Source organism: Pelophylax lessonae, assembly GCF_965119305.1.
Source record: "Pelophylax lessonae genome assembly, chromosome: 2".
Classification (NCBI taxonomy): Eukaryota; Metazoa; Chordata; class Amphibia; order Anura; family Ranidae; genus Pelophylax; species Pelophylax lessonae.
Window position 1 is genome coordinate 730258254 of NC_138769.1, and position 144179 is coordinate 730402432.

The 144179-nt window shown below is 46.8% G+C and overlaps 2 protein-coding genes across 2 annotated transcripts in view; one reads left to right on the forward strand and one right to left on the reverse strand.

The window, feature by feature from the left end:
* The first annotated feature begins 5226 nt into the window (after window positions 1-5226).
* RNF121 (ring finger protein 121) lies at window positions 5227-70092 on the forward strand. Its single transcript, XM_082247087.1, has 9 exons — window positions 5227-5340; window positions 18207-18244; window positions 23580-23721; window positions 34509-34663; window positions 45419-45526; window positions 48014-48134; window positions 50963-51096; window positions 57025-57126; window positions 69308-70092. The coding sequence occupies exons 1-9, from the start codon at window positions 5284-5286 to the stop codon at window positions 69426-69428; spliced, it is 978 nt and encodes a 325-aa protein (XP_082103213.1). The 5' UTR covers window positions 5227-5283; the 3' UTR covers window positions 69429-70092.
* Window positions 70093-134240: 64148 nt separating this feature from the next.
* APBB1 (amyloid beta precursor protein binding family B member 1) overlaps window positions 134241-144179 on the reverse strand; it is a 69565-nt gene continuing 59626 nt past the window's right edge. The window contains exons 11-13 of the mRNA XM_082245931.1: window positions 143259-143371; window positions 142640-142816; window positions 134241-135017 (exon numbers count right to left, since the gene is read on the reverse strand). Of these exons, the coding sequence (XP_082102057.1) occupies window positions 134853-135017; window positions 142640-142816; window positions 143259-143371 (455 nt within the window). The 3' untranslated portion in view covers window positions 134241-134852. The remainder of the gene's footprint in view (window positions 135018-142639; window positions 142817-143258; window positions 143372-144179) is intronic.

Consider the following 144179-nt stretch of genomic DNA (forward strand, 5'->3'; position numbering starts at 1 on the left):
TTTTTGCTTGGTAACGGCTCAGCCATCCCTTACTAGGTGCAGTAGTAGTATGGGATGGGAGCCGCTACTTCCTGTATAGTTCCGGCTCACAGGTGGAGTGATATCAGATGCACTCCGCCTGTGAATGGAGGAGCCGTACACATGAAGCAGCGGCTTTGCTCTGTACTGCAGCCGCATGCTTTGTGTGTAGTTCTGGATCGGTTCCGGTATCGGCGATTTCACAACGCCAGATATTGGTATCGGGTCCAAAAAAGTGGGATCGGTGCATCCCTAGTATTTATAATGTTTTTTATATCTATACACAAATGTTTTGCCTTTAATTTCTGTTTTAACCACTTTACCACCGGAGGATTTTGCTGTCTTACGTCCAGGCCACTTTTTGCGATTCGGCACTGTGCGACTTTAACTGACAATTGCGCGGTCCTGTGACGCCGTACCCAAACTAAATTTACGTCCTTTTTTTTCCCACAAACAGAGCTTTCTTTTGATGGTATTTGATCACCTGTGCGATTTTCATTTTTTGCGATATTAATTAAAAAATGCGAAAATTTTGAAAAAATAACAATATTTTTCTACTTTGACAGTTAAAAAATATCCAATATATTCAATTTTTGTCATATATTTAGGCCAAAATGTATTTAGCTACATGTCTTTCACAAAAAAAAAATTCAATGAGCGTATTTTTAACCGCTTTAAGACCGGAAGGTTTTACCTCATTCCTGACCAGGCCATATTTTGCGATTCGGCACTGCGTTATTTTAACTGACAATTGCGCGGTCGTGCGACGCCGTACCCAAACAAAATTCACGTCTTTTTTTTCCCCACAAACAGAGCTTTCTTTTGGTGGTATTTGAACACCTGTGCGATTTTTACTTTTTGCTCTATAAACAAAAAAATAGCGACGATTTTGAAAAAATAGCAATATTTTTCACATTTTTTAATATGAAATTCCCCCCAAAAAAATGTAAAAATCTAAATTTTTTTATCATTTTTGGCCAATTTGTTTTCTGCTACCTATGTTTGGTAAAAAAAAAAAATCACAATAAGCGTATTTTGATTGGTTTGCGCAAAAGTTATTGCGTTTACTAAGGGAAAGATTTTTGTCATTTTTGGTGTTTTTTTTTTTTTTAACGAGTAATGGCGGCGATCTGCGATTTTTTTTGCGGGACTGCGACATTGCGGCGGACAGATCGGACCCCTGACTGACATTTTTGACACTTTTGGGGGTACCAGTGACATTACTACAGTAATCAGTGCTATACATATGCACTGTTACTGTAAAAATGACACTGGCAGGGAAGGGGTTAATTTTATTGGAGAGGGAGGGGTTAATGTATGCCTGGTGCTTACTAATGTGTGTGGGGGGAGGTGACTGAGTGACACAGGGACAGATCGCAGGTTCAGCTATGCAATCTGTCACTGTCTGTCACTTAGGAGATCCGCCCGCTTTGTTTACACAAGCAGTCGGATCTCCAAACTCGATTCCCGATGATCGGGGAAGAGCGGCGGTGATCACCGCTGCTCCTCCCCTGGCCCGACTCCCGCTGTGACTGAATACAGCGGGAGCGAGCCTCCGGCGGCACGTGTGTGCCGCCCACAAGGGGAGGAGTCCAGCGACGTAGGTCTACGTTGCTGGACAATAACGAACCACTTTGCCGCAGTAGAGCTCTAGTGAGCGGTCGGCAAGTGGTTAAAATGAATGAGTTGTTTTACAAGGTGATCATTTACAATCACTTTATTGCATTCCCTGCATTAGGGTAAAAAACCGGCCCACTACCCCTTCTACCCAAACCCTCCCCCTTAAATACTTAGCTGTCCTGTCTCATCTGCATCACCACTCCCTTCACTTCCTGGTCTCAAATAAGGCATTGAGAGTAGAAGGAGCCACAGGCCCCAGCTGCTGCCAGCCAAAGAGAAGAAAGGAGGGCGTGGCTTCCCAGCGCTGTGCGTGTGTATGGATGCTCACAGCCCGTCTCGGGCGCGTGCATGCAAAGATGCCCTCATAGCACACGGCTTGCTAAGGACACACCAGGAGAAAGGAGCAGCTAACAGTGCCAGGTCTCTGTGATCATTTCACAAGCCACGCCCCCCTCCCCAAAGTTAGAATCACTCCCCTAGGCTCATATTTAACCCATTGATCACCCACAGCGTTAACCCCTTCCCTGCCAGTGTCATTATTATTGCATATTTATAGCACTGATTACTGTAGTAATGTCACTGGTACCCCCAAAAGTGTCAAAAATGTCAGTCAAGGGTCCGATCTGTCCGCCGCAATGTCGCAGTCCCGCAAAAAAAAAAAAAAAAATCACAGATCGCCGCCATTACTAGTAAAAAAAAAAAAAAAACAATAAAAATGACAGAAATTTCCCTGTGATAACTTTTGCGCAAACCAATCAAAATACGCTTATTGTGATTTTTTTTTTTTACCAAAAATATGTAGCAGAAAACAAATTGGCCTAAATTGTTAAAAAATTTAGATTTTTTTTTTTTGGGGGGGGGGGGGGGGGTGGGAATTTTAGGCTACATTCACACCTGAGCGTAGCGTTTTCGTGCGTTTTTTACCACAATTTTACTGCGATTTTACCGCGATTTTACCACGATTTTACCGCGATTTTTACCACGATTTTACCGCGATTTTTACCACGATTTTACCGTGATTTTTACCACAATTTTACTGTGATTTTTACCACGATTTTACCACAATTTTACCGTGATTTTTACCGCGATTTTACCGTGATTTTTACCGCGATTTTACCACGATTTTACCGTGATTTTTACAGCGATTTTACCGTGATTTTTACCACAATTTTACCGTGATTTTTACCACGATTTTACCACGATTTTACCGCGATTTTACCACGATTTTTACCGCGATTTATACCACAATTTTACCGTGATTTTTACCACAATTTTACCGTGATTTTTACCACGATTTTACCGCGATTTTACCACGATTTTACCGTGATTTTATCGCGATTTTTACCACAATTTTACCGTGATTTTTACCACGATTTTTACCGCGATTTTTAACCACAATTTTACCGTGATTTTACCGCGATTTTTACCACAATTTTACCACGATTTTACCGTGATTTTTTACCACGATTTTACCGCGATTTTTACCGCGATTTTTACCACAATTTTACCGTGATTTTTACCACGATTTTACCGCGATTTTTACCACAATTTTACCGTGATTTTTACCACGATTTTACCGCGATTTTACCGTGATTTTTACCGCGATTTTACCGCGATTTTTACCACAATTTTACCGTGATTTTTACCACGATTTTACCACGATTTTACCGTGATTTTTACCACGATTTTACCACGATTTTACCGCGATTTTACCGTGATTTTTACCACGATTTTTACCACAATTTTACCGTGATTTTTACCACGATTTTACCGCGATTTTAACCACGATTTTACCACGATTTTACCGCGATTTTTACCGCGATTTTACCGCGATTTTTACCGCGATTTTTATCCGGAATTTTTGTGCAGGCGTTTTTAGATTGAATAGAGACCAATGGAAAACGCCTGTAATCGGCCCAAAAAGAAGCTCTTGTACTTCTTTGGAGCGTATTGCGTCCCGCGATTTTGTTTGCGCGATGTTGCCGCGATTCGGCGGGCGTAAATCGCGGCAACATCGCTCGGCGTTTGGGGGGCTATTGCAAATCAACGGGCAACGCTAGGCGTCCCGCGATTTGCAATAAATCTCCGGATCGCGGGCGGAACCGCGGCGGTTCTGCCCGCGATCCATACGCTGACATGTGAATGCAGCCTAATATAGCAGAAAGTCCAAAATATTGTTTTTTTTTTTCAGAATTGTCGCTCTTTTTTTATTTATAGCACAAAAAAAATGAAAATCGCACAGGTGATCAAATACCACCAAAGAAAGCTCTGTTTGTGGGAAAAAAAGGACGTAAATTTCGTTTGGGTACGGTGTCGCACGACCGCGCAATTGTCAGTTAAAGTCGCACAGCGCCGAATCGCAAAAAGTGGCCCAGACGTAAAGCAGGAAAATCCTCCGGTGGTAAATTGGTTAATGAGTATAAGTTGTATAGCTGCAATCACCTCCATAATGGGAATGGAATAGGGAATGGGTGAATAGGGAATGGGTGAATAGGGAATGGGTGAATAGGGAATGGGTGAATAGGGAATCGATGAATAGGGAATCGGTGAATAGGGGATCGGTGAATAGGGGATCGGTGAATAGGGAATCGGTGAATAGGGAATCGATGAATAGGGGATCGATGAATAGGGGATCGATGAATAGGGGATCGGTGAATAGGGGATCGGTGAATAGGGGATCGGTGAATAGGGAATCGGTGAATAGGGAATCGGTGAATAGGGGATTGGTGAATAGGGGATCGGTGAATAGGGGATCGGTGAATAGGGGATCGGTGAATAGGGGATCGGTGAATAGGGGATCGGTGAATAGGGGATCGGTGAATAGGGAATCGGTGAATAGGGAATCGGTGAATAGGGGATCGGTGAATAGGGGATCGGTGAATAGGGGATCGGTGAATAGGGGATTGGTGAATAGGGAATCGGTGAATAGGGAATCGATGAATAGGGGATTGGTGAATAGGGGATCGGTGAATAGGGGATCGGTGAATAGGGAATCGGTGAATAGGGAATCGATGTAGAGGTGCCCTGTGTATATCTGGCTCTGATTCCAGGCACCCCCCTGGTCAGAGGGAAGGTCTATCTATGTGTGCGCCCATGTCCGCTCCTCCTTAGGGCGGCAGTATAACCCGAAGGGTAAAGTCTTCCTCTGCCCCCCAGTTACCCCCTTAATAATAAGCCGCACAATCCGTACCTGAACTTCCCGCGCTCCTCCCGGCCCCGCCCCCTGACGTCACCACACATCATCCTCCACTACTGGACGCTAGAGGCCGAGCCGTCCCCTCAGTCAGTGTACAGAGTGGCCGCCATCTTCTCGTAGTCCTGGCTGGTGGGAATTTTCACGAGGTAGGGTTTTTTTAACGTTACACCGGACACCGGGAGACGTTCTGTGCTGTCCGTGTCCTATAGAGACATGAGCAGTCTGAGGGGTGACTGGGAGCAATATGGGGGTATGTGGACACACGGGTATGGGAGGCCTCCTACTGTAGACCACAACCAACATGGCCGCCTCAGATTCAGAGGAGCCTTTCCTTGTCACGTGAGCGGGTCAGTTGATCACCTTCCTGCACTCTGATTGGGGGGTCTCGGGAGGCCTTGGCCGCCGTGTCATTGGCCGGATTCACCCGGAACTCGCTGTCGTGGCGCAAGATGGCCGCCGCTGTGCTGGAGGTGGAAGTCGGGGGAGCCGGGGAGGCGGCCGAGGAGGTGAGAGAGAGCGGGGGGACCGGGAGGAGGCCTGATCATAGAGAGGGGGGTCACTACAATCACAGCTGGTCACCCCTCCCCCCAGTACACTGACAGATCACCCCTCCCCCACTACACTGACAGATCACCCCTCCCCCACTACACTGACAGACCCCCCCCCCTATCACCCCTCCCCCACTACACTGACAGATCACCCCTCCCCCCACTACACTGACAGATCACCCCCCCCATCACCCCTCCCCCACTACACTGACAGACCCCCCCTATCACCCCTCCCCCACTACACTGACAGATCACCCCTCCCCCACTACACTGACAGACCCCCCCCCATCACCCCTCCCCCACTACACTGACAGACCCCCCCCATCACCCCTCCCCCACTACACTGACAGATCACCCCTCCCCCACTACACTGACAGATCACCCCCCCCCCATCACCCCTCCCCCACTACACTGACAGACCCCCCCCCTATCACCCCTCCCCCACTACACTGACAGATCACCCCTCCCCCACTACACTGACAGACCCCCATCACCCCTCCCCCACTACACTGACAGATCAGTCCCCCCACCACAGTAACTAACTCCTTACCATTACCCCTCCTCCACCACACTGACAAGTGCCCTACTATCACCCCTCCCCCACACCAGACCCTTCACCCCCCCCCCCCCCCCACCACCCAAAATCATGCTAATAGCTAATAGCTGACTGAAAACCCCCTCCCCCCTCTGTACTAGACACCCCCCCCCCACACACTGACAGCTGATCACTATGACCCCCCCCCCCCGTGTCCCCATAAACCGGATGATTCTGCTGGTTGTGCCCTCCATTGGGGGACCCCCCAGTATGAGCGGTGTGATGGAGGTAGAGCTGTGGATTCGCCATCCATGGGTCAGCACATCACTGGGGGGCACTGACAGGCAGCAATAATGGGCACTGGGGAGGAGGCACTGGTGGGCAGCAATAATGGGCACATATGAGGAGGAACTGGTGGGCACTGACAGGCTTCACTGGTGGGCAGTAATAATGGGCACTGATGAGGAGGCACTGATGGGCAGCAATAATAAGCACTGGAGGGCACTGATGGGCATTACTGGTCAGCAATAATAGGCACTGATGAGGGGTCACCGGTGGGCACTGATGAGGAGGCACTGACTGGCATCATTGGTGGGCACTGATAAATAGGCACTGGTGGGCACTGACTGGCAGCAATAGTGGGCACTGACAAGGAGGCACTGACAGGCAGCAATCATAGGCACTGGTGGGCACTGACAGGCAGCAATAATGGGCACTGATTGGCATCACTGGTGGGCACAGTTGGGACTTTCAGTGGTTATACTGGGATGATGATCACAGCTGCAGGCATCGCCCCGGTATAATTTCCAGAGCCGGCGGAGCCTTTCATATAAAAGTAATCCTATCGCTGACTGCTTATTGCTGCCGCCTTCCCGGGCTCTCCCATCCCCCCCCCCCGGGTACCCAGGCCTGCAGACGGCGGCTCTGCCAGCTGATCATAGAGAGGGATTCTCTGGTCTAAGAAAGCGGAAGGAATTCCTTTTTAATCTCTCGTGGTTTCTCCACTCCTTACCACACATTAGTGGTTTGTAGAAAGCATCGGATCCGCTCACTGCCTATCCCTATCACAGAGGATCCGCTCACTGCCTATCACTATCACAGAGGATCCGCTCACTGCCTATCACTATCACAGAGGATCCGCTCACTGCCTATCGCTATCACAGAGGATCCGCTCACTGCCTATCGCTATCACAAAGGATCCGCTCACTGCCTATCGCTATCACAAAGGATCCGCTCACTGCCTATCGCTATCACAAAGGATCCGCTCACTGCCTATCGCTATCACAAAGGATCCGCTCACTGCCTATCGCTATCACAAAGGATCCGCTCACTGCCTATCGCTATCACAAAGGATCCGCTCACTGCCTATCGCTATCACAAAGGATCCGCTCACTGCCTATCGCTATCACAAAGGATCCGCTCACTGCCTATCGCTATCACAAAGGATCCGCTCACTGCCTATCGCTATCACAAAGGATCCGCTCACTGCCTATCACTATCACAAGGGATCCGCTCACTGCCTATCCCTATCACAGAGGATCCGCTCACTGCCTATCACTATCACAGAGGATCCGCTCACTGCCTATCCCTATCACAGAGGATCCGCTCACTGCCTATCCCTATCACAGAGGATCCGCTCACTGCCTATCCCTATCACAGAGGATCCGCTCACTGCCTATCGCTATCACAAAGGATCCGCTCACTGCCTATCGCTATCACAGAGGATCCGCTCACTGCCTATCGCTATCACAGAGGATCCGCTCACTGCCTATCACTATCACAAAGGATCCGCTCACTGCCTATCACTATCACAGAGGATCCACTCACTGCCTATCACTATCACAGAGGATCCGCTCACTGCCTATCACTATCACAGAGGATCCGCTCACTGCCTATCACTATCACAAAGGATCCGCTCACTGCCTATCGCTATCACAAAGGATCCGCTCACTGCCTATCGCTATCACAAAGGATCCGCTCACTGCCTATCGCTATCACAAAGGATCCGCTCACTGCCTATCGCTATCACAAAGGATCCGCTCACTGCCTATCACTATCACAAAGGATCCGCTCACTGCCTATCGCTATCACAAAGGATCCGCTCACTGCCTATCGCTATCACAAAGGATCCGCTCACTGCCTATCACTATCACAGAGGATCCGCTCACTGCCTATCGCTATCACAGAGGATCCGCTCACTGCCTATCGCTATCACAAAGGATCTTTCCATTCTGTGTGATAACAATAAAAGTGATGCAAAAAAACAAAAAGAAAAAGAAATAATAAAAACATAAATGTAAAAGCCCCCCCACCCCCCTGTGTCCGCGGTCAAAATCGAACGCACACGCCTGTCCCACGTCGGTGATCGCACCACACATGTGAGACGTCACTGCGAGTGCAATAATTCTAACAGCTGACCCCCCTGTGTAAATCTAGAGGGGGGGGGGGCTGTGAAGCCTTTTAGAGCGTTGCCTAATATTATTCATGTAGTTTGTGTCGCTGTTGCACGGCGTGCGCAATTTTAGTCACTTCCCGCCTGCATTGTACTGCGGCCGGGCGGCCGCTGCCTTCTTCTGAAGTTAGGACACGCCCCCCCCCCCCTCCCCCAGCCAGCACCCGCTGTGGTTGTTGACAGTTGCTGACAAGTCCTGGCCAATGATTCTCCGGGACCTGCTGATGGGCTGTGTCCAATCACAGCCCGGAGCTCTGTGTTGATAAACAGCACAGAGCTCTGTATAGAGGGAGCGACCCGTCAAGTTTCTCAGGGACGAGGGACGGAGAGATCTTTAGTAAATAGCAGCACAGTGTGTTAGACACACGTTTAACCCTTTCATCACCCTAGACGTTAACCCCTTCCTAGCCAGTGCCATTACTACAGGGACAGTGTATAGTATTAGCACTGATCACTGTATTATTGTCAGTGGCAGTTAGTCAGTTCCCCCCCCCCCCCCCCCAGCATCAGTTAGTGTCAGATTGCCTACCGCCGCACTATCACAGTCTCACTTTAAGTCACTGATCACCTCTATAATAAATATAATCAATAGGTAAAAGATATAAATTTGATTATATAAAGTGCCTTCAGTAATAATAATAATAGTATTATAATATGAATAATAAATATACAATAAAATAGAAATATTAATTGCACTTTGCACCAAAAATATTAAAGCCACCTTTTATTGTATATTTTATTATTCATATTGTTATCGTAATACTATTATTATTATTATTATTATTGAAGGCACTTTATATAATCAAATTTATATCTTTTACCTATTGATTATATTTTGCACATATACATACGTATACGTTTTTGGAGCACTTTATATTGCACAGCATTACTTAACCACTTGCCGACTGCCTAACGCCGATCTACGTCGGCGGTCAGCCCCTCACAGGAAAAGTGACGTAGGGCTACGTCACTAGCTTGTGAGGGTCTAGGGAGCGAGCGCGCGTGGTCACGGACCCCCCCCCCCCCCCGCGCGTGTGACTGGCGGACCCGATGTCCGCCGGTCACTCGGCGATCGGCGGGGGAGAGGGAGAAAGTCAGGCAGCTTGTGTAAACAAGCCACCTGTCATTCTCCTCGCTGTAAAAACACTGATCACACGGTTCTACTATGTAGATCCGTTGATCAGTGTCCTTACAGCTCAAGCCACAGCCAATCACAGTTAGAATCACACCCCTAGGGACACACACAGCCCCTCCCTCCCAAATAAAGTTAACCCCTTCACTACCAGTGTATTTTTACAGTAACAGTGCATATGTATAGCACTGATTACTGTAGAAATGTCACTGGTAACCCCAAAAGTGTCAAAAATGTCAGTCAGGGGTCCGATCTGTCCGCCCCAATGTCGCAGTCCCGCAAAAAAAATCGCAGATCGCCGCCATTACGCGTTAAAAAAAAAAAAAATTACAAAAATCTTTCCCTTTGTTAGTAAACGCGATAACTTTTGCGCAAACCAATCAAAATACGATTTTTTTTTTTTTTCCCAAACATATGTAGCATAAAAGAAATTGGCCGAAAATGTTAAAAAATTTTGATTTTTACATTTTTTTTGGGGAATTTCATATAAAAAAATGTGAAAAATATTGCTATTTTTGCAAAATTTACGCTCTTTTTTTAATTATAGCGCATGATCAAAAAATCGCACAGGTGATCAAATACCACCAAAAGAAAGCTCTGTTTGTGGGAAAAAAAGGACGTCAAATTCGTTAAGGTACAGCATCGCACGACCGCGCCATTGTCCGTTAATGTCACGCAGTGCCGAATCGCAAAATACCCCCTGGTCGGAATGGGGGTAAAAACTTCCGGGGCTTAAGTGGTTAAATTTATTTTGATTGCCGTATATACTCGAGTATAAGCCGACCCGAATATAAGCCGAGGCCCCTAATTTTACCACAAAAAAGTGGGAAAACGTATTGACTCGAGTATAAGCCTAGGGTGGGAAATGCAGCAGCTACTGGACCCAACTGGACCACCATGAGACACAAAACGGGGGCTGCGGGCATGGTACAGGCATGGCGCAGGTCATGTTAAGAGCATGGCACAGGAGATTGTATAGGCATGGCACAGGTGATGGTATAGGCATGGCACAGTAGGTACAGGCATGGCACAGGAGATGCAGTGCTGCGAGCATGGTACAGGAGAATGTCCTGTACCATGCCCGCAGCACTGCATGAGGAAATCCAGGGGCTGCGGAGGAGTCTCACTTACCTGTCGGTGAGGCGCCTTCGGTTTAATAATTGTGCCGCCCGACGCCAATACGTCACCACGAATGATCGGGAAAGCCCGTACACGTTCGGCTATTCCCGGGCATGTGGCCCACTCTTCTTACCTTAGTAGATGATGAGCTATCAGCACTGACCAATCGGAATCGCTGTGGACTGTGCTGGAGGTCCTATAGAAGGAAGGGGAAGCAGACCTCTGATCCGGCTGTGTGGGGGCACTGACAGTTCATCACTCATGGAGGTGTATGCAGTGGGGAATAGGGGGTAGGGGAAGGTCTACAGTAGAACTGCACGATTCTGGCAAAAATGAGAATCACATTTTTTTTTGCTTGGAATAAAGATCACGATTCTCAAAATTTGTTTTTATTTTAAAGATATAATATATATATAATTAACTATTTTAAATAAAGCTGTGACTAGGATTACCCCCCCCCCCCCTCCTCTGTCATGGCTTACCCCTGGGTACTGCTGTGGGTACGGCTGGCTGGTACTGCTGGCTGGCTGGTACTGCTTTCCTTGTGGGTACTGCTGGCTGGCTGGTACGGCTGGCTGGTGGCTACTGCTGTGGGTACGGCTGGCTGGTGGCTACTGCTGTGGGTACGGCTGGCTGGTGGCTACTGCTGTGGGTACGGCTGGCTGGTGGCTACTGCTGTGGGTACTGCTGTCTGGCTGGTACTGCTTTCCTGGTGGGTACTGCTGGCTGGCTGGTACTGCTGGCTGGTGGCTACTGCTGTGGGTACGGCTGTCTGGTACTGCTGTGGGTACGGCTGTCTGGTACGGCTGGCTGGTACTGCTGGCTGGCTGGTACTGCTGGCTGGCTGGTACTGCTTTCCTGGTGGGTACTGCTGGCTGGCTGATACTGCTGGCTGGCTGATACTGCTGGCTGGCTGGTACTGCTGGCTGGCTGGTACTGCTGGCTGGCTGGTACTGCTGGCTGGCTGGTACTGCTGGCTGGCTGGTACTGCTGGCTGGCTGGTACTGCTGGCTGGCTGGTACTGCTGGCTGGCTGGTACTGCTGGCTGGCTGGTATTGCTGGCTGGCTGGTACTGCTGGCTGGCTGGTACAACTGGCTGGCTGGTACTGCTTTCCTGGTGGGTATGGCTGGCTGGCTGGTACTGCTGGCTGGTACTGCTGTGGGTACTGCTTTCCTGGGGGGTATGGCTGGTACTGCTGGCTGGTGGGTACTGCTGTGGGTACTGCTGCGGGCACTGCTGGTGAAGTGTGAGGAGCGGTGCAGAGCCAATGCTTCCTGTATCTCTCCTCGGACTCCTGTCACAGGCGGAGTGCATTTGCTCCTGCTGTCAGCACTGACCAATCCCCGTTTTTCAGGCGTTTCTTTGGGCTTTTTTCAGGCGTTGTTTTGCAGGTGTTTGGAGGCAGGCATTGACATCTAAAAAAAAAACGCCTGTAATCTGCCAACCAAAAAAAAAAGCTCATGTACTGTACTCTTTGTTTTTTTTTTTTTTTTTGAGCTCCGGGCGTTTTGCATCAGGTGACAACACACTCATATGAGAGGAGTGTTTTACGAGCTGAAATACTCTCAGGTGTGAACAGGACCTGAAAGTCCCAACACCAAGGGGAATTTTCTTTATTCTGTGCAGACAGTATTTGCATACTGACCACCCTAGGTAATGCCTACGTGGGATGTACGAATGAATGAAAGGGGGGGACCAGAGATCCTGGGGGAGGAAAGAAAGGGCTAGATGATGGTGGATGTCCCCCGGCCAGGAAATGAAGCAGGCTCTATCTGACTTGCTGCTCATAGTGTGCGGTGAAATCGGAGGATGCCATGTCAGCCCAGTAGAGGAGGCGGTACAACTGGAGTGTGGAGGTCAGATGTTAGTATATCAGGAAAGGTCTGTGAGTCAAATCCTTTGTTTGTCTCCTGGCGTTCACAGAGAAGTGTACACTTCCTTATCTGATGGCGGCAAGCCTGCTAGAGGTGACCGATAATCTTGGCGTGGAGTTATTGGTGCTCCTTGTTTCTCCTGCCAGGATAAGTGTAGTCGTTTCTTACAGAGGTGATGAATAATATGGAGGACCTCGGGGTTTGTCAGCTGGGTGCTTCTTCTGGAGGACCTCAGGGATTGTCAGCTGGGTGCTTCTTCTGAAGGATCTTGGGGTTTGTCAGCTGGGTGCTTCTTCTGAAGGATCTTGGGGTTTGTCAGCTGGGGGCTTCTTCTGAAGGACCTCAGGGTTTGTCAGCTGGGGGCTTCTTCTGAAGGACCTCGGGGTTTGTCAGCTGGGGGCTTCTTCTGGAGGACCTCGGGGTTTGTCAGCTGGGGGCTTCTTCTGGAGGACCTCTGGGTTTGTCAGCTGGGGGCTTCTTCTGAAGGACCTCAGGGTTTGTCAGCTGGGGGCTTCTTCTGGAGGACCTCGGGGTTTGTCAGCTGGGGGCTTCTTCTGGAGGACCTCTGGGTTTGTCAGCTGGGGGCTTCTTCTGAAGGACCTCAGGGTTTGTCAGCTGGGTGCTTCTTCTGGAGGACCTCAGGGATTGTCAGCTGGGTGCTTCTTCTGAAGAACCTCGGGGTTTGTCAGCTGGGGGCTTCTTCTGGAGGACCTCTGGGTTTGTCAGCTGGGTGCTTCTTCTGGAGGACCTCAGGGATTGTCAGCTGGGTGCTTCTTCTGAAGAACCTCGGGGTTGGTCAGCTGGGTGCTTCTTCTGGAGGACCTCTGGGTTGGTCAGCTGGGTGCTTCTTCTGAAGGACCTCGGGGTTGGTCAGCTGGGTGCTTCTTCTGAAGGACCTCGGGGTTTGTCAGCTGGGTGCTTCTTCTGGAGGACCTCGGGGTTTGTCAGCTGGGTGCTTCTTCTGGAGGACCTCTGGGTTTGTCAGCTGGGTGCTTCTTCTGGAGGACCTCTGGGTTTGTCAGCTGGGTGCTTCTTCTGGAGGACCTCTGGGTTTGTCAGCTGGGTGCTTCTTCTGGAGGACCTCTGGGTTTGTCAGCTGGGTGCTTCTTCTGAAGGACCTCAGGGATTGTCAGCTGGGTGCTTCTTCTGGAGGACCTCAGGGTTTATCAGCTGGGTGCTTCTTCTGAAGGACCTCGGGTTTGTCAGCTGGGTGCTTCTTCTGGAGGACCTCGGGGTTTGTCAGCTGGGTGCTTCTTCTGGAGGACCTCATGGTTTGTCAGCTGGGTGCTTCTTCTGGAGGACCTCTGGGTTTGTCAGCTGGGGGCTTCTTCTGGAGGACCTCTGTGTTTGTCAGCTGGGGGCTTCTTCTGGAGGACCTCTGTGTTTGTCAGCTGGGTGCTTCTTCTGGAGGACCTCGGGGGTTCAAGCTGAAAGCGGCTTTAGGCCCCTTTTACACTTGTGCGACTTGTCCTGCGATTTGGGACTGCAAAGTCCTACTCCATGATTTGCAATGAGTACCGTTCATATCTGTACAACTTCAAGTCACAACAACTTCATAGTAGTCCCTGCACTACTTTGGGCCGGTTTTAATGCGTTTTGAGGTCCAAAGACATAGGCATTGCTTCAACTCCAGTCTAAATCGCAGTAACAGAATTGCGGTAAAATCACGCAAATTTTAGGCCGCATAAGTGTGAAAGGGGCCTAACTCCCAAAAAGCAAACATTCATTATATTGCAGCTTACCAATCATTAGATGTGGCGGCTGCATTTGTTTTCTTTTTCATGCTTTCACCTGGTGATCCGGCCAGCAAGGCCACCAATAATAGACCCCCAGATCTCATAAAAAGGACTTTTCACGGCTAATGCTATCACATGGGATATTGTTCATCCCTTACTATAGCGATGAAGTTGATAAAGAAAAAATAAAGGTACCCTTTATAAAAAGAAAAAAAAAAAACAATAAGTTTGAAATGATATAAATAATAGAATGGTAAAAAAAAAAAAGTTTAGTAAAACAAAAAGTTTAATTTACCCCCCCCCCCCTCCCTCCCCATGTGCAAATGCACATGTAAGTTTAACACACATATGTAAACGGTGATCGCATCACACATGTGAGGTATCGCCACAAACGTCGGAGTGAAAGCGATAATTCCAGCACCAGACCTCCTGTGCAACGCTAAACTGGTAACCTGGAAAGGCTTTTAAAGCATCGCCTATGGAGAATTTTAAATACCGTAGTTTGGCGCCGTTCAACAGGAGTGCGCAATATTAAAGCGTGACATGTATGATATCTATGTACTCAGCGTGACATCTTTTATAGTTTTATATTTGTGTGCACTAATATGTATTCACAGCTTTACTATTGGCCACTTTCACCCTCCTTCCTGCCCAGGCTTGTTTTCAGCTTGCAGAGCTGTCGCACTTTGACAGTTGCGCGGTCATACAACACTGTAAGACAGAGCTTTTTTTTTTTTTTTTTTTGGTGGTATTTGATTAGTTGGGGCTTTTATTTTTTGCTAAACAAATGAAAAAATACCAAAAATTAAAAATAAATAAAATAATTCTTAGTTTCTGTTTTGCAAATAACTTAATTTTTCTTGGGGCGGCAGTGACGGCCTGGGCTGAGGGGCGGCAGTGACGGGCTGGGCTGAGGGGCGGCAGTGACGTTCTGGGCTGAGGGGCGGCAGTGACGGGCTGGGCTGAGGGGCGGCAGCGACGGGCTGGGCTGAGGGGCGGCAGTGACGGGCTGGGCTGAGGGGCGGCAGTGACGGGCTGGGCTTAGGGGCGGCAGCGACGGGCTGAGGGGCGGCAGGGGCGGGCTGGGCTGAGGGGCAGCAGTGACGTTCTGGGCTGAGGGGCGGCAGTGACGTTCTGGGTTGAGGGGCGGCAGCGACAGGCTGAGGGGCGGCAGTGACGTTCTGGGCTGAGGGGCGGCAGTGACGTTCTGGGCTGAGGGGCGGCAGTGACGTTCTGGGCTGAGGGGCGGCAGTGACGTTCTGGGCTGAGGGGCGGCAGTGACGTTCTGGGCTGAGGGGCGGCAGTGACGTTCTGGGCTGAGGGGCGGCAGTGACGTTCTGGGCTGAGGGGCGGCAGTGACGTTCTGGGCTGAGGGGCGGCAGGGGCGGGCTGGGCAGAGGGGCAGCAGTGACGTTCTGGGCTGAGGGGCGGCAGTGACGTTCTGGGCTGAGGGGCGGCAGTGACGTTCTGGGCTGAGGGGCGGCAGTGACGTTCTGGGCTGAGGGGCGGCAGTGACGTTCTGGGCTGAGGGGCGGCAGTGAAGTTCTGGGCTGAGGGGCGGCAGTGACGTTTTGGGCTGAGGGGCGGCAGTGACGTTTTGGGCTGAGGGGCGGCAGTGACGTTTTGGGCTGAGGGGCGGCAGTGACGGGCTGGGCTGAGGGGCGGCAGTGACGGGCTGGGCTGAGGGGCGTCATCGACGGGCTGAGGGGCGGCAGTGACGTTCTGGGCTGAGGGGCGGCAGTGACGTTCTGGGCTGAGGGGCGGCAGTGACGTTCTGGGCTGAGGGGCGGCAGTGACGGGCTGGGCTGAGGGGCGGCAGCGACGGGCTGGGCTGAGGGGCGGCAGCGACGGGCTGAGGGGCGGAAGGGGCGGGCTGGGCTGAGGGGCGGCAGTGACGGGCTGGGCTGAGGGGCGGCAGTGACGGGCTGGGCTGAGGGGCGGCAGGGGCGGGCTGGGCTGAGGGGCAGCAGTGACGTTCTGGGCTGAGGGGCGGCAGTGACGTTCTGGGTTGAGGGGCGGCAGCGACAGGCTGAGGGGCGGCAGTGACGTTCTGGGCTGAGGGGCGGCAGTGACGTTCTGGGCTGAGGGGCGGCAGTGACGTTCTGGGCTGAGGGGCGGCAGTGACGTTCTGGGCTGAGGGGCGGCAGTGACGTTCTGGGCTGAGGGGCGGCAGTGACGTTCTGGGCTGAGGGGCGGCAGTGACGTTCTGGGCTGAGGGGCGGCAGTGACGTTCTGGGCTGAGGGGCGGCAGTGACGTTCTGGGCTGAGGGGCGGCAGGGGCGGGCTGGGCAGAGGGGCAGCAGTGACGTTCTGGGCTGAGGGGCGGCAGTGACGTTCTGGGCTGAGGGGCGGCAGTGACGTTCTGGGCTGAGGGGCGGCAGTGACGTTCTGGGCTGAGGGGCGGCAGTGACGTTCTGGGCTGAGGGGCGGCAGTGAAGTTCTGGGCTGAGGGGCGGCAGTGACGTTTTGGGCTGAGGGGCGGCAGTGACGTTTTGGGCTGAGGGGCGGCAGTGACGTTTTGGGCTGAGGGGCGGCAGTGACGGGCTGGGCTGAGGGGCGGCAGTGACGGGCTGGGCTGAGGGGCGTCATCGACGGGCTGAGGGGCGGCAGTGACGTTCTGGGCTGAGGGGCGGCAGTGACGTTCTGGGCTGAGGGGCGGCAGTGACGTTCTGGGCTGAGGGGCGGCAGCGACGGGCTGGGCTGAGGGGCGGCAGCGACGGGCTGGGCTGAGGGGCGGCAGCGACGGGCTGGGCTGAGGGGCGGCAGCGACGGGCTGAGGGGCGGAAGGGGCGGGCTGGGCTGAGGGGCGGCAGTGACGGGCTGGGCTGAGGGGCGGCAGTGACGGGCTGGGCTGAGGGGCGGCAGTGACGGGCTGGGCTGACGGTGCTGACAGGCTGACGCACTGCTGACTTTCAAATATTAGAACTTAACTGTCCAGGGTTCCCCGCGATATCGGCATCCAAAGCTGATTTTCGTATCGGCTCTCGAGTGCTGCCGCCACCGCCATCCAGGGTAAGGGAACCCAGAAGTGAAGCCGCTGCGCTTTGTAATTGGCCCGGCGGCGGAGGAAAAAAGAAGGGGACTGAACTTCTGAGGGACATCGCTTCGGCGCTGGCTCCCAGAAGTGGGGAAGGGTACCTGTTGTTAACAACAGGTACCTGTTTCCTCCGCCCTGAAAGGTGCCAAATGTGACACCAGAAGGGGGAAGGAAGCATATAAGCGGAGATCCACTTTTGGGTGGAACTCTGCTTTAAGTTACACTATATAGTGTTCCCATTTTCTCCTTCCCCAGCAGCTGCATAAAAGGTTATGGCTGAGGAGCTGTGCCAGCACAGACAGTAATTAGACACTCTCAGCAATGGAGATGGCTATAAGAAAGGAGAGGGCTATACTAGGAGTCTGACTCTTCCTGGGGTGGTCAGGTTTTTAGCATGTTCACAGGCACATTTTAGGTGAATTTATTTATGGGAAGGGTTTGAAATACTTGATTATTCTCTGATTTTACCTGCAATTTATAGAGTTGGCGGGTTCTCTTTATTTCAGCACACAGACGTTTAATACGACACACAGTGTGAATGGACCTTTATGTGAGTTGATGAAGATAATTTATCATATAATCTAGTAAATAAACCCAGAATGGTGAGAATAGAGAATAGTGTGTCTGATCTCGGTGTCTTGGTTCTGGAATCTCCCTTGTCGCAGTTTGTGGTGTCTGCACCATGGGAGCCTCCAACCCTCCCTCCTCGGAGCTCTGACCTTCATACCCTCACCAGGCCGCTATAGCTGCTAATCCTCAGCACAGGGTATTAGTGTACACCAGGTCCTTCCAGGATTGTCATCCTCTCTTCACCGCCTCCCACTCTCCTCCCTGAGCCGTGGTTATGACTGCCCCCCCCCCCATACATAGATCACACAATGGCTCCTCACCTGATATTACCCCCCCCAACTAACGCCGGCTGTGTTCTTGTCTTCCAGGTGGACCTGTCTGACTTGGCCCCTGAGGAAAGATGGAGGTGAGTCCTCTTCACCTTTGTGCAACTGTTATTTAAACTGTCTAAACCCAGGACACTGCTTTCATATACAGTGCATTGCGAAAGTATTCGTCCCCCTTGAACTTTGCGACCTTTTGGCACATTTCAGGCTTCAAACATAAAGATATAAAACTGTAATAAAGAATCAACAAGTGGGACACAATCAGGAAATGTATTGGATATTTCAAACTTTATTAACAAATAAAAAAACTGAAAAATTGGGCGTGCAAAATTATTCAGCCCCCTTAAGTTAATACTTTGTAGCGCCACCTTTTGCTGCGATTAGAGCTGTAAGTCGCTTGGGGTATGTCTCTATCTGTTTTGCACATCGGGAGACTGAAATTTTTGCCCATTCCTCCTTGCAAAACAGCTCGAGCTCAGCGAGGTTGGATGGAGAGCGTTTGTGAACAGCAGTTTTCAGTTCTTTCCACAGATTCTCGATTGGATTCAGGTCTGGACTTTGACTTGGCCATTCTAACACCTGGATATGTTTATTTGTGAACCATTCCATTGTAGATTTTGCTTTATGTTTTGGATCATTGTCTTGTTGGAAGACAAATCTCCGTCCCAGTCTCAGGTCTTTTGCAGACTCCATCAGGTTTTCTTCCAGAATGGTCCTGTATTTGGCTCCATCCATCTTCCCATCAATTTTAACCATCTTCCCTGTCCCTGCTGAAGAAAAGCAGGCCCAAACCATGATGCTGCCACCACCATGTTTCACAGTGGGGATGGTGCGTTCAGGGTGATGAGCTGTGTTGCTTTTACGCCAAACAATGTTTTGCATTGTTGCCAAAAAGTTTGATTTTGGTTTCATCTGACCAGAGCCCCTTCTTCCACATGTTTGGTGTCTCCCAGGTGGCTTGTGGAAAACTTTAAACAACACTTTTTATGGATATCTTTAAGAAATGTCTTTCTTCTTGCCACTCTTCCATAAAGGGCAGATTTGTGCAGTATAAGACTGATTGTTGTCCTATGGACAGAGTCTCCCACCTCAGCTGTAGATCTCTGCAGTTCATCCAGAGTGATCATGGGCCTCTTTGCTGCATCTCTGATCTTCTCCTTGTATGAGCTGAAAGTTTAGAGGGACGGCCAGGTCTTCGTAGATTTGCAGTGGTCTGATACTCCTTCCATTTCAATATAATCGCTTGCACAGTGCTCCTTGGGATGTTTAAAGCTTGGGAAATCTTTTTGTATCCAAATCCAGCTTTAAACTTCTCCACAACAGTATCTCGGACCTGCCTGGTGTGTTCCTTGTTCTTCATGATGCTCTCTGCGCTTTAAAGGGACCTCTGAGACTATCACAGTGCAGGTGCATTCATACGGAGACTGGATTACACACAGGTGGATTCTATTTATCATCATTAGTCATTTAGGTCAACATTGGATCATTCAGAGATCCTCACTGAACTTCTGGAGAGAGTTTGCTGCACTGAAAGTAAAGGGGCTGAATAATTTTGCACGCCCAATTTTTCAGTTTTTTATTTGTTAAAAAAATGTTAAATATCCAATAAATTGCGTTCCACTTCAGGATTGTGTCCCACTTGTTGATTCTTCACAAAAAAATTACAGTTTTATATCTTTATGTTTGAAGCCTGAAATGTGGCAAAAGGTCAAAGTTCAAGGGGGGTGAATACTTTCGCAATGCACTGTATTTCACCTTTAGACAACTGCATTAGGTTTCTTTTTTCAGGATTTGTTTCCTTTTATTTTCACCTGGTGGTCCTGATAGTAACACACTTCCTTTCCTAGGGTGACAACGCTCACTTACTGCTCTGTATCTATGGAGAAGCAGCATTCTCATCCTAGGACAAGGCTACAGAATAATATCTCTTCTTTGCTCAACACAGGTGGGGGGGGGGGGGGGGGTCTGTATTCCTCAGAGATTGTTGGGAAAAGTCAGCAGAGGCAGAGAGCACAGCAAGTCGTCAACTAGTTTAGATTAAGAAATGTTGGGGAATGTGTTGTAGTCAATAGAGAAGGTGACATTAAAGTGGATCTCTTCTCCCTTCCTATGTAAAGATTCTTTCTCCCCCCTTCCTTTATTGAAACAGCAGATATAAATTATATACTGGTTTTTAATACATTTTCTTTGGAAATGCAGCATGAGCTTCCTCACTGATGACATGGCTACTGGGTACTGGGTACTGGGGTGTGTACTGGAGTACAGATCTCACTGGTGACATGGATGCTGGGGAGTGAGCTGTGTGTACTGGAGTACAGATCTCACTGGTGACATGGATACTGGGGAGTGAGCTGTGTGTACTGGAGTACAGATCTCACTGGTGACATGGATACTGGGGAGTGAGCTATGTGTACTGGAGTACAGATCTCACTGGTGACAAGGATACTGGGGAGTGAGCTGTGTGTACTGGAGTACAGATCTCACTGGTGACATGGATACTGGGAAGTGAGCTGTGTGTACTGGAGTACAGATCTCACTGGTGACATGGATACTGGGGAGTAAGCTGTGTGTACCAGAATGCAGATCTCACTAGTGACATGAATACTGGGGAGTGAGCGGTGTGTACTGGAGTGCAGATCTCACTGGTGACATGGATACTGGGGAGTGAGCTGTGTGTACTGGAGTGCAGATCTCACTGGTGACATGGATACTGGGGAGTGAGGTGTGTGTACTGGAGTACAGATCTCACTGGTGGCATGGATACTGGGGAGTGAGGTGTGTGTACTGGAGTACAGATCTCACTGGTGACATGAATACTGGGGAGTGAGCTGTGTGTACTGGAGTACAGATCCCACTGGTGACATGGATACTGGGGAGTGAGCTGTGTGTACTGGAGTACAGATCTCACTGGTGACATGGATACTGGGGAGTGAGCTGTGTGTACTGGAGTACATATCTCACTGGTGACATGGATACTGGGGAGTGAGCTGTGTGTACTGGAGTACAGATCCCACTGGTGACATGGATACTGGGGAGTGAGGTGTGTGTGCTGGTGTACAGATCTCACTGGTGACATGGATACTGGGGAGTGAGCTGTGTGTACTGGAGTACAGATCTCACTGGTGATGTGGATGCTGAGGAGTGAAATGTGTGTACCAGAATGCAGATCTCACTAGTGACATGAATACTGGGGAGTGAGCGGTGTGTACTGGAGTACAGATCTCACTGGTGACATGGATACTGGGGAGTGAGGTGTGTGTACTGGAGTACAGATCTCACTGGTGACATGGATACTGGGGAGTGAGCTATGTGTACTGGAGTACAGATCTCACTGGTGACATGGATACTGGGGAGTGAGGTGTGTGTACTGGAGTACAGATCTCACTGGTGACATGGATGCTGGGGAGTGAGGTGTGTGTACTGGAGTACAGATCTCACTGGTGACATGGATACTGGGGAGTAAGCTGTGTGTACTGGAGTACAGATCTCACTGGTGACATGGATACTGGGGAGTGAGCTATGTGTACTGGAGTACAGATCTCACTGGTGACATGGATACTGGGGAGTGAGCTGTGTGTACTGGAGTACAGATCTCACTGGTGACATGGATGCTGGGGAGTGAGGTGTGTGTACTGGAGTACAGATCTCACTGGTGACAAGGATACTGGGGAGTGAGCTGTGTGTACTGGAGTACAGATCTCACTGGTGACATGGATACTGGGAAGTGAGCTGTGTGTACTGGAGTACAGATCCCACAGGTGACATGGATACTGGGGAGTAAGCTGTGTGTACTGGAGTGCAGATCTCACTGGTGACATGGATACTGGGAGGTGAGCTATGTGTACTGGAGTACAGATCTCACTGGTGACATGGATACTGGAAAGTGAGGTGTGTGTTGGAGTACAGATCTCACTGGTGATGTGGATGCTGAGGAGTGAAATGTGTGTACCAGAATGCAGATCTCACTAGTGACATGAATACTGGGGAGTGAGCGGTGTGTACTGGAGTGCAGATCTCACTAGTGGCATGGATACTGGGGAGTGAGCTGTGTGTACTGGAGTACAGATCTCACTGGTGACATGAATACTGGGGAGTGAGCTGTGTGTACTGGAGTACAGATCTCACTGGTGACATGAATACTGGGGAGTGAGCTGTGTGTACTGGAGTACAGATCCCACTGGTGACATGGATACTGGGGAGTGAGCTGTGTGTACTGGAGTACATATCTCACTGGTGACATGGATACTGGGGAGTGAGGTGTGTGTGCTGGTGTACAGATCTCACTGGTGACATGGATACTGGGGAGTGAGCTGTGTGTACTGGAGTACATATCTCACTGGTGACACGGATACTGGGGAGTGAGGTGTGTGTGCTGGTGTACAGATCTCACTGGTGACATGGATACTGGGGAGTGAGGTGTGTGTGCTGGTGTACAGATCTCACTGGTGACATGGATACTGGGGAGTGAGCTGTGTGTACTGGAGTACAGATCTCACTGGTGACATGGATACTGGGGAGTGAGCTGTGTGTACTGGAGTACAGATCTCACTGGTGACATGGATACTGGGGAGTGAGCTGTGTGTACTGGAGTACATATCTCACTGGTGACATGGATACTGGGGAGTGAGCTGTGTGTACTGGAGTACATATCTCACTGGTGACATGGATACTGGGGAGTGAGCTGTGTGTACTGGAGTACATATCTCACTGGTGACATGGATACTGGGGAGTGAGCTGTGTGTACTGGAGTACAGATCCCACTGGTGACATGGATACTGGGGAGTGAGGTGTGTGTGCTGGTGTACAGATCTCACTGGTGACATGGATACTGGGGAGTGAGCTGTGTGTACTGGAGTACAGATCTCACTGGTGACATGGATACTGGGGAGTGAGCTGTGTGTACTGGAGTACATATCTCACTGGTGACATGGATACTGGGGAGTGAGCTGTGTGTACTGGAGTACATATCTCACTGGTGACATGGATACTGGGGAGTGAGCTGTGTGTACTGGAGTACATATCTCACTGGTGACATGGATACTGGGGAGTGAGGTGTGTGTACTGGAGTACAGATCTCACTGGTGACATGGATACTGGGAAAGTGAGCTGTGTGTATTGGAGTGCAGATCTCACTGGGGTGATGGCTCCTGGAGAGTGAACGGTGTGTACTGGAGTGCAGATATCACCGATGACACGGACACTGGGGCGTTAGGTGTGTGTAATAGAATTTTTCTGTGGTATTTTATTTCCTGTAAAAAAAAAAAAAAAAAAGGTGACTTCTAAAGCATTAGAGGCTGAAGAATCCTTTTTAATATTTCAACTTTAGACTTGTCTAGTATTATGTTGGATGAATAACTTGCTGTGGTCTTCTATGTCTAATCTGCCCCTATGTTTTTTTTCTCTGTGCTCTTACAGGGTAGAACATGCCCGCATGCATGCCAAGCACCGAGGCCACGAAGCCATGCATGCCGAAATGGTGCTGATTCTCATCGCCACCCTGGTGGTGGCCCAGCTGTTGCTTGTGCAGTGGAAACAGAGACACCCGCGCTCTTACAATGTAAGAGACCTGCAACCCCAAAACTCTTTTTCAGGGTTTTTTCTTATTATTTTTAAACAGCTTTTACACCAGGGTGATGATTGCAGCTCCCATCTTCCTAAAAGTAGGTATATTGGAAATGATGAGCGCTTTCCCCAGACCATAGGGAAATTCATTTTCATTGATCTGCGGTCTATATCCCCTGAGAGCAGGACTGTCCAGAAGATGTTGCAGGATGTGACCTGTGTAACCACCAACCCCCCCCCCCCCCCCCCATCCAAGTATGCCCTGTAACACACACCAGTGTGCCCCTGTGCATCCTGGATGGGGGGGGGGGGGGGGGTTGGTGGTTACACAGGTCACACTAGATTACACTGGTAACCTTTAGGGGCCCAGGGGCACACAGCAATGACACTAGAGTGCCTTGTTAACACCTGGAAACACTGAGCACACCTACTGCTAGATGTCACTGGGTGCGCTGATGATACTTGGAGGTGCACAGGATGCTAGATGACACTGGGTGCACTGATGACACTTGGCAGTGTGAGGGTGCACAGGAGGCTAGATGACACTGGGTGCACTGATGGCACTGTGGAGCACTGGTACATTAGATGACACTGGGTGCACTGAGGACACTTCGCGATGCGAGGGTGCACAGGATGCTAGATGACACTGGGTGCACTGATGACACTTGGAGGTGTGAGGGTGCACAGGATGCTAGATGACACTGGGTGCACTGATGACACTTGGAGGTGTGAGGGTGCACAGGATGCTACATGACACTGGGTGCACTGATGATACTTGGAGATGTAAGGGTGCACAGGATGCTAGATGACACTGCGTGCACTGATTACACTTGGAGGTGTGAGGGTGCACAGGATGCTACATGACACTGCGTGCACTGATTACACTTGGAGGTGTGAGGGTGCACAGGATGCTAGATGACACTGGGTGCACTGATTACACTTGGCGATGTGAGGGTGTACAGGATGCTAGATGACACTGGGTGCACTGATGACACTTGGAGGTGTGAGGGTGCACAGGATGCTAGATGATACGGGGTTTCTCTGATGACACTTGGAGATGTGAGGGTGCACAGGATGATAGATGACACTGGATGCACTGATGATACTTGGAGGTGTGAGGGTGCACAGGATGCTAGATGACACTGGGTGCACTAATGACACTTGGAGATGTGAGGGTGCACAGGATGCTAGATGACACTGGGTGCACTGATGACACTTCAAGATGTGAGGGTGCACAGGATGCTAAATGACACGGGGTGCACTGATGACACTTGGAGATGTGAGGGTGCGCAGGATGCTACATGACACTGGGTGCACTGATGACACTTGGAGGTGTGAGGGTGCGCAGGATGCTACATGACACTGGGTGCACTGATGACACTTGGAGGTGTGAGGGTGCGCAGGATGCTACATGACACTGGGTGCACTGATGACACTTGGAGGTGTGAGGGTGCACAGGATGCTAGATGACACTGGGTGCACTGATGACACTTGGAGGTGTGAGGGTGCACAGGATGCTAGATGACACTGGGTGCACTGATGACACTTGGAGGTGTGAGGGTGCGCAGGATGCTACATGACACTGGGTGCACTGATGACACTTGGAGGTGTGAGGGTGCACAGGATGCTAGATGACACTGGATGCACTGATGACACTTGGCGGTGCACAGGATGCTAGATGACACTGGGTGCACTGATCACACTTCGCGATACGAGGGTGCACAGGATGCTAGATGACACGGGGTGCACGGATGACACATTGGCGGTGCGAGGGTGCACAATATGCTAGATGACACTGGGTGCACTGATGACACTTGGAGATGTGAGGGTGCGCAGGATGCTAGATGACACTGGGTGCACTGATGACACTTGGAGGTGTGAGGGTGCTCAGGATGCTAGATGACACTGGGTGCACTGATGACACTTGGAGGTGTGAGGGTGCACAGGATGCTACATGACACTGGGTGCACTGATGACACTTGGCGGTGCGAGGGTGCACAGGATGCTAGATGACACGGGGTGCACTGATGATTCTTAGAGGTGTGAGTGTGCGCAGGATGCTAGATGACACTGGGTGCACTGATGACACTTGGAGGTGTGAGGGTGCGCAAGATGCTAGATAACACTGGGTGCACTGATGACACTTGGAGGTGTGAGGGTGCACAGGATGCTAGATGACACTGGGTGCACTGATGACACTTGGAGGTGTGAGGGTGCACAGGATGCTACATGACACTGGGTGCACTGATGACACTTGGAGGTGTGAGGGTGCACAGGATGCTACATGACACTGGGTGCACTGATGACACTTGGAGATGTGAGGGTGCACAGGATGCTAAATGACACTGGATGCACTTATGATACTTGGAGGTGTGAGGGTGCACAGGATGCTAGATGACACGGGGTGCCCTGATGACACTTGGCGGTGAGAGGGTGCACAGGATGCTAGATGACACATGGGGCACTGATGACACTTGGCGGTGAGAGGGTGCACAGGATGCTAGATGACACTGGGTGCACTGATGACACTTGGCGGTGCGAGGGTGCACAGGATGCTAGATGACACTGGGTGCACTGATGACACTTGGAGGTGTGAGGGTGCACAGGATTCTAGATGACACGGGGTGCACTGATGACACTTGGCGGTGAGAGGGTGCACAGGATGATAGATGACACTGGGTACACTGATGATACTTGGAGGTGTGAGGGTGCACAGGATGCTAGATGACACTGGGTGCACTGATGATACTTAGAGGTGTGAGTGTGCACAGGATGCTACATGACACTGGGTGCACTGATGACACTTGGCGGTGCACAGGATGCTAGATGAAACTGGGTGCACTGATGATACTTGGAGGTGTGAGGGTGCACAGGATGCTAGATGATATGGGGTGCACTGATGATACTTGGAGGTGCGAGGGTGCACAGGATGCTAGATGACACTGGGTGCACTAATGACACTTGGCGGTGTGAGGGTGCACAGGATGCTAGATAACACGGGGTGCACTAATGACACTTGGAGATGTGAGGGTGCACAGGATGCTAGATGACACTGGGTGCACTAATGACACTTGGAGATGTGAGGGTGCACAGGATGCTAGATGACACTGGGTGTACTGATGACACTTGGAGGTGTGAGGGTGCACAGGATGCTAGATAACACGGGGTGCACTAATGACACCTTGAGATGTGAGGGTGCACAGGATGCTAGATGACACTGGGTGCACTAATGACACTTGGAGATGTGAGGGTGCACAGGATGCTAGATGACACTGGGTGCACTAATGACACTTGGAGATGTGAGGGTGCACAGGATGCTAGATGACACTGGGTGCACTGATGACACTTGGAGGTGTGAGGGTGCACAGGATGCTAGATAACACGGGGTGCACTAATGACACTTGGAGATGTGAGGGTGCACAGGATGCTAGATGACACTGGGTGCACTGATGACACTTGGAGGTGTGAGGGTGCACAGGATGCTAGATAACACGGGGTGCACTGATGACACTTGGTGATGCGAGGGGTGCACAGGATTCTAGATGACACTGGGTGCACTGATGACACTTGGCTGTGCGAGGGTGCACAGGATGCTAGATGACACTGGGTGCACTGATGACACTTGGAGGTGTGAGGGTGCACAGGATGCTAGATGACACGGGGTGCACTGATGACACTTGGCGGTGAGAGGGTGCACAGGATGATAGATGACACTGGGTACACTGATGATACTTGGAGGTGTGAGGGTGCACAGGATGCTAGATGACACGGGGTGCACTGATGATACTTAGAGGTGTGAGTGTGCACAGGATGCTACATGACACTGGGTGCACTGATGACACTTGGCGGTGCACAGGATGCTAGATGAAACTGGGTGCACTGATGATACTTGGAGGTGTGAGGGTGCACAGGATGCTAGATGATATGGGGTGCACTGATGATACTTGGAGGTGCGAGGGTGCACAGGATGCTAGATGACACTGGGTGCACTAATGACACTTGGCGGTGTGAGGGTGCACAGGATGCTAGATAACACGGGGTGCACTAATGACACTTGGAGGTGTGAGGGTGCACAGGATGCTAGATGACACTGGGTGCACTGATGACACTTGGAGGTGTGAGGGTGCACAGGATGCTAGATAACACGGGGTGCACTAATGACACTTGGAGATGTGAGGGTGCACAGGATGCTAGATGATACTGGGTGCACTGATGACACTTGGAGGTGTGAGGGTGCACAGGATGCTAGATAACACGGGGTGCACTAATGACACTTGGAGATGTGAGGGTGCACAGGATGCTAGATGACACTGGGTGCACTGATGACACTTGGAGATGTGAGGGTGCACAGGATGCTAGATAACACGGGGTGCACTAATGACACTTGGAGATGTGAGGGTGCACAGGATGCTAGATGACACTGGGTGCACTGATGACACTTGGAGGTGTGAGGGTGCACAGGATGCTAGATAACACGGGGTGCACTGATGACACTTGGTGATGCGAGGGGTGCACAGGATTCTAGATGACACTGGGTGCACTGATGACACTTGGCTGTGCGAGGGTGCACAGGATGCTAGATGACACTGGGTGCACTAATGACACTTGGCGGTGTGAGGGTGCACAGGATGCTAGATGACACTGGGTGCACTGATCACACTTGGAGGTGTGAGGGTGCACAGGATGCTAGATAACACGGGGTGCACTGATGACACTTGGCGATGCGAGGGGTGTACAGGATTCTAGATGACACTGGGTGCACTGATGACACTTGGCGGTGTGAGGGTGCACAGGAGGCTAGATGACACTGGGTGCACTGAGGACACTTGGAGGCACTGTGGAGCACTGGTACACTGGATGACACTGGGGCGCACTGGCATCATTTGGAGGCACATGGGCACTCGAGGTGCTTTGGATGACACAGATATCATTTGGAAGCACAAGGGCGTACAGGATGCACTGGTTGGCAATGCTAACGCTTGGAGGCGCAGGGGCACACAGGTTGTGCCAAAAAACACCGGGAACGTGGGGGAGTGAGTTAGTACAGCAGCATAAAACTCAGAGCCATACATCCCTCCGCATTTTAAGGCAGCGCCAGTTGGGAGAACTTTCACCTCCCAGGTTGTAATGCTATTACTCTAGGACAGTGAGACCTGGAAAGGCAATCAGCCATGCAATGGAGGGGAGATCGAGCATTGGATCACAAGAGAGGTAAGTGTAACAGATAACTTATCTCTGGCCACAGCCACAAGTCCTCTCTTGTGATTCGCTATAGCACTGGGCTGAGATTCCTTTTCTTTATCATTTTGAAGTTGGCTTCTCCTGATGACTGAGAGCCAATCACAAATATAAAAGTGAACCTGTCACTAGTTACTAATGTATATTTTTTTGTTGGGACAACACCACTTGCCAGCACACACAAGGATGCAAATCGGGGTTCACACCTGGGTTTGGGGACTCCTGGGATCAACTGGGGCAGAACTTTGACAAACGTGATGGGCTTACACCTCTTCATTTTCCTGTGCCCTAACAGGAGCTTAGAGTAGGGGCCATTTTCTAAGCCATAGTTGTCAAGGGCTGACTTTCATGTGTTTCAAGAGACAGCTTAGCTGTAAGAAAGAGAAATGCATGTGTACACCCAGAACTTACAGTGCACCCAGAAAGTGTTCACAGCGCTTCACTTTTTCCACATTTTATGTTACAGCCTTATTCCAAAATGGATTAAATTCATTACTGTATTTGCCTCAAAATTCTACAAACAATCCCCAATAATGACAACGTGAAAGAAGTTTGTTTTAAATCTTTGCAAATTTATTAATAATAAAAACCTAAATAAATCCCATGTACATAAGTATTCACGGCCTTTGCTCAATACTTTGGTGAAGCACCTTTGGCCCCAATTACAGCCTCAAGTCTTTTTGAGTTTGATGCTACAAGCTTGGCACTCCTATTTTTGGGCAGTTTCTCCCATTCTTCTTTGCAGGATCTCCCAAGCTCAATCTGGTTGGATGGGGAGCGTCGGTGCACAGCTATTTTCAGATCTCTCCAGAGATGTTCAATCGGGTTCAAGTCTGGGCTCTGGCTGGGCCACTCAAGAATATTCACAGAGTTGTCCCATAGCCTCTCCTTTGTTATCTTGGCTGTGTGATTGGGGTGGTTGTCCTGTTGGAAGATAAACCTTCGCCCCAGTCTGAGGCCCAGAGCACTCTGGAGCAAGTTTTCATCAAGGATGTCTCTGTACATTGCTCCATTCATCTTTCCCTCAATCCTGACTAGTCTCCCAGTTCGTGCCGCTAAAAAACAGCCCCACAGAATGATGCTGCCACCACCATGCTTCACTGTAGGGATGGTATTGGCCAGGTGATGAGTGGTGCCTGGTTTCCTCCAGACATGACGCTTGCCTTTCAGGCCAAACAGTTCAATCTTTGTTTCATCAGACCAGAGAGTTTGGTTTCTCATGGTCTGAGAGTTCTTCAGGTGCCTTTTGGCAAACTCCAGGTGGGTCGTCATGTCAGTGGCTTCTGTCTGGCCACTCTACCATACAGGCCTGATTGGTGGAGTGCTGCAGAGATGGTTGTTCTTCTGGAAGGTTCTCCACAGATAAAAAGGCTGGAGCTCTGTCAGAGTGACCATCTGGTTCTTGGTCACCTCCCTGACTAAGGCCCTCCTTCCCCGATCGCTCAGTTTGCCCAGGCGTCCCACTCTAGATAGTCCTGGTGGTTCCAAACTTCTTCCATTTACCGATGATGGAGGCCACTGTGCTCATTGGGGCCGTCAATGTTGCAGACATTTTTCTGTACCCTTCCCCAGATCTGTGCCTCAATACAATCCAGTTTCGGAGGTCTACAGACAATTCCTTGGACTTCTTGGCTTGGTTTTTGCTCTGACATCTACTGTTAACTGTGGGACCTTATCTAGAGAGGTGTGTGCCTTTCCAAATCATGTCCAATCAACTGAATTTACCACAGGTGGACTCCAATCAAGTTGCAGAAACCTCTCAAGAATGATCAGTGGAAACCGGATGAACCTGAGCTCAATTCTGTGTGTCGTGGTAAAGGCTGTGATACTTATGTACATGGGATTATACATAATAATACATTTGCAAAGTTTTCAAACAAACATTTTTACATATTGTCTTTTTGCGGTATTGTTTGTAGAATGTTGAGGAAAATAATGAAATTAATCTATTTTGAAATGGAATTCCCAATGCACTGTATATACAGTCCCTAAACACATACCCAGTGGTTAACCACTTTACCGCTAAGTACAGGAATAGTACTGCGGCAAAGTGGCTCGTTCCCGTCTGACGACGTAGACCTACGTCACCAGACTCCTCCCCTGTAGGCGGCGCTCGCGCGCCGCCGGAGGCGCGCTCCCGCTGTTTTCATTCACAGCGGGAGTCGGGCCAGGGGAGGAGCAGCGGCGATCGCCGCTGCTCTGCCCCGATCGTCGGGGATCTAGTGTGGAGATCCGCCCACCTGTGTAAACACAAGCGGGCGGATCTCCTCAGTGACAGGGAGTGACCGATCGGAGTGTTCAGCATAGCTGAACATGCGATCTGTCCCTGTGTCACATAGTCACCTCCCCCCCCACACGTCAGTAAGCACCAGGCATACATTAACCCCTCCCTCTCCAATAAAATGATCCCCTTCCCTGCCAGTGTCATTTTTACAGTAACAGTGCATATTTATAGCACTGATTACTGCAGTAATGTCACTGGTACCCCCAAAAGTGTCAAAAATGTCAGTCAAGGGTCCGATCTGTCCGCCGCAATGTCGCAGTCCCGCAAACAAAATCGCAGATCGCCGCCATTACTCGTTAAAAAAAAAAACACCAAAAATGACAGAAATCTTTCCCTTTTGTTAGTAAACGCAATAACTTTTGCGCAAACCAATCAAAATACGCTTATTGCGATTTTTTTTTTTTTTACCAAACGTGGGTAGCAGGAAACAAATTGGCCAAAAATTAAAAAAAAATTTGTTTTTTACATCTTTTTTGGGGGGAATTTCATATAAAAAATGTGAAAAATAGTTATTTTTTCAAAATAAACGCTCTTTTTTTTGTTTATAGCGCAAAAAGTAAAAATCGCACAGGTGATCAAATACCACCAAAAGAAAGCTCTGTTTGTGGGAAAAAAAGGACGGCAATTTCGTTTGGGTACGGCGTCGCACGACCGCGCAATTGTCAGTTAAAGTCGCACAGCGCCGAATCGCAAAAAGTGGCCCAGACGTAAGACAGCAAAATGCTCTAGTGGTAAAGTGGTTAATCATAGCATGTAACTGGTAGTCTGAATTGAATGTAACATTTCCAAAACATTGCAAGTGAGCCCAGACTAAGGCCCCATTCACACTGGGGCGACGCTACTTTGCCGGGCGACCTCATAGGTCGCAGCACGCTGCTCGCACCGCGACCTCGGAGCGGCCGGCACGGACTTCATAACATTGAAGTCTATGCAGGTCGCTCCGGGTTGCCCCAAAGAAGCTCCGGACCCTTTTTCTAAGTCGGAGCGACTTGTGTCGCTCCTATTAGAACGGGTCCGCAGCTTCCCTATGGGAGGCGACCTACGGCGACCTGTCAGGCGACCAGGTCGCCTGGCAGGTCACCCCAGTGTGAACGGGGGCTCAGACAGTGTAAGACTTTTTTTGTGTGATCACTTTTATAGCAAGAAACGATGTTCTGCTAGACCATAACCAATCACTAGGTGCCCCAAAATGCACGTATATGAATTACAGCATGTGTCACCGTACCCAAATGAAATTTACGTCTTTTTTTCCCCACAAACAGAGCTTTCTTTTGGTGGTATTTGATCACCTGTGCGATTTTTACTTTTTGCGCTATAAACAAAAAAAGAGCGTCAATTTTGCAAAAAATAACAATATTTTTCAAATTTTTTTATATGAAATTCCCCCAAAAAAAATGTAAAAATCAAAATTTTTTTAACCTTTTCGGCCAATTTGTTTGATGCTACCTATGTTTGGTAAAAAAAAAAATCGCAAAAAGCGTGTTTTGATTGGTATGCGCAAAAGTTATCGCGTTTACTAACAAAGGGAAAGATTTTTGTTGTTTTTTTTTTTTTTTGTTTTTTTTTAACGTGTAATGGCGGCGATCTGCGTTTTTTTTATTTTTATTTTATTTTTTTTGCGGGATTGCGACATTGCGGTGGACAGATCGGACCCTTGACTGACATTTTTGACACTTTTGGGGTTACCAGTGACATTTCTACAGTAATCAGTGCTATATATATGCACTGTTACTGTAAAATGACACTGGTAGTGAAGGGGTCAACTTTTTTTGAGAGGGAGGGGTTATGTGTGTCCCTAGGGGCGTCATTCTAACTGTGATTGGCTGTGGCTTGAGGTGTAGGAACAGTGATCAACGGTCCTACATAGTAGAACTGTATGATCACTATTCCTACACAGGGGAGAATGACAGGCGGCTTGTTTACATCAGCCGCCTGCCTTTCTCCCACTGTCACGGACGATCGTGAGTACCCGGCGGACATCGGGTCCACCGGGCACACGCACGGGGGGGTCCGTGACAGAGCGGGAGCGCGCATCCGGTGGCGCGCGCTCGCTCGCTCCCCAGAGCCTCACAGGCTAGTGACATACCCATACATCTCTCTTTGCCTGTGAGGGGCTGACTGCCGCAGTATATGTACTTGCGGCGGTCAGCAAGTGGTTAAAGATGACATTTAACCAATTAAGGACCACCCGCCGCAGATTTACTGCGGCAGGCAGCCCCTCCTGCGCGAACCGACGTAACTGTACGTCGGTCGCGCGCCTGCAGCTAGGGGGGGTGAGTGCGTGCCGCCGTTGGCGCGCTCCCGCCCCCACTCGGCAGCAGGGACTCCGATGCACAGGGCCAGTGGCTCCGATTGCTCCCGGGCACCCTCGATCGCTCCTCACAGAAAGAGAAGGACAGTTGGCTGTTGTAAACACCGCTGACCGTTCTTCTTTCTGGAATGATCACAGAGCGCCTGTGATCCTTCTATGTAGGATCACAGGTCTCTGCAATCATTTCACAAGTCCCTCCCCCCACAGTTAGAAACACTCTCCTAGGCTTACATTTAACCCCTTGATCTCCCACTGGGTTAACTGCTTCCTTGCCAGTGTCATTATTACAGTAACAGTGCATATGTATAGCACTGATTACTGTAGTCATGTCACTGGTCCCCCCAAAAGTGTCAAAAATGTCAGTCAGGTGTCTGATCTGTCCGCCGCAATGTCGCAGTCCCGCAAAAAATCGCAGATCGCCGCCATTACTAGTAAAAAAAAAAAAAAAACACAGTAAAAATGACATAAATCTTTCCCGTAGTTTGTAGACCCGATAACTTTTGCGCAAACCAATTATTGCGATTTTTTTTTTTCTTTTTTTTTTTTTTTTTTTTTTAATCAAAAATATGTAGCAGAAAACAAATTGGCCTAAAATGTTAAATTTTTATTTTTTTTTTTATTTTTTATAGGAATGTTATATAGCCGGAAGTGAAGAATTTTTCTTTTTTTTTTTTTTTTGTTTATAGCGCAACAAAAAATAAAAAGCGCAGGGGTGATCAATTACCACCAAAAGAAAGCTCTATTTGTGGGAAAAAAAGGACATCAATTTTATTTGGGTACAGCGTCGCACGACCGCTCAATTTTCCGTTAAAGTAACGCAGTGCCGGATCGCAAAAAATAGCCTGGTCATTAAGGGGGGAAATCCTTCCAGTCCAGAAGTGGTTAATATGCAACATTTTTAGTATTTTATGTTATTATGGCCAATCCCTGTTCTCTGCTTCCTTTGCAGATGGTGACTCTCTTCCAGATGTGGATTGTTCCCGTCTATTTTACAGTGAAGCTGCACTGGATGCGGTTCCTGGGAATCTGGATTCTCTTCTCCCTAGTCACCGCTTTTATAACCTACAGGGCCACCCGCAAGCCCCTGGTGCAGACCACTCCTAGGTAAGCGGCAGCAGAGGGGTCTCTACACAGCGCCTTCACCCCTCATGTATATAGACTGTGAAGGGGGTGATACGGAATGTACGGTGTAAAAATGTCTATGCCACAGTTTGTGATTAACCACTTAAAGGGTAACTCCACTTTTGTGGGGGGGGGGGGGGGGGGGTAGAGAATAAAGAAAAAACAATCTAGCGTATACAATTGTGACACAAATCATATTGTAATTGAATGTTATTAAAAATGACCTTTCCTTTTCAATCTGCAGCTGTTGTAATTTTCTGAAAATGCAATGCAATATGGCTGCCTGGAGGTGTTCTGTACGCAGAATGTATACTGACCACACCCCCAGAAACATCATTTCCTGCTTGTGTGATTGGCTGACTAATTTTCCCAAAAGTCTGCACTAAGATACAAGTCAGATTTCTGGCATCCCCTGCAATAAAAATGTCATGTTTGGTGAGATCCTCCCAATAGGAACACGTCTAAAGGGATGCAGGCCCAGCAACTTTCCTCATTAGTGCTCTGCAGCTGCAACAGCTGATAGATAATTATGAAACCACTCCCATTTGACCCACTCAGCACAGAGGAACAAACAATGATTTCTTGAGAATAACAGAAGGTAGGAATCTGCAACAAAGTTTGTTAAAATCCCTGCAATGTACATAGATCACCCAGAGGGGAATGTTTTTTATTTATTTTTTTTCCTCAACAAAAGTGGAGTTACGCTTTAAGGACCGGGGCCTATTTCTGACATTTGTTTACAAGTTAAAATCAGTATTTTTGCTAGAAAATTGCTTAGAACCCCCAAATATATATATATATAGTTAACCCCTGCTTCATTACTGTTCAGTATTTGCGGTCCCGGTATATTGGGGTTTCTTTTCTGTAATGTTATTTTACTAATTAAATCATTTAAAATGAAATATTTTTGTGTTTTCCATAGCTCTTGCTCTGTCTCTCGGTATCTTTTATGTGTTTAAATGAGTTTCTATTGTTTTAAAAGTGTGTTTAAAGACATTTAAAATGCTTCTACACGTACAGGGACAGTAAAAAAACATGCCTACAATGCATTTTAATAGGGTTGTTCTATTTTGCGGAGTTTAACTTTTCGCGGGTGGGTCCGCAACGTAACCCCCGCAATGGAGGGGGGTTTACTGTGTGTATGTATGATATGTGTGTGTGTGTATATGTATATGTGTATGTATATATATATATATATATATATATACATTTTGCTAAAAAAAAAAAAAAAGACTCTGGAGAGTAAAATGGCGGCCGTTGCAATATTTTTTGTCACACGGTATTTGCGCAGCGGTCTTTCAAGTGCAATTTTTTGGGAAAAAATACATTTCACTGAATTTAAAAAAAATGAAACAGTAAAGTTAGCCCACTTTTTTTGTATATTGTGAAAGATGATGTCACGCTGAATAAATAGATACCCAACATGTTACGGTTTAAAATTGCGCACACCGGTGCAATGGCGACAAACTACGGTACTTAAAATACTCCATAGGCGACATTTTAAACATTTTTAACGGTTATCAGTTTAGAGTTACAGAGGAGGTCTTTTTCTAGAATTATTGCTCTCGCTCTGACGATCGCGGCAATACCACACATGCATGATTTGAACACTGTTTTTATTTGCGGGCACGACTTGCGAATGCATTTTCTTTCGTGCGCGAGCTCTCGGGGCGCTTTAAATTTTTAAATTTTGTTTCCTATTCATTTTATTTTTTATATTTAACACTGTTTTTTAAATAAAATATGATTACTTTTATTGCTGTCACAAGGAATGTAAACATCCCATGTGACAGTAATAGGCAGTGAAAGGTACTCTTTATGGAGGGATCGGGGGAATGTGACAGTAATAGGCAGTGACAGGTACTCTTTATGGAGGGATCGGGGGAATGTGACAGTAATAGGCAGTGACAGGTACTCTTTATGGAGGGATCGGGGGGAATGTGACAGTAATAGGCAGTGACAGGTACTCTTTATGGAGAGATCGGGGGGAATGTGACAGTAATAGGCAGTGACGGGTACTCTTTATGGAGGGATCGGGGGAATGTGACAGTAATAGGCAGTGACAGGTACTCTTTATGGAGGGATCGGGGGGGAATGTGACAGTAATATGCAGTGACAGGTACTCTTTATGGAGGGATCGGGGGGAATGTGACAGTAATATGCAGTGACGGGTACTCTTTATGGAGGGATCGGGGGAATGTGACAGTAATAGGCAGTGACAGGTACTCTTTATGGAGGGATCGGGGGAATGTGACAGTAATAGGCAGTGACAGGTACTCTTTATGGAGGGATCGGGGGGAATGTGACAGTAATAGGCAGTGAAAGGTACTCTTTATGGAGGGATCGGGGGAATGTGACAGTAATAGGCAGTGACAGGTACTCTTTATGGAGGGATCGGGGGAATGTGACAGTAATAGGCAGTGACAGGTACTCTTTATGGAGGGATCGGGGGAATGTGACAGTAATAGGCAGTGACAGGTACTCTTTATGGAGGGATCGGGGGGGAATGTGACAGTAATAGGCAGTGACAGGTACTCTTTATGGAGGGATCGGGGGGGAATGTGACAGTAATAGGCAGTGACAGGTACTCTTTATGGAGGGATCGGGGGAATGTGACAGTAATAGGCAGTGACAGGTACTCTTTATGGAGGGATCAGGGGGGAATGTGACAGTAATAGGCAGTGACAGGTACTCTTTATGGAGGGATCGGGGGGAATGTGACAGTAATAGGCAGTGACAGGTACTCTTTATGGAGGGATCGGGGGAATGTGACAGTAATAGGCAGTGACAGGTACTCTTTATGGAGGGATCGGGGGGAATGTGACAGTAATAGGCAGTGACAGGTACTCTTTATGGAGGGATCGGGGGGGAATGTGACAGTAATAGGCAGTGACAGGTACTCTTTATGGAGGGATCGGGGGGGAATGTGACAGTAATAGGCAGTGACAGGTACTCTTTATAGAGGGATCGGGGGAATGTGACAGTAATAGGCAGTGACAGGTACTCTTTATGGAGGGATCGGGGGGGAATGTGACAGTAATAGGCAGTGACAGGTACTCTTTATGGAGGGATCGGGGGGAATGTGACAGTAATAGGCAGTGACAGGTACTCTTTATGGCGGGATCGGGGGGAATGTGACAGTAATAGGCAGTGACAGGTACTCTTTATGGAGGGATCGGGGGGGAGGGGGGGAATGTGACAGTAATAGGAGTGACAGGTACTCTTTATGGAGGGATCGGGGGAATGTGACAGTAATAGGCAGTGACAGGTACTCTTTATGGAGGGATCGGGGGGGAGGGGGGGAATGTGACAGTAATAGGCAGTGACAGGTACTCTTTATGGAGGGATCGGGGGAATGTGACAGTAATAGGCAGTGACAGGTACTCTTTATGGAGGGATCGGGGGGAATGTGACAGTAATAGGCAGTGACAGGTACTCTTTATGCAGAGATCGGGGGGAATGTGACAGTAATAGGCAGTGACAGGTACTCTTTATGGAGGGATCGGGGGGATGTGACAGTAATAGGCAGTGACAGGTACTCTTTATGGAGGGATCGGGGGAATGTGACAGTAATAGGCAGTGACAGGTACTCTTTATGGAGGGATCGGGGGAATGTGACAGTAATATGCAGTGACAGGTACTCTTTATGGAGGGATCGGGGGGAATGTGACAGTAATAGGCAGTGACAGGTACTCTTTATGGAGGGATCGGGGGGGGGGAGGGGGGGAATGTGACAGTAATAGGCAGTGACGGGTACTCTTTATGGAGGGATCGGGGGGAATGTGACAGTAATAGGCAGTGACAGGTACTCTTTATGGAGGGATCGGGGGGAATGTGACAGTAATAGGCAGTGACAGGTACTCTTTATGGAGGGATCGGGGGGAATGTGACAGTAATAGGCAGTGACAAGTACTCTTTATGCAGAGATCGGGGGGAATGTGACAGTAATAGGAGTGACAGGTACTCTTTATGGAGGGATCGGGGGGATGTGACAGTAATAGGCAGTGACAGGTACTCTTTATGGAGGGATCGGGGGGAATGTGACAGTAATAGGCAGTGACAGGTACTCTTTATGGAGGGATCGGGGGGAATGTGACAGTAATAGGAGTGACAGGTACTCTTTATGGAGGAATCGGGGGAATGTGACAGTAATAGGAGTGGCAGGTACTTTTTATGGAGGGATTGGGGGTCTAAAGACCCCAAGCCCCCTCCTCTACACTTCAAAATATTCAGAGTCGAAATCGGCAGTTTTGAATACTCACATTTTTTTTTTTTTTTAAAGTTGGCAGCCAAGTAAACTGGAAGTGACGTCGCTTCTGGGTTACATGATTGGAGACCTGGTCTAAGCCAAATCCGGGTTTGTGCCGAACTCCAAGCAGCCAGCGGACGCGCTGTCTGGTTGCTTGGGTCTCCTAGTGGGATGGGAGACCCGGGCAGAGCTGCTGAAGGGAGGGGGGGGGGGACGTCCCCTCCCACTCGCGCTGGGATAACGGCTGAGTGGCTGCTGAACCACATGGACTGGTATCTCCTAAAAGCCGACCGCCGACTCTAAAAAAAAACAGTACCGGGGTGATGCCTGCAGCTGCATGTCTTCCCCCTACAACTACTTCTTCAAGCTGATGTACAGGTACATAGGATTTCAGGGAGTGGTTAAAAGATTTATTGTGAAATTTAAAGTCAAAGGATTCCAAGAATGTAAAGGGTTAAAATATAGCTGACAGACAATCAATGTTAAACATCATGCTTGATTTTATGAACCTCGATCTCACCCAAACCTCGGCAGGCATATCAGGGCCAATGCTGGGAGTGGCCAAAAGGTGTGTAGGTGCCAGATGTCGCATGGGCAGCCACCAAATGGAAGGGATGACAGACCATTGGTTGAACCTGTAAGGATCGGTTATGTAGAGAGGCCCCCCAATGTCCTGGGCAGAGGACTCCATACTGCCGGATGGTGCAGCTAGTGTAGTCTGATGGCACGCCAGATGTGACGTCACCAACACGGAACGATGTCGGACCGACTCACCACAGCGAGGCTTGGGGTGGAACGCAGATGCGGGGATAGAGCAGATGGAAGGCTGTCAGCAGGCTGTAGTCATGACAATGCGTTTCGGCATGGCCCTTTATTTAATGACGTGACTCGGGCAGCCTGAAAAGTTTGAATATGAGCTACGAGGGCATGGAAATTGGGTCTTTAAAGGCACAAAACCTACTTTTGGCTCCCGCAGCACCAAGCACCATAACATTATCTTTTATACAAATGACCACCTTACAACAAAGCAAACAATAGTATTAAATAAATTGAATTATTATTATAATTATATATTCTATATATTATATATTCTAATTGAAAATAATAATGATAAAAGATACATTAAACCAAACATAAACTTAGAATTCAGGACACAAAAAATAAAAATTGATAAGATAAGTTAATATAATATAAAGTATATGTGTTATCATGGATAATCATTATCCTATCAAAAAGACAAAAGCTTTTTGGATCCAGTATACACATACCATCACACCGAAGAATATCAGCCAGGGGTAAAACAAAAGGGAGGGGGTGGTAATAAAAAGTGTGTATACATCGCTGTTAAAGAAAATGGACAAAATGTTTACCTACAAAAAGGGATACCAAATGCATGCCTTACTGGCTGCCATATACCGCTCTATTCAAGAGAAATCTGCTTCTAAAGTCTGCTGATAAGCTAACACTTCAGCAGCGCTCGCTAGTTCCCCTTTCCGACCTCTACAACACTACTGGAACCACTAAGCCCATAGAAGGAGCAGGAGAACAACGGTCTGTTTGTGTACTGGAGTGCAAATCTCACTGGTGACATGGATACTGGGGAGTGAGTTTTGTGTACTGGAGTTTAGATCTCACCAGTGATGTGGACAGGGGAGGACTGGCAAGGGGGGCAGGGTGGCAATTGCCCCCCGGGCCACTCTGAAAAGTGGTAAAAACTGATAAAAAGGCCTCACTCAGGGCTGGATTAATGTAGGGGCCAGACACTGTATACAGCTGCAAGTCCAAAACCAAGTGGGCATGAAGGGTAAGCTGATTCGATGGTTCAATGGGCCACTTGACTGGACTTGCCCCCCAGACCTAAGGCTGCCAGCCCTCCCCTGGATGTGGACACTGAGGAGTAAGGTTTGCGTACTGGAGTTTAGGTCTCACTGGTGACATGGATACTGGGGAGTGAGCTGTGTGTACTGGAGTTAGAGCTGCACGATTAATCGTATGAAAATCGCGATCTCGATTCACCCCCCCTGACGATCTAAACCTGACATATTCTCGATTCTTTGCATAGCTGAGGGAGCAGAGAAAACAGCTGTGGAAAACTCCCAGTAACTATAAACAAAATGATTACATTGTATCTTTTCCTTCCCTCTGCCAGGGAGAAAGGAAGTTTAACCTCTTAAAGACTAGACCTTTTTATGACACTTGTTGCTTGCAAGTTTAAAATCATTTTTTTTTTGCTAGAAAAGTACTTAGAACCCCCAAACATTTTATATATATTTTTTAGCAGAGACCCTACAGAATAAAATGGCGATTGTTGTAATATTTTATGTCACACTGTATTTGCGCAGCAGTCTTTCAAACGCAATTAATAAACTTTAATGAATAAAAAAAAACGTAACAGTAAAGTTATCCCAATTTTTTTTGTTACACAGAGAATCGTGAGAGAATCGTGATCTTTATTTCAAGCTAAAGAATCGTGATTCTCATTTTGGCCAGAATCGTGCAGCTCTAACTGGAGTACAGATCTAACTGGCGACATGGATACTGGGGAGTGAGCTGTGTGTACTGGAGTACAGATCTCACTGGGGAGTGAGAAGTGTGTACTGGAGTACAGATCTCACTGGTGACATGGATGCTGGGGAGTGAGCTGTGTGTACTGGAGTACAGATCTCACTGGTGACATGGATGCTGGGGAGTGAGCTGTGTGTACTGGAGTACAGATCTCACTGGTGACATGGATGCTGGGGAGTGAGCTGTGTGTACTGGAGTGTATATCTCACTGGTGACATGGATGCTGGGGAGTGAGCTGTGTGTACTGGAGTACAGATCTCACTGGTGACATGGATGCTGGGGAGTGAGCTGTGTGTACTGGAGTACAGATCTCACTGGTGACATGGATGCTGGGGAGTGAGCTGTGTGTACTGGAGTACAGATCTCACTGGTGACATGGATGCTGGGGAGTGAGCTGTGTGTACTGGAGTACAGATCTCACTGGTGACATGGATGCTGGGGAGTGAGCTGTGTGTACTGGAGTGTATATCTCACTGGTGACATGGATGCCGGGGAGTGAGCTGTGTGTACTGGAGTACAGATCTCACTGGTGACATGGATACTGGGGAGTGAGCTGTGTGTACTGGAGTACAGATCTCACTGGTGACATGGATACTGGGGAGTGAGCTGTGTGTACTGGAGTACAGATCTCACTGGTGACATGGATGCTGGGGAGTGAGCTGTGTGTACTGGAGTACAGATCTCACTGGTGACATGGATGCTGGGGAGTGAGCTGTGTGTACTGGAGTGTATATCTCACTGGTGACATGGATGCCGGGGAGTGAGCTGTGTGTACTGGAGTACAGATCTCACTGGTGACATGGATGCTGGGGAGTGAGCTGTGTGTACTGGAGTACAGATCTCACTGGTGACATGGATGCTGGGGAGTGAGCTGTGTGTACTGGAGTGTATATCTCACTGGTGACATGGATGCTGGGGAGTGAGCTGTGTGTACTGGAGTACAGATCTCACTGGTGACATGGATGCTGGGGAGTGAGGTGTGTGTACTGGAGTACAGATCTCACTGGTGACATGGATACTGGGGAGTGAGGTGTGTGTACTGGAGTACAGATCTCACTGGTGACATGGATGCTGGGGAGTGAGCTGTGTGTACTGGAGTACAGATCTCACTGGTGACATGGATACTGGGGAGTGAGCTGTGTGTACTGGAGTACAGATCTCACTGGTGACATGGATACTGGGGAGTGAGCTGTGTGTACTGGAGTACAGATCTCACTGGTGACATGGATACTGGGGAGTGAGCTGCGTGTGCTGGAGTACAGATCTCACTGGGGAGTGAGTAGTGTGTACTAGAGTACAGATCTCACTGGTGACATGGATACTGGGGATTGAGCTGTGTGTACTGGAGTGTATATCTCACTGGTGGCATGGATGCTGGGGAGTGAGCTGTGTGTACTGGAGTACAGATCTCACTGGTGACATGGATACTGGGGAGTGAGCTGTGTGTACTGGAGTACAGATCCCACTGGTGACATGGATACTGGGGAGTGAGATTTATGTACTGGAGTACAGATCCCACTGGTGACATGGATACTGGGCAGTGAGGTGTGTATACTGGACATGGATGCTGGGGAGTGAGATGTATGTACTGGAGTACAGATCTCACTGGTGACATAGATACTGGGGATTGAGCTGTGTGTACTGGAGTACAGATCTCACTGGTGACATGGATACTGGGGAGTGAGCTGTGTGTACTGGAATATTTATTTACTTTTTTGTTCCAGGCAGATCTTTATATTTTCCTGACAGGGCTGCTTTAAAAAAAACGTTAACATTTGTAACAATCCTATGTATAATTTTATTTTCTTTCCACCCTTGGCATTGGCCTTGGTAGACTGTATTGACATTTATCCTTACCCCCCCCCCCCCCCTCCATGCCAGATTAAAACTTTTAGAACTTTTTTTGGAAATGCCATGTTAAGAAAGAAGGTCTGTCATTGCTAATCTCTGCTTCTGAAAATTTTAATCCCTGTTTTTCATGACCATATAATAGCTTCAGTGCTTCTATAGATACCATCATGTGTACAGATCAGGCGTTATGACTTTGTCACTTCACTGGCTGCATGAATGTTCCAGATCTGTGACTTAAATACTAAAGCCAGGGGATCAGCATGGACAGGGTTGAATTACATAAACAGGACTGAAAGCGGAGTTCCGGGCACAAAAACGAGATTTTTTTTTGTGCCCCTCCGCTAGGTATGCCTCACCTGAAAAGGAATTTGATAGTTTTTTTTTTTTTTTGTTTACTTACCTTGCAATTGAAGATCGAAGATACTCACCTCAGAGTACTTCCTCCCTCGGAGCCGCGGCTCCGCCGTCACTTCCTGCCTCGCTATGATTCCTGGGAGCTGAACGTCATCGCTCCCAGGAATCAATGCGACGGCACCGGCCCCGCTCATCATTTCCGGGCGACGCCGCATTCCCCTGCTAAACAGCTTCTGGGCATGCCCAGAAGCTGTGGAGGAATGCGGCGTCGCGCCGGAAGTGACGAGAGGGGCCGGTGCAGGCGCATTCTGGGACAAGAAGACGCGGAAGAAGACACAGAAGAGGACCGCGCCGGCTTCAGCTGCCCACAAGAAAGATGGAAACGCTGTGGAAGAAATTTTATAAGTAAATATTTCTTCTAAAAGGTAAGTGCGAACCGGGACAGCTCAGAGGCTAGCCATTGTGGAATGTACTAGCCCTGACTGTCCCGGGGTATGTTTATTAAAAAATGACATCTGTGCCCGGAATTCCGCTTGAATTAGGCAAACTCTGTCCCCAGCTCTGATAGCCTCATGTTTCACATGCTTGGGTTGGATATGGGAGGTGCTGAAGTGGCACATGAAGAGCACAGACCGGTGTTCCGTGAGAATTACCTACCCCGTGAGAATTACCTACCCCCCGTCACTTCCGGCCAGGAACAGCTGAGCAGCGCAGCAGTGCGCATGCTCACAGGGCCGGATACCTAAAGGGACAACAGAGGAGCAGACTAGTGCGCATGCGCACTAGTATGGAAATAGCACAGTGTACCGTTGAAAAAACCTACCCACGCGGCGGTTAAATAAAACAGCGGGGCTGCAATACGAATCATCTCCGCTCGTGTGCCTGTCACTTCCCTGATCTCGGCAAGTAAATATAAAAGCGGCTGGCGTCTCCGTGATTTATGTTTACATACACCCGCCGCCGCTTTTATATTTAGTTGCCGAGATCAGGGAAGTGACAGGCACACGAGCGGAGATGATTCGTATTGCAGCCCCGCTGTTTTAATGTAAGCGCTGCATTCCATACAGTGCCGTGAACCGGAAGTGACGAGGGGTAGGTTTTTCTCACGGGTAGGTAATTCTCACGGAACACCGGTTTAGGAAGACCGAGTTGAAGTGTGTTTAAAATTCAGTCTGGAGGAGTGGTCGTTCCTAAGCAGGTTGTATTCGCATGCAGACCACCTTAGGTAACACCCACATGGGATGCTGAACCTCCACTAAAATCTAATAAATTAAAAGGGTGGGCAAGGGACAGTCAGGCTGGGGAGGAAAGTGCGAGACCCCAGAAATGAGGCCGCCTCTGTCTGACTTGCTGCAAGTTTTAATGTCCATTTGTGAGAAGCGATATCAGAGTAAACCATTTTAGAACAGGAGAGGAGCCAATACAACTGTGCAAGACTGATTCCTATTTTTAGGTATAAGCGGAGTATGGTGGACAGGTAGCCAACTGGCTTTTTACCTGCCAAAGAGTTCGTCTTGGGGGTGTTCCCACTCCTCCTATGGCCTTTTATATATAACTTGAAAACTGAGGACGGATGGTGGGTTCTCCACCGCAAAATTCGGGGGACTTGGAACTCAAAGATGCAAAATTGGTTAGGTGGTCCAAATCTCCAGCCGCCATGAAATAATTTTAGTTGCAATGACTCCTTTTTTGATTTGCTGTCTTTTTTGTCTCCACAGGCTCGTATATAAATGGTTTCTCCTCTTGTATAAAATGAGTTACGCCACTGGGATTGTGGGATATATCGCTGTGATGTTCACATTGTTTGGTCTGAACTTCCTGTTCAGGTACGTCTGACGAGGTCTGTTTATATGAAGTGTGTGGTCTGGGTGGCTGATTCCCGGGTGTATGACCCTTTGGGTGATAACCGCATAGACTGTAAAACGTTTTGGGCATATAAACAGAAGTATATGAATATAAAATAATAAAATCTTTACTGATAACTCTCTGATTCCAGCAAACATCAGGTCTCCATCACCTTACATTTGCAATTGGAAAACTACCTTCCTTCCTGGGGAATGGTTGGTTCCTCATTTGTTGGGATCACTACACTCTTTCCAGACGACCTCCCCTCGGGGAATGTGGGAGCCTCAGATGTTAGCGATCGCTGCCTGTAGTCCAGGTTTCCTTCCCTGGTGGGTTGTTGGAGATCACTGCCCACTTTCTAGGGGACCTCTTCTGAAGGGGTGTGGGAACCTCAGATGTTGGGAAATCAATGCCTGTAGTACTTGTGTCTTCCCCCCTAGGGGATGTGGGAATCTCAGATGTTGGAGGTCACTGCCGACTTCAGGTGACCTCCTCTTCTGGGGATTGGATGGGGGTGCAAAGTCTGCACTAGCTCTAAACATTTACTAAAATATCAAATTGTCCCTATCCTCCCCCTTTCTGGAGATTGTTGGGCCCTCATTTTTTGAGGATTACGGCCTACTTTCCAGTTGAACTTCCCTTGGGGTTGTGATCAGTTCTCAGTTGTTGACGATCACTGCCTATATTCCAGATGACCTTCCCTGGGGGATGGGGGTGCACATTTCTTTGGTATCACTGCCCCCTTTTCCAGATGACCTCCTACAGGGGATAGGGTGCACATGTTTTGGAGATTACTGCTCACTTACCAGGTGGCCTCCCCTGGGGAATGCAGCATCCTCAGATGTTGGGGATCACTGACTGTAGTCCAGGTATCCTTCCCTGATGGGTTGTTGGAGATCACTGCCCACTTTCTAGGTGACCTCTTCTGAAGGGGCGTGGGAACCTCAGATGTTGGAAATCAATGCCTGTAGTACTTGTGTCTTCCCCCTAGGGGATGTGGGAATCTCAGATGTTGGAGGTCACTGCCGACTTCTGGTGACCTTCTCCTCTGGGGATAGGATGGGGGTGCATAGTCCCAAGTAGTTGAGGATCACTGGCTGGCCAACTCTGCCCTAACTCTAAGAATTTACTAAAATATCAAATTGACCCTATCCTCCTCCCCCTTTCCTGGAGATTGTTGGGCCCTCATTTTTTGGGGATCACTGCCTACTTTCCAGGTGAACTTCCCTGGGGGTTGTGATCAGTTCTCAGTTGTTGAAGATCACTGCCTGTATTCCAGATGACCTTCCCTAGGGGATGGGGGTGCACATTTCTTTGGTATCACTGCCCCCTTTTCCAGATGACCTCCTACAGGGGATGGGGTGCACATTTTTGGGGGATCACTCCTCACTTACCAGGTGGCCTCCCCTGGGGAATACGGCATCCTCAGATGTTGGGGATCACTGACTGTAGTCCAGGTGTCCTTCCCTGGTGGGTTGTTGGGGAACATTGCCCACTTCCTAGGTGACCTTCCCTGGGGAATGGGGGTGCACATTTCTTGGGGATCGCTGGCCCCCCTTCCAGGTGACTTTTCCTGGGGATCACTGCCTGCTTTCCAGGTGACATTCCCTGGGGAATGCAGGGTCCTCAGATGTTGGGGATCACTGACTGTAGTCCAGGTGTCCTTCCCTGGTGGGTTGTTGGGGAACATTGCCCACTTTCTAGGTGACCTTCCCTTGGAAATGGGGGTACACATTTCTTGGGGATCGCTGGCCCCCCTTCCAGGTGACTTTCCCTGGGGGTGCACATTTCTTGGGGATCACTGCCTGCTTTCCAGGTGACCTTCCCTGGGGAATGCGGGGTCCTCAGATGTTGGGGATCACTGACTGTAGTCCAGGTGTCTTCCCCTGGTGGGTTGTTGGGGATCATTGCCCACTTTCCAGGTGACCCCTCTGAGAGGTGTGGAAACCTCAGATGTTTGAGATCCCTGCCTGTATTCCATGCGTCTTCCCCTGGTAGGTGTGGGGTCCTCAGTTTTTGGGTATTTCTCTCCACTTTCAAGGTGACCTCCCCTGTGAGATGCATAGTCTTCAATTGTTGGGGATCACTGGCCACCTCTGCCCTAGCTCTAAGCATTTACTACATTTTAATCCCCTTCCTGAAGATTGTTGGTCCCTCCATTTGTTGGGGATCATGGCCCACTTTCAAAGTGACCATGTCTGGGGTTGCGGTGTTCTCAGTCTAGGCCTAGTATTTCTGTCATTCATGGTGAAGGGGAGGGGTAGGGGAGTTATTGCGGTCAGTGATCGGTGAGATGTAGGCTGAGGATGGTCAGCATTTTTCAGAAATGGTACGTACATTGTTGGCAGTATTCTGCCGAGCCTAAAGGGGAGTGGGGATTGTGGGTAGTCAACTGATGCAAAATTTTTAGACTGACTCCTTAACATAATACTGAATTTTAATCCTCTCTATCCTGTCCTTCCATACAGAATAAAGCCAGAAGACGCCATGGACTTTGGCATCTCCCTCCTCTTTTATGGCCTCTATTATGGGGTACTCGGAAGGGATTTCGCTGAGATGTGTGCCGATTACATGGCATCCACAATAGGTGTAAGTATGGAGGGTTTCTGTACAAAAAAATGGCAACCACCCCAACCTATAGCTACCCTCTGCAGCAAGGAGCACATAAAAGGGCAATGCACATCACAAACATGGTTGCGTTAGTCTGGTTGAAAAAAAGCACAAATCCATCTAGTTCAAACAATAAAAGGGAAAAAAAATAAATATATATATACACACACAAACAGTATCTCACAAAACTGAGTACACCCCTCACATTTTTGTGAATATTTTATTCTCTTTTCATGTGACAACACTGAAGAAATGACACTTTGCTACAATATAATGTAGTGAGTGTACAGCTTGTATAACAGTGTAAATTTGCTGTCCCCTCAAAATAACTCAACACACAGCCATTAATGTCTAAACCGCTGGCAACAAAAGTGAGTACACCCCTAAGTGAAAATGTACAAATTGGGCCCAAAAGTGTTAATATTATGTGTGGCCACCATTACTTTCCAGCACTGCCTTAACTCTCTTGGGCATGGAGTTCACCAGAGCTTCACAGGTTGCCGCTGGAGTCCTCTTCCACTCCTCCATGACATCACAGAGCTAGTGGATGTTAGAGACCTTGCGCTCCTCCACCTTCCATTTGAGGATATCCCACAGATGCTCAGTAGGGTTTAGGTCTGGAGATGCTTGGCCAGTCCTTCACCTTTACCCTCCACTTCTTTAGCAAGGCAGTGGTCGTCTTGGAGGTGTGTTTGGAGTAGTTATCATGTTGGAATTCCGCCTTGCCGCCCAGTCTCCAAAGGGAAGGGATCATTCTCTGCTTCAGTATGTCACAGTACATTTTGGCATTCATGGTTCCCTCAATGAACTGTAGCTCCCCAGTGATGGCAGCACTCACACAGCCCAGACCATGACACTCCCACCACCATGCTCGACTGTAGGCAAGACACACTTGTCTTTGTACTCCTCACCTGGTTGCCGCGACACACGCTTGACACCATCTGAACCAAATAAGTTTATCTTGGTCTCATCAGACCACAGGACATGGTTCCAGTAATCCATGTCCTTAGTCTGCTTGTCTTCAGCAAACTGTTTGTGGGATTTCTTGCGCATCATCCTTAGAAGAGGCTTCCTTCTGGGACGACAGCCATGCAGACCAATTTGTTGCAGTGTGCAGCGTATGGTCTGAGCACTGACAGGCTGACCCCCCCACCCCCACCCCCTCAAACTCTGCAGCAATGCTGGCAGCACTCGTACGTCTTATTTCCCAAAGACAACCTCCGGATATGACGCTGCGCATGTGCACTCAACTTCTTTGGTCGACCATGGTGAGGCCTGTTCTGAGTGGAACCTGTCCTGTTAAACCGCTGTATGGTCTTGGCCACTGTGCTGCACCTCAGTTTCGGGGTCTTGGAAATCTTCTTATAGCCTAGACCATCTTTAGAGCAAAAATTTATCTTTTTCAGATCCTACAAGACTTTTGCCTTGAGGTGCCATGTTGAACTTCAACTGACCAGTATGAGAGAGTGAGAGCGATAACACCCAATTTAACACACCTGCTCCCCATTCTCCCCTGAGACCTTGCAGCACAAACTAGTCACATGACACCAGGGAGGGAAAATTACTAATTGGGCCCAATTTGGACATTTTCACTTAGGGGTGTACTCACTTTTGTTGCCAGCGGTTTAGACATTAATGGCTGTGTGTTGAGTTATTTTGAGGGGACAGCAAATTTACACTGTTATACAAGCTGTACACTCACTACTTTACATTGTAACAAAGTGTCATTTCTTTAGTGTTGTAATATGAAAAGATATAATATATTTACAAAAATGTGAGGGGTGTACTCACTTTTGTGAGATACTGTGTTTTATATATATATATATATATATATATATATATATATATATAACTGTTTTAATAAAGGCCCCTGCCCTCGCTATAAAGCACTGCTGCACTTTGAAGGAGTCCATAGGAAGATAAAGGAGCTCTAGGAAGAACTTCTGATTATTTTACTGGCTGCACACTTTCTGTGTGCTGGAGGTGAGCGGCCATTGTGCACAGAGGTGGTTGCTGAGTTTTTGGTGAAAGGATTTTGGCAAGTTTTCACCATCCTATATATTTATTCAGTTTGCACTATTATTCACTATTATTCTGTGAAGGATATACACATATTGCACAAGCTTGGACAATAGACTTTATTTCACCCATTTTTTTTTTTCTATCGGTCAATCGATTTTTCACTACTTATCACAGTTGCTATATGAATTAATGTTGTATTTATCATCAATTTTATATATTTCTTATTTATTCACTATTGTGTACCACTGGAGTTAATTTTGCTATGTTCACTATTTGAGTAGCGCATTGTATGTTGAGCGGTTGTGTATTGCACCCTCTGGCTGACACAGGAAGCCGATTATACATTCCATCGTATATGGATCATTATATGTTGCACCATTTGGGTGGCACTGGACAGTTATTGGACAGTATATGCAGAATCAAACATAACCCTTCCTGTTTGTGGAGCTGCACCTGACATGGAAGATAAAATACGCAGGTACAATACCGTGCTTTTGGAAGGAAATTGAAACTCGAACACCAGCATTGGCATTGGAGATCATTCTAGACCAAGGGTTTTCAAACTACGGCCCTCCAGTTGTTCAGGAACTACAATTCCCATCATGCCTTTTCATGTCTGCGAATGTCAGAGTTTTGCAATGCCTCATGGGATGTGTAGTTCGCAACAGCTGGAGGGCCATAGTTTGAGGATCCCTGTTCTAGACTGTCCTTCAACTGTGTTTTGAGACTTTGGTAAACCTTGTGTGAATGAATTAATACTAAAACGTCCATCTTTGCTTTCTCAGTTCTATAGCGCATCAGGGATGCCTACCAAGCACCTTTCGGACAGCGTGTGTGCTGTGTGTGGACAGCAGATCTTTGTGGATGTCAATGAAGAGGGCATCATCGAGAACACGTACCGGCTCTCCTGCAACCATGTGTATCCTTTTCACTGTCCATCAGGTTCAGTGCTTATAGACATGTGAATGGAGAGGAGGGGCGGATTGCAACATGATCGCTCCTCCATTCACAGAACGAAAAAAAAAATGAAGGCTTTTTGTGAATGGGCACAGAGGGGGTGGGGATTTAACCTGATCCTCTCCTCCGTCAAAGAACACCTCATACAAGGCTTTTTGTTAATGGGTAAGAAGGGGGTGGAGACACATCCCAGAATCCTTCGCTGCTTTAGCTACAGCTCATCTTCCCTTGGGGTTTGGAGTGGGGGGGGGGTCGGGGGTGTCAACTGTGGTAGAAGAGAGGACATCTGAGGTGCAGTTAGGATGTTCAGTAAAGGGTGCTTGGTTTGGGGAGCCTGATGCATTGGTCTCTTTGCAGGGGTGCCCTGTAGAAGAGGGAACATCTGAGGTGGGAAAATGAGACAGAGGGATTTAGTTCCAGAAGAGGGATATCTGAGGTGGGAAAATGGGATGACAGAGGGATTTAGTTCCAGAAGAGGGATATCTGAGGTGGGAAAATGGGATGACAGAGGGCTGTAGTTCCAGAAGAGGGATATCTGAGGTGGGAAAATGGGATGACAGAGGGATGTAGTTCCAGAAGAGGGATATCTGAGGTGGGAAAATGGGATGACAGAGGGATGTAGTTCCAGAAGAGGGATATCTGAGGTGGGAAAATGGGATGACAGAGGGATGTAGTTCCAGAAGAGGGATATCTGAGGTGGGAAAATGGGATGACAGAGGGATGTAGTTCCAGAAGAGGGATATCTGAGGTGGGAAAATGGGATGACAGAGGGATGTAGTTACAGAAGAGGGATATCTGAGGTGGGAAAATGGGATGACAGGGATGTAGTTCCAGAAGAGGGATATCTGAGGTGGGAAAATGGGATGACAGAGGGATGTAGTTCCAGAAGAGGGATATCTGAGGTGGGAAAATGGGATGACAGGGATGTAGTTCCAGAAGAGGGATATCTGAGGTGGGAAAATGGGATGACAGAGGGATGTAGTTCCAGAAGAGGGATATCTGAGGTGGGAAAATGGGATGACAGAGGGCTGTAGTTCCAGAAGAGGGATATCTGAGGTGGGAAAATGGGATGACAGGGATGTAGTTCCAGAAGAGGGATATCTGAGGTGGGAAAATGGGATGACAGAGGGATGTAGTTCCAGAAGAGGGATATCTGAGGTGGGAAAATGGGATGACAGAGGGATGTAGTTCCAGAAGAGGGATATCTGAGGTGGGAAAATGGGATGACAGAGGGATGTAGTTCCAGAAGAGGGATATCTGAGGTGGGAAAATGGGATGACAGAGGGATGTAGTTCCAGAAGAGGGATATCTGAGGTGGGAAAATGGGATGACAGAGGGATGTAGTTCCAGAAGAGGGATATCTGAGGTGGGAAAATGGGATGACAGAGGGATGTAGTTCCAGAAGAGGGATATCTGAGGTGGGAAAATGGGATGACAGAGGGATGTAGTTCCAGAAGAGGGATATCTGAGGTGGGAAAATGGGATGACAGAGGGATGTAGTTCCAGAAGAGGGATATCTGAGGTGGGAAAATGGGATGACAGAGGGATGTAGTTCCAGAAGAGGGATATCTGAGGTGGGAAAATGGGATGACAGAGGGATGTAGTTCCAGAAGAGGGATATCTGAGGTGGGAAAATGGGATGACAGAGGGATGTAGTTCCAGAAGAGGGATATCTGAGGTGGGAAGGGTGGGCACAAGACCACCCAGAAATCTAGTGTTGTATGTAGGAGCCACCTTACAGCAAGGTAGGATTTTTATACAATGCAGCAGCTATCTGCACACAGTATATTATATATATAAATTAGTACAGACCAAATGTTTGGACACACCTTCTCATTCAAAGAGTTTTCTTTATTTTCATGACTATGAAAATTGTAGAGTCACACTTCTAGAGGTAGTAACCTGAAATGGTTTTCACTTCACAGGTGTGCCCTGTCAGGTTTAATACGTGTGATTTCTTGCCTTATAAATGGGGTTGGGACCATCAGTTGTGTTGTGCAGAAGTCAGGTGGATACACAGCTGATAGTCCTACTGAATAGACTGTTAGAATTTGTATTATGGCAAGAAAAAAGCAGCTAAGTACAGGAAAACGAGTGGCCATCATTACTTTAAGAAATGAAGGTCAGTCAGTCCGAAGAATTGGGAAAACTTTGAAAGTGTCCCCAAGTGCAGTCACAAAAACCTTTAAGCGCTACAAAGAAATTGGTTGACATGCGGACCGCCCCAGGAAAGGAAGACCAAGAGTCACCTCTGCTGCGGAGGATAAGTTCATCCGAGTCACCAGCCTCAGAAATCGCAGGTTAACAGCAGCTCAGATTAGAGACCAGGTCAATGGCACACGGAGTTCTAGCAGCAGACACATCTCTAGAACAACTGTTAAGAGGAGACTGTGTGAATCCGACCTTCATGGTAGAATATCTGCTAGGAAACCATTGCTAAAAGGCAACAAGCAGAAGAGACTTGTTTGGGCTAAAGAACACAAGGAATGGACATTAGACCAGTGGAAATCTGTGCTTTGGTCTGATGAGTCCAAATTTGAGATCTTTGGTTCCAACCACCGTGTCTTTGTGCGACGCAGAAAAGGTGAACGGATGGACTCTACATGCCTGGTTCCCACCGTGAAGCATGGAGGAGGAGGTGTGATGGAGTGGGGGTGCTTTGCTGGTGACACTGTTGGGGATTTATTCAAAATTGAAGGCATACTGAACCAGCATGGCTACCACAGCATCTTGCAGCGGCATGCTATTCCATCAGGTTTGCGTTTAGTTGGACCATCATTTATTTTTTAACAGGACAATGACCCTAAACACACCTCCAGGCTATGTAAGGGCTATTTGACCAAGAAGGAGAGTGATGGGGTGCTGCGCCAGATGACCTGGCCTCCATAGTCACCGGACCTCAACCCAATCCAGATGGTTTGGGGTGAGCTGGGCCGCAGAGTGAAGGCAAAGGGGCCAACAAGTGCTAAGCATCTCTGGGAACTCCTTCAAGACTGTTGGAAGACCATTTCAGGTGACTTCCTCTTGAAGTGTGACTCTACAATTTTCATAGTCATGAAAATAAAGAAAACTCTTTGAATGAGAAGGTGTGTCAAAACTTTTTGGTCTGTACTGTATATGTGTATGTATATATATATATATATATATATGTATGTATGTATATCATTAGGAATATCATCTCACTTAGCTAGTACGGTATTAAGAAAGAAAAACTTTTCCCAGAGTTTAGGTTTAAGTTCCTCCAATTCGTTGACACACAATCCTCATTCCCTTTGAATTTGCATACCCGTGTCACCACATTGTGCCATGTATATCATGTCCCCTTCTCCAACATCATCATTCTGGTTGCAATGCAAACTGGGAGATGTCGTTTTGAGAAGACATGAAATAATGTTGTGTCCTGCTGCTGAGAGGTTCGGAGCATTCATTTCCCACTGCATTCAGCTGTTCGCTTCACCGCTGGCCGTGGTGAGCAGGCTCCTAAACTATACAGAGGACTGCATTTCTTTACATATGTCTTTAGAAGTGCATTTTTTTTTTTTGGCCTTTGTCCTATTAAAGCGGAGTTCCACCTTTAAAAAATATTTTTGCATGTCCGCTAGCTTAGATGAACCTGAAAAAAAATTGGATAATTAAAAAAAATTTTTGGTTTTACTTACCTTGTTTTTAATGGAAATCTACTTACCTTCCTTCCTCTTCCTCCTCCCTCCGCGGCCCACGGCGTCACTTCCTCTTTGCATTGACTCCTGGGAGATGAACGTCATCGATCCCAGGAGTCAATGCGCCTGCACCAGAGTCACTCGTCCCTTCCGGTGCAGGTGCGTCATTCCCTGCTGAACAGCTTCTGGGCATGCCCAGAAGCTGTTCAGGGATGACGTACCTGCACCGGAAGTGACGAGTGGGGCATTCTGGGACTCCAACATCACAGAGAGGAACGAAGAGGACATGCTCTGGTTTCAGCTGCCCACACCTGAGATGGCAGCGCTGGACAAGCATATTCAAGGTAAGTATTTCTTCTTACAGGTGAGTGAAACGGGGGACAGTTCAGAGGCTATCATTGCTTAACCACTCAAGCCCCGGAAGATTTTACCCCCTTCCTGACCAGGGGGTATTTTGCGATTCGGCACTGCGTGACTTTAACGGACAATTGCGCGGTCGTGCGACGCTGTACCTAAACGAATTTGACGTCCTTTTTTTCCCACAAACAGAGCTTTCTTTTGGCGGTATTTGATCACCTGTGCGATTTTTTTGATCATTCGCTTTAAACAAAAAAAGAGCGTCAATTTTGCAAAAATAGCAATATTTTTCAAATTTTTTTTATATGAAATTCCCCCCAAAAAAATGTAAAAATCTAAATTTAACATTTTCGGCCAATTTGTTTTATGCTACATATGTTTGGTAAAAAAAAATCGCAAAAAGCGTATTTTGATTGGTTTGCGCAAAAGTTATCACTTTTACTAACAAAGGGAAAGATTTTTGTTGTTTTTTTTTTAACGCGTAATGGCGGCGATCTGCGTTTTTTTTTGTTTTTTTTTTTTTTTTTTTTGCGGTACTGCGACATTGCGGCGGACAGACCTTTTTTTCCCACAAACAGAGCTTTCTTTTGGCGGTATTTGATCACCTGTGCGATTTTTTGATCATTCGCTTTAAACAAAAAAAGAGCGTCAATTTTGCAAAAATAGCAATATTTTTCAAATTTTTTTTATATGAAATTCCCCCCAAAAAAATGTAAAAATCTAAATTTAACATTTTCGGCCAATTTGTTTTATGCTACATATGTTTGGTAAAAAAAAATCGCAAAAAGCGTATTTTGATTGGTTTGCGCAAAAGTTATCACTTTTACTAACAAAGGGAAAGATTTTTGTTGTTTTTTTTTTAACGCGTAATGGCGGCGATCTGCGTTTTTTTTTTTTTTTTTTTTTTTTTTTTTTTTTGCGGTACTGCGACATTGCGGCGGACAGATCGGACCCTTGACTGACATTTTTGACACTTTTGTGGTTACCAGTGACATTTCTACAGTAATCAGTGCTATACATATGCACTGTTACTGTAAAATTACACTGGCAGTGAAGGGGTTAACTTTATTTGAGAGGGAGGGGCTGTGTGTGTCCCTAGGGGCGTGATTCTAACTGTGATTGGCTGTGGCTTGAGGTGTAGGAACAATGATCAACGGTCCTACATAGTAGAACCGTATGATCATTGTTTCTACACAGGGGAGAATGACAGGCGGCTTGTTTACACTAGCCCGCCTTTCTCCCTCTCCCCCGACGATCGCCGAGTGACCGGCGGACATCGGGTCCGCCGGTCACACACGCTGGGGGGTCCGTGACCGAGCGGGAGCGCGCCTCCGGCGGCGCGCGCTCGCTCCCCAGAGCCTCACAAGCTAGCGACGTAGACCTACGTCGCTCTGCCTGTGAGGGGCTGACTGCCGCAGTAAATATACTGTGCGCAGTCGGCAAGTGGTTAAATGCACTAGCCCTGACTGTCCGGGGGGTATTTTTAGCTTAAAATTTTTTTTAGCCTGGAACTCTGCTTTAAAGCCCAATTGAGCCTTCAGTTTAATACCTTGCTGTCTGCAGAAGCCACAACACCGGAGGCTGGTATAAGGGGCTCTTAATCATTCGCTAATTTTATTTAGAAAGCAGCTAAATCCCAGGAGAAAATCCTGTCCCCTGCCAGCATCACGCAGAGAAGGACCCTTGCTCTTTGCGGGGAAGCAGTGGTCTCTGTGCAGAGGAGAGCTTGAGCTTTGCTGATTTGGAGAGCTATCAGTCTGAGAGAGCATTGCTTCCACTGAGAGCATGAATATGTGTCTTTTTCTATCAGTCTGGAATTCCGCTTAAGCAGTATTTAATTTCCCTATATTTCCCTTAACCTGTTTCCTTTCTAGTTTCCATGAGTTTTGTATCCGAGGCTGGTGTATTGTGGGGAAGAAGCAGACGTGTCCGTACTGCAAGGAGAAGGTGGACCTGAAGAGGATGTTCAGCAATCCGTATCCTTTTATTTATTTTTTTCCCAATGTGCACATATTGACCTTCAATAATGAGAGCAGTGCACCCAATTTATTGGGGCCTGAAATAAGAATTGTTCGTTTCTGTATAGGCTACAGTCACACCCTTCAGTCCTGGGCCATTTCTAGTGTCTGAGTCCGGTCAGCATAGAAGAGCACAAACAGTTATTAGTTATAAAGAAGACTTAAGCCTAGTACACATGGGCTGAATGTCAAGCAGCATCAGCCGTTTAAATAGAAATGGGCCGACATTCGGCCTGTGTGTACTGGAGTCAGGCCCGCTTCTGTCGAAGGGGCATGACCGAAAAAGGTCTGCTGATCGGCTCCCAATCAGCTCTCAGCCAATGGCTGGGACCGCTGACCAGAGTGTTCTGGCAGGGGGTCAGAACACAATAGAGCAGCAGGGGGGGGGGGGGGGTCGCTGTACTAACATCGGATATTTAGTAAAGCAGCTCCTCCTGAGCTGTCAGTTTTTTTTTTTTTGTTTTTTTTTTCGTACAAAACTGCTGGGTTGAACGGGAAAAAAAAACTACTAGTGTGTACGAGGCTTCAGAATGAAGTGATCATTTTATATAATGTGCAGCTTCCAAATGAGCATTAGAAGTCTTGTAGGTTGGGATTAGGGATGCACCGATCCGATGATCGGATATCGGTGCCGATATGGCCATTTTAGATAGATCGGGGGATCGGTAACATTGACCGATCCACTGGCCGATCCGGTTTTTGCTTGGTAACGGCTCAGCCATCCCTTACTAGGTGCAGTAGTAGTATGGGATGGGAGCCGCTACTTCCTGTATAGTTCCGGCTCACAGGCGGAGTGATATCAGATGCACTCCGCCTGTGAATGGAGGAGCCGTACACATGAAGCAGCGGCTTTGCTCTGTACTGCAGCCACTTGCTTTGTGTGTAGCTCCGGATCGGTTCCGGTATCTGCGATTTCACAACGCCAGATATCTGTATCGGGTCCAAAAGAGTCGAATCAGTGCATCCCTAGTTGTGATGGAAGGCTTCCAAGGTGATTCCACGGTACCGGTCCACCCTGTAGCTAGCCAGATCCTTAGAACCTCTGCAGGACTAGACTAAACTGCGCCAAAATTAAATCCTTATCAACCCACACTAGACGTACATTGGGCTAGAGAAGAGTTCTATTGTCCAAGCTTGACTTCATTCAAAGTTTCTGCAAATAGGAATTTCGAAAAGCTCTCTTTAGGATTGCTAGCCCAGCTCTGCAACTAGCTATTGCTGCAATTTCTTTTTGTCAAACTGCAGCTAACTGAACTAGGACAATGAACAACCAGCAAGATCCATTTTTCCAGGACCATGTAAAGCGTAATCTCCGCTTTGCAACTTTTACCTACAGGTAATCATATAATAAAGCATTAGAATTACACAAATATTAATTTTCACAAAGTCTGCTGCCCCAGGTTTTATGATGGCAATATGCATATACTCCAGATTGTTCTGAAGAGTGATCAGATGAATTGCAATTAATTGCAGTCCCTCTTTGCCATGAAAAATAGAGCGGAAAAATTCCCCTAAGGATTTGGGACTTTGTAGGCACTAATAAAATCTAATTTATAGCATTGTAAGAACTTCTTTTTCTCTATCGCTCATTGACAGACGTAGTCTTCTTGATTCTCAAGAGCTGGGTTATGTTGTCTCCGCAGGAGTAGGACTAGGCAGAAAGACAAAACGTTCTGGCTCCACCTTAGGGGCAGTCCCTGAGGGTATATCCTCCCTCTCTGTGCTACAGGGAATCAGTTTTTTTCTGTCTAGTCAGGAGTAAGGACCTAAGTTCCTTGCTGGGATCTTTTGGTCCTGGCAAGACTTTTTTTCTTTAAGAAAAAGACATTTTTTAGGTAGTTTTCTCCAGTGTTTTTTTCCTGTGAGATCTTCAAGCAAAAAAAGCAAAGAGCACTCAATTCTTTCGTCAACATAAGAAGATTCAGAATGGAGTCCATTCGCACGGTAGCAGCCTTCCTGCATCCAGGGGATGTCCTAGCGTCCATAGACATCAAGGACGCCTATCTTCACATTCCCATTTTCGCAGGACATCAGCGGTTTCTACGATTTTCCGTAGAAGAGAACCACTATCAGTTTGTGGCGTTACCTTTCGGTCTCGCCACGGCTCCGCGGGTCTTCACAAAGGTGTTGGCCCCAATGTTGGCACTTCTGCCAAAGAGGTATATCGATCCTTGGTTACCTAGACGATCTTCTGCTTCATGCAGAGTCTCCTCAGACCTTGCTACAAAACATAGAAATTACTATGATTTCTTTACAGGAATTCGGGTGGCTGGTGAACCAGCAAAAGTCATTTCTGGTTCCCACCCAGAGGCTCGAATATCTGGGTCTAATTCTAGACACAGTCAGGACAAGAGTTTTTCTTCCGGTAGGGAAACTCCGAAAGATTCAATCAGCAGTCCAGTTGTTACTGTCCAACAGCTGGTCTTCCCTTCGGACTTGCATAAGGGTTCTGGGGTTAATGGTGGCTTCATTCGAAGCAGTCCCATTTGCCCAGTCCCATACCTGAATTCTTCAGCAAGAGATTCTTCTCAGATGGAATCGGAATCCGGAATCCCTGGACAATCGGATCCGATTGAGCAAACAGACCAGAGAGTGTCTGGTCTGGTGGCTTCGGTCTCCGATGCTCAGCCAGGGAAAGTCATTTCTGCCAATATATTGGACGATAGTGACCACGGATGCCAGTCTATCCGGATGGGGAGGAATTCTCGGTCAGTTATCTGTCCAGGGACTTTGGTCCCCGGAAGAATCCAGGTTACCGATAAATGTATTGGAACTGAGAGCGATCAGACTTTGTCTGATTCACTGGACCGAGCAGCTCCAGGGCAGCCCGGTTCGGATCCAGTCGGACAATGCCACGGCCGTGGCTTATGTCAATCACCAGGGGGGCACCAAGAGTGTCCGAGCGGCCAAAGAAGTGGCTTGCATTCTTTGCTGGGCGGAACGATTTGTTCCAGCAATCTCTGCGGTGTTCATTCCGGGGGTGGAGAATTGGCAGGCAGATTATCTCAGCCGTCAGACCCTGGATCAGGGGGAATGGTCCCTCCATCCAGACGTTTTCCACCAGTTGTGCCTACGGTGGGGCACCCCGGATGTGGATCTGTTGGCATCACGATTCAACAGGAAAGTTCAGAGATTCGTGGCTCGCTCCCGCGATCCTCTAGCAGAAACCGCAGACGCACTGATCGCCCCGTGGGGGCAATACCAGCTAATATATGCCTTCCCTCCTCTCGCGTTACTGCCAAGACTTCTTCGCAGGATAGAGGAGGAAGGAATCCCAGTAATCCTGGTAGCTCCGGACTGGCCTCGTCGAGCTTGGTACGCCGACATGGTCAGACTGGTGGCGGACGTCCCGTGGAGACTTCCTCTCAGGGAGGATCTACTGTCTCAGGGACCGATCTTCCATCCTGCTTTACGATCGCTGGCTTTAACGGCCTGGCTATTGAGACCCAGGTGCTGAAGGACAAAGGTTTGTCAGCTTCAGTTATTCCTACTCTAGTTGAAGCAAGGAAAGCGACTTCCAGAAAGATTTATCATCGCACATGGAAGTCCTACTTTGCATGGTGTGAACCTTTGGGGTTCCGTCCTCGGTCTTATTCGATTAGTCGAATATTGGCTTTTCTGCAACAAGGGGTTGAGCAGAAACTGGCCTTGAGTACTATCAAGGGTCAGGTCTCAGCATTAGCCATCTTCTTTCAGAAGCCTTTGGCTACTCATTCCTTGGTGCGGAACTTCATCCAGGGGGTGCGACATCTGGCTCCGCCAGTGCACGCGCCGTTACCCCCCTGGGATCTTAATTTAGTGTTGTCGGTTCTTCAGAAACCTCCCTTTGAAGATTTTAGGGAGATTCCTCTACCCACGTTGTCCCAGAAGGTGGCCTTCTTGGTGGCTATTACTTCTGCACGCAGGGTGTCAGAACTGGCCGCATTATCTTGTCGTTCACCATATCTGGTGGTTCATATAGATAAGGTGGTTCTTCGTCCGAATCCATCCTTCCTACCAAAAGTGGTTTCAGAATTTCATCTGAATGAAGAAATTGTATTACCTTCCCTGTGTCCTAAGCCCAGTCATCCTCGGGAGTTTGCTTTACACTCCTTGGATGTGGTCCGGGCGATCAGGGTATATTTGAAAACGACAGACTCGTTTCGCAAGACGGATTCACTTTTTGTGATCTCAGATGGACCCAAAAAGGGGTTGCCTGCATCTGCCGCGACCATTTCCAGATGGATCAGACAGACGGTAGTACAGGCTTATTCTATTAAGGGTCGGGAGCCCCCGTTCCCTGTTAAGGCGCACTCCACTCGGGCACTTAGTGCTTCATGGGCCTTTTGCCATCAGGCGTCAGTGGTCCAGGTGTGCAAGGCGGCTACCTGGTCGTCGGTGCATACCTTTACTAAACATTATAAAGTTGATGTAATGGCATCGTCTGATGCCTCGTTTGGCCGCAAGGTTTTGCAGGCCGCAATTTGAGGAGACCAGTGGTCTACCTCGAGGGTTTTTTCCGTTGGAAAATTTTTTCTTTAGTCTCATTCTTTGTTTATAATGAGCCTTTAAAACTTCTAGTTTGGCACCGGTTGGGCCTTCTAGATTGGATTTGATTTTGTCAATCCCACCCCTCATTTTGTGGCACTGCTTCTGTATGTCCCAGCTCTTGAGAATCAAGAAGACTACGTCTGTCAATGAGCGATAGAGAAAAATGGATTTTTGTAAGATCTTACCGTAAAATCCTTTTCTCTTAAGCTCATTGACAGACGTAGTACCCGCCCCTCTATCATTGAGTTGGGTTGGGTTAAATTCTCTGTACTGCTTTAAAACAGAACTGATTCCCTGTAGCACAGAGAGGGAGGATATACCCTCAGGGACTGCCCCTAAGGTGGAGCCAGAACGTTTTGTCATTCTGCCTAGTCCTACTCCTGCGGAGACAACATAACCCAGCTCTTGAGAATCAAGAAGACTACGTCTGTCAATGAGCTTAAGAGAAAAGGATTTTACGGTAAGATCTTACAAAAATCCATTTTTATTAAATATCAAAAAATATAAAAAAAAAATATGTACAGCAAGCCCCCACAGGGGCAAATTACATGAGATGTATATAGTTTGAAACATCAATACATGAATCTATACATAAACAACTACGTGGATTGACGTGAAGGTTACCCAACGCGTTTCAAAGCTTGTACAGCTTCTTCCTCATGGGTGTAACATATGTCAATCCTCTATAGAATACAAACACATTAATAAAAAGACTGCACAAAGTCATATAAACAAAAGTTAAATCAATATTTGGAAAAGACATATAGATTGTGTTGATGCTAGAATCCACATGTATTAAAAACAAATCCCCAAAAAAAAAAAAAAACATTTCTACTGCATTTGTGAAGAAGGCTTAAGGGTGCCCAAGAAAGTCCAGCAAGTGCCAGGACCATCTCCTACAGTTGATTCAGCTACGGGATCGGGGCACCACCAGTGCAGAGCTTGCTCAGGAATGGCAACAGGCAGGTGTGAGGGCATCTGCACACCCACTAAGCAAAGGCTTTTGGAGGATGGCTTGGTGTCAAGAGGAGCAGTGCAAAGAAGCCACATCTCTCTAGGAAAAACATCAGTGACAGACTGATATTCTGCAAAAGGTACAGGGATTAGACTGTTGAGGTCTGGGGTAAAGTCATTTTCTCTGATTAATTCCCCATTCCAATTGGGGCACCCTGAGAAGAAAAGCTGGGCGCTACCATCAGTCCTGTGTCATGCCAACAGTAAAGCACCCTGAGACCAATGTTCCCTTTAAGCTGCGCGCATGCTGCGGCCGCGCAGTCTAATTGACGGTCCGGCGCAGCACAAATTCAGACCGTGCAGCCGCGTGAAGACGGTGAAGGTAGTAAACAGTGCACCCCGAGAGCCCGCCCATTGTGTGACAATAGTGAATGAAAATTCGCTATTGTCACACGGATCCTCCTCCTGGCCAATCAGGGAGCGGGTCCTCCCGCTTCCTGATTGGCCGAAAGGCAAACCACCGAGGTCCGAGGAGGAGGCGGGAGGACTGAGGAGACGCAGGGACTGAAGAGAAGCTGCCATGAGGTAAGTGCACGGGTCTCGCGGGGGGAACGCTGGCATCTCTGCATTGATTGGGGGCAATGCTGTGGGCACTCTGCAATTGATTGGGGGCAATGCTGTGGGCACTCTGCAATTGATTGGGGGCAATGCTGTGGGCACTCTGCATTGATTGGGGGCAATGCTGTTGGCACTCTGCATTGATTGGGGGCAATTCTGTGGGCACAAAAAAACCGCATTGAATTCAGAACTTTTAATCAAATGAAGTCTTACCAGTGCCCGTGAATGCAGCTTCGCCAGCACAGTGTCCCCCCCAGTGCAGCCTCGCCTGCGCAGTGTCCCCCCCAATGCAGCCTCGCCTGCGCAGTGTCCCCCCCAATGCAGCCTCGCCTGCGCAGTGTCCCCCCCAATGCAGCCTCGCCTGCGCAGTGTCCCCCCCAATGCAGCCTCGCCTGCGCAGTGTCCCCCCAATGCAGCCTCGCCTGCGCAGTGTCCCCCCAATGCAGCCTCGCCTGCGCAGTGTCCCCCCCCAATGCAGCCTCGCCTGCGAAGTGTCCCCCCCAATGCAGCCTCGCCTGCGAAGTGTCCCCCCAATGCAGCCTCGCCTGCGCAGTGTCCCCCCAATGCAGCCTCGCCTGCGCAGTGTCCCCCCAATGCAGCCTCGCCTGCGCAGTGTCCCCCCAATGCAGCCTCGCCTGCGCAGTGTCCCCCCCCAATGCAGCCTCGCCTGCGAAGTGTCCCCCCCAATGCAGCCTCGCCTGCGAAGTGTCCCCCCCAATGCAGCCTCGCCTGCGCAGTGTCCCCCCAATGCAGCCTCGCCTGCGCAGTGTCCCCCCAATGCAGCCTCGCCTGCGCAGTGTCCCCCCAATGCAGCCTCGCCTGCGCAGTGTCCCCCCAATGCAGCCTCGCCTGCGCAGTGTCCCCCCAATGCAGCCTCGCCTGCGCAGTGTCCCCCCAATGCAGCCTCGCCTGCGCAGTGTCCCCCCAATGCAGCCTCGCCTGCGCAGTGTCCATCAATGCAGGGCAAAGCAACAGCAGCCTCGCCAGCGCCATTGGAGAGAGCGGTGATATACCAGTATTTTAAAAAAGGCAGCGCTGAGAGGCAGATGGGGGCGAGCCGGACCGAGGAGAAGCGAGGACGAGCGGCCGCTGTCATCAGAAGTCGCTGCGCCTATGATAGACGTTACACGTCCGGCGTCCCAGCATTGGACCACTGTGCTGTCTTATCATAGGAGGCGGGACTTCCTATGACAGCAACCGCTCATCCTTCCTTCTACCCGGCCCGCCCCCCTCCTCTGCCTCTCAGCGCTGCCTGGACTGTTTTTTTTTTTTTTTTTTATAGCACTGGTGTTTTGCCCCCCATTTTTAGGAGGGAAAAGTGCGTGTTTTATGCCGAAAAATACGGTAAACTTCAGCATACCATAGTAACATCACACAAAAAGATCTAAAAACACTAAAGCAGCAGACTTTGTGAAAATGTAATATTTGTGTCCTTCTCAAAACATTTGGTCACGGCTGTATGTGAAATGAAGATTTCCGAAATGTGCACTGTTTAGCAGATATTCACATAGTCAACAGCGCACTGAAGGGATGGCATTCAAACGGCCAGAGCCCGTGAACCCGGAAGGAAAACCGGATGAAGATGGAAGCCCTGCCAGTGGTGACAGCATGTCGCTAGAGGGCTTCGGTTTACAGGTAAGAATTTCATAATGTGCTAGTATGCAATACATTCTAGCACTTTATGCAATGACCTTGTAGGGGCCCTGGAATTTTTTTTTTTTTAGGACTTACTTTGGCTTTTACTGAGAGATTATAGCATTTACCTCCTGCTTTGCTCTTTTTTGTGGAAGACTTAGAACAAGTAATGAAACTAATTTCCAGAATGGCTTTAATTTTCATTCACATGCTCAGTCTTGTAGCTCAAAGCCTGGACGGCTGAATCTCGCACGTTTGCACTTTGAAGGAGGATGTCTTTTTGGTGAGAAACTTGACAATCCTATAAAAGATGTCACTGGAGGGAAGGTTCTGCTTCTACGATGAAAGATTCAAAAACTCCCCTCTTCAGGAGCCTCTACCTTAAAAAAAAAAAAAAAAAAAACAGCACCTAATCACTTTATCCAGTAGGGCTGCGCATCTTCACTTACCTCACGATTCAATGCGATTGCGATTATTAGGGTCGCGATTCGATTCCGCGATGCATCACGATTACTATGGGGACCCTTTTCTAAAGGGGGATCTATGGGGACCCTGCTCTAAAGGGGATCTATGGAATAGATCCCCCTTTAGAGCAGGCCAGCATCCCCAGAGATCCCCCTTTAGTAGAGCAGGTCCCCTCATAGATCCCCCTTTAGAGGTCAGTGTCCCCGATGGCCAGCAGAGCGGAGCTAAAAAGCCGCCATTCACTCCGCCGGAAGCCACGCCCCTTGGGCAGCAGCGTGTTAAGTGGGCATGCCGTGTGTATCCTGGGGCCAGATAGAGCACTGATAGCTCCGCTCTCCTCTCCCGCGCCGCAAGGAGGAGCTCCGTGTTCCACAAGCCCGGCCAGCGCCGCCATGTCACTTCTGTCCCCGCCCCCGGAACTGACGTCATTGGGTAATCGATTTTTCGATAACCCTGAATCGATGCAGAATTGCGAAGGGTCGCATCGCGATGCATCGATTTGGCTATTATTTTCAGCAGGCCTACTATCCAGGCTTCATCTTCAGAACCTGAGTTCAGCCCTTCCACTTGGTATAAGACTTGTGCCCTAAAGCCCTGTTCCCAATGAAGGGGTACCCTCACTCCTAAAATTGGGAGGGTGTCTGTTACAGTTTGCCTTTCTCTGGGCCACAGATGTTCAATTGGCGGATTCAAAGCTGTAAAAAATAGAGTTCAGAACTATACCCCCTCACTGCTTTCTTCTCTCTAATCAACCTAAATCTACCCAAGGACAGTCAGATTTGCAGAATAACCTAAACCCAGGGATATGCAAACTGTGGCCCTCCAGCTGTTGCAGAACTACAAGTCCCATGAGGCATAGCAAGACTGACAGCCACAACCGTGACACCTAGAGGCAGAGGCCTGTTGGAACTTGTCGTTTTGCAACAGCTGGAGGGCCACAGTTTGCATATCCCTGGCATAAACCAACTCTTGTCCCAGGTAGTAGTTGTGCCAGCACCCCCCAAAGATCGTTTTAGACCTTTTCATTATACAAAAAGCCCAATTGAGTTGTTTGCTGTATTCTGGATCTAAAATCCCTCAACAAATACCCTGAAATTCCAAAACTTTGCATGGAATTTGTAAGGTTGGTTATTGCCTGAGACAAGGAGAATACCTGGCACCATAGAATTTTAAGATGCCTAACTTCATATTCCTATTTATCTGCCTCGTCAGCATTTTCTACCCTTTGCAGTGGACAATTATTTCCAGTTGGTTTCACTGCCTTTTGGCCTATCCTCTGATCCTAGTGTATTCACAAAGGTCATAGCACCCATGTTTGCCCTTCTAGGAGATCAGGGCATCCAGAATCAAGATGACCTTTTTCTGAATGGCTTATCTGCCTTCCCACTAAATGCAGTTATCCACTGGACAACTCAGATATCCAAGTCTTTGGTTCACAGGTCAGCTTCCAAAAACGTTGAAAGACCTCTTCAACCTGCTACCTCTGTTTGTGGCCAGGACCAAGGACACTCTAGTACTGGTATCAGATGCCTTGATAGTCCTCTGGCTAGTTGAGGTCAATCTGTGCCTTCCTTCCAGTGCAAATTCTACACAATCTGACAACAGTCTTGAGAGACTCAGGAATCTCTGAGTCTGTCATTCCGTTACAAAAAGCCACTTCCAGAGAGATCATACCTGGAAATCTTTCTTCGCCTGGTGTGAACACAGGCACATCACTCCCAGAGAATACTGTGCCTCACAATTTGGCTTTCCTACAGTCAGAATTGGCCTTAAGCACTCTGAAAAGACAAATTTCAGCCTTGCTCTCCTTTGTCAAAACCTTTTTTCAAGGCGTATCTTGGATCAGGCCCCTCTTACAGAACCCTGTGCTTCTTTGGGACCTCAACTTTGTTCTCTCTTAGGAATATCCCTTCCATGACCTCTCTTTAAAAAGGCCTCCTTAGTTGCTATCACATCTTTCAGATGTGTCCCTAAGCTGGCAATTCTCTTGTAAGAAGCCATTCTGTTTTTTTTTTTTTTTTTTATAAAGACAAGGGTAGTCTTACACCCAAGACGATTGATCTCCAAACTGCAGCCAGGGGGACGGATGTGGCCCTTTTGCTGCTTTATTCAGCCCTTGGGGCACTATTTCTTACACTGACACCAACAGCAGGGCATCATTTGCCCAACTGACACCAGCGGTGTGGCACCGTTCCTCCCACTGACACCAGCTGTGGGGCACCGTTCCTCCCACTGACACCAGCGGTGCGGCACCGTTCCTCCCACTGACACCAGCGGTGCGGCACCATTCCTCCCACTGGCACCGTTCCTCCCACTGGCACCAGCGGTGCAGCACCGTTCCTCCCACTGGCACCAGCGGTGCGGCACCGTTCCTCCCACTGGCACCAGCGGTGCGGCACCGTTCCTCCCACTGGCACCAGTGATGGGGCACCTTCCACATCCTACTGACCACGGGCACTATGCAACTGAACACCACACCTGAGGCATTCTTTACTCTAACTGATTCTGATCCTAGGACATTTTCTACCCCCTCTGGCCACAATCTGACCCCCTCAAAGGCTTATAGTAAACTGGCCCTTTGTTTGGAAAGACTGGAGACTCCTTCTCAAAACCATCTTTTCTTTCTAAGATAGTATCAGTCTTCCGCGTTAACAAAAAGTTATTCTTTCCATAAAATAAATTGCCTGGACAGAGCCATCAATATCTACCTACCTCAAACCTACAGTTTCTATAAGGAAGAAGATCTCTATTTTCCCTATTAGGGCTTTACAAGGGACATCCTGCCTAAAAGTTCACCGTCACTCAAGGTATAAGACAACTGATTGCTAGAGCTTACACTTTAAAGGAGAAAACGCCTCCTGCGCTTTCACGTACCTGCTCCAGGTCAGTGGGTGTTTCCTAGGCATTCAAGCATCAATGGTCCATGGCCCAGCTTTGTAAAGCCACCACCTGATCTTCTGTTCATACTTTTTCAAAGTTTTACCAGGTGGACATCCATTCTTATGCGAATGCAGCTTTTGGCTGAGGTTGGGTCTGTTCACCCTTGTCTAGTTTGCCCTCCTTACACATTTGTTGTTTGGGGACATCCCCGAATCTATGAATACTCTTCCTGTTTCCTGTATTGTACAATAAAGATAAAAGGAGTTTTCACTTACCTGAAAATTACATATCTTGGAGTACAGGATATAATGGCACTTTTCCACTGCAAGTACCGGCTCGGCCCTGCTTGGCCCGGTTTGCTTTTCCACTGCTGGTACCGCATGGTACGGTGTTGGAACGATTCGGTACGGTACGGTATGGTTTGCTTTTCCACTAAAGTAGTACTAAAGTTAAGTGGGTGGGATAACAACGGGGTGGGTGGGATTCTCTGACCAATCAGGGGCTAGTAGTGGCTGCATGCAAAGGATTATGGGATATGGTACCGGGTATGGTACCTGTTGGAACCACAATCGAGTGGGTACTGTTTTTGAGAGCCGTACCGTTCGGTTCCATACAGTGGAAAAGCGCCACCGTACCGAACCGTTCCTACGCTATACCATGCGGTTCCATGCAGTGGAAAAGCGCCATAAGACACCCTTCTTTCTATTCCTTGGTTACTTTGCACTGCTTGCTGCAAGGCTTGAGGGCTCATGGTGTGGGGTAGAGTTATAGGGGGAGGTTGCTCAGGGGGCATGTCCTGAAAAGCTTGCCAGTGTCCAATCACCTAAAGGTCTGAGCCTATAACCCAGGATCTGCGAATAGTCAGCCTGTGTCCTGTACTGTGCTCCAAGATATGGAATTTACAGGTAAGCCAAAATTTTGCCTTCTGTCTACAAGAAGATATAAACTCCTGCACATTATGCAGAGGGTGATTTGGGGGGTCACTTTGAGCAATGCCTAGACATACCACTTTACCATTTATTGCATATTTCCAAAATCCTTAACTTGCTCCATTCAGGTGGGAGAGGCCTCACGTCATGTACGGACAGTTACTAGACTGGTTACGTTACCTAGTGGCATGGCAGCCCGTGATTATCGGACTGGTACAGGGGATTAACTACTGTTTGGGCCTAGAATGATCACTCCACTTCTCGATCCCAAGAAGATCCTGGGCTCTCCCACCATCACGGGTCCTGGAAGAGAGGAAGGCAATGAAACAAGAGGCCTTCTCCGGATTTTAGCCATTGGCATCTGGAGCTGCTTGGACTCTCAACAGTGTTAGCAGCCTGCACTGGAGAATCACTAGTTGTATTATTTATTTATTACAACGTAATGTCTATAAAATTTGTATTTTTTTTTTTTTTTGTTTTGTTTTTTTTAATGGCGATATAAATTTCAGAATTTAGATTTTATCTTAAAGTGCTGAAAGTGTCCAATTCTCTCAGCGCAGGAAATCCCTATTTTAGCTCCTCAACTGGGAAAGGCCTGGAGAGTGGAACCTCGTGGAGGACACGGCTTATGGATCAGGACGATGTTGAGCCATTGTCCTCTCGGAATACCAAGTATTCATCCTCGCGAAGGCACCTACTTTTCTGTTCTGTCCAGGGAGCTGGGTTCATATGTTTCTGTTGAGTTCCCACCCTGGTCAAGAGCTACAAAAAAAAGCTTTTACGGAATCCAAACTTACCGCCATTTGCTGCTCTGTGAACCATCATCTAAGATTTGGAGTGTTTGTACAGGTCACGTTTCAATGTTTTGTTCTTTTTTTTTTCAGTTTTCAGGAAATGTTCAGTTGGGTGATGCCTTTCTACTGCATAGCAATGGACGCAACTTTTTAACCAACTTTTTTTTTTTTTATCATCCGGACACTACAGAAGGTCTGATGGTTTCCTTGTTTTATATTGCGGTGTATACAGTCTACAGGCGGTATACATTGTTTGCACATCAGAACCCCCCCCCCACCCCTCTTTGGAAAATAGAAAATGGACTCCGGAAATGGTATATTGGAAAAACCACTTAATAAACAAACATTCCCATGTGTGGGAATCTCACATGTGTTAAATTCTGATTAAACCTTGTGTGGTCTCATTGTGGAGCGCTTGTAATGCCAGTATGTGTGTTTAGTGATGGTTTAACCATTTGCCGACTGACCCACGCAGATTTACTGCTGCAGGGTGGCCGCTCTGCGCTGGATCACGTATCTGGTACGTGATTAGTGCTTCTTGGTAGGGGGTGCATGCACTAGCCGCGGCTGTGTTACAGCACAAGACGATCAGCAGGTCATGGCCAATTATTGATAGCCGGGACCCGCTGATCAGCTCTGTCATTCACGGGAGGGAGCTCTGTGTTGTAAACAGCACAGAGCTCCGAACGCTGACAGGTGATCTTGCTGTTCTTTTATTTGCTGCAAAGCAGGGAAAAAACCCAGCAAAATCCCTTAGTAAAAGCACCACATAGCGCATTGTAATCCCTCGTACACACGCAGCGATTATCGGCTTGTCGGTCGGACGTTGGCCGAAAATTCACGGCCAATAATCGATGCGTGTGTACGAGGCATTAGGCTTTTATATTGCCCCCAGATGTTAACCCCTTCCCAGCCAGTGTCATTAGCACAGTGACAGTGTATAGCAGTGATGGTGAACTTTGGCACCCCAGATGTTTTGGAACTACATTTCCCATAATGCTCAACTATACTACAGAGTGCATGAGCATCATGGGAAATATAGTTCCAAAGCATCTTGGGTGCCACGGTTCTCGCCATCACTGCTGTATAGTATTAGCACTGATCACTGTATAAGTGTAACTATTGATTTAAGTTTCCGTGTACCCCCCAGCCAGTGTCTGATTGTCCGCCACACTATCACAGTCCCACTATAAGTCACTGATCACCGCCATTACTAGTATATAAAAAAAAAAAAAGTGAAATTCAAGTATCATACCAAGCGCTATAACTTTCACTCTATCGCCGCTAGCCCTAAACTCACCTATGTCCTCAACCTGGGCAAGCAAGGACATCGCTCCCTAAAGCAGTATTCACAAAGCAGTATCTACCGCTTTAGGATCCGCAGTAAAATACTTGTTTTTCAAAAAAATGTTTCCAATTCATTTAACCACTTCCAGCCCAAGGACATCTCATGGCGTCCTGGACTTTGAGGGGAGATATCTGAATGATGCACCATTCAGATATCATCTTTTGCAGCCAGTGATTCCCTTCACCGTAAGAACAATCATAGCGATAGTTCAGCCGCTTGATCATTCTTACAGGCGGCGGAAGGGACGTCTCCATCTCCCCCCCCCCCCCCCTATTTCCTCACCCCGCTGCCCTCCAGTGCTTCTATCGGATCGGCGAGCCAGAGAAGGAATCTACTGGCGCCTGACGTTCACCATAGAGACTACAGAGGACCAGATGGTCCCCGGCAATCTCTTTAGACTCTTGGAGATCCAGGCACAATGTTATTACGTCACATCCGGCCTGGCAGTTGTAAATCCTAATGTTGACTCGGCTGAGATAATCATTATTTTTTTTTTTTTTTTTCTCTGTCTTTCTTGCCTAGAGAAGAGATCTGGGGTCCTATAGACGGCAGATCTCTCCATAAAGAGGACCTGTCATGCCCTATTCCTTTTACAAGGGATGTGTACATTCCTTGTAATAAGAATAAAAGTGATTAAAAAAGAATAAAAAATGAAAGGGAAAGTATGAAAATATAAATTTAAAGCGCCTGTGTGCTCGCACGCAGAAGTGGATATATACGTGCGTCGTGCCCACATATGTAATTGCCATTCAAACCACACGTGAGGTATTGCTGTGAACGTTTGAGCAAAAGCAACAATTCATAGTTACATAGTAGTTGAGGTTGAATAAAGACAATAGTCCATCCAGTTCAACCTGTGTAGGCACGCGTGGCCGTAATCATCTCTCATACCCCTTAATGTTCTGATCCTTGAGATGTATGTCCAAGAGTCTTTTGAAAGTAGCCATACTTCCCGTAAAAACTACCTCTTGTGGTAGAAAATTCCACAATCTTGAAGCCCTAACAGTAAAGAGCCCCCTACGTTGCCTGAGGTTAAAATGCTTCTCCTCTAATCGCATTGTATACCCTCGAGTCCTCATGCAATCCTTTGCAACTGAATAGCTTTTTTTCTATGCTGAGATCACCATTGAGGTATTTATAATTTGCTATCATGTCCCCTCTCAGGTGTCTCTTCTCCAGGGAGAATAAATCAAGCGATTGCAGACGCTCTTCATAATTAAGGTCCTCCAATCCCCTAATTAGTTTAGTTGCCCTTCTCTGGACTCTCTCCAGCTCCAACACATCCCTCCTGAGGACTGGCGACCAGAACTGGACAGAATACTCCAGATGCGGTCGGACCAGAGTTTTATAAAGTGGTAGGATTATAGTTTTATCTCTGGAATACATCCCTTTCTTTATGCATGCTAATATTCTGCCGGCTTTGGCAGCTGCCGCTTGACATCAATAGATCCAGCACTGCATTTTCTCTAGTAGGAGAATCCACCAACTGAAACATGTAGTTGTCCTGTAAGGTTTCCATGAAGAGACGGGCCTTCTGTGAGTGTGTCCCCTATTTCCAGTCAATGTCGGGATAATTGAAGTCCCCTAATATGATGATTGATCCCAGCTTTGCCGCTTTACCCAACAGTGATATAAATTCCAGCTCCTCCCTTTGGTTTGGTGGCCTATAACAAACCCCCACAATTACTTTTCCCTTTATTTCTTCCCTATGGAGTTCTACCCACATGGATTCTAGCTCCGTACTCATCCCTTCCGAAATATCACTCCTCTCTATCACCCTTACATTATTCTTGACATAAAGACATGCCCCTCCCCCTCTTTTTCCTACCCTGTCCTTCCGGTACACAGAATACCCTTGGATATTGGCCAGCCAGTCATGTGAGGGGTCGAACCAAGTTTCTGTTATTCCCACAAGGTCTATGCCCTCCTTATGTACTAACATTTCCAGCTCATCCATTTTATTGGTTAGGCTCCTGGCATTTGCATATACCCCTCTTAGATTTGTGGAAGTTGGTAGTGAATGGTGCTTATTTTTATTCCTGTTTGCCTGCACAGACCCCCCAATTGATGTTTCGGATCTACTTTCGCTGCTGACCCTAAAATTATCTTCTGTCCTTTGCTCCCTCCTGACTGACTCTACTTCTGAGCCCCCCCCCCCCCCATCTCCTAGTTTAAAAGCCCCTCCAACTTGGTGGCCATCTTTCTCCCCAAAAGAGCTGTACCGTCCACATTAAGGTGCAGCCCGTCCTTACTAAAGAGCCGGTAACCAACTGAGAAGTCAGCCCAGTTCTCCAGGAACCCAAACCCCTCCTTCCTACACCAGTTCCTCAGCCACTTATTAAGTTCCCTAATCTCCTTCTGCCAGTCTTGTCTCGAGGTACCGGCAGTATTTAAGAGAAAACCACCTTGGAGGTCCTATTCCTCAATCTATTCCCTAAGTCCCTAAAATCATTCTTTAGGCTGCTCCACCTTCCTCTTACTTGGTCATTGGTGCCCACATGCACCATGACCGCTGCGTCGTCTCCAGCCTGATTTTTAAGTGGCTCTACCTGCCAGAAATGCATGACCCACGTGTTAAAACTGTATTAACCCTTAAAAGAAAACATTTATTATATTACAGCTTACCAATTCATAGATGTGATGGCTGCATTTGTTTTCTTTTTAGGCTTTCTTTTATGTTCTGCGAGCTGTAGATGACAAAATAATTTCAGGGTTCCCCAAGGTCTTAAAGGATAAGTTCATTTTTTAAAACTAATAAAAAATGCACATATGTATGCAGGTAAAAAAATGTGCATTTTTGTATTTTTATCAGGGTGCAATCTCAGGCTCCTGCAGACTGTCAGTGCATCTGTCTGCCTGTACCTCATATGGACAGGTAGTTACGGACTGACAGGAATACTCAGTGAACTACTAGAGCATTCACCAGCACCCTGGTAGTTCATTGAGAACTAAAAGCCACCAGCTGCAATGGAACTCTGGAAATGAATGATGCAGCCAGGAGGGTTGAGCCTGCAGGGCCATATTTTTCTTATAAATTTTGACAGCAGGTGTGGAGAGAAGAATTCCAGCTCGCTGTCACAACGGGGGACCTTATCTTCTATAGTGGGATGTGAGGGGATTCTGGACCTTCTCTACAATAGTGTGGAGTGAGATGATCCTGGATCTTATCTTCTGTAGTGTGAAGTGAGGTCATCCTGGACCTTATCTTCCATAGTGTGAAGTGAGGTCATTCTTGACCTTATCTACTACAGTGTGAAGTGATCTTGGACCTTATCTACTATAGTGTGAAGTGGGGGGATCCTAGAGTTTATCTGCTATAGTGAGAAGTCCGTGATCCTGGACCTTCTCTACTATAGTGTTAAATGAGGTTACCCTGGACCTTCTCTACTATAGTGTGAAGTGAGGTCATCCTGGACCTTGTCTTCTATAGTGGGAAGTTGGGTGATCCTTGATCTTATATACTATAATGTGAAGTGAGGTCATCCTTGACCTTATCTACTATAGTGGGAAGTGAGGTCATCCTGGACCTTCTCTACTATAGTGTTAAATAAGGTTATCCTGGACCTTCTCTACTATAGTGTGAAGTGAGGTCATCCTGGACCTTGTCTTCTATAGTGGGAAGTTGGGTGATCCTTGATCTTATATACTATAATGTGAAGTGAGGTCATCCTTGACCTTATCTACTATAGTGGGAAGTGAGGTCATCCTGGACCTTCTCTACTATAGTGTTAAATGAGGTTATCCTGGACCTTCTCTACTATAGTGTGAAGTGAGGTCATCCTGGACCTTATATTCTATAGTGGGAAGTTGGGTGCTCCTTGATCTTATCTACTATAATGTGAAGTGAGGTCATCCTTGACCTTATCTACTATAGCGGGAAGTGAGGTCACCCTGGATCTTCACTACTGTAGTTTGAGGTGAGGTAATCCTGAACCTTATCTTCTATAGTGTGAAGTAAGCTCATCCTGGACATTATCTAATATAATATGAAGTGAGGTCATCCTGGACCTTATCTACTATAGTGGGACTTGAGGTCTTCCTGGACCTTCTCTACTATAGCCTGAAGTGAGATCACCCTAGATCTTCTCTGCTATAGTGTAAAGTGAGGTCATCCTTGACCTTATCTACTATAGTGGGAAGTGAGGTCATCCTGGACCTTCTTTACTATAGCGTGAAGTGAGGTCACCCTGAAGCTTCACTACTGTAGTGTGAAGTAAGGTCATTCTGGACCTCATCTTCTATAGTATGAAGTAAGGTCATCCTGGACCTTATCTACTATAGTGTGAAGTGATCCTGAACCTTCTCTACTGTACAGGAGTGGCCAAATGACACAAATAATGGGATTTTTTGACTTGCCGTAACAAACATTTCTTTTTTGTTCACTGACAGACACAGCTTCAATTCTTCAGACCATTGGGTTATGCTCTCCATCTCTAGGAGTAAGACTAGGCGGAAACCTTTTTGGTTACGCCCCTGGGGCAGTCCCAGAGGATATACCATCACTTCCTTCTGTAGGACACCAGTTTTTTTCTGCCTAGTCAGGAGTAAGGAGCTGGCTGGGATCTGCGGTCCTTGCATTTTTTCCTATTTAAATATTTTTTTACTTTTTCTTTAATATTGTTGTTCCTGTGTGAACTACAGTCAACTGTTCCTATGTGAACTACAATCAACAGCTGGACTGGGCGACGCACTAGATATTCTAGATCATGGATGTCCAACATTTTGGCTTCTCTGGGCCACATTGAGTGTGGAGAAATTTTCTCGGGCCGCACATTAAATATATACTATAGTTAAGGTATATAAGTAATAAAATGTCGCCACGCCCCCCGCACTAGTTTAGCACAACTAGAGGATGATGAAATGAAATGGAATCAGTATACAGAGGTTTACTTCTGAGAGATAATAAACCACCATGACCACTTCAGTGATTTGAAGTGGTCATGGTGGTAGGAGTCAGAAACACTGCACATTCTCGCCCCCGCCCCTTCGAGGCAGCCTCTGCCTACCGTTAGTTGGAAGCTGCTGTGGCCGTGCCCCCGACCTGACTTCCTTCCTCCCCAGCAAAAAAAAAAAAGTCAGAGGGCAGTGGGCCGCATTGCCCGCGGTTCTGGGCCGCATGCGGCCCCCAGGCCGCAGGTTGGACATGCCTGTTCTAGATCCTTATGGCCCTCCAAGTTTGGCCTGCGAGCGTGACCCAACTAATAGCTCCGCGTTAGGTTGGCCACAACATAGCCCCACTGGACGGGAACTGACCGGCGAGTGAAACACCTTGCGAGGTCGCATAGCTCTGGTCACGACTGCAGTTGCGACCAGAGCCGCAGCGTACCTCAGGCTGCAGCACCTCCATTCCAAGATGGTGCGGTGGACTGCTGGGAGTGGTGCCCGCCTGGTGACTGTGGTATGGTGGGTAGTGTCCCCCTCCTTTCCTGCGGAATTGCTGGGGTGGTCACGCCCCCCCCCTGAAGATGGTAGGCCCCTTCTGTGTCCTTCCTTCTCCCGTCTTTCTCCTTTGCAGGGTTTCCCTAATTTGGTGCCCTCATCTGTCCCCTGGCCCCTTTTTGGGGGCACGGGTGAATTTGGGTAGGGGGGCTGTGTGGTACTGGGCTGGAGAAGCGCTGGGTGATGCCGCTGTCGGCCCCTGTGGGGGGGGGTCCCTGAGGGTGGGGCCTGTGTATTTATCCACTGGGTTCAGGGTCCTGTGCAGTGTCGCCATTTTTCTGTTGTCTCTGTATTCCCAGCTTCGGCGGCCATGTTTGTGTAGTCCAGCGGCCATCATTTTGGTTTCCCCATAGAGTTTTAATGGCAGGCATTCTCTTGTAGTCTAAGACTGCGGGGGCCTCTAATGTCAGGTCAGCGTTTCCTTTTCCTCTTTCCTGCAGTGTGGCAGACCGTTTTGGCACTCTCCAGCTCAGGTGGTGAGTCTCTGGGGGTATCTATCCTTTCTCTGATGTATACAGGGTGCACTGATTCTTGTAGTGCAGTGGGGAGGGGCCTCCCATTTTTTTTCCTTAAACATTTTTTTTCTTCGCAGAATCGAGGTAGAAGGAATTCCAGTCATTCTGGTGGCACCAGACTGGCCTCACCGGTCTTGGTATGTAGGCCTTGTAAGGCTGGTAGCGGAGGTCTCCTGGAAGCTTCCTCTCAGGGAAAATCTTCTGTCTCAGGGACCAATTTTCCATCCTGCTTTACAGTCGCTGGCTTTACAGACGCTGGCAATTAAAAGCCAGGTGCTGAAATACAGAGGGCTGTTGGAGTCGGTAATTCTTACACTGTTGAAGGCTAGGAAATCTACTTCTAGGAAGGTTTACCATCAAGTTTGGAAGGCGTACATTACTTGATGTGAGTCATGGGGGGTTTCTCCTCGCTCCTTTTCTGTGACCTGTAAACTCGCCTGTTGGAGTTCCTACAATTGGGTGTAGATCAACGTTTGTCTCTGGGCACCATCAAGGGACAGATTTCCGCCTTGGCTATTTTTTCCAAAGGCCGTTGGCGGCGAAGTCCTTGGTTCACACTTTTAGGCCGGGAGTTCGCCATCTGGCTCCTGTGCGATCCCTGGTACCTCGGTGGCATCTCAATTTGGTTCTATCAGTGCTTCAAAAGCCTCCTTTTGAAAATATTTTAGAAATTCCTCTGCTTACTCTGTCACAGAAGGTGTCTTTCTTAGTGGCTATTACTTTCGCCTGTCGTGTGTCGGAGTTGGCTGCATTGTCCTGTCAGTCACCTTACTTGGTGATTCATAGGGACAAAGTGGTGTTACATAGTAGATGAGGTTGAATAAAGACAACAGTCCATCCAGTTCAACCTGTGCAGGTGTGTGTGTCAGTGACATATTCATTTTCCATAACCCTGAAGGTTGTGATCTTTGAAATGCACGTCCAAGAGTCTTTTAAAAGTAGCCATACTCCCCGCAGTTACCTCCAATTGTGGAAGAGAGCTCCACATTCTTACCGCCCTTACAGTGAAAAACCCCCTACGCAGCTTAAGGTTAAACCCCCACTCCTCTAATCTTATTGTGTGGCCACGTATCCTCTTCCACTCCTTGAGACTAAATCTTTTTTTTCCTGTGCTGGAATCACCATTGAGGTATTTGTAAATCACTATCATATCCCCTTTCAGGTGTCTCCTCTCCAGGGAGAATAAATGAAGCGCTAGCAATTGCTCCTCATAATTAGGGCTCTCCAATCTCATAATTAGTTTTGTTGCCCTTCTTTCGACTCTCTCCAGTTCCAGCACATCCCTTCTGAGGATTGTCGTCCAGAACTGGACGGAATACTCCAGATGTGGCCGGACCATGGTTTTATAAAGTGGCAGGATTATAGCTTTATCTCTGGAATATATCCTCTTCTTTATGCATGCTAATATTCTGCTGGCTTTGGCAGCTGCAGCTTGACATTGCATGCTATAGCTTAGTCTATCTTCCACTAGAACCCCCAGATCTTTCTCCATTGTTGATTCCCCCCAGAGGTTCTCCCCCTAGAGCATATTTTGCTTTTGTTTTTACCCCCAAGTGCAATACCTTACATTTCTCCACATTAAACCTCATATGCCATGTAGTTGCCCACTCTGTTATTTTGTTCAGGTCATTCTGTAAGATTTCTATATCATGATGAGAAGTTATTGCCCTGCCTATTTTTATCATCTGCGAAAACTGAGATTGAGCTAATGATCCCATCCTCTGTTATTTATGAATAAATTAAACAAAATTGGTCCCAGGACTGAGCCTTGGGGGACCCCACTTACCACTCCAAACTGGTCTGAGTATGCGCTATTTATCACCACCCTTTGGACATGCCCCTGTAACCAGTTTTCTATCCAAGAACAAATTGTGGTCGATGGCTGCAGACCTTAGTTTGTAGATTAAGCGTTTTGTGGGGAACTGTATCGAATGCCTTAGCAGAAAAATCCAGATACACCACATCCACAGGTCTCCCCCTATCTAGCTCACAGCTCACCTCCTTGTAAAATGTTAACAGATTGGTTTGGCAAGAATGTCCTTTTGTACACCCGTGCTGAATACTGCTGATGATACTGTTGTCCTTAGCAAATTCTTGGATATAGTTCCTTATCATGCCTTCCAATAATTTATATACTATTGATGTCAGGCTGACCGGCCTATAGTTTTCCAGACTATGCCTCTGCTCTTTTTTAAAATTGTTATCACATTGGCTTTCCTTAAATCACCTGGTGCAGTTCCTGTCAATATGCTGTCTGCAAAGATTAGGAACAACGGTCTAGATCTAACCCTACTGAGTTCCTTGAGTACTCTCGGGTGCAAGCCATCCGGTCCTGGTGATTTATTTGTGTTAATGTTTTCAAGTCTTTCCTTGATTTCACCCTCTGTTAGCCACAGCAGCAAGTCCTGTGATGTACTGCTAACCATACAGTGATGGTCAGTATACCCCTCCTTTTCCTGTGAAAAAACTGAGGAGAAGAAGACATTTAGTACAGTTACCTTCTCTGTGGTCTCTGTAACCATCCTCTCATCATCGTTAATGTGTGCAACTTGCTCTGACCTCGTTTTTTTACTATTAATTATAAACCTGATTTAGCCTTCCAGCAACTTTTACACTTCCTCTTCTACAACCCATTAACTACATTTCCATGTGTCAAAAAATCCTGTATCCATCTACCTGCGTCCAAGGATGACAGGGAAGCACAGAAGAGTCACAATGCATTTCATCAACAAAGATCACTTCTTCAGGAGAAAATAAAGAGGAGGTCTACAATTATGATGTAGCACCCTCCTAGATAGGTGCTAGAGAGAGAATATAGTTTTGGATCCTTTCTGCTTACCAGAGCGATTGCAGGTATATCTATATTGTTCTCTGCCTACCAGAGATTGGGATCTGATTGCAAGCTCTGCTCAATGTGCTCAGGTGCAGTTAAGTTTGAAGTGTTTATAGGGAGGAATATTGGACAGCGGGAGAAAACCAGACAAATGAGTGCACAGGCGTTTAGTACAGTCCTGGGGATTGGCAGAGGAAAGTGCCTCTGTGCATGCTGGGATACTGTATAAATGCCAATGGCACATGTGCTCAGGGTCTTTCAGCTGGAGAGCAGGGTCCCGGGGGGAGGGGGCGGCTGCCCCTATGCTGTAGAAGTTGTCATGTGGCCTCGGGTGGTTGACCTGAGGGTCTGCGAGTCAGAGAGGAGCTGAACCCAGATGTCCTGTAGAGCTGACTGGAAGGGAGACGCTGGAAGGATCTAATTCTGCCTACAGTGAGTACAGATCTGTGTCATGGGGTTTGTCCTAAAGAGGGTTATCCCTTTAGCTAGAAGAGTCAGTGGACAGGTGTCAGTCAAGGGGATGCTAGAGAGTATCCTGAAGATAATGTAGTTGCATCAAGTCTGCTTTTGCTATACTGCCACGTGTATGGAAAGGGTTAGGTCTTCTTGCTCTCTCCAGCAGAAGTGTGACTGCTTCCACAAGTAACCTGGTGAGGCCAAGTGAGAGTTGTCCTTATCTACTGTAAATAGTTCAAGTTGGAGTATCCCACTATCCCCTTCTTCCATCCAAGTTCCACAATAAATACCAAAAAACCAAACCCCTGGGCTTTTTATTGAGCAACGAGCCATCGGGAGTAAGGAGGGATGTGTGAACTGTACCTTAAGTGCTGGTAATCAGAGGAGTACCAGCAATATATCCCACAGAACTGGCAGGTAATGTGTGAGTCAGCGCTCACTGACAGCTATAAGGTGGACTATATGGGATCAATAACGGGGGGGGGGGGGGGGACAAAAGATAAAAAGGTATATTCAAAACAAATTTCGTAGGAACTAGTCCATACAGTCCATAGTGGTGAGGAATTTCAAGGAGAAGTCTGCAGGATGGAGGCATCCACAGGTGTATGGGGATTGCACACACTGTCACCGGCAGCTCTTCAGCAGGAATAGGAATTCCCTCAGACACAAACAGCAGAAAGAGGGCGCCTGGGTCAGTGTGATCGTAACCAGTGCTGTATTTTGGCCTAGGCCAACAAGGCCCAGGCCTAGGGCGGCACTTTGCAGGGGGGCAGCAAAAAATCCACCCCCCTCCACCTGAGACTCTATTGGCCACTGGTTGCTAGAGCCACCTCTCTCACCCCCCTCTCTCTCACTCACCCCCTCTCTCTTTCTCTCTCTCTCTCATCCCTCCTCTCTCTTCCTCTCTCTCTCACCTCCCTCTCTCACCCCCCTCTCTTTCTCTATCATCCCCCTCTCTCTTTATCATCCCCCTCTCTCTCTCTCTTTTATCCCCCTCTCTCTCTCTCATCCCCCCTCTCTCTCGCTCTCCCTCTCATCCCTCTTCTCTCTCATCCCCCCTCTCTCTATCTCATCCCCGCTCTCTCTCTCTCATCCCCCCTCTCTCTCTCTCTCTCTCATCCCCCCCTCTCTCTCTCATCCCCCCTCTCTCTATCTCATCCCCGCTCTCTCTCTCTCATCCCCCCTCTCTCTCTCTCTCTCTCTCTCATCCCCCCCCCTCTCTCTCTCATCCCCCCTCTATCTCTCTCTTTGATCCCCCCTCTCTCTCTCTCATCCCCCCTCTCTCTCACCACCCCTCTCTTTCATCCCCCCTCTCTCCCTCCCTCACCCACCCCCTTCTCTCTCTCTCCCTCCCTCACCCACCCCCCTTTCTCACTCCCTCACCTACCCCCTCTCTTTCTTTCACCCCCCCCCCTCGTGAGATCTCAGGGGTTCATGCTGGGACTTGTAGTCCTTATTTTTGGAGGGAGTCAAATCCGTTAAAAAAGGAGTGGGGCAAATTTACATGGGGGTAGCCCAATTTTAGTCTTGCCTAGGACAGCACAAAACCCAAATACACCACTGATCGTAACAAGTAACACTTCATTTGGATACACTTACATCAAAGTATCTTGCAAGCTGCACACAGGGTGGATGTGGATCACCAATCAAGCAGCCAGCGGTCATGAGGGATGAGAAGACTGCTGTGGGGATAAGCTCGGACCGGCTGTATGGAGGTGTATAACTGGTGGCGTCTCCAGCTCTCACACCTGCTCTCACAGAGCTAGCAAGGGACCAAATCAGGGCGGGGACGGGCCGCAACGATTTTCTGAGGTGCCGCCTTCTTTAGGCAAACCCGCCCCCCTCTGGAAAGAAAAATTTATACTGTCTGGACTGAATAAAAAAAAAAAAAAACAGCCAGTCAGCAGGAAGACTTGGGCATGGCTAGTCGCCCGATCAACAGGGTAACACTGGCCGGCTTTTATAGCTGCAATCCAATCTCCAGCGTATATAATGGTCATAGCATGGCACAAGTGTACCTATAGCACAGCGGGCAACAAGCTAAAAAGTATTAAAAATAGAATAAAAGAAAATGGGCATGATTACAGAAAATCCTTAAAAATAATAAAAATATCATCTGATCCAAGTGAACGGCTGCATAACACATCTATGATAGTATTTTATAATAAATAGTAAAACATCAGTTAATAACTATATAAAAGGTGACATCAAATAGAATAACCTATTATGATCGCTACATCAATAATTACACTAAAAAATACAAATTAAAAAATTCATCAAGATACACACCAGGTAATAATTCCTAAAAGCATATCTAAAGGGCGATAGATATATAGACAGACTAAATGTATAAATAAGAACAAAGAAGAAAGGGGAAGGGGGGTATAAAAAAAAAAAAAAGGACCCGAAGTTAGCTCCTGTTTTGTGTGAGAGACCAAGGGTCATCTATCGCAAAGTATCGAAAAATATGGTAGCCCCAAGTAGAATTCCTCATTGTACTACTTCAGTCAGAACATTGACCACCTTTTGCAATCTGACCGTTTTGTTCACAAGAATCAGATGTAAAATGTGGCGGTTCATCCAGCACCGCCAGAAGAGTTATAAAGATAATTTGGGTAAAAGCTACCAAATCAAGCAACTCTACAGTTGCTCAACAGTATTTGTTATATATTATTTTACTTGTCCCTGTGGCCTCCTATATGTAGGCCACACTAGACAGTAAGGGCCCGATTCGGGGAACATAGGAGACTTATTGTAGAGGGATCAGATGAGCAAAGCGTTCCTAGGCACTTCCTTTGTGTCCATAACGAGTCCACTGAAGGGTTAAAAGTCTGGGTGTTGGAGTCTGTCTCTCTTTATGACTCCCGGGTTGAAAGATTCCAGAGGTTATGCCGTAGGGAAATCTACTGGATTTTTACCTTGAATTCTCTGGCGCCTAGGGGTTTGAACCAGGAGATATAAGTCAACACAATTCTATAATATCTAGAATGATCAATCTGCAGTTTAACAGTATTTCTCCTCCCATCCCCTACCCTCTTCCCTCCCCATTTATCTTTTTTTTTTTTTTTTTTCCTTTTTACCGCCCTCCCTCCTCTTACCCCTTAACGTTACACCCCTCTACTTTTTTTTTAACCGACCCCCCCCCACCCATCCTTTATCGCCCCCCTCCTTTTTTTTTTTTTACCCCCTTCCTCCTTTGTTCTTATTTATACATTTAGTTTGTGTATATATCCATCACCCTTTAGATATGCTGATAGGAATTATTACCCGATGGATGTGTATCTTGATTAATTTTTTAATTTGTATTTTTTGGTGTAATTATTCATGCAGTAATCATAATAGGTTATTCTATTTGATGTCCCCTTTTTATAGTTATTAATTTTTTTTACTATTTATTATAAAATACGATCATAGATGTGTTATACAGCCGTTCATTCGGATCAGATGATATTTTTATTGTTTTTAACCACTTTACCACCGGAGGATTTTGCTGTCTTACGTCTGGGCCACTTTTTGCGATTCGGCACTGTGCGAATTTAACTGACAATTGCGCGGTCATGCAACGCCGTACCCAAACGAAATTTACGTCCTTTTTTCCCCACAAACAGAGCTTTCTTTTGGTGGTATTTGATCACCTGTGTGATTTTTTCTTTTTGCGCTATAAACAAAAAAAAAGCGACAATTTTGAAAAAATAACAATATTTTTCACATTTTTTTATATGAAATTTTTTTTATATGAAAAATCTAATTTTTTTTATCATTTTAGGCCAATTTGTTTTCTGCTACATATTTTTGGTAAAAAAAATCGCAATAAGCGTATTTTGATTGGTTTGCGCAAAAGTTATTGCGTTTACTAACTAAGGGAAAGATTTCTGTTGTTTTTGGTGTTTTTTTATTTAACGAGTAATGGCAGCAATCTGCGATTTTTTTTTGCGGGACTGCGACATTGCGGCGGACAGATCGGACCCTTGACTGACATTTTTGACACTTTTGGGGGTACCAGTGACATTACTACAGTAATCAGTGCTATAAATATGCACTGTTACTGTAAAAATGACACTGGCAGGGAAGGGGTTAATTTTTATTGGTGATCAAGGGGTTAATGTATGCCTGGTGCTTACTGACGTGTGTGGGGGGAGGTGACTGAGTGACACAGGGACAGATTGCATGTTCAGCTATGCTGAACCCTGCAATCTGACCCTGCCTGTCACTTAGGAGATCCGCCCGCTTGTGTTTACACAAGCAGGCGGATCTCCACACTCGATTCCCCGACGATCGGGGAAGAGCTGCGGCGATTGCCGCCGCTCCTCCCCTGGCCCGACTCCCGCTGTGACTGAATAGGGGGGAATGTCTGGCGACGTCGCCAGACGTTATCGAGCCACTTTGCCGCAGTAGAGCTCTAGTGAGCAGCGGCAAAGTGGTTAAGGATTTTCTGTAATCATTCTCATTTTCCTTCATTCTATTTTATATACTTTTTAGCTTGTTGCCGCTGTGCTATAGGTACACTTGTGCTATGCTATGACAGTTATATACACTTGAGATTGGATCGCAGCTATAAAAGCTGGCCAATATTACCATGTTGATCAGGTGACTAGCCACGCCCAGTCTTTTTGCTGATTAGCTGTTTTTTTTTTTTTATTCCATCCAGACAGTATAAATTTTCCTCTCCAGAGGGGGGCGGGTTTGCCTAAAGAAGAAGGCGGCGCCTCAGAAACGCGTTGCGGCCCATCCCCGCCCTGATTTGGTCTCTTGCTAGCTCTGTGAGAGCAGGTGTGAGAGCTGGAGACGCCGCCAGTTATACACCTCCATACAGCCGGTCCGGGCTTATCCCCACAGCAGTCTTCTCATCCCTCATGATGGCTGGCTGCTTGATTGGTGATCCACATCCACCCTGTGTGCAGCTTGAAAGATATTTTGATGTATGTGTGTCTGAATAAAGTGTTACTTGGTTTTACTATCACACTGACCCAGGCGCCCTCTTTCTGCTGTTTTGGTAATCAGACGAGGCCCAAAAAGTCATCACACAGCAAGCCCTACAGGGACAGTGCTACATTTAGGGGTGCGTCCGGGATTTCCTGTTACAGCAGTGGTTGCTACTGGCAATGGCCTGATATTTTCCCAAGTAACGTTGTGTCTTCCCATGAATAATGCTGGAGTGTTGGTGGAGGAAGGATGTGCTGTATTGTAGGAGAAAGTAATGTCTACCTTACAGTGATCAGTGCTGATGTGCTTTCAAGTAATGGTCACAGCAGTGGTTGCTACCAGCAATGACCGGACAATTACCCAAGAAACACCATGTCTTGTCAAGTAAAGTGCTGGAGTGTCGGTGGAGAAAGGATGTGCTGTATTGTAGGAGAGAATTGTGTCTGCTTTGCAGTAATCAGTGCAAGTGTGCTTTCAAGTTATGGTCAAGAAAGCAGTGACCCAGGGCGCAGGATCAGCACATCAGGGGTTGTGTCAGTACATGTGCTATAGAAGAAAATGTCTGCCATGCAGTCGGTAAAAGCAGGACAATTTCTAACTGCAATGCGAGAGTTCGGTTGGCTTGTAAATGGAAAAGTGCAACTGGAGCTCAATTACAGACGGAAGAGACAGATGTACGTGTATCTGTGGTAGGGGACAGAATCTGCATTGCAGTACCATTCGTGCAGGCTGGGCAGCGTTATGTCAAAAGCAAAGGGGTTACTGCACTGAGCAGAAGAAAGTGCGCCAAAGAGATCTGCCTTGTAGGAGGAGCCACCACCAGAGAGTCAGCTAATCTGGGGCCATGGGCGGAGTTGCCAATGCAAACTGATGAAGGGAGCTGAGATGTCACTTCTGCCATCAGGTGTAGCTGAGGAGCAGACACGTGTTTGGAGGAGCAAGATGGCAGATGCCAGAGTGAGCCAGAAGGCAGGGGCTATCCCACGTGTTGGCGGAGAACCTGCAGAGCAGTCTGAATCGCAGAATCCGACCCTGTTGGACACAGGGGTCCAATTGATGCCCAAGGGAAGTCTGGCTTTTTGCAGCGGAGGGGACACGGAAAACCTTGGACTGGTATTTGACAGATGCCTGAATGTGTCTGTGCGGCTGCGAGCGTGGGGCCAGTGTGGGCACTACGGTGGCATGTTGCTGAAGTTGGAGCAGAGTGATTGCCAGCCCAGAAGATTGTATGTGAACTGGTAAGTAGGAACCACTTCTGAACTGCTGACACCTATAGTGGCCATTCCTTTTGGAAGAGGATGGGGAGTGCCAAGAGTTCCTGCTGGAGTCAGGACCAGGAGTGCAAACCTGCACAACCATCTGCCAAACCAGGGAGACCCACATCTCAATGCACACAAGTTGTAAGAGCTAAGCAGCGGTTGCAAGGTGCATTAGTGGCAGTTACAGCAACCAACAGTCCAGCTCCTAAAGAGGCAGAGGGGCGTCAATGAGCCCAGAAGTTGAAGTCGTCCAGTGAGGTGAAGGCAGGGGCCATTGATGTGGGGTCACCCAGTTTCGAGTATCGTTATGGATCCCTGGAGGAGGGAATCGATGACCAGGGATCAGAAGTAGAGACCAAGTGGGATTGGGGAACTGAAGGGAGAAGAAGTCCTGCAAGTTCCAGTTCACTCAGTGAAGAGACAGAGGCAGCGGTTGTTCAGATGAAGTGTGCAAAGAACCTGGGGTTCTGTGAGGCCTATGCCACTAGGTTCCCAGATCTATCCCCACCTCTCACCTATCCCTGGGCTCAGGCACAGAATGACGCCTACTTCAAACTGATCAAGAAAGTGGACACCCCTTGCACCCCACCTGGGAGAGGAGACAAGCAATAACTTCCTAGGTTCTCATGTTTTCAACGCCTTGTCCAAAGGAAGGTGGCCAAGGAGTACATATATGATTATCCATATGCTCCCCAGGAGATAATGGAAGGAATTGAGAGTAAGAGGGGGGCTTGGTGCGAAGAGGCTGTTTGGGACTTCCTATATGTCTCCAAGCAGCATTGTAACCAATCCAGGCCTGTTTATCAAGGCAAATTGGAATCTGGGGCAGTTCCATATACAGTGACCGAGTGGAGGTCAACCACCCAGATGGAAAGGGCCAAGCCTGGGCCATCAGTATCCTGAGTCATGAAGGCAAGATCGTCCGCATACCTCATCCTGATCACTACTACTGAGGTGTGCCGAGTTCTTGATTCAGCTGAGACAATCTGAACTACCAAGGGGTTAGTGAGCCCAAATAATTCTGTTGCTGCTGAGAAACAAAAGGGCTAGTGTGCCTGAAGAGTTCCTTTGTTACAGTAAAAGTACTGAAAAAGGACACTTTGCGAAGATACTTTGTTTAAAGGACACTTTGCCAAGATCCTTTTGGACCAGAGTAATGTTGGAAGAAACTTTGTCCGAGTTGCTACTCGGTAGTGGGAGGGTAGTGGCTCATTATGTCTTCAGAGTGAGGGATGTCAGAGTGAAGGATCCCTTGAAAAGTTCTTACAAACACTTACAAATAGGCAAGCTTTGCTCAGGGTCAAGCAATAATAGCCTGATGATGTGTTGCCTGGGTGTTATAGAGAGAAGAACACTGTGAATACCAGTCGAGTGGACTCCGCACTTACTCATCCTAATTTGTGGGTCTGGCTAGGATAGGAAAGAGTCAGTGCCCTGGTCATTGAGAGGGACTGTGCCTATTGCTGGTCATATGGTTCCCAGATGGAACAAGTACAGAAGTGTTTAGTTAGTTCGATTTTCAGGATTGTTCTGTTTGTCTATTACAGGAACACAACAGGCCGAAGAGCCCTTAGAGGCCGGATGCATCAGAAGTCTCTACGAGAACGTTGTGTAAGGGATTCTGCAGGTGAGGTGGTTGCCTTTTCAGGGGGGCTGTCTCACTGTGAGTATATAGGATGTACAGTTACTATGTGCTCACCCATTTCCTTTGCAGGCTTGTAGGGGATCTTCACATCTTTAAAAGGTTATCCATTGTCTTTTTCATGTATATGTGTAAAGAGGTTATTTGTAGTATAGTTAGCCAGGATGATTACCTATTCCTATCAGACAAATTTTTGTTTGGCGGGGGGTTTGTTTGGGGGGGGGGGACAGTGCATTAATATGATGCACTTGGTGAAACTTTATGTACATTTTGCACAGCAGATGTCTATATTTTTTCACGTAATTTATTGTATCTACTGGCCACAAATGGGGTATGACCCATAGCCCTGTACATATGTTATTTCCCTTTTCCCCTTTCTCCAAGGTTGTGGGATACTTCATGGAAATTTTTGTACAGGTATTTTTGTAGGGGCAGATGCTCAGAGCCAGTGAGGACATGGCTCGGTTTGGCGGGGGGTGGATGTAGCACCCTCCTAAGTAGGTGCTAGAGAAAGAGTATAGTTTTGAATCTTTTCTGCTTACCAGAAAGATTGCCAGGTAAATTTATATTGTTCTCTGCCTACCAAAGAGCAGGATCTGCTAGTGAGCTCTGCTCATGGTGCTCTGGTGCAGCTCAGTTTGTCTGAAGTGTTTCACACTGGTCCAATATGGAGATATATTGGACAGTTGGAGGAAACCTGACAAATGAGTGCATAGGCATTTAGTACAGTCCTGGTGATTGGCAGAGGAAAGTGCCTCGGTGCATGCTGGGATACTGTATAAATGCCAAGAGCACATGTAATCTGAGACTTTCAGCTGGAGAGGGACCTGAGGACCTAAGAGTCAGAGAGGAGCTGAACCCGGTTGTCCTGCAGAACTGACTGAAAGGGAACAAAAAAGATATTGGGGGGCACACCCTAAAATGCACAATTCTCAGGTTGGTGCTGCTAAAAGACCAATATACAAACTGAACAATATAATAGCTCACATACACAGAAAAAAATTGGTTTTCAAATCTTGCAAGGCTATTTAAAAACACCTTCTCTTATGAAGTAAATATGTGGATTTGGTCACACCATATGGCCATACTGTGCTTAAGCCCACCACTACGTCAAAGTACCCCATTTTCAGTGGGTCCTACACTATTCATAGAGAAGATAATCCCACTTCTCAAAACCATAGGGCAGTGGGGTGCTCTGCCCATAAACCCCACTCTCCCACATCAAAGCCTCATTAGCATTGTCCACATGTGAGTAGTTCCAGGAGGTGTCCCTTCCTTGCAGCTCTAGCAGAGGAATCTGCAGCCTGCAAACTTCTCCAATGACAGGAGTGAGTATTGCCCTATGGTTTTGAGAAGTGGGATTATCTTCTCTATGGATAGTGTAGGACCCATTGAAAAAGAGGTACTTTGACGTAGTGGTGGGCTTAAGCACAGTATGGCCATATGATGTGACCAAATCCCCATATTTACTTCATAAGAGCAGGTGTTTTTAAATAGCCTTGCAAGATTTGAAAACCATTTTTTTCTGTGTATGTGTGCGCTATTATATGGTTCAATCTGACTGGAAGGGAGACACTGCAAAGGATCTGATTCTGCATACAGTAAGTACAGATCTGTGTCATGGGGCCTGTCCTGAGAGGGCCATCCCTTCAGCTAGAAGGGTCAGTGGACGGGTGTCAGTCAAGGGGATGCTAGAGAGTGTCCTGAAGATAATGTAGTTGCATCAAGTCTGCTGCTGGAGAGAGCAAGAAGACTTAACCCCTTCCATACAAGTGGCAGTATAGATAAAGTAGTGTGACTGCTTCCACAGGTAACCTGGTGAGGCCAAGTGAGAGTTGTCCTTATTGACTGTAAATAGTTCAAGTTGAAGTATCCCACTATTCCCTTCTCCCATCCAAGTTCCATAATAAATACCAAAAACCAAAAACCCTGGACTGTTTATTGAGTAACGAGCCATTGGGCGTAAGAAAGGATGTGTGAACTGTGCCTAAGTGACTGTCTGCATGTAATCAGAAGAGGCCCTAAGAAGTCATCATACAGCAAGCCCTACGGGGACAGTGCTACAATACAAAAACACAATTGCAATCCAAAATGTCAATACTTTTACATTTAGTTTAATACATACATACATACGAAATAACAAGGAAGTCCAAGATATTTACATTAGTAGCATATATTTGCATTCCATAAATATCCACCTGGTTGCGAGGAACCCAGAAGATTGAAGAAAGAAGGGCATCCCCGTCATATCAACATACCTCGACTCTTGCCATAAATAACCACTTCCCACATACATGGTAAAAATATAATTTTTTCAGATGTCCCTTTTCTCCCTTGTACTGTTCTTAAACTATTGGCAATTAGTTTGGCATATATTTTCGTGTCTATATTGAGAAGTGAAATGGGTCTGAAGTTTTGTGGTGTGGTGGGTTCCTTCCCTGGCTTCGGGAGAGTAATGACAAGAGCATTGAGCATGTTCCGAGGCAGAGAAGAAGAGGAGGCAGTTTCATTACATAAGAGGGTCAAGAAGGGTGCCAAAGTTGCTTTGAATTGTTTATAATATTCTCCCCTGAGTCCATCCGGACCTGGGGATTTGTTTGCGGGAAGGTTGGATATATCCTTTAGTATTTCTTGATTTGTAAATGGGGCGTTCAGCAGGGAGAGGTGGTTTGTAAATGGGGCGCTCAGCAGGGAGGGTTGGTTTGGTGAGAGTGATGGAAGACTGATTCCCTTTAGAAAGGTCTCAATCTCTTCCTGGGATGGTTGGGGAATTGAGGTGTCATCTTTTAGGTGGCTGTGCTTTAATAGTGGCTGAAGGCGTCGGCCATAGCTTGGGGGTCCGCTAGTTTGTCTTTAGAGACTGGGTGATAAAGGTATGGGATTTTGTTTTTGATGCGGTGTCCCTTTTTTGGGCCATGGCTTTCCCTGCTTTATTACTCGCGGAATAGTACTTTGCTTTAAGTTTCCTTTGGGATTTTTTGTATGAGTCTAGTAGTAATGTTCTTAGGTTTTGTCTAAGTAGTACCAGTTTAGTTTGAAGCTTGGGGCCTGAGTGAGATTGGTTGGAATATTCTAGTTCTTTAATGGACATTGTAAGGGAGTTTAGCTGCTGCCTCCTCTTTCTCTTCTCCCTAGTACTTAGTTGGATTAGTATCCCCCTTATAAACGCTTTGTGGAGCCCCACAAGGTGGCAGTGTCAGACACAGTTCCATTGTTGAGGGTAATGAATTCTTCTAGTTGGTCTTAAATATGAGCTGCATGAGTGGGCGATTTGAAGGATGGACACATTGGCTCTCCACAGCTTAGTGGGGGAGTTGGATGGTGCAGGACCAATGTTGATGGTGATTGGCGCGTGGTCAGACCATGTTATCATAGATATAGAAGAGTCAGTAATATGGGGTAAAATCCATTTGTCCACTAATAAATAGTCTATTCGGGTATAAGAATTGTGGCGGTGGGAATGGAAGGTATATTCATGCTCCGTGGTGTGATGGCATCTCCAAACATCATACAAGTCATTGTTTCTTATGAAGGTTCCCATTGGTGAAGGGAGTCTATTGGTACGAGAAGAAGTGTCAATTAGGTTGTCCGGTACAATGTTAAAGTCACCACACATGACTAAATCACCGTGATGCAATTTGCGGATTCGTTTTAGAAGTTTTGTCAGGAATTTGATTTGTCTGGAATTGGGCGCATATATACGTTCGCCAGTGTGTACCTAGTGTTGTCCATTGTGCAGTCCAGAGCTATAAATTTCCCCTCTGGGTCTACAAACTTCTCATGGAGAGTGAAGGCAATTGGGTGCTTAATCGCTATCAGTACTCAATTTTTCTTCTAAGGGCCCGAGGCCCTAAAGATATATGGGAAATTTTTGTTTATGCATCTGGGTTTACCATTGATTTTGAAATGGGTCTCTTGTGGCGCTTTTCCACTGCATGGAACCGAACGGTTCGGCTCGCTTTTGTGCTTTTCCACTGCTGGTACCGCATGGTATAGTGTAGGAACGGTTCGGTACGGTACGGCGGCGCTTTTCCACTGCATGGAACCGAACGGTACGGCTATCAAAAACAGTACCTACTCGATTGTGGTTCCAAGAGGTACCATACCCGGTACCATATCCCACAATCCTTTGCATGCAGTCACTACTAGCCACTTATTGGTCAGAGAATCCCACCCACCCCGTTGTTATCCCACCCACTTAACTTTAGTACTACTTTAGTGGAAAAGCAAACCCTACCGTACTGTACCGAACCGTTCCAACACCGTACCATGCGGTACCAGCAGTGGAAAAGCAAACCGGGCCAAGCAGGGCCGAGTAGAGCCGAGCCGGTACTTGCAGTGGAAAAGTGCCATTGGATGCATAAGATACCGAAGTGAGATTCATGTGTGCCATAGAGATGGTCTTTTGGCTGGGTGGGTCAATCCTTTGGTGTTAAGCGATAGGAATTTCAGCATTTTAGTAGGTAGGGGGTTGAGATATGTGATGCGAGGGTTGGTTACTCACGTTTAGGTGCCTTTAGGTGGTTCTTTGGCTTGGTACCTTTTGTAGAACTCCAACTGTTGTTGGATGCTGTGGAAGGGTTGTCAGGCGTGTCTGGATACAATGGTCTCAAGTTGTTCTCCAGTAATGTGAGGAAGGGAACGGGAAACAGAGGGTTAACAGTTGGATAACTCTGTAGGGTTATAAATCAACAGTCACTTGCGACTATATGTGAGAAGATCAAGGTGAAGAAATTAAAGAGAACAGAGAGGAGGATCAGCAGATTGTCACAGATGCTGCTGATGCGTTATAGGGTCAGAGTGCATGGAAACTGGTGCAACGAGCAGGGCACTGAACCAGTTTACCTGTGTAATTTAAACATTAGTGGATACACTCACTTTGATGTGGTAGCGTTGTTTGCAAGGTGGCAGCCAAAGGTGTTTTGGACAGATCCTCTGTGGTTAGAGTGGGCTTGTGGTGTGATGTCAGGAATGATTCCCCATGATTGGAGTCGTTTAAGCCCTTCTTCTACAGTGTGGATGTTATGTTTCACCCCATTTTTGGTGACAATTATTTTCGTTGGGAAGCCCCATTGAAAGGGGATTCTGTGGTTGTTTAGAGGTTTGGTTCTGGTGTTCAGTTGGCGTCTGAGGTGGCGGATGTATTGGGACAGGTCAGCATATAGCTTAAAATTGGCATACGGAGCCGGCAGTTGTCCAAGTTGTTTCACTTTAGGCAGCAGTTGCTCTTTGGTGTGACAGAAGTGAATTCTCATTATTACATCCCTGGGGATTTCTTCTGAGAGATGCAGTGGTTTGGGTAGTCGGTGAATGCGATCAATGGTGGTTTCCATAGGAGAGATTTCTGGGAGCAGGAAAACGATTAGTTGTTTGGCATAGTTGTTGAGATCTGTTGGGAGGACACTCTCAGGGATGCCTCTATTTTTTATATTGTTGCGACAGGACCTATGCTCTAAGTCCGCTATCTTAGCTCTCATCCATTGTTGTTCATCCTTCATATGATTATGTGCATCCAACAATTCGTTCACTGTTTCAGTCATGTCTCCCATTTGATTTTCCATGTGTCCTACTTTTTTCCCCAGGGAATGCACCTCAGAGGAGAACCTTGTGCACATAGAAGATATAGTGTTATAAAGCGAGCTATGGAGTGATATAAACATTTCTTTGTGGTGTCAAGCACCGGTTGGTTTAGGGTAGGAAATGCTGCTATTGGTGATGCTTGCATTGACTGTATAGGGCGGGGGTCCCCAGACTTTTCAAACAAAGGGCCAGCTTATTGTCCTTCACACTTTAGAAGGGCCGTATTGTGACTTGCGGGGGGGGGGGGGGCAGAAAAAGTCACAGGCTCGGCATCAGTGAGAATAAATATGGCCTCATGGTTGGTCGCCAATGGGAGGAGGAGTAGTGCCTCTATTAGTAGGAGGAATAGTATTCCATTATTGGTATCGGTGGAAGAAATAATTCCCTAATGTTGGTTTTAGTGGGAAAAATAGTGCCTCATATCAGTGGGAGGCATAATGCCCCAAGGGCCGGATAAAGGCAAGCAAAGGGCCACATCTGGCCCTTGGACCTCAGTTTGGGGACCCCTGGTATAGGGGATATATCAAATGGGTGGCTCACCTCAGGGTTATGGGGATGGGAATCCAGTCGCATCCACAACTTTGCTGGGCTGCTGCTTGCAGAAAAGGTAGAGGACGAAGGATGGGCACCAGTTGAAGCTTTAGATGTAAGTATTTCTTGGTCACCTGCTTCTGTCTAGGAGCTTGAGAGCTCGTGTGCTGGGCGCCATCTTGGCTGTTTCTCCAAGTCGTCTGTGTGAAGAATGTCGTCAGCTTTTGAGGCTGATGGTATTGTTTTCTCTTGCGAGACATGGTGCTGAGTTGTCCCCAGCTTTTGAGGTCTCTGGAGGAGAGTGGATGTCAGTCGTGGAGCGGTGTTCCTACGTTAGATCTCCGGTCGGTGCGGGAGCTGAGAGCTCAGACGTCCATGCTACTCGGTGGTTAGCCACGGCCCCTCCCTTGTACTGTTCTTGATATAAAAAATACATTTACCAAATCTTTATACCGACCTTGGATAGATTTGAAAATGTAAATTAAGATGCCTTTTCTTACAATATGAACATACTTAACTTTTCTAACCTTTCAAGGTAAGAAATATTTTCCATTCCTTTTCTCCAACTTGAACCTTCTCCAAAATTCCTTTACAAGTGATTTGTATAGAGGTAATTAGAATTACATGTTTCTATCTCCCTTTTTATCCATTTCAAGATTTGCTTTGGCAGCTGCCACTTGGTGCTACTAAGCTTTTTGAAAGTCACTCCTCCCAAGTCCTTCACCAACTCCGTTTTGTCCAACTGTATCCAGTTCAACCAAAAGACAAAAATAAATGAATTAAAAATCTGCATTTTCCGAAACCTTAACGCAAATCTGATCCAGATAGTCAAAAAACGACTTAAACCAATTACTTACCAATAAAGCATGGTCTAATTTGCTTCCTAGTCCCCTGGGGCAATTGCATACTCTCTGAATTAATCTACAGCATGGTTTCTAAACTAGCATTCTAAGGAATTGTATATTTCCTCAGGTGGTATCACCACTGGCTACCATTAAGGCAGACTCCTATCTGGCCAACAGAGCATTTGCAGGTAGAGATGGCCTTGCGGTTCGCGGCAAATTTTGCTTGTTCGCAAATTCGCAAAAAAAAGTTGGACTTTTGCCGATGTTCGCGAATATGTCCGCGCCGCCATTTTCTTTTTCATTCAGAAGAACTTTGACCCATGACACAGCTGTCAGGTGGAACGGGACAGCCAATTGAAACATTCCAGCACATGGACAATCTCCCTACCCTATAAATAGACCTGATCTGGCGGCCATTTCACATTCCGCTTTCTGCCAGTGTAGGTAGAGGTCTGCTGTGCTCATCAGGGAGAGTTTGCTAGACACATGTAGCGCTGTAAAGATCCACAAAAGAAAGTCCTTTTCAGGGCTGGTATTTCGGTATAGGTCTAGTATCTTTTGAGCTTAAGGAGAGGTATCCTGTGGTTGCTTTAGGGGCAGTTAGAGATCGGCTGCAGTCACACACAAATCGCTTTGTCAATGTCCACAAAAGTCATTTAAAATGCTCCAATGTCGTTTTAGGGTCTATTACAGTCTCTTTAACATTAGGGCCAGGTATCCTGTGGTTGTCACAGATGTGCGAATGGACCCTATATGTATTAGACAATGTATTTACCGGCTGCTGTCAGTTCTGGCTGATTTATGAAAAAAAAAAATATATATTTTTTGCTGTAAAAAAAAAAAACATTTAGGGCAACTTTTTCAATTGCAATACTTCTGTTATGACATTGTCCATGTGCTGGGACTATTTGTGCACAGCTAGTACGTCTTTTGTGGCTGCAAATATGACCTAAATGTTTTCAAAGTTCGCCTCCCATTAAAGTCAATGGGGCCCGCCACGAACTCGCGGTTCGCGGACTTTTGAGAAAATTTGCGGCTTGCGTTCGCGAACCGCCCCGGCCGATGTTCGTCCATCACTATTTGCAGGCAGGCTACAGTACTGAGTACCACTGAGCAGCTTGATAGCCACTCAACGGTATTCTTTCCCCATCATGGACTCTTATTAGAATGTGTGAGGCATGCATGTTTTTAGCTTTCTTGTGCAAGATTTTCCATTTATTATTATTAAATCTCATTTACCAAAAAGTTGCCCCATTAAGCAGTGCATTGAGTTCAGCCTGTAAGTCAGAGACGTCTTGTAGGCATCTTCGTGCACTACATAGGAGCCATCTGCAAACACAGAATGGTACTTTATCATTTTCCATTTATAAATAGTGTTTACTGTTGGGGTCATTACTTTTTACCCCAAGAGATTTAGTGTTATTGATTGATTCACCACCAGTGAATTTTTGGTGAATCACTGCTTTATAAATATGCTCCTATATGGTTTAATGTTGGTGGACACCTGATCACCACATCTTTATGAGCATTTTGGACATCCATTTCAAAATCATGATATCTTCCACTCTTCTACGAAGGCTCTCCACAAGACTTTGGAGTGAGTCTTTGGGAATTTGCGTCCATTCAACCAAAAAAGCATTTTGTGAGGTCAACCAATGTTGGATGAGAAGACCTGGCTTGCAGTAGGGTTGAGGTCAGGGGTCTGTATAAGTCACTCGAGTTCCTCTATGCCAAACTGCTCAAACCATGACTTTATGGAGCTGGCTTAGTACATGGAGCACAGTCAGGCTGGAACAGAAAAGAGCCTTCACCAAACTACTTGAAGAGCACTGGAACTTAGGAAAAGACTTCCAGCAGAGGTAGTGAGTAAAGCCTAGTACACACGCAACGAATTCCTGCCGACCGGTCGTCCATCTTTTGTCCAGAGTTGCGTTTTGTTGGTTGGAATGTGCCTAGACTGCACACGAATTTTCCCACACTACAAAATTCTACTTCAGAAGTGATGTCATGTGTTGGTTTGCTTTCTTTGTGTTCTTTCTTCACTGAGCATGCCCAGTCTTGCTCATAAGATTTTTCCCTGTCGAAATCTGTACTGACTGCACGAAAATCGGATGTGTTTTGACGGAGGACAAAAATTTTATAGCCTGCACACCAGATTTTTTTCAGCTGAAAAGTCGGAGTCAGTTGTCGGAAGCATCATACTAACAAGCCGAAAATTGGCAGATCAGTCGTTGGACGAAAATACCCGGCCGAATTTCGACTCGTGTGTACGGGGCTTAAGTCAACAGTATGTGGAATCAAACATGCCTGGGACAAAAGCAGATCTTTAATCAGACAAATAAGTAAAAAAAATAATAAAAATAATATAAACACAATTGGCAGACTGAATGGACCACTTAGTCTTTTATCTGTGATCACTCTGCTATGTTTGTACACTACTCAATAAAATTAAAGGAACACTTTTTAATTTGAGTATAGCATCAAGTCAAAAAAAACTCTTGGTATATTGATCTGGTCAGTTAAGTAGCAGAGGGGGTTGTTAATCAGTTTCAGCTGCTTTGGTGTTAGTGAAATTAACAGGTACACTAGATGGGCAACAAAGAGGCAACCTCCAAAACAGGAATGGTTTTACAGGTGGAGGCCACTGACATTTTTTTTTTCTCTACTCATCTTTTCGGATTGTTTTTCCCTAGTTTTGTATTTGGCTGGGGTCAATGTCACTACTGGTAGCATGAGGCCATACCTGCGCCCTATAGAGGTTGCCAAGGCAGTGCCACTCCTCCAGGATGGCACATTTAAATGTGCCATTGCCAGGAAGTTTGCTGTATCTCCCAGCACAGTCTCAAGAGCATGGAGGAGATTCCAGGAGACAGGCAGTTAGAAAGCTGGAGAGGGCCGTAGAAGGTCCTTAACCTATCACTAGGACTGGTATCTGCTCCTTCGTGCAAGGAGGAACAGGATGAGCACTGCCAGAGCCCTACATAATGACCTCCAGCAGGCCACAATCAGAAACAGACTTCATGTGGGTGGCCTGAGGGCCCGACGTCCTCTAGTGGGCCCTGTGCTCACTGCCAGGCACTGTGGAGCTTGATTGGCATTTTCCATTGAACACCAAAATTGGCAGGTCCACCACTGGCGCGCTGTGCTTTTCACAGATGAGAGCAGGTTCCCCCTGAGCACATGAGCCAGACATGAAAGGGTCTGGAAAAGCCGTGGAGAACATTATTCTGCCTGTAACATTGTTCAGCATGACTGGTTTGGTGGTGGGTCAGTGATGGTCTGGGGACGCATATCCATGGAGGTACGCGCAGACCTCTACAGGCTAGACAATGGCACCCTGACTGCCATTAGGTATTGGGATAAAATTCTTGGACCCATCGCTGGTGCAGTGGGCCCTGGGTTCCCCCTTGTGCACAACAATGCCCGACCTCATGTGGCGAGAGTATGCAGTCAGTTCCTGGAGGATGAAGGAATTGATACCGTGGAATGGCCTCCACGCTCGCTTGACCAAAATCCAATAGAACACATCTGGGACATTATGTTTCGGTTTATCTCAACACTGCCAGCTTGCACCTCAGATTGTCCAGGAGCTCAGTAATGCCCTGGTCCAGATCTGGAAGAAAATCCTCCAGGACACCATGTGTCTTCTCATTAGAGGCATGCCCTGATGTTGTCAGGCATGCATACAAGCACTTGGGGCCATACAAATTACTGAGTACCATTTTGAGTAACTACAATTCAATTTCAGCAAAATGGATTAGCCTGCTGCATCATTTTTTCACTTTGATTTTCGGGGTGTCTTTGAGTTCAGCTCTCTGTAGGTTGATCATTTTCATTCCCATCAAACAATGTGGCATCCTTTCATTCCTAACACATTACCCAGTCCAAACCCCTATAGATATCTAGCATGATATTTTCCCCCATTGAGATCTGATGCGTTTTCAAAGTGTTCCTCTAATTTTTTTGAGAAGTGTATAATTCGTCCAAACAGGGAAACCATATCTCCAGCTGCAATATACTATAAGGCGGTCTTTTAATATGGATTTGAATTTCCTTATATCTGTGATAGCTGGAGATATGTTACCTCACAAAAGGCCTTCAATTTAATGTATATTTTTTCCTATAGCAAGGCAAGGGTGCGTATTCCCACACCAGTGTTGCCAACCGCCCGTAGATTTACGGACAGCCCGTAAAAACAGCGCACTGTTACCATGTTCGCAGTCTCTGACCACCTCCTGTACCATGTCCGCAGTATCTGACCACCTCCTGTACCATGTCCGCAGTCTCTAACCATCTCTTGTCTTATCATGTCTGCAGGGGAGTCTGGACTCTGGAGAGGAGTCAAGAGTGAGAGCGCCGCCGGGATGGGGGTCACGGGAGAAGTCAGATGTGTGGGGCCTGCGGAGTGGAGACCAGAGCCATCTGACTGAGCCCTGCACTGTGCACCTGAGAGGAGCCCTGCACAGTGCACCTGAGAGGAGGTCAGTGACAGCGCCGCCAGACCTGATGGGGGGGTCACTCATGTAAGGGGGCACTGATATAAAGATCCCTCTATATTAGTAACCCCTACCCCCCCCCATATCTTAATGTATTCACTCTGTGGAAGGTGGTCTCTGGTCACCAGATTGCCCCCCACATCAGAGTTCCTGGAGTTCAGAGTCTGCAGGATTCTCCCCTTACAGTGCGAAGGGGGAACTCTGCAGACCCTGATGTAAAAGGGAACTCTGATGTAAAGGGCAATGCAGTGGACTCTGATATAAGGCGGTTTCTGGTCACCAGAGCACCCACTTAAATCAGAGTTCCCCCCTAAATCAAGATCTGCAGCATTCCTCTTTATGTCAGAGTTACACTGTAAGGGAAATCCTGCACACTCTGATATATGGGGGAACACTGTGCTGGCTGAGTTATATTAATCTGATCTTCATGTTAATGGAGAAATATGGTTTTTGACTTTTGTTTAACCTAAACACATTGCTAATAGCACTATCTACATGTTTATAGTTTATGTATTGATATTTGCACGGTTTAGCACTGAAAACAGCCTGTTTATGTACATTTTTGCAATGCCAGTAAAAAATTGGTGCCGTCCGTAAATTTTGGACGTTCTGCCAGTAAATTTCCCTCCGGGGGGTTGGCAACACTGTCCCACACACCAATGGTCACTAGAATAAAGTCCATGAAGGGGCCTACTACTATTAGACCTCTCCTCTAGGATCACTAAAATTATATTGGGACTTTTTATTCCACCCAAAATTGGTGAAAATAGGACCCCCTGTTTGGAGTCCTCAGCAATTCACTCTATATTGCAGTCTTTTGAAAGATTTAAATTGCAATGGGAGCTACAGACCATTGGTTGGGCTGGCATTTGTAAACCACCTAATTGGTTGGGAGGTCTATCCCAGCCTGGAGGGAGCATAATTGACTTCTTTTCTCCCTTCTTTTCTCTACTGGAGCTCCTGCCCCCTCCTCAATCACATTTACAGTTACTATACACTTGATAAAATCTCAATGAAAGATTTGTTTCATTCTAGTGGCCATTGGGGCATGGGAATACGCACCCTCGCCTTATAGTGTAAAGAAATTGCTGTGCTATAGGAACAATATACAATAAATTGAAGGCCTTTTGTGAGTTAACATATCTCCAGCTGCCATAGACACAAGGAAATTCAAATCCATCTTAAAAAGACCGTATTTAAAGCGGGGCTCCACCCTAAAATTAAACTTGCCTCCATCTTCATGCCCGGGGTCACCTGAAAAACAAATGGATAATCGCAATTTTTTTTTTTACTTACCTTGTTTAGAAGAACATATACTTACCTTACTTCCTCTTCCTCCCCTCGGCGGCCACGGCGAGTCGTCACTTCCTGGCTTGCAATGATTCCTGGGAGCTGAACGTCATCGCTCCCAGGAATCAATACGCCTGCACCGGCCCCGACGTCCGTTCCGGTGCAGGCGCCGTCATACCTTGCTAAACAGATTCTGGGCATGCCCAGAAGCTGTGCAGGGATGACGCTGCGGCACCGGAAGGGACGGTGGGGCCGGTGCAGTGCATCGTGGGACCGAAGAAGACGGAAGAGGACACAGAAGGGGATCGCGCTGGCTTCAAGCTGCCCACACCTGAGATGGCAGCGCTGGACAATACATTTTCAAGGTAAGTATTTCTTCTAAAATTTAAGTGCAACCCGGGACAGATCAGAGGCTAGCCATTGTGGAATGCACTAGCCCTGACTGTCCCGGGGGTATTTTTATTAAAAAAAGCTTTCAGAGGGTGGAACTCCGCTTTAATCAAACACCCCATTGCCCGAAAGGCTGAGTCTACACCAGAAAAATCATCCAACTACTGTTGGTAGATGAAGGTCTGATCTGTCCCAAGGCTGTCCATGGGAATCAAAAATGGAATAAAAATTAGGAAATCTGATGTTGGGAAATTTCAGATCCTCCTACAAAGTAGAAGTGAAAGAGTTAACGCTTTATACGACAACTCCTTTATAGTCTCAAGGACATTTCATTGTTAGATAACATGTTCAATCTTCATATCTTACACCTGCTCTGTACAACTTATCTTTGGAGCCAGATCTGAACTATTTGGAAGGTAAGAGAGGGATATCTGACATGAGCAGAATATCACTAATGGTTTATTGCGTATTAATCACTATTATTATAATATGAACCACACCTGTTATACTGACGTAGTACTAGTGTTAGATACGGGGACTTTTACTAAAGCAACCTCTCCCCACTTCCTCAGTCTTGTCTAGGACTCAGGAGGTGTGTAGGACCTCAATGACAGGATCATCACAAGAGTTCTAACTAGTGGTGGGGCTCCCCAATCCAGAAGTACTCTTACTTGAAGTTAAGTAATCATTAGATATTTCTTCATCTAACGCGTTTTCCTCTTTCTTCTCTAGCTTACAACCCGGCTATTAATAGATCCATCTATATGTTTTCTTGAATGCTGGAGGATCTTCTCTCTGTCTGACTTCCTCCTCCTGAATAGATTTTCCTGCAGATACAATGGATAAGAAGAAGATAGGGTGTTTCCTGGGCACCTTGTGTTTGACTTTTTGTCTTGCCTTCAGCCAAGCAAAGAGTGAGTAACAAACCTTCACCTACCATCTTGAGTCTTTAAGTGTATCTAAAACTTAAACCAAAAATGATATATATTACAGCATACTCGTCCTTGGTGTTATGGTTGCATCAGGGCCATCTTACTGAATGGGCACCCTGGGCAGTTGCCCAGGGGCCCCATTTGCCCTGGGGGCCCCACCTGCCCAGCAACCCAGCCCCAGCTAAGCATTAGTCCTGATTCCCGTGTGCATCCCGCCTCCAAACTTAGCAGGGGGCATGCGCCTGTGGGCCCTGCGCTGCTGTCAGGCCACTTGGGCCGTGGAGGGGGAGCCCACATCTGCAGGAATGCCTGTCTGCCTCTATGGGAACAGGCACACACAGGACAGTCGAGTCTAAGGCTGGCCATACACTATACAATTTTCTTATTCCATTTCCTTTAGATTTACCTTAAACTATGTAGTGCAAGGGCCTGCCTGACTGCATACAAATTGAAAGTGTTTAGGTTTGACCCTATATTACATGGTTTTGGTAAATCTAAAGGAAAGTTGAACAAGAAAATTGTATAGTGTATGGCCAGCCTAACTCCCGTCCATGTGTGTGTTCCCTGGACCCAGCCACCAAACTTGGAAGCTGTCATTAGCCTGGCACTGCTGTACCAATAAATATTGCCTTATTGATAATTTGCATTTTTATTCTCATGGGTGATTGTGTAGGCAGGGCCCCAGTGCATTGCATTGCCCGGGGCCCTTTAAGGCTCTTAAGATGGCACTGGGTTGCATTCATTTTCTATTTTCAAGTTTCTTTTATATAAGGGTAAGGGCAATGGATGGTCTACAGAAAATAAGGAAGGAAGATATTCTTTGGTGCAGCAGATGGAAAGTGACAAGGATGCAACATTTCTAGCAGAATCAGCAGGCAAAAAAAAAAAAAAAAAGAGCATTCTGAAAATGTTCTTAGTGCAAAAAAGAAAAAAAATAGAAAACTAGTATAGCCACCGTATCTAAGGACTGTGGGCTGCAACATATTACATTTTTGTTCTTGGGTTTAGCACTCCTTTAAGGCAGAACTTCAGACAAAAATAAAAAGATAAAAAATCCAGGACCTATTAAAAGAAACTAAAAACCAAATCTGGTTACAATATTTACCTTAAGTCCGAAGATTTCACTCCTTTGTTCGGCTACTAGATGTCCTCTGGCTAATGGCTAGCATCATTTAACAGAAATCCTCCAGGTCATCCTGGAGCCACCCAAAGTCTGTGATTGTACAGTGAAAAGAGAAGCAGCACAGTGATGAGCTCAGTTCTCTCACTCTGCTCTCTTCTCTTATCAGCATGCTTTTTCTCAGCACTTGAACTGAATGGCTCCTTGTGCTACTGCTTCTCCTCACACTCCATCCCTGCTGTACAGGAACTACAACAGGCTAATACCAGGTCACATCCAGGGTTGTATAAAAAAAAATGCATTTAATAATATATTAAATAACAAAACTGCATTTGTTTTTCTTTTATATCTGCCTGGAATTCATCTTCAACCACTTCTCCGTTTTGCGTATAACACTGAAGGTCTTTTTACAGGGAAACCTTTAGGCCCCATTCACACAGGGGCGATCCGACTTGGGGGGGCGACCTCCGAGATCGCGGTGCGAGCAGCGCGCCGCGACCTCGGATCGGCCGGCACGGACTTCATTACATTGAAGTCTATGACGGTCGCGCCGGGTCGCCCCAAAAGAAGCTCCGGACCCTTTTTCTAAGTCGGAGCGACTTGTGTCGCTCCTATTAGAACGGGTCCGCAGCTTCCCTATGGAAGGCGACCTACGGCGACCTGTGAGGCAACCAGGTCGCCTCACAGGTCGCCTTAGTGTGAACGGGGACTAAGGTGCATATTTATAATGCAGTAAATCTGACATTCAACAAACATTCACTGCAAGTGAATTTTCCTGGAGCATGTGTTTTCAATGATAGTGATTTTATTCACCACACGTGAATTCTAGTGAAAGTTTGGTGAAAGCCACATTTATGGTTTTATAAATATGCTTCTTAGGGGATCATTTTACATACGCTATATTACCAAAAGTATTGGGACGCCTGCCTTTACACACACATGAACTTTAATGGCATCCCAGTCTTAGTCCGTAGGGTTCAATATTGAGTTGGCCCACCCTTTACAGCTATAACCGCTTCACCTCTTCTGGGAAGGCTGTCCACAAGGTTTAGGATTGTGTCTATGGCAATATTTAACCATTCTTCCAGAAGCGCATTTGTGAGGTCAGGCACTGATGTGGGCGAGAAGGCCTGGCTCGCATTCTCCACTCTTAATTCATCCCACAGGCGTTCTATCAGGTTGAGATCAGGACTCTGTGCAGGAAAGTCAAGTTCCTCCACCCCAAATTCACTCATCCATGTCTTTATGGACCTTGCTTTGTGCACCGGTGCGCAGTCATGTTGGAACAGGAAGGGGCCATCCCCAAACTGTTCCCAAGAAGTTAGGAACATGAAATTGTCCAAAATGTCTTGGCATGCTGACGCCTTAAAGCGGTAGTATACCGCTTTTTGCCACTTTTAACTACAGGTAAGCCTATAATAAGGCTTACTTGTAGGTACAATTAATATCTCCTAAACCGGCACTCTTTAGGAGATATTTGGACTGCATGCAGCCGCTCACACGAGTGGCGCATGCGATCTGAAGGTCCGGCGGACCTTCAGCTTTCCTTGCCGGCACCTTCCTGAAAAATGACTCCCGCGCGCATGCGCGGAAGTGACGTCATCGCGGCTCTGGCCAATCACAGCGCCGGAGCCACCGAACCCGGAAGAGACGCTGAGGGATCATGTCAGCTCCCACAGCGGTGTCCGGGGGTCCGTGTCGGGGCTTCGTTCTAAGGTAAGTAATTCATAATGAGCTAGTATTCGATGCATACTAGCTCATTATGCCTTTGTCTTGCAGGGTTTTTTTTTTTTTTTATAGGTTTACAACCGCTTTAAGAGTTCCCTTCACTGGAACTAAAGGGCCAAGCTGAACCCCTGAAAAACAACCCCACGCTACAATCCCCTCTCCACTAAATGATTTGGACCAGTGCACAAAGAAAGGTCCATAAAGACATGGATGAGCGAGTTTGGGGTTGAGGAACTTAACTGCCCTGCACAGAGTCCTGACCTTAACCCAATAGAACACCTTTGGGATTAAATAACTGAAGTCACAAGTGACACTAATACAGTGATCAGTAAATTGTCTGTATACTGTATGTGTAGTGTACACTGTGACAGGGAGTGAAAGAGTTAAAGGGGGTGATCAGGGGGTTAAATCTTTATTGGGGGATATATGGCGGGGACCCTAAACCTATTTGGGACTACCACTAACTGCCTCTCACACTATCTGAAGTCACAAGTGACACTAATACAGTGATCAGTAAATTTTATCTGTACTGTATATAGTGTACACTGTGACAGGGAGTGAAAGGGTTAATTAGGGGGTGATCAGGGGGTTAAATGTGTGCCTATGTGTAGTGGTGTCAGTGTACTGATTGTGTACTCACAGTTGATGTTCTCTCCTCTCACACTGGAACCGAAAAGGTCTCCAGGAGAAAAGTTTACATTTCCTAGGCACAGGACAATCTGCCATTGGTCAGAACCGATCAACAGGTCCAGGCCAAAAAATCATTGGCGTGGACCTGATGACTGACCGGTTCTGAACTGAGTCAGAACATCGTGGGGCCAGCAGGGGCGCGCGCACCCCCCCCCCCCAGCCCCGCGCGTGACTGCCCTACAAGTACGGCGATTCGCGTAGCCAAGCCAGCTTGCCGCAGTATATCTGCAGCGGGTGGTTGGCAACGTGTTAAACAATGCTCATCATTTGTCACAGTTTGCTGATTTCATAGCCACTCTGCTCCTACACAGCAGAATCTCTGTAGACTCATCCTGCATTCTTTTACTTGGGCCCTGGGTAGGGTTCCCTCCCTTCAGAAAACTGCTAGAGTTTTTTTCTTGCCATGCATTTCGGTGTTTTCACAATCCTCCCGCTGGTTTTGATTCAGAAGTGCTGCTGGCCTTACCATTAATGTCATTGCAGGAAATCTATATGGGAATGCGTTCCCTAGTTTGTATAGCCAAAATATCTTATGTTCGTTTTGGGTATGTTGTAGACGGGGCTTTTTTTCTCTGCATAAAGGTACTAGAACTCCCCCCCCCCCCTTCTGAGTCACTTTTGGTCTTTGCCCCTACCCACCTCTGAGCCCCATCCCTTGGTTCAACCCCCTACCCACCTCCAGCCACCACCTCATTTAGGGAATACAGAGCCAAGTATCATTTTGCCATGCTAGGTAATTTGTATGGAATTTGTTAATGATAACAAGAAAAGCTGTAAAATAGACCCCCCCTGCAGCCAGCAGCAATATACCCCCCCAGCAACAATAGATTCCCCCAGCAACAGTCGACCCCTGCAACCAAATATCACCACAGCAACAATAGACCCCTGAAAGCAACAACAGATCTCCCAAAAGCCAGCATTATTAGACTCTCCAGCAGTTAGGTACAATAGATATCTCCATCAACAGTAGATCCCTTCCAGCAACAATTGACCCCTCCAGCAACAATAGATACCCCACCAGCAACAATAGACTGCCTTGCATCAGTAGATCCCCTACAGCAACAATAGATACCCCAGCATCCAGCATTAGTAGACCCTACAGCACACCCCTTGCCATTACATACATTCAGTGCTGGAGGTGCCGGAACTGCGTTCCCCCACGTTCCCGCTAAAAAAAAAGCCCTGGTTGTAGAATGGGTTGAAATCCCTGTTGTTTTATTTTTCGGGGGGTCCTGTTGGGGAAATTTACTTTAACTGTCCCAGAGACTGAAGAGAAAGTCAGTGGAAAGCAAAACAAAGCAAGACATTCGTCCCTGGCACAGGTGTGATCATTAGAAGATTTACCAGGAGGACAAATAGAGGGGGGGGATCTACCTAATGGGGCAACTCTATTGCTGAGCAATCATCTTCCTGCCCTAGCATTGCTTTCAGACAATCTTTTTTTGGCACACTTACAATGCTTTTTCCTGCCCACCCATCATCTTTAGAGAGCCTAAAAGACCATGAAACTATAAAATGGAGCCTCTACCACCTGCAGAGGTGATACCTTTTTGCCAGTCACTCAACATCCGTGGTGGCCCTGCATCATTTTCCCACCCTCCACCATCAGTGCAGACGTGTCCCCTTTCTCACTTTCCACTTACAGCGGACACCAACAGTGGGTGGCCTTGGGCCACATGTTTGACATACCTGGATTAGATGATCGTGGACAGGGGACAAAGGGCTGCGATCCAATGACCATGATCATTGGGTCATAGACCATTGAAAGAACAGGGAGTGTGCAGTTAAGAATTGTTGGCCCACAGAGTGGGAGATGATTGTGGCTGGGAGAGAGGTAGGTAGAGCAGGAGTTGATTAAAGCCCCGTACACACGATCAGATTATCGAACGATCTGTCGTCCGTTTTTTGTGGCATGCTAGTCTGATGTGGAAAGTAAAGAGGTTATTTTCATACGAATTTTCCCGTACGACAGAATTCTACTTCAGAAGTGATGTCATGTGTTGGATTGCTTTGTATGTGTTCTTTCTTCTCTGAGCATGCCCAGTCTTGCTCTTAAGATTTTTTTCAGTCGAAATCTGTACTAATGAGACGAAAATCGGACGTTGTATTACGGACAACAAACATTTTATAGTTTTAGAGTTGGCTGTCGAAAGCACCATACTAACAATCCGAAAATCGACAGATCGGTCGTCGGACTAATTTTCCCTACAGATTTTCTTATCGTGTGTACGGGCCTTTAGGATGGGGATTAACTATTGCCGAGAAGTGGAGGGGAGGGCAGTAGCGTTTTTTTCTCTTTTACTGGGAGGATGGAGAGGAGGACCAGGTCACCTGTCCATGGACTACTCAGTAAAGGTAAGGGAGGATTACGTGATGAAGGTTGTTCGCAATAACTTCAAAAAACCTTTGCTTTCAACATTCTTTTTTGGAGCGAATTGACTTTCCCTAACTAAAGCCACATACAATCTGTGCGAGAAAACTCTTCTGTCCTGGTCTTTTCCACTTGACCCAACTAATGATTGGAAAACCAAACATTCTTGAAATGAAAATTTTCAAACAAAATTCTGCTATTGTATTGCCAGCTTAAGACTACCCATCAGTTGTCACACTGTTAAAGGAAGTGGAAAATTTGGTATCGATTAGCAGGATACATGGGTGTCCTAAATATGTTATGGGTGAGAGACAAAAATAAAAACTGTTGTGTTAATGCTACCAACAGACTGCACCATATATCATAACTTACTGACATTTGTTTTGGTGTTTTATTTCAGATACAGCAAACAATATCCCAAATACAACCTCAACTAGAACGACTACTCCAACAACAACCTCACCTACAACAACACCTACGCCCCCAACTTCAACAACCACTCCCTTACCTATAGGTTTACCAATTACCCCAACTATTACTACTACTCCCACAACAACACCTACTACTACAAACACTACAACCACTACAACTACTACAACCACTCCAACAACTACTACACCACCTATTCCCCCCACTCTAACAACCACTCCAACAACACCTACTCCCCCAACTACAACAACCACTCCAACAACACCTACTCCCCCAACTACAACAACCACTCCAACAACAACTACTTCCCCAACTACAACAACCACTCCCTTACCTATAGGTTTACCAATTACCCCAACTATTACTACTACTCCCACAACAACACCTACTACTACAAACACTACAACCACTACAACTACTACAACCACTCCAACAACTACTACACCACCTATTCCCCCCACTCTAACAACCACTCCAACAACACCTACTCCCCCAACTACAACAACCACTCCAACTACAACTACTTCCCCAACTACAACAACCACTCCCTTACCTATAGGTTCACCAATTACCCCAACTATTACTACTACTCCCACAACAACACCTACGCCCCCAACTTCAACAACCACTCCCTTACCTATAGGTTCACCAATTACCCCAACTATTACTACTACTCCCACAACAACACCTACTACTACAAACACTACAACCACTACAACTACTACAACCACTCCAACAACTACTACACCACCTATTCCCCCCACTCTAACAACCACTCCAACAACACCTACTCCCCCAACTACAACAACCACTCCAACTACAACTACTTCCCCAACTACAACAACCACTCCCTTACCTATAGGTTCACCAATTACCCCAACTATTACTACTACTCCCACAACAACACCTACGCCCCCAACTTCAACAACCACTCCCTTACCTATAGGTTCACCAATTACCCCAACTATTACTACTACTTCCACAACAACACCTACGCCCCCAACTTCAACAACCACTCCCTTACCTATAGGTTCACCAATTACCCCAACTATTACTACTACTCCCACAACAACACCCACTCCCACAACAGTAACTTGTTGTATTCCCACAACCACTACAACCACTCCAACAACTACTACAACCACTCCCCCAACTACAACAACCACTCTAACAACTACAACAACACCTATTCCCCCCACTCTAACAACCACTCCAACAACACCTACTCCCCCAACTACAACAACCACTCCAACAACAACTACTTCCCCAACTACAACAACCACTCCCTTACCTATAGGTTCACCAATTACTCCAACTATTACTACTACTTCCACAACAACACCTACGCCCCCAACTTCAACAACCACTCCCTTACCTATAGGTTCACCAATTACTCCAACTATTACTACTACTCAAACAACAACACCCACTCCCACAACAGTAACTTGTTGTATTCCCACAACCACTACAACCACTCCAACAACTACTACAACCACTCCCCCAACTACAACAACCACTCTAACAACAACAACACCTATTCCCCCCACTCTAACAACCACTCCAACAACACCTACTCCCCCAACTACAACAACCACTCCAACAACAACTACTTCCCCAACTACAACAACCACTCTAACAACTACAACAACACCTATTCCCCCCACTCTAACAACCACTCCAACAACAACTACTCCCCCAACTACAACAACCACTCCAACAACAACTACTTCCCCAACTACAACAACCACTCCCTTACCTATAGGTTCACCAATTACTCCAACTATTACTACTACTTCCACAACAACACCTACGCCCCCAACTTCAACAACCACTCCCTTACCTATAGGTTCACCAATTACCCCAACTATTACTACAACTCTAACAACAACACCCACTCCCACAACAGTAACTTGTTGTATTACTACAACAACCCCATTTCCCACAACCACTCCAACAACTACTACAACCACTCCCCCAACTACAACAACCACTCTAACAACTACAACACCTATTCCCCCCCCACTCTAACAACCACTCCAACAACACCTACTCCCCCAACTACAACAACCACTCCAACAACAACTACTTCCCCAACTACAACAACCACTCTTATGCCCCGTACACACGTGCAGATTATCTGAAGACTTTTGTCTTCAGATTTACCTTTTCTATGTAGTGCAAGGGCCTGCCGGATTGCATACAAATTGAAAGTGTTTAGGTTTGACCTCATATTATATGGTTTTGGTAAGTCTGCAGACAAAAGTCTTCAGATAATCTGCACGTGTGTACGGGGCATAACAACTACAACAACACCTATTCCCCCCACTCTAACAACCACTCCAACAACAACTACTTCCCCAACTACAACAACCACTCCAACAACTACAACAACACCTATCCCCCCAACTACAACAACCAATCTATATCCACCACCAGCTCTTGAGCTTCTTCAAGTTCTTGACATTTTGAAAGTCTTAGTTGAAAGCTTGTCTAACACTCTTCCTGATGGAGAAATTAATTGGATTAATAACAAAATAGACCAAATAATTCAGCAAACCACTAGGATGGACCCCAGTGACTTTTCTGCTGCCCTTTATTACTTGTCTAGTGAGCTGGTAGTAGCTGTAAGCAATTTCCTAACAGGTCAGAGCTTCAGTGAGTGATATCTTCCTCGCTCTTTATATCATTATTTTTGTGAAATAGCTGAAGGGTAAAATGCCCCAGTGCTTGTACAATACAGACCTAGACATGAGAAGCTCCATGAAATCTCATCAGATCCCAAACAATGTTCATTTGGCTCTTTCTGGAAAGCAATGTTAATAATTACTATAATAAACGGTAACATTTAATAGCAAACAGAATAATAGCACGTATAAAGTGTATATAAAGCCTAACCGTGAACTTCTGTAATTTGCTCCCTTATGGTCCATTAAAAGCACCATTGAAAGCATTGTGTTATATTTGTTTAATAAGTGCAAAACATACCTGTTGATCCTGACAAAATTCTGATGCTGTTCTGAGAACTCTGCAATGTTATCAGCCATCCCTAGATCTCTTTGAAAACTAGAAAACACACACTCCCATGTTATGTAGATAAGGGGGGTTGTTCTACAGTCTTAATAAAGATCCTATACTCTGGTGACAACACTGCTCCTCCATAGGTGAAGTATGGAAGAAGGTTGTCACCCTAGGACAGGAAGTGTTCCTAGAGCAGGAAGCAGTAAGAATCTGAAAAAAAAAAAACAAAAAACAAATGCAGCCACCACATCTAAGCGCTGGTACATTGTATAAAGCAGTGCAAAGAACAGTGATGATAAACAAAATATTATGGCTTTACACATGTACACAATTTGTAAAGGGGGTAACATGCACCCTTCTCTAAGGTATGCATCCACCTGTACTAGGGAGAGAAAGTCTCTGAAAGAGGAAATCTACCATTGTTTAAAAAAAAAATAATAATATAGCAAACAAATTGCTTGCTACACATGTTATTTTGTGCAATTTAATTAAAAATGAATAAATAAAAATGAATCTACAATTTGAATCTGAGGTCGCAGTCATTTTCTAAAACTGTAAAAAAAAAAAATCCATTGCAATATGGTGACCTGGAGGTGTTCTGTACACAGTTGGTGTTGCTCCCAGAAATGTGGTTTCCTGCATGTATGATTCATTTAGGCATCTTCTGCAATATGAATTTTATTTTTGGTGTAAGCGGGTTAAATACTGTACTTCTAAAGGGATGCAGACACTGCCATTTTCCTTATATTAACCACTTCTGGACCGGAGGGTTTTCCCCCCTTAATGACCAGGCCATATTTTGCGATTCGGGACTGCGTTACTTTAACGAACAATTGTGCGGTCGTGCGACGCTGTACCTATATAAAATTGATGTCTTTTTTCCCCCACAAATAGAGATTTCTTTTGGTGGTATTTGATCACCTCTGCAATTTTTTTTTTTGCGCTATAAACAAAAAAAGAACGACAATTCTGAAAAGAAAAAAACAATATTTTTCATATTCTGCTATAGACAGATCGGACCCCTGACTGACATTTTTTACACTTTTGGGGGGACCAGTGACATTGCTACAGTAATCAGTGCTAAAAATATGCACTGTTACTGTAATAATGACACTGGCAGGGAAGGGGTTAACATTGTAGTTGATCAAGGGGTTAAATGTTAGCCTAGGGGAGTGATTCTAACTGTGGGGGGGGGGCGTGGCTTGTGAAATGACCATAGAGACCTGCGATCCTATATAGAACGATCACAGGCGCTCTGTGATCATTCCAGGGAGAAGAACGGTCAGCTGTGTTTACAACAGCCGACCGTCCTTCTCTTTCAGAGGGCAACGATCGCGAGTGTCAGGCGGCAATCGGAGTGGGGGGGGGCGGAAGCGCGCTGCCGCCGGTGCACGCTTGCCCCCTAGCTCCCTGCACGTGACCGACGTATACCTACGGCAGTTTGCGCAGGAGCGGCAGCCTGCCGCAGTATAACTGCGGCGGGCTGTCGTAAAGAGGTTAAACACTGGAAGTGAACCAGGGGGTTATAATGAAGCAACCCATTCCCATTTAGGAATCAGTCTACATAGGACATGGTGAAAAAAAAAACTGCTTTTCTCTTATCATTCATCGACAGACGCAGCTCCATATCTACATTATCTTCATTATTATTGGGTTATGCTCCTCCAATCAGGAATAGGCACTAGGCAGGAAAAAAAAAAAACTTTACCACGCCCATGGGGGCTGTCCCTACAGGCATAACCCCACACACTCTGCTTCAGATTGCAGTTTGTTTCTGCCTAGTTTTAGGAATAGGACCTAGCTCCCTGCTGGGACTTCGGTCTTACCTGTAAATAGGGAATTATTATTTTTTTGTGATTTCTTATTTTCACTAGTTAGTTCCTGGAGAACTACAAGCAATAGCCGGCTGTGGTTTCGGACTGGATAATCTAGATCCTTAAGGTCTCCCAGCCTGGACTGCGAGCGAGAGCAGGTTATAGTCCAGAACTAAGCCTCACCATGACAGTGCCCCCCACAGATGGAGACGAGCCTGTGAGTGAACTATCTCGTGGGGACGCAATTGACCTGGAACGCCCTGAGTCGCAGCGTACCCCCTGGCTGACAGCACCCCCATCCCGGATGGGAGGTGATCTGTTTTGGAGTGGCACCCACCTGGTATCGTGGTATGGTGAGTAATTGTCCCACCAAAACCTTTAGCGGTCTCGGGGCAGACGTGAGCCCTATCCCTGGAATAGTCAGACCCTCTGGGCCAGATGGCGTGCCGTGGGGGCCGCCATTTTGCTGTGGATTGTTCCTGGGAGGTGGAAGAGAGAGAAAGAAGGCAGAGAAGGTTCTGATTGTTCCTGGGAGGTAGAAGGGGGAGAGGAGGCAGAGAACATTCAGATTGCTCCTGGAAGGTGGAAGGTAAAGAGGAGGCAGTGAATGTTCTGATTGCTCCTGGGAGGTGGAAGGGAGAAAGAAGGCAGAGAAGGTTCTGATTGTTCCTGGGAGTTAGAAGGGGGAGAGGAGGCAGAGAATGTTCTGATTGCTCCTGGGGTGTGGAAGGGAGAGAGGAGGCAGAACACTTTCTCATTGTTTCTGGAAGGTGGAAGAGAGAGAGGAAGCAGAGAATGTTCTGATTGTTCTTAGAAGGTTCAAGAGACAGAGTAGCTGCAGCTGACCATTTTTATTGGGAGAGGAGACAGAGAATGTTCTGATTGTTCCTAGGAGGTAAAAAGGAGAGAGGAGGCAGAGAATATTCTGATTTGTCCTTGGTAGGTGGAAGTGGGAGAGGAGGCAGAGAATATTCTGATTTCTCTATCGTTCATTGACGGACACAGTCTCTGTTCTACATAACAGTAGGGTTATACTGCCCCTTACAGGAGTAAGACAATAGGCAGAAAAAAAGGTTCTGGCTACGCCTATGGGCAGTCCCAGGAGGTATGCTCCCCCTCTCTGCTATAGGATGTCAGTTTTAATCTGCCTAGTCAGGAGTAAGGACCTAGTTCCTTGCTGGGATCTGTGGTCCTGGCAAAAAGTTTTTTCTAGTTAGTTTTTTCTCCAGATTGTTTTCCTGTGAGATCTACAAGCAACTAAGCCGGATCTGGGCGACGGGCTGGATATACAGTATAGATCCAGTGGTCACCCCAGACCCCAGCTCCGCGCTAGGTCGGCCGCAACATAGTCCCACCGGATGGGGACTGGCCCTGCGAGTTAAACGTCTCGCCAGGTCCCAAAGGACTGGGTCTAGGCCCAAGTCGCAGCATTCCTATTGGCCAACAGCCCCCCACTTGTATGGAGAGGGGTTCTGTCAAGAGATGGTGCCCGCCTGTTGCAGGTGTGGTGAGTAATTGTTCCTCCCTCTCCCCCTGGCGGGTTTTGGGGTGGACGCAGGCCCCTTCCTAGGATGGTCAGACCCCCGGGATTCCCCTCTGTCCTGTCATGCACCCCCCCCTTACCTGTTCCCCACCTCCCCTCACTTACTGGGGATATGGGGCGCTTGCAGCTAACCCTGGGGGCTGGGACCGGGCATCATGCCGATGATGGGGCGGGGGTGCGCCGCTGGTGACCCGACGATCGATTGTGCAGGGGGGACTCACCTGTCACTTCCAGGGCGCCCCATCCTGTCAATCCCATCCAGGAGGCTGGGGGGTCCCCTCAGGGGCCCCCAGAAGCTATGCAGGCCACGCAGGGCCGACATTTTCTTGTAGCCCATGTGCTGCATAGGATCAGCGGCCATGTTTCTGTAGCCCGGCTGCCATTTTGCAGTGGATCCCTATTGAAAATCAATAGGAGCCATGTTTTTGGAGTCCCTAGAGGCATTTTTTTTGGTGGTGGAGCCCCTCCCTATTCGCTAGTGCTGACACTCAGGTTTTTTTTCTTCTGATCAACATCGCTGCATACACGTGCTGGGACATCCTGGGCCTTCCTGGTGCATCTCTGGTACGGGTGGTGAGTCTGGGAGGTCTCTCTCTCTGCTGAGCAACTTCAGTGCTTTGTGCCTGACCTCTTGGGGGCGATTTAGCGCTATGGGACGTTCCTAAAAAAAGTGTTTTTTTTTTTTTCAAACTTTTTCTGCAGGTTCCCCTGGTGCAACAAAAAAAGCATACATTGTACTCACAAAAACATGGTAATTGCACAAATGTAAGGAAAATGGAATCAATCCCCTGCTAGGACTGCTAGGATACTCCTATGGTTCTGGATGACGTGATGGCGTCCGCATATGTGAGTAGGACTTTTGGCTCTGAAGAAGAGGATTCTCCCTCGAAACGTGTCAGCCAGTCATATGCAGATGCCATCACATCATGTGACACCATAGGAGTATCCTGGCAGTCCTGGAGGCGATTGGTTCCATTTTCTTTACATGTGTACAATTACCATGTGTTTCTGAGTACAATGTATGCTTTTTTTTTTTTGGGATTTTAATACATTTTTTAAGTGGTAATGCATGAGGTCGGTGCACCCTTCTCTTGTTGTTTTTCAGTATATTTGGATACCCTTGGTCCTGAGGGGGCAGCAAGAACCTAGGTGGTCATAACAAAGACAACACCTTCCCACATACCACTTAAGTGCAGGAGAGATACTGTTGTGGATTATCTTTAGTTTGTAGTTAAATGAGAGTCTGACCTTCGGGCCTAAGTTGGAAACAACTGATTGGAGTGAGATATGGGACGCAACAAAATCATCCTTGCAAAATACAGTTGCATTAGAAATTAGAAACAAATTATAAACAAATTATAAAGTACTCCCCAGTTACCCTGCATCTTGCTTCCGAGGTTGTAGACCCTTGGATCACATTCACATATTTGGTGGGATTGCCCGGTAGTTAAATTCTGGAAGGAAATATTCATACGCTTTCTACATTGTTTGAGGAGTCCATCCCTCCTGACCCCTTCGTAGCATTTCTAAATTTAAGACCGGCTAACCTCACCTGATCCCACTTTAAACTCTTTCGGCAAGTCACTACGGCTGCGAAACAGGCCATCCCCAAAGCCTGGAAATCCCCAATGCTGATAGTGACTGAAGCCAAACAAGGAGTTAACCAAGCTATGATCCGTGCCAAATTAACCACTCTACTACCGCTCACGGTAATACTACTGCGGCAGAGTGGCTCGTTCCCGTCCAGTCACGTAGTATTAACGTGACTGGACTCCTCCCCTTCTGGGCGGCGCTTGCGCGCCGCCGGAGGCTCGCTCCCGCTGTTTTCATTCACAGCGGGAGTCGGGCCAGGGGAGGAGCAGCGGCGATCGCCGCTGCTCTTACCCGATCGTCGGGGATCGAGTCTGGAGATCCGCCCGCTGTGTGTAAACACAGCGGGCGGATCTCCATAGTGACAGGGAGTGACAGATCGGACTGTTCAGCATAGCTGGACATCCGATCTGTCCCTGACTCACTCAGTCACCTCCCCCCCTACACGTCAGTAAGCACCAGGCATACATTAACCCCTCCCTCTCCAATAAAATTAACCCCTTCCCTGCCAGTGTCATTTTTACAGTAACAGTGCATATATATAGCACTGATTACTGCAGTAATGTCACTGGTACCCCCAAAAGTGTCAAAAATGTCAGTCAGGGGTCCGGTCTGTCCGCCGCAATGTCGCAGTCCCGCAAAAAAAATTGCAGATCGCCGCCATTACGCGTTAAAAAAAAAACACCAAAAATGACAGAAATCTTTCCCTTTGTTAGTAAACGCAATAACTTTTGCGCAAACCAATCAAAATACGCTTATTGCGATTTTTTTTTACCAAACATATGTAGCATAAAACAAATTGGCCAAAAACTTTTAAAAAAATTGGTTTTTACATCTTTTTTGGGGGGAATTTCATATAAAAAAATGTGAAAAATATTGTTATTTTTTCAAAATAAACGCTCTTTTTTTGTTTATAGCGCAAAAAGTAAAAATCGCACAGGTGATCAAATACCACCAAAAGAAAGCTCTGTTTGTGGGAGAAAAAGGACGTAAATTTCGTTTGGGTACGGCGTCGCACGACCGCGCAATTGTCAGTTGAAGTCGCACAGCGCCGAATCGCAAAAAGTGGCCTGGACGGAAGACAGCAAAATCCTCCGGTTGTAAAGTGGTTAAAAGCCATGACTTGTGACAAAATTTGCAACTTTGAGAAAATTTGGCACCCTTGGGTCACACACTATTTACCCTCCAACTTTGATGGATCCTTATTGATGCCTTAGTGACGTATTTTTACATTCGAGCTTCTTGTGTGTATATTAAACGCTTGAAGTCACACATTACCCCGGGGATTATCTTTAACCTTATCCCTGTTCTTATTCTTTTATTCTTCCCATGTTGTTCAGGTCGCAACATTTATACCTATATTCTCTATACAGCAATACCTTGGTTTGCGAGTAACCTGATTTATGAGCATTTTGAAAGACAAGTCTTTATATGCGACCGCCGTCTTGATATACGAGAAGTTTAGTACAGAATAAGCATGCCATCCCCTCTGTTACATAACATTATGTGTCCCTGTACTGTATATAAAAGATGCTGATTTCTACTGTTTCAGAGCGTCTCCCGGCGCTCATGTGACTCCATCTCTCTGCTCTCCCCGGTGGGCGGGGCCGATCACTCCCGCTGACGTCATCCGGGGAGGAGAGAAACAGAGAGCCGAGGAGTCCCACGAGCACCGGGAGACGCTCTGATACAGTAGAAATCAGCATCTTGATATACAGAACAGACACAGGGACACAATGTTATTTAACAGAGGTTATTGCATGCCTTTACTGTACAGTACGTTATATATGATAGCAGCATATCTTTATTAATACCAATAAATGGTTGTGGAACGAATCATCTGAGTTTCCATTATTTCTTATGGGAAAATTTGCTTTGAGATACGAGTGCTTTGAATTACAAGCATGCTGCTGGAACAGATTGTGCTCACAAACCAAGGTATTACTGTACTGTTCCACATCTTAGTCGGTTATGATATACTAGATATGGATCCTTTCTAGATATTTTCCTGGACAAATTTTCCTATTTGCTATACCTAATTTTGAACTACAGTAAACCCCCGCTCCTTCGCGGTTCAGTTTTTGCGGTCCAAGGTATATTGCGTTTTTTTTTGTAATGTTATTTTACTATATAAATCATTAAAAATGAAATACTTTTGTGTTTTCCATAGCTCTTGCTATGTCTCTCAGTATCTTTTATGTGTTTAAATGAGTTTCTATTGTTTTAAAAGTGTGTTTAAAGACCTTAAAATGCTTTTACACGTACAGTGACCGTAAAAAAAACATGCCTACAATGCATTTTAATAGGGTTTTTCTATTTTGCGGATTTTCACTTTTCGCGGCTGGGTCCGGAACGTAACCCCCGCAATGGAGGGGGGTTTACTGTACATGATATTCATTAGATTACTTTGTAACTATCTTTATACCCGTACTTTATGATGTTAGGTTTTTATTGTTGCATCTAAACCTCCTTGTATAAAATGTTAAAACTCAATAAAACAAATTTGACTAGAAGTCTCTGAACAGATGTTTGCACTAGAGAAGGCACAATTCCGACAAATGTCCAAAGTGTTGATGCTTAGGGAATGGTAGATATGCAGGAATCCTATATTTCATATGGGCTAAGGCAGATTTTTTTCGGCCGAAAAGTCGCAGTTGGTTTTCGGAAGCATCATACTAACAAGCCTACAATCGGCCGAACAGACGTTGGCCGACAATTTACGGCCAACAATCTGTGTGTGTGTACGGGGCTTTAAAGGCAGAATCCTCCAGAGGTCAAAGCTACTATCCCACATTATTACACAATAGCGTACATAAACACTGCTGCCAGACTAATCCACTTTATTAACTGATCTGCGACTGAATGGAGCAAAATTTTATGATGTGAGCTTGGGGGCGGGGCAGAAGGTTGTCTCCGCATGGGAGGAACAATTAGAAAATGGGGAGGGATGAGTGGAATAGAAAAGTATATACAGTGGGTACGGAAAGTATTCAGACCCCCTTAAATTTTTCACTCTTTGTTATATTGCAGCCATTTGCTAAAATCATTTAAGTTCATTCTTCTTCCTCATGAATGTACACATAGCACCCCATACTGACAGAAAAACACAGAATTGTTGACATTGTTGCAGATCAGTGGCGTACCAATGGGGGGGGCGGGGGTGCGGCCCGCCCCGGGTGCCACGCTCTGGGGGGTGTCAGCCGGTGTCCTGCCAGTGTGTTCAGAGTCAGACAGATCCGGCAGTGTGAAGGCAGCTGCAGTGGCAGCTCCTTCAGTCCGTGCTGCTAGCGGGGGGGGGGGGGGGCGGAGCCGCGGCGGGAATAAGGGGGCGGAGCCGCGGCGGGAAGAAGGGGCGGAGCCTCGGCGGGAAGAAGGGGCGGAGCCTCGGTGGGAAGAAGGTGAGTGCCCATTGCCCAAGTGTGTGTGCTGGATCGGAGGGGGATGGGGAAGCTGCATATAGAGGAATTAATCTTTCTCTAATCTTCCTGCAGCTGCCTACAGAATAACTGATTCTCCTCCTCTCCCTCCTGCAGGAAGAATAGGGAAAGATCAATTCCTCTATATGCAGCTGCCCCATCCCCCTCCAATACAAGTTCTTTTGCTGACACCCCCTTTTCTTTAGCCCCCCCCCCCCATGCTCTTCAGCTCCCCACAGTGCTTTCTCCCGCCCCCCAAGTGCTCCCTGTCCCCCGCAGTGCTCTCCACCCCCCTGGTTTTCCCTGCCCACCCCCCAAGTGCTCCCTGTCCCCCGCAGTGCTCTCCACCCCCCTGGTTTTCCCTGCCCACCCCCCAAGTGCTCCCTGTCCCCCCCAGTGCTCTCCACCCCCCTGGTTTTCCCTGCCCGCCCCCCAAGTGCTCCCTGTCCCCCGCAGTGCTCTCCACCCCCCTGGTTTTCCCTGCCCACCCCCCAAGTGCTCCCTGTCCCCCCCAGTGCTCTCCACCCCCCTGGTTTTCCCTGCCCACCCCCCAAGTGCTCCCTGTCCCCGCAGTGCTCTCCACCCCCCTGGTTTTCCCTGCCCGCCCCCCAAGTGCTCCCTGTCCCCCCCAGTGCTCTCCACCCCCTGGTTTTCCCTGCCCGCCCCCCAAGTGCTCCCTGCCCCCCCCAGTGCTCCCCACCCCCCTGATTTTCCCTGCCCACCCCCTCCCCCCAAGTTCTCCCTGTCCCCCCAGTGCTCTCCACCCCCCTGATTTTCCCTGCCCACCCCCCCCAAGTGCTCCCTGCCCCCCCCCCCGTGCTCTCCACCCCCATGGTTTTCCCTGCTCGCCCCCCAAGTGCTCCCTGTCCCCCCCAGTGCTCTCCACCCCCTGCACCTTCCAACCCCCCTACAATGCTTTCCAAACCCCCTATTAATTCTCTACAGCCCCCCCCCCCCCACCGTGCCCTTCAACTCCTCCAGTGCTCTCTGCTTCGTCTGTGCTCTCCGGCCCCCCTAGTGCTCTTCTATCTTCTATCATGTCCTCAGCCTCTGAGCATCTACTGTATCATGTCTGTAGTCTCTGACCATCTACTGTATCATGTCTGCAGTGTCTGACCATCTACTGTATCATGTCCTCAGTCTATGACCATCTCCTGTATCATGTCTGCAGTCTCTGACCATCTCCTGTATCATGTCTGCAGTCTCTGACCATCTCCTGTATCATGTCTGCAGTCTCTGACCATCTCCTGTATCATGTCTGCAGTCTCTGACCATCTCCTGTATCATGTCTGTAGTCTCTGACCTTCTCCTGTATCATGTCTTCAGTCTTTGGCCATCTTCTGTATCATGTCTGCAGTCTCTGACCATCTCCTGTATCATGTCTTCAGTCTTTGGCCATCTTCTGTATCATGTCTGCAGTCTCTGACCATCTCCTGTATCATGTCTGTAGTCTCTGGCAGTCTTCTGTATCATGTCTTCAGTCTCTGACCATCTCCTGTATCATGCCCTTAGTCTCTGACCATCTCCTGTATCATGTCTGCAGTCTCTGAATATCTCCTTTAGCAAGTCTCCAATCTATTACTCAAACTTAAAGGGGCACTGTGATGGGGGGCTGTGAAATTTGTGCAAAAAATATATTCTTGAACACATTACAATTTTTTTGTGGGTGTTTTTACATTTTAAAGTTGGGGGGGGGGGGGGGGGGGTGCCAGATATAGGATCCGCCCCGGGTGCCAAATGCTCTAGGTACGCCACTGTTGCAGATTTATTAAAAAAGAAAAACTGAAATATCACATGGTCCTAAGTATTCAGACCCTTTGCTGTGACACTCATATATTTAACTCAGGTGCTTTCCATTTCTTCTGATCATCCTTGAGATGGTTCTACACCTTCATTTGAGTCCAGCTGTGTTTGATTATACTGATTGGACTTGATTAGGAAAGCCACACACCTGTCTATATAAGACCTTCCAGATCACAATGCATGTCAGAGCAAATGAGAATCATGAGGTCAAAGGAACTGCCTGAAGAGCTTAGAGACAGAATTGTGGCAAGGCAAAGATCTGGCCAAGGATACAAAAAGATTTCTGCTGCACTTAAGGTTCCTAAGAGCACAGTGGCCTCCATAATCCTCAAATGGAAGACGTTTGGGACGACCAGAACCCAAACTGGGCTATCGGGGGGGAAGAGCCTTGGTGAGAGAGGTAAAGAAGAACCCAAAGATCACTGTGGCTGAGCTCCAGAGATGCAGTCAGGAGATGGGAGAAAGTTGTAGAAAGTCAACCATCACTGCAGCCCTCCACCAGTCGGGGCTTTATGGCAGAGTGCCCCGACGGAAGCCTCTCCTCAGTGTAAGACACATGAAAGCCCGCATGGAGTTTGCTAAAAAAACACCTGAAGGACTCCAAGATGGTGAGAAATAAGATTCTCTGGTCTGATGAGACCAAAATAGAACTTTTTGGCCTTCATTCTAAGCGGTATGTGTGGAGAAAACCAGGCACTGCTCATCACCTGTCCAATACAGTCTCAACAGTGAAGCATGGTGGTGGCAGCATCATGCTGTGGGGGTGTTTTTCAGCTGCAGGGACAGGACGACTGGTTGCAATCAAGGGAAAGATGAATGCGGCCAAGTACAGGGATATCCTGGACAAAAACCTTCTCCAGAGTGCTCTGGACCTCAGACTGGGCCGAAGGTTTACCTTCCAACAAGACAATGACCCTAAGCACACAGCTAAAATAATGAAGGAGTGGCTTCACAACAACTCCGTGACTGTTCTTGAATGGCCCAGCCAGAGCCCTGACTTAAACCCAATTGAGCATCTCTGGAGAGACCTAAAAATGGCTGTCCACCAACGTTTACCATCCAACCTGACAGAACTGGAGAGGATCTGCAAGGAGGAATGGCAGAGGATCCCCAAATCCAGGTGTGAAAGACTTGTTGCATCTTTCCCAAAAAGACTCCTGGCTGTATTAGATCAAAAGGGGGCTTCTACTAAATACTGAGCAAAGGGTCTGAATACTTAGGACCATGTGATATTTCAGTTTTTCTTTTTTAATAAATCTGCAACAATGTCAACAATTCTGTGTTTTTCTGTCAGTATGGGGTGCTATGTGTACATTCATGAGGAAGAAGAATGAACCTAAATGATTTTAGCAAATGGCTGCAATATAACAAAGAGTGAAAAATTTAAGGGGGTCTGAATACTTTCCGTACCCACTGTACAATACCAATGTATCAGTCCTGTGTTTGCTGATAACCTCTTCTTATTTAAAATTATAATAAAGGTAAATATATTATCGCTACAGTAGTTTTTCCATGTGCATTTGTCTTCTTACAATCTGGCTAAACAAAACCATAAGAAAATCACATTTAACATTCAGCTTAACCACTTAAGCCTCGGAAGATTTTACCCCCTTCCTGACCAGGGCCTATTTTGCGATTTGGCATTGCGTGAATTTAACGGACAATTACGCGGTCGTGCGACGCTGTAACTAAACGAATTTGGCGTCCTTTTTTTCCCCACAAACAGAGCTTTCTTTTGGTGGTATTTGACCACCGGTGCGATTTTTTGATCATGCGCTATAAACAAAGAAAAATGTAAATTTTGCAAAAATAACAATATTTTGAAATTCCCCCCCAAAAAAATGTAAAAATCAAAATTTTTTAACATTTTAGGCCAATTTGTTTTATGCTTCATATGTTTGGTAAAAAAAAAAAAAAAAAAAAAAATCGCAAAAAGCGTATTTTGATTGGTTTGCGCAAAATTTATTGCATTTACTAACTAAGGAAAAGATTGTCATTTTTTGTTGTTTTTTTTTTTTATCGAGTAATGGCGGCGATCTGCGATTTTTTTTTGCGGGATTGCATCGGACAGATCGGACCCTTGACTGACTTTTTTGGGGTTACCAGTGACATTACTACAGTAATCAGTGCTATGCATATGCACTGTTACTGTAAAAATGACACTGGCAGGGAAGGAGAGGGAGGGGTTATGTGTGCTTCTAACTGTGATTGGATGTGGCTTGAGGTGTAAGAACAGAGATCAACGGTCCTACATAGCAGAACCGTATGATCTCCATTCTTACACAGGGGAGAATGACAGGCGGCTTGGTTTACATTAGCGGCCTGCCTTTCTCCCGCTGTAACGGACGATCGCGAGTGCCCAGGCGGACATCGGGACCTCCGGCGGCGCTTGCTTGCTCCCTAGAGCCTCACAGGTGAGCGACGTAGACCTACGTCGCTTTGCCTGTGAGGGGCTGACCTCTGCAGTAAATAGTGGTGCGGCGGTCGGCAAGCGGTTAAAGCAGGTGTAACCCTAAAAAAAAAAAAAAAAAAAAATGATCCTGTTCCTTTAAAGCGTGAATTACACTGTGCTTTGCTGTGTAATTTGGCCCTTTCTATCATCTAAAATACCGGTCTGATCCTGCCCTCCCCTCTGTAAACTGACCATGTTTATCACTGCTGCTGAGCCCTGATACTGTGGTCAGTTTACGTGCCTCTCGTCATCCTGCTGTCTCTCCTTTCTCCCTCCCTGCCTGTCAGCTAGTATCAGTGCCCAACCCTCCCCTACTGCTGCGAAAATAACTGTGTATTTAATAGATTCCCATATGTTCCACAAAGTTATGTGCTCCAGCGTGTGTATATATATATATACATACACAGGTCCTTCTCAAAAAATGAGCATATTGTGATAAAGTTCATTATTTTCTGTAATGTACTGATAAACATTAGACTTTCATATATTTTAGATTCATTACACACAACTGAAGTAGTGCAAGCCTTTTATTGTTTTAATATTGATGATTTTGGCATACAGCTCATGAAAACCCAAAATTCCTATCTCAAAGAATTAGCATATTTCATCCGACCAATAAAAGAAAAGTGTTTTTAATACAAAAAAAGTCAACCTTCAAAAAATTATGTTCAGTTATGCACTCAATACTTGGTCGGGAATCCTTTTGCAGAAATGACTGCTTCAATGCGGCGTGGCATGGAGGCGATCAGCCTGTGGCACTGCTGAGGTGTTATGGAGGCCCAGGATGCTTCGATAGCGGCCTTGAGCTCATCCAGAGTGTTGGGTCTTGCGTCTCTCAACTTTCTCTTCACAACATCCCACAGACTCTCTATGGGGTTCAGGTCAGGAGAGTTGGCAGGCCAATTGAACACAGTAATACCATGGTCAGTAAACCATTTACCAGTGGTTTTGGCACTGTGAGCAGGTGCCAGGTCGTGCTGAAAAATGAAATCTTCATCTCCATAAAGCTTTTCAGCAGATGGAAGCATGAAGTGCTCCAAAATCTCCTGATAGCTAGCTGCATTGACCCTGCCCTTGATAAAACACAGTGGACCAACACCAGCAGCTGACATGGCACCCCAGACCATCACTGACTGTGGGTACTTGACACTGGACTTCAGGCATTTTGGCATTTCCCTCTCCCCAGTCTTCCTCCAGACTCTGGCACCTTGATTTCCGAATGACATGCAAAATTTGCTTTTATCCGAAAAAAGTACTTTGGACCACTGAGCAACAGTCCAGTGCTGCTTCTCTGTAGCCCAGGTCAGGCGCTTCTGCCGCCGTTTCTGGTTCAAAAGTGGCTTGACCTGGGGAATGCGGCACCTGTAGCCCATTTCCTGCACACGCCTGTACATGGTGGCTCTAGATGTTTCTACTCCAGACTCAGTCCACTGCTTCCGCAGGTCCCCCATGGTCTGGAATCTGTCCTTCTCCACAATCTTCCTCAGGGTCCGGTCACCTCTTTTCGTTGTGCAGCGTTTTCTGCCACACTTTTTCCTTCCCATAGACTTCCCAATGAGGTGCCTTGATACAGCACTCTGGGAACAGCCTATTCGTTCAGAAATTTCTTTCTGTGTCTTACCCTCTTGCTTGAGGGTGTCAATGATGGCCTTCTGGACAGCAGTCAGGTCGGCAGTCTTACCCATGATTGCGGTTTTGAGTAATGAACCAGGCTGAGAGTTTTTAAAAGCCTCAGGAATCTTTTGCAGGTGTTTAATTAATTAGTTGATTCAGATGATTCGGCTAATAGCTCGTTTAGAGAACCTTTTCATGATATGCTAATTTTTTGAGATAGGAATTTTGGGTTTTCATGAGCTGTATGCCAAAATCATCAATATTAAACAATAAAAGGCTTGCACTACTTCAGTTGTGTGTAATGAATCTAAAATATATGAAAGTCTAATGTTTATCAGTACATTACAGAAAACAATGAACTTTATCACAATATGCAAATTTTTTGAGAAGGACCTGTATGTATATATGTATATATATATATATATATATATATATATATATATAAAAAAATATAAATAACATTTGTAGCTGTATACCTTATTTCAGAGCGCCGCTGGGTGCTCACATGACCGCCCGCCGCTCTCCTCCCAGCTGACGTCAGCGGGGGAGTCACAGCTCCTCCCGCTGTAGTTGTCAGATCAGGAGAGGAGAGCGGCAGGCAGTCACGTGAGCGCCAACAGTCCCTCTGAAATAAGGTATATATATATATATATATACACATATATATACACACACACACATATACATACATATATATATATATATATATATATATATATATATGTATCTTCATATGCATCTTCCTGGAACAGGGGAATCTTTTCTGCCATTCCCTCCACTGGCTACCACTTGCCCAGTGTATAAAATTCAAAATATTAACATACAAAGCCATCGCCAACCTAATATTAAAATATCACTCAAATCGTCCTTTGTTCTTCCCAAGGCCTCTTGCTTTCTAGCTCCGTGCTCTCATCCGGAACTTCCCCAGAGCCCATCCTCTGGGACTCCCTACCCCAATTTGTCCAGCTATCTACTACTCTGTCCACTTCTAGGTGATCCAAGAAAACGTATCTTTTCAGAGAGGCCTATCTCACCTCTACCTAAAAACTGTACTAACTTTCTATCAGCTTATACCACCCACAATTATCATATTCCATACCACTTGCCCCTCCCTTCTAGACTGCAAACTCATTTTAACCCTCCTGTATTGAACCATATTGTAACCTATAATTAAAAAGGGATCAATGTCTTTGCCAAATAACTAACTATAGACCTGTTAGTTTAACTTCTATAGTCGGGAAGATATTGGAGAGTTTAATAAAAGACCACATAGAGGAGTTCTTGCTGGAAAAATATATTTTAAGCAGCATGGGTTCATGAGAGTCAGAAGTTGTCAAACAAACCTGATTTCTTTTTATGAGGAGGTAAGTAAACCTTGAACAGAGGGGTGGCTGTGGACGTAGTATACACGGACAGAAGGGTGGCTGTGGATGTAGTATACATGGACAGAGGGGTGGCTTTGGACGTAGTATACACGGACAGAAGGGTGGCTGTGGATGTAGTATACATGGACAGAGGGGTGGCTGTGGACGTAGTATACACGGACAGAAGGGTGGCTGTGGATGTAGTATACATGGACAGAGGGGTGGCTGTGGACGTAGTATACACGGACAGAAGGGTGGCTGTGGATGTAGTATACACGGACAGAGGGGTGGCTGTGGACGTAGTATACATGGACAGAGGGGTGGCTGTGGACGTAGTATACTTGGACAGAGGGGTGGCTGTAGTATACTTGGACAGAGGGGTGACTGTGGACGTAGTATACTTGGACAGAGGGGTGGCTGTGGACGTAGTATACTTGGACAGAGGGGTGGCTGTGGATGTGGTATACTTGGACAGAGGGGTGGCTGTGGACGTAGTATACTTGGACAGAGGGGTGGCTGTGGTATACTTGGACAGAGGGGTGGCTGTGGACGTGGTATACTTGGGCTGAGGGGTGGCTGTGGATGTAGTATACTTGGGCTGAGGGGTGGCTGTGGACATAGTATACTTGGGCTGAGGGGTGGCTGTGGACGTAGTATACTTGGGCTGAGGGGTGGCTGTGGACGTAGTATACTTGGGCTGAGGGGTGGCTGTGGATGTAGTATACTTGGATCTTGCAAAAGCGTTTGACACAGTTCCCCACACACGGCTAATGTGTAAGGTAAAGTCTACAGGCTTGGAAAGATCGGTTTGTAATTGGAAAGAAAATTGTCTAAAAGACAGAATTCATAGAGTAGTGGTTAATGATTCTTACTCTGAATGGTCTAAGGTTATCAGTGGTGTACCCCAAGGTTCAGTGTTGGGACCCTTACTTTTTAATACCTTTATAAATGATATCAGGTCTGGGATTAAAAGTACCATTTCAGTCTTTGCAGATGACACCAAGCTTTGCAGTGGAATAACTTCTTTACAGGATGTCTCCAACTTACAAGATGACCTCAATGCACTGCTTTATTGGGCAACTATGTGGAAAATGAGGCTTAATGTTGATAAATGTAAAGTTATGCACTTCCCAGTAGTACTCACTGAATCCCTGCCAGGACTTCCCAATGGTTCTTACAGAATCCCTGCCAGAACTTCTCATGGTACTCGCCGAATCCCTGCAGGGAGTTTTAATGGTGCTCACTGAATCCCTGCTGGGACTTTTAATGGCGCTCGCAGAATCCCTACTGGGACCTCCAGTGGTGCATGCAGAATCCCTGCAGGGACATCCAATGATGCTCCCAAAATCCCTGCCGGGACTTCCAATGAAACTCCCAGAATCCCTGCCAGGACTTTTCAATGGTACTCCCAGGATCCCTGCCAGGACTTCCCCAATAATGGTATTCCCAGCAATCCTGGGCTGTGACACAGTGACTGCAGCAAAATGAGCTGGGTCTACGGCTCATCTCCACAGCAAGAGGCTCTGATGAACCAATTGTCGCTTAGACTCTTCGCCTTGGGTGAGCCAACATCATCTTCTCAGACTGTATGTTGGCTGCAATTCACAGTATCTGTTCTTATTCACTATGATTAGTACCACTTCTCTTGCTCTGCATGTCAAGTGCAAGTCTCAGTACCTTGGCTTATACTGTATGTATGGTCTCTGCGCAGTAGTTCCTATCCTTTACGCTGGGTGTAATTCTCAGTATCTGTTCTTATCCTGCATGTATGGACTCTGCACGGTAACACTTCTGCTCTGCATGTATGGACTCTGCACGGTAACACTTCTGCTCTGCATGTGTGGACTCTGCACGGTAACACTTCTGCTCTGCATGTGTGGACTCTGCACGGTAACACTTCTGCTCTGCATGTGTGGACTCTGTACGGTAACACTTCTGCTCTGCATGTGTGGACTCTGCACGGTAACACTTCTGCTCTGCATGTATGGACTCTGCACGGTAACACTTCTGCTCTGCATGTATGGACTCTGCACGGTAACACTTCTGCTCTGCATGTGCGGACTCTGTACGGTAACACTTCTGCTCTTCATGTGTGGACTCTGTACGGTAACACTTCTGCTCTGCATGTATGGACTCTGCACGGTAACACTTCTGCTCTGCATGTATGGACTCTGCACGGTAACACTTCTGCTCTGCATGTGCGGACTCTGTACGGTAACACTTCTGCTCTTCATGTGTGGACTCTGTACGGTAACACTTCTGCTCTGCATGTGTGGACTCTGTACGGTAACACTTCTGCTCTTCATGTGTGGACTCTGCACGGTAACACTTCTGCTCTGCATGTGTGGACTCTGCACGGTAACACTTCTGCTCTGCATGTGTGGACTCTGCACGGTAACACTTCTGCTCTGCATGTATGGACTCTGCATGTTAACACTTCTAGCTCTGCATGTATGGACTCTGCACGGTAACACTTCTGCTCTGCATGTATGGACTCTGCACGGTAACACTTCTGCTCTGCATGTATGGACTCTGCACGGTAACACTTCTGCTCTGCATATATGGACTCTGCACGGTAACACTTCTGCTCTGCATATATGGACTCTGCACGGTAACACTCCTGCTCTGCATGTATGGACTCTGCACGGTAACACTTCTGCTCTGCATGTATGGACTCTGCACTGCAACACTTCTGCTATGCATGTATGGACTCTGCACAGTAACATTTCTGCTCTGCACGGTAACACTTCTGCTCTGCACGTATGGACTCTGCACGGTAACACTCCTGCTCTGCATGTATGGACTCTGCACGGTAACATTTCTGCTCTGCATGTATGGACTCTGCACGGTAACACTTCTGCTCTGCATATATGGACTCTGCACGGTAACACTTCTGCTCTGCATGTATGGACTCTGCACGGTAACACTTCTCCTATTCTGTACATATGGACACTTCTCTTGTGGTCACAGATCAGACATACGCCATCTTCTTGTCATGTTACAGTTTTATTGAAGTAAATTCGGTACAATAGTTTCTAGGTGCTGAGGAAATTCAGTGTTTACACCTCTAGTAGTGCACATGTAGACAATTCCCTGCGGGCCCCAGGCGTGTTCTGGGACGATTTCTCACGCATACGTACATACAAGACTCCCTAACACACGACAGCCGTCGGCTCCTCGCTCACATACGTGTGCTACTCTAAGGGGAATACAGGTTAACAGGTACTATACAAGACTCCTGACATTCAATGACATGTTACCGGTTCATACAACACAAGTGGTACAGGAGCGTGTTCAGGTGTCATGGATCACATACAGCACACACACACACACACCTGTACTAAGAATTCAAGAGAATCTGTTGTTAAATAATGTTGTATAAACTAGTGTACTATTTAAGTAAGCAGCTAACAAGCCAATGGTAAGAAGCAGGACCTTCTACCACACAGAAACGGCCATTTACACTATTCCAGTGACAGGGTCACTTTAAGGGCCAGGGTCCAATGACTTAAGTAATGATGGCTCAGTCTGCCCGCCTCTGTGGCTACAAGTGCAAGCTGAATGGAGTTTGTCAGCAACCCCGCCATGTGTTGTAAACAAAGAAGGCAGCCACACTTTAATCAGCATAGGCAAAACTTTGTTCCAGACAAGATCAGAAACCTGCCAAGACCATCCTCACAGTAGAGCAGGGGTAGGCAACCTGGGCACCATCTTTTTGGAACTACGAGTCTCATGAGGCCGTGCAAGACTGACAGCCACAGACGTGGCCCCAAGCTAAAAGGCATGATGGGATTTGTAGCTAGAATGCCAAGGTTAGAGCATGGGTGTCCAACCTTTTGGTTTCTCTGGGCCACATTGAGTGTAGAGAAATTTTCTCGGGCCGCATATAAAATATAAACCATAGTTAACCACTTAAGCCCCGGAAGATTTTACCCCCTTCCTGACCAGGGGGTATTTTGCGATTTTTTTTACTGCGTGACTTTAACAGACAATTGCACGATCGTGCGACGCTGTACCTAAACAAATTTGACGTCCTTTTTTCCCCATAAACAGAGCTTTCTTTTGGTGGTATTTGATCACCTGTGCGATTTTTTGATCATGCGCTATAAACAAAAAAAAGAGCGTTAATTTTGCAAAAATAACAATATTTTTCACATTTTTTTATATGAAATTCCCCGAAAAAAAAAATGTAAAAATCAATTTTTTTTAACATTTTCGGCCAATTTGTTTTATGCTACATATGTTTGGTATAAAAAAAAAAAAAAAAGAAATCGCAAAAAGCGTATTTTGATTGATTTGCGCAAAAGTGATCGCGTTTACTAACAAAAGGAAAGATTTTTGGTGTTTTTTTTTTTAACGAGTAATGGCGGCGATCTGCGATTTTTTTTGCGGGACTGCGACATTGCGGCGGACAGATCGGACCCTTGACTGACATTTTTGACACTTTTGGGGTTACCAGGGACATTACTGCAGTAATCAATGCTATACATATGCACTGTTACTGTAAAAATTACACTGGCAGGGAAGTGGTTAACTGTATTGGAGAGGGAGGGGTTAAGTGTGTCCCTAGGGGCGTGCTTCTAACTGTGATTGGACATGGCTACTAGTGTAAAAACAGAGATCAACGGTCCTACATAGTAGAACCGTCTGATCTCCATTTTTACACGAGGGAGACTGACAGGCGGCTTGTTTACATTAGCCGCCTGCCTTTCTCCCTTCCCGGTGAACGATCGCGAGTGACCGGCGGACATCGGGTCCGCCGGTCACACGCACTGACTTGTTAGGGAATGAGCCGGGGCGGGCGCGCGTTCGCCCGCTATTGGCTCACAAGCCAGTGACAGGCAAGTGGTTAAGGTATGCAAGTAACAAAACGCCGCTGTGCCCTTCTCGCGCTGCTGCCCCCCCCAAGCACTAATTTAACAAAACTAGAGGATGATCCCTTCCGAGGCAGCCTCTGCCTACAGTTAGTTGGAAGCCGATGTGGCCGTGCCCCCGACCCGACTTCCTTCTTCCCCATCAAAAAAAAATAAATTGTCAGCGGGCAGTGGGCCGCATTGCCTGGGGCTCCGCAGGTTGGACATGCCTGCTCTAGAGCAAGGACGGCCTGGACAGACTTCTATTGATAGTGTCCAGTACAATAAAGTTTTGTCTATGTTGATGTCAGAGTGCGACCACCTTCTTTGTTTACTTCAATGGCTTTTTTTGACTTCAGACCTGCTTCTCATTCCATGCAAACCCTATGGCAAAGCAAAACCAGTTGAAGTAGGTCAAATGCAAGTCAAAAGCAGGTCAAGGTCAATCAACAGCACCTGCAATGAATTCTAAAATGATCTCAGAGCCGTCTCAGACTGGACTGTCTCACCAAAAGCCCTTCGAGGCTGGCCCCAAAGTTGTTTCTACATAGGACTCCATGTAACAGGTTTCTCTTACATGATAAATCGGGGGACACACATGACAAATATATTACATGAGATCTGCACACAATCAAGCAAAAGTCCATAACGATGTTAGTCTATATTATACACAGAAAATTCAGACAAATAAATAAGACTGTAAATAAAATCTCATTGCTCACTGATGGGTTCTGCCGCCTGCACCACCCGGGAGCGCTCGATGCTGGGCGGTCTCACCGCGAGCTGTACAACTTCAGGCACAATATATAAAAAATAAAATTGATCTCGACATACACCGGATTCAGAGTTAGCAGAGGAAGATATGATTTATAGTCAGACAGCGCTCAGAACACGCCGGAGATGTGGCGCCGCAGGGACTGAGATGATGGGGGTTAGAATATACGTTTAGTGTTATCAGCACATGGCATAGCAGCTATATGGTCCGGTTTGTTTAGTCAGCAGGAGACATGCCGTGCGCACCGACACACTTGTCACGCCCACTGGCGGCAGGAGGGGGGGAGGGACTCTAATGCTGGCCGTATGGGTTACCCATTTTTTTTTCTTATTTACCCTTAAACTCACATGACTATGCTGTAGAGCTGCACGATTCTGGCCAAAATGAGAATCACAATTTTTTTGCTTGGAATAAAGATCACGATTCTCTGTGTAACATCTTTTACATTATAAAAAAAATTGGGATAACTTTACGGTTTTGTTTTATTTTTTTATTCATTAAAGTGTATTAATTGCGTTTGAAAGACTGCTGCGCAAATACAGTGTGACATAAAAATTTACAACAATCACCATTTTATTCTGCAGGGTCTCTGCTAAAAAAAAAAAATAAAATACATATATAAATGTTTGGGGGTTCTAACTACTTTTCTAGGAAAAATAAACTGATTTAACTTGCAAGCAACAAGTGTAGGAAAAAGGTTTAGTCTTTAAGAGGTTAAACTTCCTTCCTCGGCAGAGGGAAAGAAAAGATACAATGTAATCATTTGTGTTTACAGTTCAGTGGGAGACTAATGCTGATAGGCTTTTGCGGGAGGCTCTTTTTTTTTTTTTTTTGACAGCTGCTCCCTCATAGCTATGTAAAGAATCGAGCAAGTGTCATAAGATCGTCAGGGGGAGTGAATCGCGATCTCGATTCTGTTACGATTAATCGTGCAGCTCTACTATGCTGTTTGCAAATCATACAAGCACGTCTTACGACTCAACTGGAAAAATTCAGATACTGCAGTTGATCAGATTATGAATTTTATCAAAACTGCTGTTGCAAATGATGTAAAATAATTGAGCGCGAGTGGACACATTTAGAGGGGGGCGCTTTGAAGGGGGTAGAGGAGACCCCCTATAGATATTGCCAATTCTGTGTGGTCACATTAAGAGGAAATGTATTACAAACATCACTATGCATTTGGCATCATGTGACCAGCATACTATACACAATATGAGTTGAAGGACATCGATAATTCCAGGAAGGTGCGTGAGAAGAGAGAGACCAGACCTCGAGAACTGCAGCAGGATTTGCCAGTAGGCCAGCAGGAGTCCCTCCGGAAAGTCGGTACCAGGAAGACCGCTTAGAACGTGTAGCGTGAGAGCGCCAATGTCACTGAATTAGTGATGCATGAAAATCTAATGTCAATAACCAGAGCTCCTAAGATGATATTTATGTCCTCTAAAACTTTTTGGGAATAATTAGCCAACATAAGACAGAGAAAAGTTAGACGCTACGCCACACATACACACGCGCTAGTTACACAGCAAAAAATACAGCTGTGCAAAGTGGGAGGAGGGGCTGCCAAGGACACCGTTCACCCCCCTCCCAACAGCTTCCTGGTGCCTTATTGCTATCGATAAGGCCTCTGAGGGTTCCATGACTAGAGATAACCCGACTTCTGAAGTGTCTTCCTGCCCTTCCAGTGGAAAATAAGACCGGTTATGGATGTGCTGCACCTCGGGCCTGCGGAGTTAATAAGGATGTTAACAGGCAGAGAGAGCGCAGGACAAGGGACAAGGATGGTGAACTCAAGGGTTATTGGTAGTTGGGGGAGGTCATGGCGTCTGCCCACCGGGGCGCTTGTTTTTGAAGGAGCCAAGTAGTGTCTGCACCCCTCGGCGCACAGAGGTGCCCACTCGACGAGCCACGGAGTCAGCGGGAGGAGTCGGTAGGCAGGAGGAGCTCTGAGGCCGCGCATCCAAGCACTTCTGATAGCGGAGCTGCGGGAGACATTAATGATACGATAACATTAACAATAGAGAAAAAAAAAAACTTTCAACTTTCAGTAGTGCAGTCACCTCTACCAAGGTCACTGGGTTTTCTTCCTATGAAGCCAGATTAACAAATGTACAATTTAAAGCTGAAGTTCAATCCATTTTCTATTTTGCCTTCCAGGCCCCCCCCCCCCCAAACAACATGCAAATAACATTTAAAACCTGTTTTAATTACATATCTTATTTTAGACCCAGCAATGTCCTCAATAGGTCTCTGCTTCTTTATGAAATGTAGACAGATCATTGCTGGAAGGAGGGGACAGAATGCTGTATATACCACTACATTACCAAAAGTATTGAGACACCTGCCTTTACACACACATGAACTTTAATGACATCCCAGTCTTAGTCCGTAGGGTTCAATATTGAGTTGCCCCCCCCTTTGCAGCTATAACAGCTTCAACTCTTCTGGGAAGGCTGTCCACAAGGTTTAGGAGTGTGTCTATGGGAATGTTTGACCATTCTTCCAGAAGCTTGTGCACTGGTCCAAATCATTTGGCGGAAGGGGTGGGGGATTATGGTGTGGGCTTGTTTTTCAGGTGACTGGGCATGGTCCCTTATGTACACTTGGCCATCAGTTACCATGGCCGTGGGAAAGAAAATCCTTCAGTAGAGGGCGGTTGAACCTCACCTAACCGCGAAAGCTCCTAAACTCTTTTAAAAGCCTACGTGTACATTGACACACAGGCTTGTATTAAGTTGAGTTTAGGAGCTTTGGCAAAAAAAAGGTCAAAATCTTCTAAACTCGTTTAGGAGCTGCTAGTTTACATGAAGCCTTACAACAATAAAACTGTATAATTCAGGGTTCTCCAAACTATGGCCCTCCAGTTGTTCAGGAACTACAATTCCCATCATTCCTAGTCATGTATGTGAATGTCAGAGTTTTGCAATGCCTCATGGGACATGTAGTTCCGCAACAGCTGGAGGGCCGTAGTTTGGAGATCCCTGGTATAATTGAAAGCTTTAGAACATTTAGGTTAACCCTTCCTGAACATCCCAGCATCTCCGAAAAGCTTCTAAATTCTCTGGGGCAGCAAGGAACATCAATCATGTGACTACTGCGATTGGCTATCACAGTGGTCAAAAGATTAGGAGTAGGGATTGACCGATCATCGATCATCGGCAAGGCCGATATGCACTTTCCCCGATATATCGGAATCGGCCCCTGAGGTTACCGATATTTCGGGAAAGTGCTGTACCGGGGTGATGCCTGCAGCTAGAGGCATCACCCCGGTACCGGCGTCCATAGCCGATGGTCGGCTGTCTTGTAAATGACAGCCAATGTGGCTGAGAAGCCACTCTGTTGTCATTACAAGGAGAGGGAGGGGACGTCCCCTGTCCCCCCTCCCACGTCTCGCCCGGGTCTCCTGATCTACCGGGAGACCCGGGCACCCAGCCTGCACGGCCACTGAAGACGCGATCAAAGCTGCATTCGGCTCTGATCGGGTCTCCATGCAAAAACCTGGAACTGACATCACTTCCGGGTACTTGGCACCAGATTTAAAAAAATTACAGCATTCAAAACAGCCAAACTTGGCGTTTTAAATGCTTTTAAGTGCAGAGGAGGGGTTTGGGGTCTTTAAGACCCCCCTCCCCCCCCCCAGATCCCTCCACAACAGTACCTGTCAAGGAAAAAAAAAAAAGTTTTTTTTTTTAAATGTCTGAAAATATCAGCAGATACCAATACGCGATAACCAAAATATCGGTATAAAAAATTATATCGGGGGGGGGGGGGAGGGAAGGGGGAGGAAGGGGCATGGGATGAAAAGGAAAAATAAGGAAGGAATATAAGCCAAGTAAACATTGAAAGAATGGGAGCAATAAAGGTTTATTTGATATTGTATTACTTGTTGAAATGTTAATGTATTTAAGCTGTACTTCCTTAATAAAATTCATATTTGAAAAAAAAAAAAAAATTATATCGGTCGATCACTAATATATATATATATATATATATATATATTTAAATGTGCAAAAATATCGGCGCATATCGACCGATATGCATTGGCCAAAATATCGGTAACGAAAAACCAATATCGGTCGTTCACTAATTAGGAGTCGTCCCCTGGGCTACAGATCATTAGTCTGGACCAAGAGAAGTCTTCGACAGCTCAGTGTCATTGCTTGGAGCATACTCTAAGCATAGAAATGTGATGCATGTGTGGCAATAAATCTCACCCTTTTGCCGCTGCACATGTGTGTTATGCATGCAGCAACAGGTTAAAAGTCTTACTAAACCCAGGAGCCTGCAGTCACTATATCCGGTCCCCCACAAAACGCAGAACATGGAAATGAAATTATTTTAGTAAATACAAGACTGCTATATACTGCTGATGAGAAAAGGTATTCAGCAGTTTATGACTTCTAACAGTTTGTGGTTAAAGCCTGTAGGAGGCGTTTTCATTATCTTCTGACTGTCCTTTGAGGCTGCATGACCCCTGACCCCCCTGTCTGGACAGTGCTGAATGGCCCTATGCCGATCACATGCTCCCTCCCCAAAAAAAAAAACTCTCTAGCAATACACACCAAACTGGGCATGTGCAGAGTGCCCCCAAGGCTCTGTACTATCAGTAGATGGACTGGGGACAGTGGAAGAAGGGGTGAAATCAGAGAATACAGGATCAAACAGCCATTTTACACAATGCAGAGGATAAACCCCTTATGGCCCGTACATACGATCCGATAATCTGATGAAGAATACCGCTTTCATACGATAATCGGTTACTACACAGCTTTCGAGAGCCGATCACGACAGTTCATCCGATCAAACAAAGAAAATTTTTCTAGATCGTACAATTTTCATTTAATCAGTACAGTTGTTGTCCCAAAATACTATACAGATACACTACAGCATATTACATCACTTCCGATTTTTATTCTGTCATACAAGAATTTTCGTAACTTTGGTAACCTCTCTATTTTTAATATGTAACTAACACACAAAAAGAACCTGTTGTCCGATTTTTGGATTGTGTGTACGGGCCATTAGGCTCCACAGTGAGTATTAACAAGCATGCTTTACTGCATATACAGATTGATTTTATTGTTAGACCCGGTTCACACTGCCGAGACCATAAAGTCGCCCCATGTCGGAGCTACTTTTTACTGCGACTTTACCACGACTGTAGGCGCCACCTGTGGATTATTTTGCGCGACTTATATGACAGACGACTTTGTGTTTGGCCAATCAGAATATGTGTTGTGACCTAATTCCCCTTTTCTGTTTTTTTTACTCATTTCCTCATTGCCCACCAGTGCCACGTATCAGTGTCCACCAGTGCCACTGCCCACCAGTGCCACGTATGTGCCCACCAGTGCCACGAACCAGTGTCCACCAGTGCCACGTATCAGTGTCTGCCAGTGCCACATATCAGTGTCCACCAGTGCCACATATCAGTGTCTGCCAGTGCCACATATCAGTGTCCACCAGTGCCACGTATCAGTGTCCACCAGTGCCACGTATCAGTGTCCACCAGTGCCACGTATCAGTGTCCACCAGTGCCACGTATCAGTGTCCACCAGTGCCACGTATCAGTGTCCACCAGTGCCACTGCCCACCAGTGCCACTGCCCACCAGTACCACGTATGTGTCCACCAGTGCCACGAATCAGTGTCCACCAGTGCCACGTATCAGTGCCACGTATCAGTGCCACGAATCAGTGTCCACCAGTGCCACGAATCAGTGTCCACCAGTGCCACGAATCAGTGTCCACCAGTGCCACGAATCAGTGTCCACCAGTGCCACGAATCAGTGTCCACCAGTGCCACGAATCAGTGTCCACCAGTGCCACGAATCAGTGTCCACCAGTGCCACGAATCAGTGTCCACCAGTGCCACGAATCAGTGTCCACCAGTGCCACGAATCAGTGTCCACCAGTGCCACGAATCAGTGTCCACCAGTGCCACGAATCAGTGTCCACCAGTGCCACGAATCAGTGTCCACCAGTGCCACGAATCAGTGTCCACCAGTGCCACGAATCAAGTGTCCACCAGTGCCACGAATCAAGTGTCCACCAGTGCCACGAATCAAGTGTCCACCAGTGCCACGAATCAAGTGTCCACCAGTGCCACGAATCAGTGTCCACCAGTGCCACGAATCAGTGTCCACCAGTGCCACGAATCAGTGTCCACCAGTGCCACTCACACAGACCAAGCAGAGAGAATGGAATATATATACCATTACACATATATACAGTGGGTACGGAAAGTATTCAGACCCCCTTAAATTTTTCACTCTTTGTTATATTGCAGCCATTTGCTAAAATCATTTAGGTTCATTCTTCTTCCTCATGAATGTACACATAGCACCCCATACTGACAGAAAAACACAGAATTGTTGACATTGTTGCAGATTTATTAAAAAAGAAAAACTGAAATATCACATGGTCCTAAGTATTCAGACCCTTTGCTGTGACACGCATATATTTAACGCAGGTGCTTTCCATTTCTTCTGATCATCCTTGAGATGGTTCTACACCTTCATTTGAGTCCAGCTGTGTTTGATTATACTGATTGGACTTGATTAGGAAAGCCACACACCTGTCTATATAAGACCTTCCAGATCACAATGCATGTCAGAGCAAATGAGAATCATGAGGTCAAAGGAACTGCCTGAAGAGCTCAGAGACAGAATTGTGGTAAGGCACAGATCTGGCCAAGGTTACAAAAAGATTTCTGCTGCACTTAAGGTTCCTAAGAGCACAGTGGCCTCCATAATCCTCAAATGGAAGATGTTTGGGATGACCAGAACCCTTCCTAGAGCTGGCCGTCCGGCCAAACTGAGCTATCGGGGGAGAAGAGCCTTGGTGAGAGAGGTAAAGAAGAACCCAAAGATCACTGTGGCTGAGCTCCAGAGATGCAGTCAGGAGATGGGAGAAAGTTGTAGAAAGTCAACCATCACTGCAGCCCTCCACTAGTCGGGGCTTTATGGCAGAGTGGCCCGACGGAAGCCTCTCCTCAGTGTAAGACACATGAAAGCCTGCATGGAGTTTGCTAAAAAACACCTGAAGGACTCCAAGATGGTGAGAAATAAGATTCTCTGGTCTGATGAGACCAAAATATAACTTTTTGGCCTTCATTCTAAGCGGTATGTGTGGAGAAAACCAGGCACTGCTCATCACCTGTCCAATACAGTCCCAACCGTGAAGCATGGTGGTGGCAGCATCATGCTGTGGGGGTGTTTTTCAGCTGCAGGGACAGGACGACTGGTTGCAATCGAGGGAAAGATGAATGCGGCCAAGTACAGGGATATCCTGGACAAAAACCTTCTCCAGAGTGCTCTGGACCTCAGACTGGGCCGAAGGTTTACCTTCCAACAAGACAATGACCCTAAGCACACAGCTAAAATAATGAAGGAGTGGCTTCACAACAACTCCGTGACTGTTCTTGAATGGCCCAGCCAGAGCCCTGACTTAAACCCAATTGAGCATCTCTGGAGAGACCTAAAAATGGCTGTCCACCAACGTTTACCATCCAACCTGACAGAACTGGAGAGGATCTGCAAGGAGGAATGGCAGAGGATCCCCAAATCCAGGTGTGAAAGACTTGTTGCATCTTTCCCAAAAAGACTCCTGGCTGTATTAGATCAAAAGGGGGCTTCTACTAAATACTGAGCAAAGGGTCTGAATACTTAGGACCATGTGATATTTCAGTTTTTCTTTTTTAATAAATCTGCAACAATGTCAACAATTCTGTGTTTTTCTGTCAGTATGGGGTGCTATGTGTACATTCATGAGGAAGAAGAATGAACCTAAATGATTTAAGCAAATGGCTGCAATATAACAAAGAGTGAAAAATTTAAGGGGGTCTGAATACTTTCCGTACCCACTGTGTATATATATATATATATATATATATATATATATATATATATATATACACACACACACCATATAGGCATGGCTGCAATGTGGGGAATGCCTGGCTAATCTCTTTCATCTTCCTGGAAAGTCTGATAACAAGTCGCTTCAAATAAGACAAGGAGGCGACTCCCATTGAAGTATATGGGAGAGTCGGATCACAGGTCGCCTCAAAGTAGTACAGGACCCTTTTCTGAAGTCGGAGCGACTTCAGTAGTGCCAATTAAGACGGCACTGATTGATTAACATTGCTTTTGTTATGTCAAGCGACCTGGGGTGACACAAGTTGCCTCACAAGTCGCGCTAGTGTGAATGGGCTCTTATGGGTTTAGTAACACTAAGTTAAGGTCTAAAAAAACAAGAAAAAAAAAAAAAAAACTTGTTCTCCCAAAAATATTAAACCCAGCTCCCACTGGCAGCTGGCCACTTTGCTTTGCTGGTGCTTTCACACCGATTGGGCCCCAAGGAGCCTTTAGCAGACACAGCAAGTGCCCAAAGCCACAGCACTAATCATGCACCTGGATTGCAAAAAATAACTAAGGATTGATTGTTTAGGTCTTGCTCTCTTTTAGCCACTTGACCTCCTGAATATTTACCCCCCTTCATGACCAGGCCTTTTTTTGCGACGCAGCACTGAGTTATTTTAAACAATTGCGTGGCCATGCAACGCTGTACCCAAATAAAGTTAATGTCATTTTTTTCCCACAAATAGAGCTCTCTTTTGGCGGTATTTGATCACCACTGAGTTTATTTTTTGCGCTATAAACAAAAAAAAAAAAAAACACAATTTGGAAAAAAATAACGGAATTTTTGTAAAGTCTTACCGTAAAATTCCTTTCTCTGAGTCCTCCGACAGTCGCCGCCCACTCATACAGTCTTCACCAATGGGGTATTGACTTCCTCTCCTAAGGAGAGGAAGTCAATACCCCATTGGTGAAGACTGTATGAGTGGGCGGCGACTGTCGGAGGACGTAAGAGAAATATATTATTTTTTTACTTTCTGCTATAAAACACTAAAAAAAAAAAAAATTAAAAAATCTAATTTATTCATATTAACGCTAACCTGTATTCTGCCACATATCTTTGGTAAAAAAAATCCCATTAAGCGTATATTAATTGGTTTATGCAAGGTATAGCGTCTACAAACTATGAGATAAATTTATGGATTTTTTTTTTCCTAGATTAGTAACGGCGGCGATCAGCGACTTATAGCAGGACTGAAATATTGCGGCACGCAATCGGACAGCGACACTTGTGACACCTTTGTGGGAACCAGTGACACCAATACAGTGATCAGTGCTAAAAATATGCACTGTCACTGTACCAATTAAACTGGGTGGGAAGGGGTTAAACATCTAGGGCGACCAAAGGGTTAACTGTGTGCCTAGCCAGTGTTTCTGTGTACTGTGTTAGGTGGCTTTGCAGGTACACAACCCCCCCCCCCCCCCCCCCCAGTCAGAATGGAGATCCCCCTTGTTTACATAGGCAGATCTCTGTTCTGTGTGCATTACTGACGATCAGCAGGTGCCAGAGGACATCGAGTGCCCGGCATCCGCAGATCGGCTTGAATATTTTCCTGCAGTTGGACGTGCAGAATAACGTATAGATAAGGGATTCTACACCGGAGAGCCGCCCTGTAGCAGTAAAATTGCAATAAATGAGGCCCATAAAGATGATCAGAAAATATTATAGAATAGGTTTCTCTCTTACCATGCAGGCAGCCTGCACTGCCTCTGACAGGTGAGCTGCATTAGGTTCACACCAGAACATGTGGCACACAAATATTCCGGAAGCCTCCGCCATGATGAAGGCAAACGTGTGAACGTCACGTCCGACACCCATAAAAGACAAGAAGCGAACGCGGCACTCGCTGATCGTTTCCTCGCTCTGGAAGGGAAAAAAAAAAAAAGAAATGGTTAGGGAAAGGTCAGATACAGTTGACCCAAAATGCCCTACTGGGGGTGGAGCCTGGCTTCTTTGATGGTGTACCGTAATCATCATCTTAGCCCAGGTTTATTAAACTAGTCCTCAGGGGCCACCGACAGGTCATGTTTTCAGAACCAAGCCTTCCTGCTGTACCAATGAGCTCCTCAGGCGCTCTCCTTCCAGTTCTTGAAGCTCTCCACATATATCTAGCAGTGTACCTCTGATCAGATCAGCTTCCTCCCTGAGGAAGCGGACAGGCTCAGAGAGGCATGCTAACAAAGGAGGCATCAAGGGCCAGATAAGGACAGCCAAAGGGCCAGGTGTGGCTCTGGGGCCGCAATCTGCCTAGGTTAGCTGTAGCATTATTCCTCGCTCTCAATCTGACATTCTCCTGTCCACACACCTGTTGATGTAAGACGGTAACAGTTGCTGATGCCACGTTCACGATGACAGGGACCCAACCGGCTCTATCAGTGCTCATCGCTGTCTGCAGGTTGGTGTTTATCACATCCATTCCTGGAAGGCAAAAGGTGAAATAAAGATCAGATAGATCTTTGGATAGATCGGAAGATAGCTTGGGCTGCATAGTCTTGCTATTTTTCTACAGTTTTTTTGTTAATAATTAAAAAATACCTGAATAAACATTTTTTTTTTATAAAGAAAAAAAATGTAAATGGCGAGGATCTTGCTTTGGTGTCTGGATGAGAAAACTGGACAAACAGAATTAAATTCTATGGGCCAATAATTCCACTTTTAAAAAAGGTGTCTGAAGCTAAAACTGCATACACCCGCTCGGCGCTCACAATCTGAATATGTATTTTATAAATATATAAAATATAAATATTCGTGGTCTTAAAACGATACAATAAAATTGTGTGCAACTCTGATGTATTCACTAGCAGCCACTGTAAACAGAAACTCTATATAAAAAATGCGTAAATGCAGATCACAGTATATGGTCATAGTACGGCATGCAACACATTCAGCGGCGCTAAATCATACTGTGTGATAGCATGATAATGATTCATGATATTAATGTCTCCATAACATGAAAGGTTAAAATTAGAATGTCCAGTCTTTAAGCAGGAAAAAAGCTTTTTCAAGATGTAGTCTCCTCGGCTAAAAGACACCCGTGTTCCTTAACAAAGGATCAGCAGCCTTCACCACATCTTTCGTGCTCCCCTTAGAAATGGACACTCACCACATCTCACATTATTCTGAGCCTGTATGCATCAGCTGCATGAGCCCTTGCCCCCGGATATCGAGCCGCCTCCAGTGATTCCAAAACACCTTTAACTGCTTCCTCCAACTCAGGGTCAGGCAC

Coding starts and splice junctions, on each gene's coding strand:
- RNF121 (XM_082247087.1), top strand. CDS start 5,284: ATGGCCGCCGCTGTGCTGGAGGTGGAAGTCGGGGGAGCCGGGGAGGCG. Junction 5,341..18,206: donor CCGGGGAGGCGGCCGAGGAG/GTGAGAGAGAGC, acceptor CTTGTCTTCCAG/GTGGACCTGTCTGACTTGGC. Junction 34,664..45,418: donor CTGGTGCAGACCACTCCTAG/GTAAGCGGCAGC, acceptor TTGTCTCCACAG/GCTCGTATATAAATGGTTTC.